General features: G+C 37.4%; 2 protein-coding genes and 1 pseudogene across 2 annotated transcripts in view; 2 read left to right on the forward strand and 1 right to left on the reverse strand.

The window, feature by feature from the left end:
- The window catches only part of LOC126823526 (apoptosis-inducing factor 3), a 13,757-nt gene extending 3,318 nt beyond the window's left edge, over nt 1–10,439 (forward strand). The window contains exons 5-12 of the mRNA XM_056101891.1: nt 3,728–3,843; nt 4,517–4,655; nt 4,992–5,068; nt 6,172–6,289; nt 6,729–6,827; nt 7,193–7,268; nt 7,893–7,997; nt 8,763–10,439. Of these exons, the coding sequence (XP_055957866.1) occupies nt 3,728–3,843; nt 4,517–4,655; nt 4,992–5,068; nt 6,172–6,289; nt 6,729–6,827; nt 7,193–7,268; nt 7,893–7,997; nt 8,763–8,802 (770 nt within the window). The 3' untranslated portion in view covers nt 8,803–10,439. The remainder of the gene's footprint in view (nt 1–3,727; nt 3,844–4,516; nt 4,656–4,991; nt 5,069–6,171; nt 6,290–6,728; nt 6,828–7,192; nt 7,269–7,892; nt 7,998–8,762) is intronic.
- Nucleotides 10,440–17,564: 7,125 nt separating this feature from the next.
- LOC126824188 (TBCC domain-containing protein 1) lies at nt 17,565–56,718 on the reverse strand. Its single transcript, XM_050553372.2, has 17 exons — nt 56,549–56,718; nt 54,417–54,554; nt 52,768–52,829; nt 48,033–48,095; nt 36,304–36,404; nt 35,109–35,217; nt 32,189–32,252; nt 30,633–30,708; nt 29,803–29,896; nt 29,010–29,076; nt 26,886–27,006; nt 25,272–25,353; nt 24,670–24,718; nt 22,795–22,874; nt 21,531–21,653; nt 19,507–19,682; nt 17,565–17,644 (listed from the first exon to the last, which is right to left on the reverse strand). Exons 2-17 carry the CDS (start codon nt 54,507–54,509, stop codon nt 17,565–17,567), a joined length of 1,440 nt encoding a protein of 479 aa, XP_050409329.1. The 5' UTR covers nt 54,510–54,554; nt 56,549–56,718.
- Nucleotides 56,719–66,159: 9,441 nt separating this feature from the next.
- Nucleotides 66,160–97,181, forward strand: LOC130013120 (protein PIF-like; annotated as a pseudogene).
- The last annotated feature ends 15,059 nt before the right edge of the window (nt 97,182–112,240 follow it).

A 112,240-nucleotide genomic window follows, 5' to 3' on the forward strand; every position in this document is an offset into this window, starting at 1 on the left:
TTATGCGGTACCACAATCGAAGTGGAGAACTGAACAATGTATACTATAATTATTATGTTCATGTTTCTGAAGCAACGACTGCGAGTTTCACAACATCTGGCCATTGCTAGATTACTTCAAAATTCCCGAACTTATAGCTGTTATCTACAGACACATGAGCAGTAGCGTCCAATCAGAGGTTGTAACATCGCAACCTCCACGGAAACCTTGACATTGAATGAACCTTGAACTTTGCAACTCCATTATCACAGGTAGACATTTTAGCTTGAAAGCGAGAGACTTGGTATTCGCGACAATCGAGGAATCTGATAGGCTCACAAGTTGGGCTTGTACCCAATCGAAATTAGTGCCGAAATATGCAGGGCATTATGTGAAGGCCATGATAAGATTTACGTAGTTAAAGCGAGATCAAGTCTTCTATTGAAGATGTATTATGCTAGGTATCGAGACAGACATGAACTGAACGATTTATAAACATGTATTATATACTACGTTAGGTATGGAAGTAGCCGCGTTTTTAGCTGGGAAAATTCACAGTTTATCAGTAGTTGATATGATTAAAGTTCCATTTGAACTGACTCTTGGTGAAACTGTTGGTCGAGCCTTCAAAACGGTCAGAATAATGTTATTTTGATGACTTCGCTTGGCTTGCTGCGTGCGTATAATAGCTGATATTGGTGTGTATTGCTTATGCAGCAGACTCTAACAACAGATGCAATAAATCTACTGTGTAAAAATGTTCTGTCATGTTCTTTATAAACCAGTCAGACCAGCGTGGCGTCCTTCTTGCGCTGCTACGGCGATGGAAACTGGTTTTAGAGCACAACGAGATCACCATAAGCGTGGTAGGAACACCAGCTATCGTGCTGTGGTCTCCATGGTCGCCAATGATCGCCGAGTCACAGCGTTTGTTTTGTGAATGTTCAAAACAAACGCCAAGGTTCCGCGATCTAAACTGGAAAGCTATGAGAATGCGACTTTTTTCAAGTTTGTAATTTTTTGGGGACATTTCCTTGTGTTGTGTTCACGTTTGCCGGGGACCTTGTGCATTTTCTTGTCACCGTACGGTCGCAGCAGCGCAGTAAGGACGCCACCCAGATCTGACAGTGGCATTAACAAATAACGTCTCTCCACTGTATGCTTAGTACTGCTTAGTTGCTTCACTTTTTTTAAAATTTATGCACTGCTTTGTTAACAATTAGCATTAATTAACATTTAATTTGATAAACACAAAAACATAATATGAAACACAATTACTATTTTAATTAAAGCGTCGTTTAGTTTCTTTAAGTTCTATGCAGAAAGTACTTTTTTTAAGCTACATGTTAAAACTTGTTTATGTAAAATTGAAATGAATTATGGGATTTGTATGAACTACTTGTCTAAAGTGTCGCAATTCGAGCTCTAGCTCGGGCTTGCGGTCTTGGTTTTGATTCCTGGTGTGTGCATATGCGGCCATGGATTTGGGGGCACCTTCTCAACCTGGTGGGTTTAACATCCACTTGACACAAACTAGGTCATTTTGGGTCCAACACATTGTTCAATTTTATTTCAATAGTTTGCTTGCGCATCAGGGTCTTTAGCAGTGGGAGGAAACCGGAGGACCATGAGACAACCCATGGGGTTGGACAGGCGACCTTACTCCTTGTCACGTAGAACCGGGGATTCCAAACCACGCCAGTTGACTCAATGACAGACCTTATAATACAGCGCACGTGCCAACCATTCGGCCATCCAACCCCCTATAATGGGTGCAGGACGTAGGGCCTGACAAGGACAGCTGTTTGGATGGGACGAAAAACCAAGGTCCCATGTACACATTGGCATGCACGAAAAAGATCCCTTGACTGTTGGAATTCTATATAAGAGTAGGCCATAGTGCCGCTGCCTGGGCAAAACTTCCCTCACAGAACACTGTATGGTGTATGCCCGCATTCATTAGCCCAGTCGGAGCAGAACAGTAGGACGTTAAACCCCATTTCATTTCATTTCATTTACAAATAAAATGTCCTTTGTGATGTAAATTTTCAATTGTCAGTAATATCACCTTGATGGGGGTGGCTGCTAAATAAACTTAAAATACAGATGTGACGTCATCCTTTGATGTTGGAAGACCATTATTTCAAATAATCGTATGGGCAATGTGCCATGCGTAACTTGGTAAAATATTGAACTCGAGTGACGTATTTCATTGCAAAGCACGTGCAAGTGTCTGTATTTTAAGTTGTTTAATGGTCTCAAGCTTAAGACATTGCATAATATATTGTAAAAACATTCGGGCCTCACGGCCCTCTTGTTGTTACAATATATTACTTAATATCTCGCTCTCAACCATTAAACAATACATATTTAACACAGTATATTTTGATATCTCTGGGGATGCCAGTTAATTAGCTCTGAATCTTTTGCATATTTAATTCTAAAACAATTATATCTCTGTTAAACTGATAACCTCCCTGCTTTCTTCCACTCCACGTTCTCTATATATACAAGGTTCGCACACTCATTGAAACTCCTTGAAAATCCTGGAAAAATGAAAATGTGATTTCCAGTACTGGAAAATCCTGGAAATACAAGATTACTCCTGGAAACCCCTGGAAAATTAACATTTGTCGTTTCGCTATGTAGTTTAAGATATAAAACTGAACATAGTCATCAAATGTTTCTTCAAAAGTTCACAAATTCATGGACGTAAATGTTCTCCAAGCGTAAAAAAATACATTATGATGTAGAATTCTATACAGCAATCTGGTTAAAACACAGATCCTATTTCGTTTCTTTTTAATAGTTCAAAATTTTGTTTTACTTGTCTTTACTACACTTGGATCTGGAAGAGTTGTTATTTAACTCGTGTTCTGAATGGTGTCAGGGATAAGCCAATAAAACGGTCTGTTACGGCGAGCTTTAGGTGTGTTTTTCACGGAACTGTGGGTAATCCACTAGTAACATCAATGCTGATTGGTTAATCAAATGTCTGATGTCATAGGGTCATAAGTCGGTCTTTTGACCCCTGACGTGACCTATCGCTATAACTTGTCAGATCTTCATGTAGTGTTGGCCATCGAAAGTATAAAAAAAAAGAAACGAAATATAGAGCTGTATTTGAATCAGATTGTCTATACAGGAATTCCTGGAATTTAAATTGTTCTGAGTTGTGCACACCCTGATATAGCTTCTAACATGTATATCTATCTATATCTATCACTGTAACCCAGGTATCATTTAATCTTGTGTATCTAGCACTAAATTCTTTCACATTCGTTTAATATCAAATCTTTGTTTAAAAATACATAAAAATCGTTTAAAATCACCAAAAATCATCTAATTTGTACTTGTGTCCAGTTTAAAGCTGACTGATTAATTTTGATAATGAGTGTCCAATTTACAAGTAATTTCCTGATCACTGTTCAAAAATTAATCATTATACATCATTATTCAATTGGGTTGTTTATTTTTTTAACAATGATTGAGAAATTAAACACTTGTAAATTGGACACTCATTATCAAAATTGAATGGTCAGCTTTAAACTGGACAGAAGTACAAATTAAACGATTTATGGTGATTTTAAACAGTTTTTACAAATTTTTAAACAAAGATTTGATATTAAACGAATGTGAAAGAAATTAATGCTAGATACACAAGATTAAACGATACCTGGGTTACAGTGTTAGTTGCAGCTGATTATATGGCTTTTAATGTGTTTGTTTTATCCGTGGCTAAACCTAGGTCTGGAAGTTACAGCATTCCTCCACGATAAATGTAAATCGGTGACAGTCATAGGTACAGGTTCAGCGCCGTTACAACGGGTTTTTGGTGAAAAATTAGGCAGAGTTTTTCAAAAGGTAGAAAAATTTGCTAGTTATCTTTAACAAGATCTCAGAGTGCCAATATTTATACATTATTCATTTTGTGATATTAAATTACATTTATAAATAAATAGATACTCTGCTACTCAAAGAAAAACACAGCATGTGAAAGAAAATCCAAAGGCTCTTGATAAATTTCCCTAATCCCTATTGTGTATTTTAAGGCAATATCTATATATCTCCACCCACACATACATTCTTAATCATGAGCTATGATGTATTAGGCCTGTTTTCCATGAACATGAAAAAGTCGGTCTAATGCATATGTAATTGGACCATTTCAATGTAACTGGGGAAAACGGGTGCGGAATTGCGTACATGGAAAACAGATCTTACACTTAAACCTTTGTATGTTTTTGTCCTGATTTGGTATTTTTTAACGTTATATTGCATTAACTTTTATTAGCATGAACCGATAGCTATTCAATTTCAAGCGATAATTTATTTAAAACTTTCTTGTTGTATTTCTTTTCAAGTTGCCATAATTAACCATAGTTTTGTAATTTTTTCACTATGTCACAACATATTTTTGTATATATTTTATAAGATTTTAAAACCTAACATTTCCACTTTTAGAGCCGTGAAAAATCAATTCATCCGTGGGCCTAGTTTTAATCGTAAATTAATAACTGTATTCTTGTTTCAATAGATGCACGAAGAAAAAGGTGTAAAGTTTTATTTTGAGAAAGGTGTAAAAGCATTACGTGGTAAAGAAGATGACATTTTAACAGAGGTTATTCTCTCAGATGGAACGGTTCTATCTGCTGATATCTGTATTCTGGGCGTTGGTGAGTTCAACGTATTTCTGATATTCTACTGAACCTGTATCTTGTCTAGTGATCTGCCTAACCAAATAACAAATAGTTCTGTTTTTTTGTGGGGGGGAGGGGATCCTCCCGATGCTAAATACCTCAGTCAAGGTTGTAATTGAAAGAATACTCTATATTGTATTATGTAATATACACAAACTAAAAATTGATTGACAAATTGTAAAAATGATAGAAAAAAAAGTTTTGGGATGTTAAAAAAGTAGAAACTATACTATATTCTGTTTGATACAGATGATATAAAACATTTCATTGTCCTTAAAAATTTATTTCTAAATAAATTTTCTACTTGATCAGGAGTGGTACCAGCAACTGATTTTTTGAAAAAGTCTGGTATAGAATTAACGAAGAGAGGATTTGTTTCTGTCAATGAGGTAAGTTTTATGAACTGGGTTTTAATAGATAGATTGAGTTTAGATAGTTTGAATATGGATAGTTTGTTTGAATATGGACAGTTTAAATATGGATAGTTTGAATATGAATAGTTTGCATATGGATAGTTTGAATATGGACAGGTTGAATATGGATAGTTTGAATATGAATAGTTTGAACATGGATAGTTTGAATATTAACAATTTGAGTTTAGATAGTTTGAATATGGACAGTTTGAATATAGATAATTTTTCTCTTATTTTTCATACTAGTAGATCCATGTTTGGTTGGATAGGTTGAATATGGATAGTTTGAATATGAATAGTTTGCATATGGATAGTTTGAATATGGTCAGGTTGAATATGGATAGTTTGAATATGAATAGTTTGAACATGGATAGTTTGAATATTAACAATTTGAGTTTAGATAGTTTGAATATGAACAGTTTGAATATGAATAGTTTGCATATGGATAGTTTGAATATGGTCAGGTTGAATATGGATAGTTTGAACATGGATAGTTTGAATATTAACAATTTGAGTTTAGATAGTTTGAATATGAACAGTTTGAATATAATTTTTCTCTTATTTTTCATACAAGTGGATCCATGTTTGGGCACTTATGTTTTTACTGCAAGTTTTCACAAAGTTTTTGATTCATTCATTAAATAAATGAAGACAGTAATTTATTGAAATGAACTTTCAAAATGCGGGGAGGGGCTGATTGGTTTAACTTGTGCGCTTGTATGGGACAAAGAATAGGGTCGCCTGTCCAGTCTGGTGGGTTTTCTCAAGGTCCTCCAGACCCTTATATGCAAAAGCAAATTGGAGGGGTTGTATGGCCGAATGGCTAGCACATTGTATCATAAGGTCTGTCATTGTCAACTGGCGTGATTTCGATTCCCCGGTTGTATGTGACAGGGAGTAGGGTTGCCTGTCCAACCTTCGGTTTCCTCCCATTGCTAAAAATCCATACGCGCAGGTGAATTATTGAAACAAAATTGAACCATATGTTATTCCCGAAATGACCTGGTTTGTGTTGAGTGGATGTTAAACCCCATTTCTCTCTCTCTCTTTCTCTCAATTATGATTATTTTATATTTTAGAGGTTACAGACCAATATACCAGATGTTTATGCTGGAGGGGATATCGTAGAATTCCCTCTTTTTACAGTTCCGGGTTCAAAGGTCAATATTCAACATTGGCAGATGGCTCACCAGCATGGTAAATCTATTTTTTGTCTCCAATGAAATATTTACTTTTGTGTTTTGGTCAGGTAATAAACTTAATTGTTGACAAAATTGTTTAGAAAAAGATCAAATGGTCCAATTTTATTTCAACAATTGGCATGAATGTAGGGGTCTTTAGCCGTGGGGGGAAACCGGAGGACCCGGAGGAAACCTACGAGGGTGGACAAAGGGACCAGAGATCGAAACCACGCCAGTTGATTCAATGACATACCTTATGATACAACGAGCACATGCTAACCATTCAGGCTATCCCCATTCCCCCCCACCCCCAAAATGTTTTAACATCACAATATCAAACGAACTTTGTGTGAATCAATGTCTGAATAGCTTTACGAATATACCAATAGTAAAGTCACCGTAAGATTTGACGACTTCAAATTTAATTTTTATGAATATTTGTTGTTTTTTTTTAGGTAAAATAGCTGGTTATAACATGAATGGTATTAGCCGTGAAATTAAAAGTGTGCCGTATTTTTGGACGGTGATGTATGGTAAAAGCGTTAGATATACAGGTTAGTTCTATTAAAACACAGATCTTATTTCGTTTTGTTTTTTATAGTTCAATATATTGTTTTACTTGTCTTTATTACACTAGGATCTGGAAGAGTTGTTATATTACCGACGTTTTGGTTGAAGTGAGGGATTAGCCAATGAAACGGTCTGTTACGGCAAACCACTAGAAATGTCAAACACTGATTGAGTAATTAATGTCTGATGTTCATAGGGTCAAAAGCCGCTCGTACAACCACTGACACAACCTTCAAGTACAACTCGTCAGATCTTCATGTGGTGTAGGCCATCGAAAGTATAAAAAAACAAAACGAAATATAGATCTGTATTGTAATCAGATTAATGAGGCCAATTAACTATGTTGTAGGGTATGGACCAGGTTATGATGATGTGATTGTTCATGGTGATTTAGATGTTCCTAAATTTGCTGCATTTTATACCAAGTATGTATAAAAATATACTCCTATATATAATTTAAACAGAAGAATTATTCCATCCTCATGGGTTTTTCTCTGGGTCCTCCGATTTCCTACCACAGCTCAATATCCCTGAGGGGTTGAATGGTTAGCACGTGCGCGCTGTATCATAAAGTCTGTCATTGAGTCGTCTGGCGTGGTTTCGAATCCCTGGTTGTACGTGACAAGGAGTAGGGTCGCCTGTCCAACCTTGTGGGTTTTCTCCGGGTCCTCTGGTTTACTCTTGCTGCTAAAGACCTCTATGCACAAGCAAATTGTTGAAATAAAATTGAACCATGTGTTAGTCCCAAAATGACCTAGTTTGTGTCGAGTATAGTTAAACCCCATCTCTCTCCCCTCTCTCTCTCTCTAAAACCCTTAGTCAGGATTTTGAAACCAGAAACTGGTGATTTTACATGGTTGGCACCAGTTCTTCCAAAATATCATAATTCTCTGCCAGCTCAAGCATGATTGACATGAATTTTCGAATACTTGTTTTTTGGACAATTACGCATTGATTTTTGATATGTCATAATTCCAAGATGGCTTCGATGATGTTATTGTCCTTAATGGTCGATTCGTGGTTCATAGTATGATTTATATTTTTTGCAGGGGAGACAATGTGGTTGCTGTAGCTAGTTTAGCTTTTGATCCAATCGTATCGCAAGCTGCCAATCTCATGTTACAAGGGGAAGTAATCCAAAAGTCAGAAATCATGTAAGTAAACAGATGACCAGATTATTGGGAGTTAAAATCCTAATACAAAGAGCTGAATTCCTAAAATACTTTAATTTAAGTTTTTTGTGAATAGGGGCCTGGGATCCTTCATTGAAAGATGGTTTTGTCATTTTAGATACCGTTAATATTCCTCACCCACTCCATGGGACCAGGGGTCGGTTTCATGAAATTTTAAGTAAGATAAAATCCAAATTTTAGTAATTTGATTGGATAATATTAGATTGATTTTAGTGCTTAGCCAATCAAAATTGAAGTATCTACTAAAATTTGTATTTTATCTTTAGTTAAGATTATAAGAAACAGGGCCCAGGGTCCCATTCTATTATTAGCATGGACTAGAATTGCCGTGGGTTGTGACTACCGGTATATTGTGCAGTAGCGAATTGTTGTTATATGGTGCACCAGGTCATCGTCTCACTATACTTACACTTTCTGTGGGAACTGGTTACTGTGCTCTATAGCCTAATATATCCCTGAAGCTGGTGACCATAGTACGCGTTGTATCAGAAGGTCCATCATTGAGTCAAGTGATGTGGTTTCGATTCCCTGATTGTACGTGACAAGAAGGGTCACCTGCCCAATGATGTGAGTTTTCTCCTGGTAGTCTGGTTTTCTCCTACTGCTAAAAAAAACCCTACACGCAAGCGAATTATTGAAATAAAATTGAATCATATGTTAGTCCCGAAATGACATAGTTGTATTGAGTGGACGTTAATACCCCATTTCTCTTTCTCTCTATTTCAGATCTGATCCAAAAACCTGGGTTGGCCGACTGAAACCATAAAAGACAACAGCAGTTTATCTCAGTAGTCAATATCAAAATATTTTATATCATTTTTTAAAAATTTATTTGGATTTCTGGATTTTAATATTATGAAGTTTTAAACAATTACTGAATTCAAATTATTAATACTGATTATTCTTTCGAAAGAATGACCGAATGGTTAGCATGTGCGTGCTGTATCATAAGGTCTGTCATTTAGTCAACTGGCGTGGTTTCGATTCCCCGGTTGTACGTGACAAGGAGTAAAGTCACCTGTCCAACCTCACAAGTTTTCTCCTGGTCCACAGATAAATATAACAACAGAACGCAAATTTCAAACACATAATTCTCAATACTTCAATATATCAGATTCGTCGGTTTGCCAGAATACTACGATTTAAGTTGTTATTGAATGCAAGACATATATCGGCCAAAATATATAGCTATAACAAACATATATTACTGCATTCTTGGTATCTGCTGTGGTATCGTTCCATTCTACTCCACTAACAGCTGGGTCCATTCATGGGGGACACACCTAGTTAAATTATCCGCCCTTGATACTTCTGCTATTTTTATCGACCAATCAAGTGGCAGAAGTGAAGTAACTTGCATTTTATTGCAACTAAGATTGTGGTGAACGTAAACAATGCTGCTAAGACTGGTCTGTAAACTGGTTTTTGATTGGTTCGTAGAATCGAGCTACGATCAAGGGTAGATAATTTGAATTTGTAAAAAACCCTGTGGATGGACCCAGAGGTTAGTGGAGTAAAACTGAACAATACCACTGGGGATATCAAGAATAGATATAGCTGCAACAAACATATATTACTGGTACAAACAAATGGGTGAATATCAGCTGTGGTAGAAAAACCAGGACATGGTTTAATGATGTCACAATTTATATTAAAACTAGTTAATGAATTTATTATGTCAATTAGTCATTTAGGATGTTTAGTCAATTATTATCGATTTATATCAAAATATTTTCTTTGAATGAGAGCCAGATACTCTACTCAGTTATTTTTTACATTTATATATCATGGTATATCTATATTTTATATATCATGGTATATCTATATTTTATATATCATGGTATATCTATATTTTATATATCATGGTAAATCTATATTTTATATATCATGGTATATCTATATTTTATATATCATGGTATATCTATATTTTATATATCATGGTATATCTATATTTTATATATCATGGTATATCTATATTTTATATATCATGGTATATCTATATTTTATATATCATGGTATATCTATATTTTATATATCATGGTATATCTATATTTTGTTTTGTTGAATTTGATTTACATTTATTTATTAAAGTTACACAAAATGATTAATGATATATAATTCTATTAATGGTATAATAATTAAAATCAATGTCCTTTTTGTGCCATGTGACCAATATATAAAGACTATATACACGTTAATGTTATTAGTTATTTGGGTGTGATTATAATAGGGTATTAATCTCTATTATGTAACTGTAATTATGTGATCATATTTAATGATGTAACTTATTTGATTGTATAATCAAGTTGTGATTTTAATAAGAGCAATGATCTCAATAACAAAACTGTTATTTGATATTGTGATTATGTTGTCATATTTAATAAATAAAAATATACAAATCAATATAGAATTGTTGGTTATGTTCTGTTTAAACAAGGTGAGAGAGATAGGAAGGGGTATAATGTCCACTCAATACAAGGCTGTTCAGGGTGTGATTAATCTTGCATGGGGTCCATGGCTGAAATTGTCACTGGGACCCTTACATGGAAAATGGAAAGGGGGTCCTGGCATAAAGGTTATAAGCAGTGGGAGGAAACGGTAGAAACCCCTACTTCATGTCATGTAAACATTGGGAGAAGATAAAATGGTGATCAAATGGAATCTGAAATATTTGCAGATAGTGATTGGAAATGAAATGAAATGGATTTGACGTCCAAGTCCAACTCTCCTGTTCCGACTGGGCTAATGAAGACGCACATATGCCATACACGTACGTAACTAACGTACGAAAATTAAATGGTAGCTGGCTTTTTTTTCGCTTCTCTGCAGGTAGAGTGAGTCTGTAGTTCAGATTGATGCCATACAGTGTGCTATGAAGGAAAATATTCCCGGACAGTGGCTCTATGGCCTACTCTTATGTTGAATTCCAGCTGAAAAGGGATCTTGAACGTGCAAGTTTTTGGTCACATCAGAACTATACATTGTTCCTTGCCAGGTCCGGTGATTAGAAATGAAATGAAATGAAATGGGGTTTAACGTCCTAACCTGGGCTAATGAAGACGGGCATATGCCATACAGTGTGCTATGAGGGAAATTTTGCCCAGGCAGCGGCACTATCGCCTACTCTTATATCGAATTCCAACTGCCAAGGGATCTTTTACGTGCATTCCAATGTATACACGGGATCTCGGTTTTTCGTGTCATCCGAAGGACTAGACAGCTGTCCTTGTCAGGCCCTCCGTCCTGCATCACTGACAAGGGGGAACCACGCCGGAAAATGCAGGGATCGAACACCCGACCTTCAGGCTAGCGACCTGTGATTAGGGTTAGGGTTTCTACACCATCTAGCTAGTGAAATGGGGTATAACATGTGCCTTTCTGCATTAACCAGGCTAAGGTCAAGGAAGATGGGAATACACCACGCAGTGTGCACAGAGCGATTTCCAAGTGAGGTGACCTTTAACATGCTGCGAGAGGCGACAGGTTTTCGTACAATTTCATCAGTGGTAAAGGAATGTAATCAAACATGACTAGAGAAGCGGTAATGGAATGTAATCAAATGCAGAGAGGGTGGTGATGACGTTGGGCATCCGCTCCAGGCGGCATCCAATCAAAGAGTGACATATGAAATCATCTCTCTCAATTTCTGGTCCGTTTTTACAAACTTAAAATATCTCTCCATCACCTTTCTCTAGGCATCATCCTTGGGTCTTTGGGGGGTGGGGGGTGGGGTATACAATCTTGACTGATGTACAAGCCATTATACTCTAGTCTTGGGTGTCTTTGGGGGGTTATACAATCTTGACTGATCTACAAGCCATTATACTCTAGTCTTGGGAGGGGTGGTGGGGTGGGTATACAATCTTGACTGATGTACAAGCCATTATACTCTAGTCTTGGGTGTGTGTGTGTGGGGGGGGGGACAATCTTGGGAGATATACAATCAAAGTGATGGATCCAAGCATCACCAAACATCTGTACGCAACTGTTTGAAGTGAGCAATGGCAGATTTCAAAAGTAATGAGTAATGGAAATACAATTAATTATATTCCCCTCCCCACACCATGTAATGGCTGTACTTACTGAGCCACCAGAATTATCAAGTTACCAAGAGAACCTACATTCTTCAATACCAGTTTTTATAATCAAAGACAAACACATCTTATTCGTTGAAAAATACATCTTGATTTTAATCTGTTAATTAAAAATCACATATTCATAACATGATATAAATTATAAATACATTCTGAAAGTAGAGCTGTTTATCTCATCTATATATGGAAGTGAAGTTTTACCGATATGGGAGTGAAGTTTTACTGATATGGGAGTGAAGTTTTGATAACGTGTATTTAGCATGTGCAATTTCAAGGATATGAAAGTTTTGATATGTATTCTTGGTGACATTAGAATGGGAGATCGGGGAACAGCCATTTATTATTGAAAAGAGAGAGAAAGTGGGGGGAGGGAGAGAGAGAAATGGGGTTTAATGTCCACTCGACATAAACTAGGTCATTTCGGGACTAACATATGGTTCAATTTTATTTAGCAGTGGGAGGAAACCAAAGGACCTTGAGAAAAATAACAAGGTTGGACAGGAGACCCTACTCTTTGTCACGTACAACAGGGGATTCAAAACCATGCCACTTGACTCAATGACAGATCTTATGATGAAACCTGTACACATTAACGATTCAACCACCAACCAGTAGGATGTTAAACTCCATATTTAAGGATGTAATTGCTAAATTTAATGATTTAATGGACAATTTTTTGATTGTTTTTTATGTATTTTCAGACTCAGTTTACCAGGTAGCAAATTTTTAAATATTAGTTTCGTTCACTGAATTATTTTCATCAAATACATCATCAAAAACCTCAACAACAAAAAAAATCTGTTGAAAAGCTATTTCAGTTTGAACATTTTACATAATTTTACCAATGTATAACAAAAATAAACATATTATATTCAGATTGATGTGAACTTTAATGGAGCTTTTATCGCTTTATTCCTTGAAACCTTAAAATAGACGAAAATCGTCAAAAACCACATATTAAAGGAGCTAAATCTGTAACTCAATATTTTCCATAATATTTAGTATGTGCTTTTAGAACCATTTTTGTCTGTTTCGAGGTTCCAAACAATCTGATTAAAGCACAGATCCTATTTCGTTTCGTTTTTTATAGTTTAAAATTTTGTTTTACTTGTCTTCGCAACACTAGGACCCTGAAGAGTTGTTATATAACCCGCGTTTTGACAGAAGTGAGGGATTAGCCCTTCTTGGCGTGCTCTGCGCGGAACTGCGGGTAAACCACTAAAAATATCAACGCTGATTGATTAATTAATGTCTGCCGTCATAGGGTCCTGATGTGACCTATCGCTATAACTTGTCAGATCTTCATGTAGTGTAGGCCATCAAAAGTATAAAAAAACGAAACGAAATATAGATCTGTATTTTAATCAGATTGAATTCTAAGAAATAGAGCCTTTAATATAAAATAGTAATTTATATAAACCGGTTTAGATTCAATTACAACTTCGTTAAATCTTTGCTTGATAAAGACAAGGGAACCCTTGTTTAAACGTCAACAGAAATAAAGTTATAAGTAGCATGTATTCCATATAATTGTGTCATGTTGTACATAAATGTAGTTTTCCCTGCATTGGCCGAGAAAGTTCATCTCGATTTTCCGGCGTGATTTCCCCTTGTCAGTGATGCAGAACGGGGGGCCTGACAAGGACAGCTTCCTAGTTGTTCGGATGGGACGAAAAACCGAGGTCCCGTGTACACATTGGCGTGCACGTAAAAGATCCCTTGGCAGTTGGAATTCGATATAAGAGTAGGCCGTAACGCCGCTGTCCGGGCAAAATTTACCTCATAGCACACTGTATGGCGTATGCCCTTCTTCAATTAGCCCAGGTTAGGTGCAGAAGAGTAGGACGTTAAACCCCATTTCATTTCATTTCATAAATGTAGTTTAGAAAGGATATAATATAATATAATATAATATAATATAATATAATATAATATAATATAATATAATATAATATAATATAATATAATATAATATAATATAATATATAATATAATATATAATATAATATAAAATCATCAAGCTGATACAGATATTAAATATATATAAAATAAGCTGTTAATATTGTTGGACGGTTTTAGATCTTGCAAAAATTCAATGAGACAGTTTACACGTTAAAAGCAACGAGCATTAGGAAGAAAATGAGTTTTAAATTTTAAAGCACCAAGCATTAGGACGCAAATAAGTATTAAATTTTAAAACAATGAGCTTTGGGACGCAAAGAAATTTTAAATCTTTGGAAATGTTAAAAGCAACAAGCATTGGGACGTAAATAAGTTTTAAATTTAAAAGCAACAAGCATAGGGATGCAATAAGTTTTAAAGTTTAAATCAATGAGCATTGGGACGCAAATAAGTTTTAAAGATTAAAACAATGAGCATTGGGATGCAAATAAGTTTTAAAGTTTAAATCAATAAGTATTGATACGTAAAATATGTTTCAAATTTTAAAGCAATGATCACTGAGACGCAAATATGTTTTAAAGCAACAGGCATTGGATGCCAATACAATAACATTATAAATATATAATGTCTAGTATATATTGTACAATGATTAACGAAGTTTAGCATTAATTAATAAAATGGAAACATTAATTTCATATGGAAACATTAATTTCTTATTTTACAGAGTTATGAAACAACAATTGGACATCAGCGGTGGGGAATCATAAGGTCATATCTTATGAAATTCACATTTATGTTTTTCAAAATCTAAATTTTCTTGCAGATATTTTTATCTAGTTTTCATATTTCTTACACAAAAAGGGATTTTATAGACAATGTTTCAAAATATTATGTGTGGAAAAAGTATTAAGAACAAAAAAAAATTTTTTCGTATGGAAAAAATAAACTTTGTGCCTCACATTACAAGCAAACTGAAAGTAGCAAATATTGTTTCAGGGTTTTTTGCTTAAACAGTTCGAAATAATTGAGAAATTCTTTAGTAATATGACATTTTGATGTTTCTTCGTAAATTATCATGATTCTTGGTTGTTATGCATTTAATGACTCTCCTGAACAATACTGACAATATAGACTTACTGACTCCCAAGTCTTTAATACTGACTTTCAAGGAAGTGTTAACGATTAACCACACGGCGACATCGCATAACATTTGAGGAAATGAATGTTAGACATAACCTTATGATGCCATCAAGGATTATTGATTGGCCTCTACATATATTTTAGATTTTTTGATCTAGAGAAAAGAAAGTAAAGTGATTTGATGAAATATATGAATGTGTTTTCTATATATACAAATATATGATGTGAAAATGTATTATTTTTTCTGTTGTCCCTCTTTCTGTAATGGAATCACCAGACTGTCCAACTCGTGTTTATGTCCAGATTCTTCTAACCATATCTAAAATTCAAATGAAAACCATATAAACTAATATCGACCAGTTTATTATATGAAATGAAATGAAATGATAGAATTCAAACAAATAAAATGTACATCAAACTATTATTAACAGCTTTTTAAAATATACTGTATAGTATATATATATGAAATGGAATTCAAACATTATCAACAGCTTTTTAAAATATATCAAATAAAATGAAATGAGGTTTAATTTCTTCTTTTTTGTACCAGTTATGATAATGATGATGAGCATAGGCTATACAGTGTCTGTGCTATGACAGTGATAGTGCTTGGACAGTGACGTCTACTCTGCATCAAGTTTAAAAAGGTAGTTTTTCATCCCATCAGAACAACTAGACACTGGGGAAACCAGGTTGGAATATCCCAGTGATCAAAGTCAAACCTAGGTCACCTTGATTAGCCAGCACCAAGCACTCCAGCTTTCAGCATATCTTCTTCCGTCTCCATTAGCCTGTAGTGTCGCTGTCTGGGCAAAATTTTACTCATAGCACACTGTATGGCATATGCCCGTCGTCATTAGCCAAGTCGGAGCAGAAAAGCAGGGCCCTTATTCACAAAAACTTAAACTAAGATACAATCGAAATTTTAAGAAATACCGCAATTCGATTGGCTGACCAGTAAAATCAATTTGCATATATCCAATAAAGTTGCAGTATTTCTTAAAATTTCGGTTGTAATTTAGTTTAAGTTTTCGTGAATAAGTGCCCAGGTCGTTAAACCCCATTTCAATTCATTACACATATCATTCACTAAGAGGTTCATCCAATCTATAAACTAGAAAATAAACTTACATGAAATCTTCTTTCGAGGAGAGCTTGAAATTCTTTCCGTTGTTGTCGATTAAGCCCTGACTCTTTCACTGTTCTCTGCCAATCATCAATCTGTTTAGAACGCTGTGAAACTATTCGCTGATAACGACTAGGTAGACCTACCGGTATTGACTACAAATATTTAGAAAAAAAATATTTTGGTAGACATGAATATTAAATACCTGTAGTTCCTTAAAAAAAGTGAAAAGTGATCTTTTTACCATTGCTTTTTTGTAGCCCAGAACTACAGAAACTGAGATATTTGGGTTATAAACATAAATTTGAAGTTTAATCCCAATCGGATAAAAACTGTGACCTGTAGAGTGCCACAAACAAATGTGAACGGGCATCCAGATGGAAAGGGGCTAAGACAATATACGTCCACATGAAAATGAAATGGAAATTGGCCTGGACATCACTACTCTTATATTGAATTTCAAGAGATCTTTTACGTGCACGCCAATGTGTACACAGGACCTTGGTTGTCCCTTGCCAAGCCCACTGTCCTGCACCACTTACAGGCTGGCATTTCACCAGAAAATCCTGATGAATTGAGATCAAAAACCATACCTCCAGGTTAGCCAGCCAACATCTAACTAAGCGAGTTTCAGTAACATAAGGCTAATAGAGAGAGAAATGGGGTTTAACGTCCAGTCGACACAAACTAGGTGATTTCTGAACTAACATATGGTTTAATTTTATTTCAATAAATTGATTGCGCATAGGGGTCTTTAATTAGCAGTGGGAGGAAACTGGAGGACACGGAGAACGCCCACGAGGTTGGACAGGCAACCCTACTATTTGTCGCACACAAAATGAAATGAAATGAGGTTTAACGTCCTACTGTTCTGCTCCTAACCTGGGCGAATGAATTGTCGCATACAACCAGGCCAGTTGACTCAATGACAGGCCTTATGATACAGCGTGCACGTGCTAACCATTCGGCCATTCCCCCCCCCCCCCAAATAAGGCTAATATCATTGAAACATACAGAGCCTTTTGGATAATTTAAGGTATCTACTGCTCTCTCTATAAATTTAATATAAATAATAAAGCTGTCCTACCTGTGTGGGTCCGTCCATCTCAAACGGTATAGTGAAAGTATAGAATTCTTTTACAGGCATTAACTCCCAGACTGGACTATCTTCACGATTATCGGGACCTAAAACAGGATAGTAAAAGTATAGTATTCTTATACAGGCATTAACTCCCAGACATGGATTATCTTCACAATTATCGGGACCTAAATCGGTATAGTAAAAGTATAGAATTCTTTTATAGGCATTAACTCCCAGACTGGACAATCTTCACGATTATCGGGACCTAAACAAAATTATACTTCATTGTTATATTTGTCTCCCATCCACTTATTCACATCATTACCTTGATAAATATATGAGTTTCCCCGTTGAAATGTTGCATAACAAAATATAATATATGTGTTTCCATAAAATTGTGTTTATATAATATGTTCACTTAAAGGGGAATTATGGGAGATTAGATAAAAAGTTGACATTTCTCTCTATAACCTAAATAGAATATGCTGAAAATTCCAGTCAAATTGCTCCACTCTGAACCGAGATATTAGCTTTTGAATATTAGGCTAACCTCGATCATCATTACTAAAGCCGGTTCGATAAAAAACGTAGTCTTGATTATCTATACTTTAATTATTTATTAAAAAATGTATTCCGATCCGCTACATATCGCAGGCTAGCGATGGCATTGAGAGTTGATTATGGTCTGGATAAGTTAATAAATGTCTTATTTATAATTTAGATAACATTTGAGGCCTAAAGAAAGACTTGTAATAGACAGATTTAGCTCTTGCATAATGTATGTTTAATAAATGCCTATCAAAAAAGTTAAACAAAAAAAGATGTTTTATTTTAAAGATGATTTATCCAGTTCACTATATCATTGGCAATCCACGTTCCTTAAAGGTCACCAGAAAAGCTTCATAAATTTTTTAAATAATGCAAGTAATTATGTCAACATATCATTTCAATAAGTATAACACGAAACCAAATTTCAATATTACCTATAACAAGTAAATTTCAACATTAGTAATTTCCGCCATTCTCCGTGGGTAGTCAAAACTTTCTGTCAATAAACAATCTGTGACGTCATTTTAGTCCTTCGGCTCATAGAAATATAGATTAGAATATGAGCCGAAGGACTAAAATGACGTCACAGATTGTTTATTGACGGGTTCGTGTTGTACAAATGAACCCTTTTCGGTGACCTTTAATTACGACTTTAAAAAGTATTTAACTTGTCAGTTGAAGGGGCTGTTTGAATATTGTTTATAAAGTAAATAAAGTTATAGAAACAAGCCGGATAACCCTAAATTATTGGGACAAAAAACCAAGGTCCCGTGTACACATTGGCGTGCACGTAAAAGATCCCTTGATAGTTGGAATTCTATATAAGAGTAGGCCGTACTGCCACTGTCCGGGCAAAATTTCCTTCATAGCACACTGTATGGCGTATGCCCGTCTTCATTAGCCCAGGTTATGAGCAGAACAGCAGGACGTTAAACTCCACTTCATTTCATTTCATTTCATTTATGAACCAAATCAGAGTCTAGTAGTATTTCAGTTATTCTCAAAAGAAAACCAAACGTCTGTTGGTCACGTGAGCTTCTCAAACATAAAACAATATGATATAGTCGCTATAAAACTCCTAGTTGTCCTACATGGCAAAGATTTTCATTATCGTTTATTTTCGTTTTTTCCTTGCAAGAATCTTTCCTAACCCAACCTGTATCCACCAGGAGTGTTATCGTTGTGTATAATGTTGTTTACATTGACTGTATGTAATACTGTATCGGTAGTTCAGTATATAAAATATAAAAACTTCTTGTAGAATCTATTTATAGGAACAAAGAGAAATAGGATTAAATGTCCAGCTCATTTCATGACTAACATATGGTTCAATTTTATTACAATAATTCTCTTGCCCATAGGGGTCTTTAGCAGTGGGAGGAAACTGGAGGACCCGGAGAAAACCCACGAGGTTGGACAGGCGACCCTACTCCTTGTCACGTACAACCGGGGAATCGAATCCATGCTAGTTGACTCAATGACAGACCTTATCACACAACGCGCACATGCTAACCATTTGACCATTCCCCCCATCCCCACTTTATAGAAACAAGAATATAAAGTTAACAATATACTCACCAACACATAATGGTTGATCCCAGAGATTAAGATCTGTACCTATTCCCATTCTAGCTAGATGTTCGTCTAATTTAGGATAAAACGTGTGATAGGGTGCTAGTATGATTGTATCATTACCACTGAGTAAGGCTGGACGATTGGGTGTTAATAAATATATGGTACACAATGTACAACCACTGAAAATAGAAACATAGAAGCTTGTCATGATCAGACACCCTAGAATACCCACTAGCGTCCTCCTGTTTTGCTCCGACTGGGGTAATGAAGTCGGATCAACAAATACCACAAAACATTTAACTCTGAGAAATGCGTTCAAAATTTATAATCCAAAAGTTCTTTGATCCTTCCACCTATTGATAACTTTGACCTGTCTCAAGTCCACAAGAATTAATAGATTAGAAAAACACAGGGGATAGCTCCAAACCATTAACTAAAAATATTCTGAATTTAGATAGGCTTACTTCTTTCGCACCTACCAAAGCACCAACCACAAACAACTTTAGTGTGGAAGGGTACCTGGGGTACGATGAAGAAATGAAATGAAATGGGGTTTAACGTCCTACTGTTCTGCTCCTATACTGGGCTAATGAAGACGGGCATACACCATACAGTATGCTATGAGGGAAATTTAGCCCGGGCAGCGGCACTATCACCTACTTTTATATCGAATTCCAACTGTCAAGGGATCTTTTACGTGCACGCCAATGTGTACACAGGACCTCAATTTTTCGTATCATCCAAAGGAATAGACAGCTGTCCTTGTCAGGCCCTCCGTCCTGCATCACTGACAAGGGGAAATCACGTCGTAAAAAATCAAGATGAACTTTCTCGGCCAATGCAGGGATCGAACACCCGACCTCCAGGCTAGCAAGCCAGCGTCTTACCCACTTAGACACGTGATCCCCTGTACAATGAAGAGGGTGACAAGATATCTATATCTGATTATAATCTCTGTCAAATAATATATCTCATAAATCGATTAATTTAGGCCCAAACCCCGACCTGCAAGTAATTTACAACCATCAACCTGTGAAATTATCATATCGTCATATTATTAAGTAACGTAACATCATTGTATCGTCAAGAGTCAAGAGTATTTAACTGGTTAAAAAATGGGACTAGTTGAGAAAATTTTGACCATTCGATTAACCAGTTAGGGATATTGAACAAGTAGGAATATTTTCATTAAAAAATGCAGGATTCCGAATTCCGGCCCACACCCAGCACAGAAAGTCTATTATACCAGCCCATTCCAGACATACAACATGATCATCATAGCTCCATGGCCGGTCCAATACCCCCTCCCCAACCAACCCCATATAATGTTCAGCAGAAATAGGTTATTTTGACGATGGCCCAATTCGCCCCTGAATGAATATAAGGATCCTAGCGATAATGTCGTTTTAATATTACAATGAATATAAAGATCCTAGCGATAATGGTATTTTTAATATAAGGACCCTAATGATAATGTGTCTTTAATTGGAGTTAACATTCTACTGTTCTGCTCCGACTGTGTTAGTAAAAGTGACCTTACGTCATACAGTGTGCTATGAGGGTAATTTTGCCCAGACAGTGGCACTATGACCTACTTTTATATGTGTACACAGGACCTCAGTTTTTCGTCCCATCAAAATGATTATAAACGTTTCCTTTGGCCAAGCCCCTTTTCCTGCACCCCTGACAAGTCGAAACCACATTGGAAAATTAATATGCAATTACTCAGCCAACACAGGGATGGAACACGGGACCTCCATGTTGGTGAGCCAATGTCTTACTCACTGAGGACAATAGAAAAAAACGAGAGAGAGAGAGAGAGAGAGAGAGAGAGAGAGAGAGAGAGATAGAGAGTTTAACGTCCACTCGACACAGACTAGGTCATTTCGGAACTAACATATGGTTTTTAATTTTATTTCAATAATTTGCTTGCGCATAGGTGTCTTTAGCAGTGGGAGGAAACCGGAGGACCCGGAGAAAACCCATGATGTTGGAAGAAAAAACGCCCAAAAAAACAAAAAACAAACCTGATGATAATATTTCTACATAGAGCAATGATCGTTATATTTTCACAATTACTAACATGTAGTGTTGTTTCTACTGGTCCTAAAACAATCGTAGACTTACGACATTTCTCAACTGTTACAGATCTACAAATACAAATAAAAAAGAAAAAATATATGAAAAAATAATCTGAGATCAGTTCAGTTCAGAAACAAATATAAACAATCATCTGACTGATGATAAGTTCATAACTAAATTTATGTTTCTCCTTAACCGGAGGGCAAGAGATTTTAATGTCAACTCAACACAAACTAGGTCAGGTATATATATACAAAGGCAGGTAATTACTGAGAAATAAATAAAATTGAAATGGAGTTTAACGTCCTACTGTTCTGCTCCTAACCTGTTTCTCCTTAACCGGAGGGCAAGAGATTTTAATGTCAACTCAACACAAACAAGGTCAGGTATATATATACAAAGGCAGGTAATTACTGAGAAATAAATAAAATTGAAATGGAGTTTAACGTCCTACTGTTCTGCTCCTAACCTGGGCTAATGAAGACGGGCATACGCCATACAGTGTGCTATGAGGGAAATTTTGCCCGGACAGCGGCACTACAGCCTACTCTTATATCGAATTCCAACTGCCAAGGGATCTTTTACGTGCACGCCAATGTGTACATGGGATCTCGGTTTTCCGTCCCATCCGAACGACTAGACAGCTTTCCTTGTCAGGCCCTCCGTCCTGCATCACTGACAAGGGGAAACCACGCCGGAAAATCTGGATGAACTTTCTCGGCCAATGCAGGGATCGAACACCCGACCTCCAGGCTAGCTAGCTAGCGTCTTACCCACTTAGCCATGTGATCCCCCTACTGAGAAATAATACCAAAAAAATATAATTTTAGGCGAACACAGGAATCAAATATGAAAAATAACAAAGTGAACCTAATTGTTTGTACTAATAAAAAGCATTTATTCACACACCATGTTCTACAAAACATAATAAATATTTGAAGTTGAAGTCCATTAAAGGGAATGCAAGCTTATTTCCAATATTTCCTGGAACGCACAACGATTTCTTGTGTTCTAATTTGTATCTTTCAAGATCAGACTAATCCACTGTTTGAAATGAGACCAGATATGGTATAATAAAAAGATGCTTAATTGTTGATAAAACATAAAGAGATGTTAGATATTTTTATAATTTTCTACATGAACACTGTCCAGACATACACATCTGAAATGCTGTGGTGCAATGGATAACCCAAAGGGTATCAGAATTACCTTAAAGGTGAAAGTAAATAAAGGTATGAATAATAACTTCTATGAATTTTAACACAACTCAATTCCAAAGTTCCAGAACTCTGAAAAATAAAATATACAATCTAAATTCTAGAGTTAACCATTTTGATCATTAGCTCTATCTGTGGTAATTAAATTCAAATGGTAATTTTAATATACAGTTGACCAAAGCATTCTTGGTTAGACTAACACAAGAAAGGTTCTGCAGTTTTCAGTGGCCTTCATTACAATGAACAACAAATTGAATGAATCCGGTCAGCTAAATCTGACAACAGCTATGCTGTTTTAGCAGGAGTTTCTGTATTTAATGTTTAGCTTTAAACCATTGCTGGCAAATTGTTCAAATTCATTGTCGTTGTGAATCATTGAAAATATTGGGTACCTTCTGTTGCATCTAGAGAGAGAGAGAGAGAGAGAGAGGGATAGGGTTTAACGTCCACTCAACACAGACTAGGTCATTTCGGGACTAACATATGGTTTATTTATTTTTTTATTTCAGTAATTTGCTTGCGCATAGGGGTCTTTAGCAGTGGGAGGAAACCGGAGAACCCGGAGAAAACCCACGAGATTGGACAGGCGACCCACTCCTTGTCACCTACAACCGGGGATTCGAAACCACGTCAGTTGACTCAATGACAGGCCGAATAATACAGCACGCACGTGCTAACCCTTGGCCATCCATCCCCCCCTGTTTCATCTATATTAGATAAGTAGTGTCGGTCTAAAACTGTTTACTTTCCCAAGCGGTGTTGAGAAATTAACAGACAAGTTAATAATGATCACCATTTGAGTTAAAATAGAAAGATAAAAGACTGAACAAGAATGCAGCAGGTACAGAAGCTTAGACTGCTTGAATTTATAAATTAACCCTTAACCGGTCTACGTCATTTTGACGTCATGACGTCAAGTGGTCAGGCTAAATAAAGGCTAAAGTGAAATATTTTGTATGGCTATTTCAAACAACTACTGCCAGTAATTATAAGTGATAGACTCTTGACACCAATAAAAAGGTTGAAGGGGATAAGTTTATCTATAATTTGCACATTGTCTCTCTTTTTCTAAATCATTTTCATTAGAAATATCGTCTTCAGAATCGGAAATGAAATGAAATGAAATGGGGTTTAACGTCCTACTCTTCTGCACCTAACCAGGGCCAAATGAAGATGGGCATACGCCATACAGTGTGCTATGAGGGAAATTTTGCCCGGGCAGCGGTGCTACGGCCTACTCTTATATCGAATTCCAACTGCCAAGGGATCTTTTACGTGCACGCCAATGTGTACACGGGACCTCGGTTTTTCGTGCAATCCGAACGACTAGGCAGCTGTCCTTGTCAGGCCCTCCGTTCTGCATCACTGACAAGGGGAAACCACGCCGGAAAATCGAGATGAACTTTCTCGGCCAATGCAGGGATCGAACACCCGACCTCCAGGCTAGCGAGCCAGCGCCTTACCCACTTAGCCACGTGATCCCCCTTCAGAATCGGTGTCAAGGATATAATCCGAGTCGGAATCATTCATAAGCATTTCAACCACTTTGAGAGACATGTTTTTCTCAATGCCCTTGACAAGACAAGTTCCTGTCTGACACGCATGCGTGGCCATATCAATTAAACACGAAACTAAATACTCAAATGTGGCTCATAAAAAAAGGTTCCTACCATGGTCGACTGCTAGTTGACCGTGATCACTTAGCTGTATAACATTATGTTGACTATAGTCGACAAAGACCGGTTAAGGGTTAATATGCATATTCAATAATTTGTAGCTTTATACGATGATAAATGACAGTAAATTATTTCAGAGACTTATTATCGCTATTTAAGTTTTTTTATCAAAAGTTTCATCCAATACCCACCCTAGCTATTGTTTGCTTACTGATCTGTGACATGACAATTAACTTATTCCTGAAAAGATAAAGAGACTATCAGAAATGAAATGAAATGTCATTTAACATCCTGTTGAGGGTTCTTTTAGGTTCACAGAATCTCATTTTTTTGTCCCATAAGAACAACTATACGTTGTCCCTAGCCAAGGAGATAACTTTGTTTTTATTGGTTTACATATGAAACAGATTTCTCTGCTATGAAATGTGTCTTACCCTAAAAAGAGTAAAATAAAATTTTAAGTTATGCATGCCTCCCAAATAAAATCCTTTTTTCATACAATATTATTGAATATTCTGATCAAGATTGTTTTTTATACAAGAAAAATCTCAGCTAGTTGTTTAAACCTCTCAAATGTGGGAGAAATGACATCAAGTGTTCCAGAAAGAAAAGCCACCTTCTGTATACAACAGTGAAATTGATTAGATAGAGAATTCAACTTGTTCGTCAATTGATATAAAATTAGAATATCAAAGAATTGAACCTCATATTTGTGGTCTTTATTTTTTAAAAGATACCGCTAAAGATTGTCATGGTCTTTTGAAATAAAAATCTTGCAAGCGTGATGTCTTACCCTGTAATGACATTTTTAGGTACAATATTAGCATTGGTTGCTATTTTTCCTCTTTTACTTCGGTCACTTCGAGATGATTCACCTGAAATGGAAGAAATTGTTTGATTGTCTATAATTTAACCAAGTGGAATGGGGGTTCGTGTCCCAGTCCAAACAATATTTGATCATTTTTAGACTATCATTGATACAACATCTTGCTTTTACAGCTGCGGTTCTATCAACACTATGTCAATTTCTGTTATGGCACCATTGATGAAATGATATGAAAGGGGTCTTAAAGTACTAATGGGCTAATATATGAGAGAGAGAGAGAGAGAGAGAGAGAGAGAGAGAGAGAGAGGTTAACATCCACTCGACACAAACTAGGTAATTTCGGGACTAACCTATCATTAAGTTTTATTTCAATAATTCGCTTGCGCGTATTGGTCGTTAACAGTGGGAGGAACCCAGAGGACCTGGAGAAAACCCACAAGGTTGGACAGGCGACCCTACGTAAAACTGGAGTATCAAAACCAAGACAGCTGACTCAATAACAGACCTTATGATACAGCGTGCACGCAGGGCTGTCGGTAATTTTTCACAGTTGATTAGCAGCACTGCTAATCAAAAAGTCCAATTTTGCCAAATTTGATTAGCAAATTTAAAAATTGATTAGCAGTTTTACAGTTTCAACATAAAACACCTAAATAATAAGATATTACTTTAGTTCATAACAAATATGATTAGATTCCATTCTTACTATTCTTAGATTTTTTTAGCACTGCCACAAGTACTTGTGACAGTTTGTGAATGTGATGTAGACATTTAGTTAGGTCTTATGTCTGAAGCCAATTCTTAACAGTGACTTCCGAAGCCCCAATCATTTTTATTGTTATTTTTTGTTACATTAGAAATCTTCGTTAGAAAACTATTTCGTCTGCTTTTTTTTTATCGTGTATTGCTATTTTTGTTAAATCGGACGCACTTCGATTAACTAGACACACGCGATATTTTACGGGAATTTTTACTTTGATTTATCATTTTACAATACGTTAACATATATTTATTTTTTTATATTTTATTTACAATACGCGGGGGATACACTGGATTTATTTCTTTCAAAATGAATATGATATAATTACTTGATGTCTCGCAACGTGAGTGGTACTACTTGATTCCCTATTTCCGGTTTAATAGTCCCTATTCATAGAGTTATGTCGCTGTATTATATAGTACCGTATAATGAATTGTGTCTGGGTAGTTCGAGTAGAAAATGTCACTCGGAAAATTCAGTTTTGTTTATAAAATTTTATTCAACATTTTATACACGTTGAAAGTGTTGAGAAAGCCTTCTAGTCTTCAAATGTGGATTATCCTTGTGTCAAAATCCAAAATGACAGGCATATTAATGATTCGCAGTTACTGCGAATCAAAAACTTTAGATTTTATTTTTTGATTAGCAACGGACAAAATATGTATCGCAAATAGCGCTGCGATACTGGTTGTCGGCAGCCCTGCGTGCACGTGCTAACCACTAGGCCATCCAGCTCCCCTCCGGTCATCAAATCACCTTTTTTTTAGATGACCTTTGACAACATAGAATCTTTTAACATAAATCCCTTTTTTTGTACAAACCTGCAAATAGCCAGGACAGTCTTGTTCCTGTTGCTATACACGATGGAACATTAAATGGATTCTGCCCTAAATTATCTTTTATCCACGACTGTAAGAGACGTAGTGAAAATGTCTGACCCAACTGAAAAATAAATTTTAAAGAACTGAATACCACAAAGTCCAACTGGAGAAAACTCAGTCCTGCTTCATAGTGGATGGAATATGTGAGCTTTTGTTTATTAAAGGTCACCGAAAAAGCTTCAAATCTTTTTTAAATAATGCATGTAATTATGTCAACAACATAATGTTAAATAAGTATAACACAAACCTGAATGTCAATGTTACCTGTCACAGGTAAATTTCAACGTTAGCAATTCCCACTGTTCTCTGTAGTTAGTCGTAACTTTCCGTCAATAAACAATTTGTGACGTCATTTTAGTCCTTCTGCTCATATTCTAGTCTATATTTCTAAGAGCAGAAGGACTAAAATGATGTCACAAATTGTTTATTGATGGAGAACCACGGAAATTACTAACATTTCAATTTACCTGTTGCAGGTAACACTGACATTTTGGTGACATTTACAGTAAAATATGAATTTTTCACATCTTAAGAGATGAGGCTACCCAAAAAATGCTTTCTGAAATTCTAAAGCTATTGAATTGAAGATGGCACAAGAAGTTAGGAAATGTAATAAACAAGGGAAAACTAACATTAAAAATAAAGAAAATAAAGTTGTTGCCAGGGTAACACATTTTTTTTGGAAAAGGTATGAAAAACGTAGGTAGACCATATCTCAGGCACTAATAAAGATAAATGTCTCATTTTCGGACTGCTTATTCTTTAATGATAACCCCAAAACCAGACAGAGAGTTTTTCTCTATAATTTTTATAGCTTCTTGGAAAATGGTGTTTAAAACATTTGCCTCACCACAATATTTTGTCTTTGGAGAAATATTTTGATAACTTTTGAATATTAATGATAATTCAAATTGCTTTCTGTCTGATTCTGTGGTAGATATTAGTTTATATACCCTGCAAATTTGCGAAGATATCTTAATTACTTACAGAGATATAATGTACCTACGTTTTTCATAACTTTTTCCCAAAAAAATGTGTTACCCTTGCAACAACTTTTTTTTTAATGCTAGTTTTCCCTTCTTTATTACCTTTCCTAACTACTTGTACTATTTTCAATTAACCCGTTAAGTGCGTAAGTCGTTATATAACGTCCTGGACAACTGCCACTTACTGTGTGTAGGGCGTAATATAACGCTTTGGAGGTATTTTCCCCAACCTATTCTTATAACATAGTTCTTCGTCACTTCGTCAAATTAATTACACAATAGGGGGTAGTTAACGTTTTAAAGACATCACGCTTAACGGGTTAAACAGCTTTAACATTTCAGAATAAATTTTTCGGATAGTCTTCCCCCTTAATCCACACTAATATACTCAGATTAACATCTGACATTGGAAATAAAATGAAATGAAATGGGGTTTAACGTCCTACTGTTTTGCTCCTAAACTGGACTAATGAAGACGGGCATACGCCATACAGTGTGCTATGAGGGAAATTTTGCTTGGGCAGCGGCGCAACGGCCTACTCTTATATCGAATTCCATCTGCCAAGGGATCTTTTACGTGCACGCCAATTTGTACACGGGAACCTCGGTTTTTCGTCCCATCCAAACGACTAGACAGCTGTCCTTGTCAGGCCCTCTTTCCTGCATCACTGACAAGGGGAAACCACGCCGGAAAATCTGGATGAACTTTCTCGGCAAATGCAGGGATCGAACACCCAACCTCCAGGCTAGCGAGCCAGCGTCTTACCCACTTAGCCACGTGATCCCCATCTGACTATGGAAACAAAATCAAAAACCAACACTAGACAATGTCTCGGCTTGGATTCAATTGCATTTAAAACTGGCCTAACAATAAATTTTCGCTGACAACAACATGACGAAAGGCTTATTACATAGCAAAGCAGAACAGAACAGATTGATGAAATTTCAATTCCACATATCTTTGTAAATATTGAAGTTTGCAAGTGATTAATATAGCACTAAAACGGTGCTTCAAGACTTTAAGGCTTTAAGGAAGTTAGGACTGCGAGTGTTTAAACAGCTGAATGATTGACAGTACCTTAGAATATCCTGTTGCTGACTGGAAGGATGCGAGAGTTGCTAATTCTAAAATGGTCTTCACACTTCTGTTATAAGAAAAAATAGAATATATGAAATGAAATCAGGTTTAACATCCTACTGTTCTGCTCCGACTGGGCTCATGAACAAAAAAAACAATATGAAAAATTAAAATCATAAAATTACAAAAGTGAGCGAGAGAGAGTTGAATGGAAAGATGCGTATGCCTGATCGACATGGCCATGTTTGGTCATACATTAATACAAGGTAATTTTTATTGCTTGTGTCTTGTGTGCAATTCAAACATAGATACCAGACAGCAGCATTTCTACGAACTTCTTTATTCTTTGAGCGTATTTCCCCTTGTCAGTGATGCAGGACGAAGGGCTGACAAGGACAGCTGTCTAGTCCTTCGGATGAGACGAAAAACCGAGGTCCCGTGTAAACATTGGAATGCACGTAAAAGATCCCTTGGCAAAAATTCCCTCATAGCACACTGTATGGCATATGCCCGTCTTCATTAGCCCAGTATAGGAGCAGAACAGTAGGACGTAAAACCCCATTTCATTTCTTTGAGCGTAACACTTTCTCTTTTACCCCCGCAGACGGCAACAAGTGTAGGTCGTGATTGGAATGGAACATTTTAGCCGAGCGGTCAGGGCGGATAGTGGGAGACACATAGGGAGAAAGTTTGATCCCCTCCCCCTAGACCTTCATTATCCTCCCCCTACACCTCCATTATCCTCATCAATAAATTACAAATGATAAAGTGTGAAAATAATAAATTAATTAACCTGTTTTTATCATTGCTGCCAGCTAGAATAAATCCCAGAGCATCCACTGCTTCTAGTAATAAGATACCATCAAATCTCTCACTAGCACCCTTCTCTGTAATATAAATAATTTACATCTCTATTAATTTGAGAGAGAGAGAGAGAGAAAAAATGGGGTTTGATGTCCACTGGACACAAACTAGGTCATTTCAGGACTAACACATGGTTTAATTTTATTTCAATAATAATCGCTTGTGTGTAGGGTGTTTAGCAGTTGGAGGAAACCGGAGGACCCGTAGAAAACCCATGAGGTTAGACAGGTGACCCCACTCCTTGTCACGTACAACCGGGGATTCGAAACCACGCCTGTCGACTCAATGACAGACTTTATGATACAGCGCGCGCACGCTAACCATTCAGCCATCCACCCCCCCAATCTTGATTAAAACACAGGTCTATCTTTCGTTTTGTTTATTATACTTTCGATAGCCCCCATGTAGTGGGAGGTCAGTTCAGGGGTCATACACGCAGCTTTTGACCATATGATGTCAGATTTTTGATTAACTAATCAACACTGATGTTTCTACTGGGATACCAACAGTTCTGTGGGGTATATAACAATTAGTCCAGATCTTAGTGTAGTTCAGACAAGTAAAACGAAATTGTTAACTTTAAAAAAAAAAACGAAAGTGTTTTAATCAGAATGCCCAAGATCTTGGTTTTTTTTTCATCTATTGATAGAGAATAGTTAGCCTGCACGTAGAGGTGGTAAGCTGTGGGAGGGAACCACCCAATTCCTGTTACTTTTATTTTTATACATTGTACTGATGAAAGTCAAAATAAATTCTCACCATGTTCTGATACTAATTCTATTATTTCCTGTAAATTATTCTGTATAAAAGTTTGATGGCTATGATCATCCAGACTCTAAAATAACAAAATAGGCCTAAAATGTATTCAGATTAATTATTTTAACATTTCATTAAGAAAACAAAATCAAACTATCAACGACAGATAATCTCCCGAATTGGAAATGAAATGAAATGGAGTTTAACGTCCTACTGTTCTGCTACTAACCTGGGTTAATGAAGACGAGCATACAGTGGGCTATGAGAAATTTTGCCCGGGCAGCTGCGCTACGGTCTACTCTTATATCGAATTCCAACTGCCAAGGGATCTTTTACATGCACGCCAATGTGTACACGGGACCTCGGTTTTTCGTCCCATCCGAACAACTAGACAGCTTTCCTTGTCAGCCCCTCCGTCCTGCATCACTGACAAGGGAGAACCACGCCGGAAAATCTGGATGAACTTTCTCGGCCAATGCGGGGATCGAACACCCGACCTCCAGGCTAGCGAGCCAGCGCCTTACCCACTTAGCCACCGTGATCCCCGATATCAGATTTAAAAGAGGCCCATCAAAATATATATGACCGGTGACAGCCAAATGAGTCAGAAGTCGGACGTGCTCATTTAACGCTACGATGTAAAATAGCGAAATCCGATGCCTTAACTTGTCTATTATTAAAGTAATCCAGACAAATTCAAATATTTAATTAATTTAGTGAATAAGTTGGGTGTTTTTAAAAGTAGTGTCATTAAAATCAATGCTAAAAACAAAACTTTATTTCAACTTTGTTTGTGCATAACTTTTTTAATTTCCATCTAATCTTTACATTTTATATACCATTGAAAAGCTTATAACATGTACTTTCTAAATATATGCATAACTCAAATATTATTTTTTTATCCCAAGTGACTCATTTGGCTGTCACTGGTCACATATTACCCAACATTGATTCTTTCCTTATATCATTTGCAAAGTATGATAAACGTTGAGGAATTCAATACTCATCACAGAGAAACAAACGAGAAAAGCATTACCGCCGTTTTGGCATGACTCCACTGTATACATGTATGCACCTAAATGAGCATAAATATTGTCTCAAAGCTTTTAATTTTATCAAATTCTCGGGTAATCCCACGCTCAAATAATTTCATTGACAGACTTTAACATATATTTAACACAAACTAGGTCATTTTGAGACTAACTTGTTTCTTCATCACAGGATAAAATTTGTGGACATTGAGAGAAACACACTCTGTTAGTCAGGCAAACATACTCCTAGTCACACACAAGTCTATTATCAAAACCAAGTTACTTTGACACAATGCCAGACCTTTATATCTAAAACATTAGACCATCCACCCACTCTTGAAAGATAGAGTATTTATTATCTCCCATAATTTTAATAAATGAAAATATTTTACTAATAGTAATCATCACTTTAACACAATGAAAGACCTTTTAGACCATTCAGCGGTGCATCAACTCTTGAAAGATAGATCATTCCTATAATTTGAATAAATGCAAATATTTTATTGATAGTAATCATCGATTTCTTACCTTGGTTCTTCTAGGCGTACCCTTTCCTCCTTCAAAATCTAGTGTAGATGATTGACTTGGCCACTTACACATACTTAAGGTCCATAACAAATCATATTTTGTATGCATGGTTTTGAATGGTCACAATAGATTCGCATGAAACACACTTGTCTTTGCCAATTGGGGGATCACGTGGCTAAGTGGGTAAGACGCTGGCTCGCTAGCCTGGAGGTCGGGTGTTCGATCCCTGCATTGGCCGAGAACGTTCATCCAGATTTTCCGGCATGGTTCCCCCTTGTCAGTGATGCAGGACGGCGGGCCTGACAAGGACAGCTGTCTAGTCGTTCCGATGGGATGAAAAACCGAGGTCCCGTGTACACATTGGCGTGCACGTAAAAGATCCCTTGGCAGTTGGAATTCGATATAAGAGTAGGCCATAGTGCCGCTGCCCGGGCAAAATTCCCCTCATAGCACACTGTATGGCGTATGCCTGTCTTCATTAGCCCAGTTTAGGAGCAGAACAGTAGGACGTTAAACCAATTAAATTACATTTTCAATTATATTGATCCACATCTATGGTAGGTTCACAAAAATTGTAGACAGACGGACGGACTTAAGAGAAACAATATACATACAGATTAAATGTGAGTGAGCATAAAAATAGAGAGAGAGAGAAATGGATTTTAACGAAATCGATTTTAACGTCCACATGCTAACCATTCGGCCATCCAACCCACTGAGTGAGCATAAAAAAAAACAAACAATTCTTACTAATGGAGTTTAATATACTTGTAGTAGCTAGGAGATCAAATTTGTCTTTTATTCTATATTTTTGTTGTTACAAAATTGATGAAATAAACCATAACTATAAGATATGTATCCTAAATATTTCAGAGTAGATTAGCAGCAGAAGCAAACAAAAAAGAGAAACAGAAGAAAAACCAGCGGCTGCCAGGCAGGATACGCCCACATTTTCAAAAGATGGATAGAGAACAAGCTAAGAAGAAAGTGATTTTTCCTACAATCAAGGGCCATAATTCAGGAAATTACAATTCGATATGCGCAAATATCGAAAGGAACCGAGACCTTTGTGTTATAAACTTATATTTCAAGTTTCAACAAAATCAGATAAAAATTGTGACTTCTATAGGGTCCACAACTTTGATATACCCCATTTTTATGCTATTTGAGAACGAAGGGTGGCCATTTTATCTGTCCGTTTTGGGCCGATTTTCACGAAATTCGAACTCAGTCGTCCTTAGGGTGTAACGGTGATATAATAATACGGTTTTTTAAATCGGATAAAAATTATGACCTCTATAGGGTCCACAAGCTAAAAACGCAATTTTTCATACAATCAGGGGCCATAATTCAGGAAGTTACGGTCCGATAGGCGCGAATATCGAAAGGAACCAAGATCTTTGGGTTATAAACTTACATTTCAAGTTTCAATAAAATCGGATTAAAATTGTGACCTCGTACAAACAGGGGCCATAATTCAAGAAGTTACGGTCTTATATGCGCAAATATCGAAAGGAACCAAGATCTTTGGGTTATAAACTTACATTTCAAGTTTCAACAAAATCGGATTAAAATTGTGACCTCCATACGCGATTTTTCGTACAATCAGGGGCCATAATTCAGAAAGTTACGGTCCGATATGCCAGAATATCGAAAGGAACCGAGATCTTTAGGTTATAAACTTACATTTCAAGTTTCAAATAAATCGGATAAAAATTGTGACCTCTATAGGGTCCACAAGCTAAAAACGTGATTTTTCGTACAATCAGGGGCCATAATCCATGAAGTTTCGATCCGATACATGCCAATATTGAAAGCAGCCGAGATCTTTTGGGGATAAACCTATATTTCAAGTTTCGTCAAAATCGGATAAGAATTGTGACCTGTAGAGAGTCCACAAACAATTGTGGACGGACGGACGGACAGGGGCGACGGCATAATACGTACACATGAAAATGTGGGCGTATAAAAAACATGCTAAGATACATAAGATACATTATGTAAGGTTTAGATAAATATCTGACCATTCTTGCTATAATAGTTCGAAAATAAATAATGTATAATGAATATATTGAAAATTTCATTCAAATTACTTTATTCTAGGCGAAGTTGTCACTGTTTGAAGATGTAGCATATTGTTTATTATTATAGCAGCTGCACTTGACAACCAAGACTTAGCCTCAATTATCCATTTCATTGCTAAATCTTTAAATCTCTCCTGTGTTTAAATCCATTTAAATCTCGGCCCTCCGATGGGCTAGAGAGTTGATTGATTATAGGCTTGTTATGTAAATAAATGTTTTTGAGGTCACAATCACAGGCACGTATGGAGGTATATGAATAATTTTTTGAAAAAATGATTTTATTTTGAGGAACTTTTGTGGTGAAAAACACCACAGACCCCAAAACACTCTATCAGAATTATTCTAAGTTGAAAATCGTGTGTTATGTATTATTTTTCAGAAAGCCAATATCTTGTGGCACTCTTGTGGTGAAAAGTTCCACACACATACCCCCAATCCATGCCATAGATGCCGACTGGGCTAATGAAGGCAGGTATACGCCATACAATGTGCTATGAGGGAAATTTTGCCCGGACTGCGGCACTATCGCCTACTCTTATATCGAATTCCAGCTGCCAGGGGATCTTTCACGAGCATGCCAATGCATACACAGGTCCTCAGTTTTTTGTTCCTTCTGTATTGCACCACTAACAAGGAGAAATCATGCCAGACCATCCCGATGAACTTTCTCGGCCAATGCAGGGATCGAACAAGTGACCTCCAGGCTAGCGAGCGAGCATCTTACTCTCTTAGCCACCGTGGCTCCCCACAGGATCAAATTCTTGACAGAACCAAGATGAGAGACAGAAAAAATTGAGTTAAAGATTTGTAACTATGTAAAATTATGAAAAGGATATTCATCACCAGCGACTAAAGATGCCCGCAATGACACTTTATATAACTGTTGTATATATAAATATAAAACAAATAAATAAAGATCTATTTTCAACGTACATCGCAGATCATCTGAAATATACAACAAATACCCGTATATATAGATCTATTTTACACAGCAGGTCATCTGAAATATAAAACAAATACTGGTATATAAAGATCTATTTCACACCACAGATCATCTGAAATATACAACAAATACCGGTATATAAAGATCTATTTCACACCACAGATCATCTGAAATATACAACAAATACCGGTATATAAAGATCTATTTCACACCACAGATCATCTGAAATATACAACAAATACCGGTATATAGATCTATTTCACACCACAGATCATCTGAAATATACAACAAATACCGGTATATATAGATCTATTTCACACCACAGATCATCTGAAATATACAACAAATACCAGTATATAAAGATCTATTTTCGACGTACATTGCAGATCATCTGAAAAAATAGAAGTTTTAGATTTTTAAGAATTCAGCCAATCATTATCAAAGAAATTGCAACAGAATGAATGAATGAACTGGGTTTAAAATCCTACTTTTCTACACCAACTGGGTTAATTAAGATTGGCTAAACCTCTTGCTAAAATAAAACAACTTGACTTTACCCAACTTGTAGAGTATACAATTATGGAACATCTTGTTCCATCTTTTGATATTCACAATAAGGAGCCAGGGTGGCTAAGTGAGTAAGACGCTTGGTAGCCTGGAAGTCAAATGTTCGATCCCGGTGTTGGTCAAAAAATTTCATCATGATTTTCCGGCGTGGTTTCCCTTGTCAGCTGTCTAGTCATTCAGATGGGATGAAAAACCAAGGTCCCATGGGGTGCAACTAAAAGATCAATTGGCAGTTGGAATTTCATAGCACACTGTATGGCGTATGCCCATCTTCATTAGCCCGGTAGGGGCAGAACAGTAGGACATTAAACCCCATTTCATTTCATATTCACAATAAAAATAGAAATTAATTTATTCGCAAAAATTGAATTATTTGGACAAAATAATGTGTGGTGAATATAAATGTTTTTAAATGTTGGTCATCTACCTTGTAAAATTTAAAATCCCATATCACTCAAGGTCGAAGTGGCTGTTAAAAACTATGCTATTACTACGGCACTACAGTACATGCGAAAACAAACCTTTCTGATTTTCTGTGTGACATTTTTTAATTCGAGCGTCAAATCGAACTCTTTCCACAGGAGAGAAAGTATCTGTCAATATATGACACGATGAAAAAAACCTGAAATATACAATTGTGAATTTCTATAAATATTGAAATAGAATGATATGAACATTTATAATTTTTAATTGCACTAATCTAAGATGAACAAAACAATCCAAAACTGTTGGTTTAATATTAAGTGCAGGGGGACTGCACCACAAATATAATTTACACAAAAACAAACATATGGACATGACACAATACGCAGAAAGCTCAAACAAACAAACAATTCAAATTAAGTGAATGGATCCGGGGGCTAGCCTTAAGCGTCCACTGCACTGTATGCCTGAGCCTGTAGTGATAAAAACTTCACTCAAATTTGAAAACAATCAGGAATATACTGAGCGCCATGGAAAACGCATCACTTAGTTTTTCGTATAACAAAATGATCCTGTAAACATATCTTATTTATTTTGTTTCTTATTGTGAACAATATTCAAATGGGAACACATCAATAACAACACATTTGTACACTTATGGATGTTTAATCTGTAATCAACGGTACAAAGTCAGAGGGGTCAAAACCAAAAGTATGACACAGATGTCAGTAGCGCGTGTGTCCTCCACGGGCTCTTACGCACGCTGTGCAGCGACGTCGCATGGAATTTACCAATGTTTGAAAGAAGGCCTGAGGCAAATTGTTCCATTTTTGGACAAGAGCAGCTTCTAAAGCAGCAATGGTGTGCATCTGTGGTCTCCGATACAGACGGCGTCCAATCTCATCCCAGACATGTTCTATCGGTGCCATGTCCGGATTCATGGCTGGCCAGTCCAAGACACTGATGTTGTTAGCAGCCAGGTAGTCCATACTTAAACGGGCGGTATGCGGACCTGCATTATCCTGTTGGAAGTGCTGAAGTTGTGGGTGCGCTTGAAACATCGGAACAGCTGTTGGTTGCAAAACATCATCACGGTAGGGTACAGCTCTAACGTGACCAATGCAAATGTGTAGGGCGGTCCGGTGTTGAAATATGAAGCCTCCCCACACCATTACACTTCCCCCACCCCATCGATTCGTTTTGAAGACGCAGCAGTCTGCAAGACGTTCCCCAAGACGTCTCCACACACGTTGACGGCCATCAGCGTAATAAAGATGAAAGCGACTCTCATCACTGAAGAGCACACTTTGCCAGTCTACTTTTCTTCATGTCCGGTGTCCTTGAGCCCATATCAAACGCCGCTGACGGTGATGATCCCTGAGGATAGCTCCAACATAAAGTTGTCGTGCACGGAGTCCTACTTCTCTTAGACGACATCTTACGGTGTTGGGACTTACTGGTCCTTGTCTTCCAACGACTGCTGCACCTGTTTGAGTCGCTGGGCGGAATCTGTCACGCAGATGAGTGACCCGGATGTAGCGATCTTGATCCTGGGTTGTAACGCGTTGTGGACCAGGATGTTGACGGTCACGTGTTGATCCCGTAACTCGAACACGTTCCACCAACCTTACAATAGTGGACTGGTGACAAGTGAAGTGTCTGGCAATAGCACGTGTAGACATGCCAGCCCTGGACATTCCCATGGCTTCATTCCGTTGATTTTCAGTAAGTTTTGGCATCTCTAGCTCGATTCCTTCACACGTCCAACAACAAATTACGACAGATTGACGTTTCACAGTTAATGTACTGCACATTAACTTAGAAACATGATTTTAAAGGGCTCACACACAATGCTGTACGTGAATATTCGGTTTTTCATATGCATCTCGTGCAATTTTTTTTTGTGCACACAGGTCGATATTTTTTGCGTTTAGGAGCATTGTGTGAAACAATAGTTATAGTATTGCATAATATTATACATACAAAACCACCTAGTAATAAAATATTTGGGAAAAAAAGTGATGAGTTTTCCATGGCCCTCAGTATATAACCCAATGTAAAACCAGCATGAGTCATGATCTGCTATAATATGTTACAATAAATATGAATGTAAGCATATTGAAGTAAAAATTAACTAAATAAGAAACCATTGAGATATCATTAGATGATAAAATTAATTCCATTTTACTAGCGAGTAATTGCAGTATATCAAGACATGCCCCGCGGTTTCAATAATAACGAAGAACAAAAACTGCACAGCAACGATATTTTTAATTTGATTTTGGACAATAAGTCATTTGCATAGATAATTTGATGTATATATTTAAATTGCAAATACTGTAATCTAGTGTTACTGCTAATTTTATCAAATTGAAGATGTGTGAGATTTTTCATTTCATCTAAAATAAAATTATTCTCTTTTTCCCTATTTATTTATTGATATTAGTTTACTGATAAACTGAAGCAGGATCGACAAGCTTTCATTCAATGTATTACGAAAATGATTTACTATGTACGATTGTTTCTGACATAAATTTGAATACCGTACGGGAATTAAATATTAAAAATAGCGAGGTTCACCTATTCTTATTATGAACGGGATTTTAATATTTTGTTGACTCGTGATTTTTAATTGTGATATGAATCCGTCTGCTTAAATAACGCTAAGAGTTATGTCCCTTTATTTTCGTAAAATGTCCGACAAGATAAATTTTGAAATCCCATCACTGGTTTACTCGTACTGAATTACTGTTCTTTGCTTTAATCTGATTCATTGTTGTTGTTTTTTTTTATATACATATTAATATTGTTAGAAACATTTTTAGGGTGGTATAATTATGGGTGTAGCCTCGTTGTTGACTGTATTCCAAGAAATCTTTAACTGCTAAGCAAACACTTTTCAGTTTTACTGCTTTATTACTATTCATTATTCTATTAAACATACATTATGCAAAAGCTAAATCTACCTATTTGGCCTAAAATGTTAACTAAATCATTAATTAGATATGAATTAAGTTACCCAGACCATAATCAACTCTCGATGGCATCGCTAGCTTGCGATTTTTAGTGGATTATAACCTGTCTCCTGCTTCTAATTAAATCAAGAAATGGATAACCGAGACTATGTTTTTTTATCGTACCAACTTTTGTAATGATGATCAAGGCTAGGCCCGAAATTCAATAGCTAAATACTTGGTTCAGGGTGGATCAATTTGATTGCAATTTTCAGCAAATTCCCTTTACATTATCTAGTTTTGAACTATTATGGTGAGAACTACCAGCTCTTTATTTAATCTCCCATTAAAACATTTTCTTTCTTTGCAGTCAGCAAACAATAAAACCTTATCATTACCGTTAATCGGTTCTTTATCTACATCTAGTTTGTTTATTGATCTTTATGTGGGGGCCACGGTGGCTAAGTGGGTAAGAAGCTGGCTCGCTAGTCTGGAGGTCGGGTGTTCGATCCCTGCATTGGCCGAGAAAGTTCATACAGATTTTCCAGCGTGCTTCCCCCTTGTTAGTGTTGCAGGATGGAGGGCCTGACAAGAGCAGCTGTCTAGTCGTTCAGATGGGACGAAAAACGAGTTCCTGTGTAAACATTGGCGTGCACGTAAAAGATCCCTTGACAGTTGGAATTCGATATAAGAGTAGGCCGTTGTGCCGCTATCTGGGCAAAATTTCCCTCATAGCACACTATATGGCGTATGCCCGTCTTCATTAACCCAGTTCGGAGCAAAACAGTAGGACGCGTTAATCCCCATTTCAATTCATTTCATTAATCTTTATGTGTTTATTGGTCCAGTTGACTTGATTTTCAGGGCTTGTCAACATATCAATTTTTGAGGTTTTGATATAATCTTGGTCACCCAGCCAGAACCTCCCAGTCTTCAACGTACGGAGGATTTTAACTGATGCAGAATATAATATTTCAGATACGCAGAATGTTTTTCTTATAGGGATTTTCCCTATTTAAATTATTTCGCCTTTTCCAGGCGTTCAAGGAAATTTCCAGGTGTACAAGGAACTATTTCGTCTTTTCCAGGTGTTCAAAGAACTATTTTTTTTTTCCAGATGTTCAAGGAACTATTTCATTTTTTCCAGGTGTTCAAGGTATCTTTAATTTGGTTTATGGAGTTCTCAAAGTTAATTTTTTCAGAAATTTTGATAAAAGGAATAACTAATGCCTAATAATATTTTAATAAAATTCCCACAATAAATAAGACCTAAACTTTTAATATTATTGCGAAGATCTGCATCCCCCCTGTTAAAATCAAATGCTTCACTTCTAGCGTTCATTTCTAGCAGAATACATTACTAAATTCTTTTAATGCTTCAAAAATGTGTGCTATCTGATTTAAAATCAGTCAGTAAAACTGTCATGTTGTCTGCAAAGGCTTTTAATTTTAACGGTTGCTGTCTGAAGATAATTCCCTCTATATTAATGTCAATTTTAATATAAATACACAGAATTTCAGTAACCAGTTTAAAAAGATTTGTGCTGCTATAAGGTCACCTTGATGTAGACTCCTGGGCATTTTAAAACAAGGAGTGGTATATCCTTTATTCATTTTGCACAGTTAATGTCATTATATAATGTTTGTATCTAAATTAAACCTTGTGACGAACTGGTTCATATTTGCCTAGCGAGAATTTTATACATCTACATTAAATGTCGAGTATAATGCTGCAAATAGAACGGAAGTGAGGCAGTGGCAATATTAACGATTTGACAAGAAACTAAGAGTATTACATTATCAGAAACAAGGGGTCTTGTGGCCCACCCCCCTCCCTCCCTCTCTCCTTTCCTTTAAACATTTTGCTGGTTACAAGTGTCTAATCTGTTCTGCGCTCAATGCTAGCTTTGTATTTGGAATCTTTTTTACTGATGATATTGTGTTGGTCATTCTAGTAATCTAGATCTGAAAAAAAATCTAGGTACTCTACCAACCCCATCAAAAGACAATTCTACATGGAAATGACAAATAAGTTTCTTGCAGATTTTTATGGTTTTGATAATGCCTTATAATTCATATCTTCACTGTTAATACATTAAATTTTTTTTTTTACTTTGATTGATTATTATTCAGTTGCTAAATATGAAGATGTAGTTTGGTCGTATTTGAATAAAATTATGCATCCAAAAAACAATTTATGTTTGGGGTCTTAGATTACCCCTTGTTGCCGACAATGTTTTAGTGCGACACGTCAGCACTAGGTTTTTAATTTTTAGTGCCACACGTCAGCAAAATGGTTAAATAATTGCATTTAAAACAGAAAGCAAATATTTATGGCTGATGTTATCAAAAGCTTTTTTAAGGTCTAGGGCTTACAGAAAATCAGTTACTTTCTTAATGATAGTGAGATAAAATCAGTGATCTGTACATGACTTCAAGGGATAAAAGTATTTAGATTCATATTGTTAAAGTATTGAAGAAAAGCCTTTGATCTTAATGATAAAATCTTACTTGCTAGTTTTTACATCTACATTTAGAAGTGTCATGGGGTGCAAGTTAGAAATGAAATGAAATGAAATGGGGTTTAACGTCCTACTGTTCTGCTCCTAAACTGGGCTAATGAAGACGGGCATACGCCATACAGTGTGCTATGAGGGAAATTTTGCCCAGGCAGCGGCGCTATGGCCTACTCTTATATCAAATTCTAACTGCCAAGGGATCTTTTACGTGCACGCCATTATGTACACGAGACCTCAGTTTTTCATCCCATCCAAACGACTAGACAGCTGTCCTTGTCAGGCCCTTCGTCCTGCATCACTGACAAGGGGGAACCACGCCGGAAAATAGGGATGAACTTTCTCAGCCAATGCAGGGATCGAACACCCGACCTCCAGGCTAGCGAGCCAGCGTCTTACCCACTTAGCCACCGATAGAAGTGATTAAGCTTTGCCCGGTTTTTGGATTAGTTTAATAATCAAGGTTTTTTCTGACTCTGACCATTGCTTTTGTTCAAACTTATAGTATTAAAGATACATTATGCGAGATTAGATTGAGAGTTGGTAGTCCTCACTATAATAGTTAACAAGTCAACAGTGAGGCTGATGTCCCCCGCCGAAATCCCAAAATAAATAGATTACACATATTAATTAATCACACATTTATTTTTTTCAAAAGTATCAAGCAATCAAACTGATTATCAACTATACTCTAAGTTTCTTCACTCTCTATCAGATAGAATCAGAGTTATCTTGTCCCAAAGCATCGACCAATGAAATTTCTTAGCTCTGCCTAGCTTTAGCTTGAAATGTTAATCATTGAACTCAATCAAGACATTCACCTAATGAACATCTACATCAGGTGTAAACATTTTACCTTTAAAACCAGAGTTGTTCTGTTCCGAAGTCTTGACCAATCAAATTGCTTAAGCAGAAAATTCTCATCATCAAACTTAGTCAAGGTAATGATATAATGAATCTATACTTTGGAGTTTCATCACTCTCACTTAATCAAAAACAAAGTTATCGTGCCCCAAATCATCAACCAATCAGATTGCTTATCTCTGCTTACCGTAAGCAGACAATGTTTATCATCGAACTCCATCAAGACATTCACCTAATGAACACCTGCACAAAGTTTAAACATACTACCTCTATTAGAAGGAGAGTTATTGTGTTCAAAAATTTCGACCAATCAAATTGCTTATCGCTCTGCTTACCCTGAGCAGAAAATGCTCATTATCGAACTTCATCAAGGTATTGACCTAATAAACACCCACACCAAGTTTGAACATTCTAGCTCAATTAGAAGTTGAGTTATTGTGTCACAAAAAGTTTGACGGACAGACAGACGAACCCATTTGTAAAGAGAAATTAAGTCAAATTGATCCACTTTGAGTCGAGAATTTAGCGAATGAATCTTAGGCCTAGTCTTGATCATCATTACTGAAGTCGGTACGATAAAAAACACAGCCTCAATTATCCAGTTTTTATTTAATCATCAATGAGCATTGAGCAGCATATCGGATTCAAATCCAATAAATATCACAGGCTAGTGATGACATCGAGAGATGATTATGGTCTGGATAAGTTAATTAATGTCTAATTAATAATTTATAAAATCTCAGGTCTAAAGAAAGACCTGCAATAGACAGATTTAACTCTTGCATCATGTATGTTTAATAAGAGACCAGTATTCTTGGTACAATTCTATTATTATCTGAATAAAGATTTGAATAATAGTATTTCCCTTTGGGCAAGTAATTACTTTTAATGACGTTGATATCTTATTTGTTTCTCTTACTTTTGGGATAATTTTGTTTCTTTTTCATCTTATTCGTACCACTCCCGCTTTAGATCTTAAGATGGCCCGTTTGATTTTTATATCATAAATTTGATCAAGTTTCTTTTCAATGTAATCAAATTACTTGTATGTTTTTTCATCACGAATGTTTAACTTACAGAGAAAGAGAGAGAGAGAAATGGGGTTTAACGTCCACTCGACACAAACTAGGTCATTTCGGGACTAACATATGGTTTAATTTTATTTCAATAATTTGCTTGCGCGTAGGGGTCTTTAGCAGTGGGAGGAAACCGGAGAAAACCCACGAGGTTGGACAGGCGACCCTACTCCTTGTCACGTACAACCGGGTAATAGAAACCCCACCAGTTGACTCAATGACAAACCGTATGATACAACGCACGCGTGCTAACCATTCAGCCATCCAACCCCCCTTTAACTTACAAATGAAATTTTATTTTCTAGACCATACATTTCTTATATTACACTGTAATCTGGGTTTCTTGTATATAGCATTAATTTTTCACCTTCATTCAATATCAAATTTATTTTTAATTTTAAATTTAACATAATCCCAAAGCCCACTTTTATCTTTCTTATCATGATATTCATCCTTCCATTTACTGATAGCGTTCATTAAACATACATTATGCAAGAGCTAAATCTGCCTATTGCAGGTCTTTCTTTAGGCATAAAATGTTATCTAAATGTATAATAATACATTAATTAACTTATCCAGACCATAATCAACTCTTGATGGCATCGCTAGCCTACAATATTTATTGGATTATAATTCGACGATTAAATAAAAAGAAAATGGATTATCGAAACTATCTTTTTTATCGTACAGACTATAGTACTGATGAACGAGGCTAGGCCTAAAATTCTCGGTTCAGGGTGGATCAATTTGACAGAAATTTTCAGCAAATTCCCTTTACATTATCTAGTTTTTAACTATTACATGTATAGAGGGAACTACTAGCTCTTTATCTAATCTCCCATAATGTATCTTTGTATTTTCTAGACCAATATGGTTATCTTGTGTGTTTAGCACTAATTTCTTTCACATTCATTCAATATCAAATCTTTGTGTAAAAATTAGTAAAAATTGTTTAAAATCACCAAAAATCATCCAATTTCTTCTTGTGTCCAGTTTAAAGCTGACCATTCAATTTTGATAATGCATGTCTGTTTAATTTTTTGATCACTGTTAAAAAATAAACCCAATTAATTATTGATATATAATTATTTAAAAATTTTGAATAGTAGTCAGAATTTTTTTTATCTGATATCAGGTTGTTATTAAAAATCCATTGTCCAGAGCCTCTTTTTGAATCAACAGATCATATATCTACTCCTTGTCACGTACAACTGGGGATTCGAAACCATGCCAGTTGACTCAATGACAGAGCTTATGATACTGCATACACACATTCGGCCATCCAACCCCCCTACTATTCGTTGATGATCGCTGAATGTATTTGGTTCAATTGCACAGTCCTTTACCAAATCTTTAAAAGTTGTTAAATTAAACGTTTTTAAAATTAGATATAAACTGTGACCTCTATAGGGTCCACAAGCTACAATCATGGGCCATAATCCAGGCCTAGTACTCTAATATTTATCTTACGAGAGTATTGTTCACTATAGTTAGCCATTGTTTTTTTTTGGATATCTAAGAGAATATCAACAACTCCTAATTATGTCCTTGAATGGATTCGCTAGCCCTAACCTGAAATTTCAGCTGTATACTTGATCATTTATTGCCTTATTTTAGTTGAAAATTTCAGAGCTCCTCCACACCGATCTGTCTTATGCCGATGTCTTTTTTGTAGCACCATGGGTCTTTCTGTCAGACGTGGAGAGCGGGCATCAAATCTGGTCACAACATCCTATATATGACCCATGCATTTTTTCTTACTACATATCTTAGTAGCCTTGTGATCGTCTTTGCTTTCCCTTTATGTTGTGTATTTACTTCTTCTTGTCTATCTCAGTTAGTTAAGACGTTTGTCTTTCCAGGAATAACAATGCAACAGTTTGTTTTTACATTTTATATATCATAGCCGGATACATGGATACAAGCATAGTATAGATTACAATACTAAAGTCATTCTCAAACACTAGCCAGCCAGACTTGCTGGAGTGACTCTGCTGATAGAATCAAGCTGCTGTCTGACGAATTCTCACAAGTATGATACTGATAGTTTTGTAGCTTGGGGTTTTGGACCTTCAATTATCCAATTGGTCAAATATGATGTAAATAATTAGAGAGATTGGTTAATTGAGCCAAATGGCTACGAAACCCACCCTTATATGGTCAGTGGAAATTTGCTGGAGAAATTTCCCACAAGATATCTGTTATCAACCTCGAATTTAATGTTTACTACATCATGACTCTTTTTTATGAAACAATATGCAACTCATTCGCTAACTTGATTTAAGTGTTTTTTATCAGGGTATGGTTTCCTTCCCCTACTTTTCGATTTCGTGCCTGTGCGGTTAACCCCCTTTCAATCTTGTAGTTATGGTTTCATCTGCTAATTAGTGTTTAATTGTCATCTATATATTACTATCTATCATCCCGTTAATCTCTTATAATTATTAGTTTGATCTGCTAAATTCAAATAATTTCTAATTGTTATCAATACATTACAGTCTTTTATCTTGTTAATCCTTTGTAATTGTTTATCCATATTATTACTTCTCTCATCTTGTTAATTCTAAATTAATGATTAATCTGTTATATGGTTTCCAATTGTTATCTATATATTGCACCACATTTTTGTTAAATATCATTATTTGCTCAAAAACGATATCTGTATGTGTATCGAAACGTAGCATGTTAATAAATTCAGAAGTAGTATATCCATATAAGTGTTTTTAATTTGTGAAATCTATTTCTATATGTCTTATAAGGATTACATTATGGGAGATTAGATAAAGAGCTGGCAGTTCTCACTATAATAGTTAAAGATAGGTTGCCAGGCAACAAAACATACGCCCACAGCAGCTAAATCGTCCGAGCGGTCGACAAGGGTTGTCACATATTTATTCTTTTGTAGGTAATTAGGGGTATTTAATAGACAATTTCATACAGATGACATTATAATTTTTGTCGTCTGAGGGTTCACAAGGTTCTAAAAACTAAAACAAGGGTCGTAACTCTGGAAGTAATCTACAGAAATTGTTGAAATTCAACAGGCTTTTTCGTTTTACTAATTCAAATAATGCATAAAAACTTCATACAGAACAGATGATAACCTTTGTCGCTCGAACATTCACAAGGTTCAACAAAGTAAAACAAGGGCCATAACTCTACATGTAATAAATGGAAATTGCTGAAATTCAATAGCCTTCTTTGTTTTACTAATTTAAATGATGCATATAAATTTCATACAGATCGGATAATAACTTTTGTCGTTAGAGCATTCACAAGATACAACAAAGTGAAACAAGGGCCATAACTCACGGCGTAATTAACGGAAATTGCTGAAATTCAATAGAATTCTTCGTTGAACTAATTTAAATGATGCGTATCAATTTCAAACAGATCGGATGATAACTGTTGTCATTAGCGCGTTCGCAAGATTCAACAAAGTGAAACATGGGCCATAACTCTAGATGTAATTAACAAAAATTGCTGAAATTCAATAGGCTTCTTTGTTTTACTAATTTAAATGATGCATATAAATTTCATATAGATCGGTTGATAACTTTTGTCGTTAGAGTGTTCACAAGGTGCAAAAAAGTGAAACAAAGGCCATAACTCCAGAAAAAATTAACGGAAGTTCGTGAAATTAAATAGGCTTCTTCTCACTAATGCAAACAACATATATCAATTTCAAAACAATCAGATGATAAATGTATTCTGTAGAGTGTTCACAAGAAATTGTGGACGACGGACGGACGGACCGACGGACGGGGGGCGACGGCAATATACGACCACATTTCCATGTGGGCGTATAAAAACTAGATAATGTAAAGGGAATTTGCTGAAAATTTTAGCGATTGAATTTTTGGCCTAGCCTCAATCATCATAACTAAAGTCAGTACGATAAAAAAACATAGTCTCGATTATCCATTTCATGATTAAAGCATGAATGAAAGTTGAGCAGAAAACAGGATCCTAATTCAATAAACATCGCAGGCTAGCGATGACAGAAAACCGGATCCTAATCCAATAAACAAATGGCATGTTAGCGATGACATCGAGAGTTGATTATGGTCTGGATAAGTTAATTTATGTCTAATTAATAGTTTAGACTTTTATGATCTAAGACTACTGGACCTCCCAACTCGCTAAAATCCAATTCTTTCCGCACTGCTGGCTCATTCTCTCTTTGTTTGTCGTCTATGTTGAGCTTTGTTATCGATCGTTCTAGAAAATGCCCCCCGGAAGTAGTATTATGTCACACAATGCAATGGATGTAATCGCGCCGCGGGCAGAGAACACCTGTCCGGAAAGGGCTATACAAAGATTAAGGGGTTTTACATAGGCTATGCCTGTTCCCCAATCCCATTCAGACAACCTGAATAAAAAATATTGTTTATAAAAAATAAAAAAAAACACTTACATCCATGCGAGATCTTCCGTTATATGGAGTTTATTACAAGCGATATGTTTCCACACACCATAACTGTAAACAAAAGAAATAAACTTTGGCAGTGTGAAGTTAACTCGTATTTCATTATTCGTTCGGGATTAAAACAAAATAATAATTTTTTCTTATACATTTCATATCATCAATATCCATTTGTCAAGTAAACTGTGTTTTTCATTTAATTAACTTATATAAAGGATGTCTCATCAGTTTATGAAATGAAATGGGGGTTTACCGTTCTAGTGTACTGAAAACAACTGGACTAATGAAGACGGATAATGCTATGTAATGTGCTATATGGGGCAATTTTGCTCAGGCAGTGGCACACACTATGGTCTACTCTTATTTCGATTTCCACCTGTCACAGTTTTATTTACATGCACAGAACCTCAGGTTTTTTTAGTCCCATCCAAAGGACTATGCATTGCTGCTTTCCAGGATTTTCGCCCTTTACCATTGACAAGAGGGAACCACGTTGAAAAATCCATGAACTTTCTCTGTCAACACCATAGGCCTACTCAGAGATCAGTTCTACAAATTATGCATTTTGCCGTGTTGTGGGTGTAGTTATCAGAATAAAAAATCATATCCAAAAGAGAGAAAATCCACAAGGTTGGACCCTACTCCTTGTCACGTACAACTGGGGAATCGAAACCACGCCAGTTGACTCAATGACAGGCCTTATGATACAACGCGCATATGCGATGGCCTACACTACATGAAAATCTGACCGGTTGTGGGGATAGGTCACGTCAGAGGTCATACGAGCGGCTTTTGACCTATGTTATCTGACATTTGATTAACCAATCAGCATTGATGTTACTAGTAGATTACCCAGATTTCCGTGCAAAACACGTCTAAAGCTCGCCGTAACAGACCGTTTCATTGGCTAGTCCCGAACATCATCCAAAACAAGTCAATGATAACAACTCTTCCAGATCCTAGTGTAGTAAAGACAAGTAAAACAAAATTTTGAACTATAAAAAACACGAAGCGAAATAGGATCTGTGTTATAATCAGATTGGAGATTTTTACAATCAAATGAATCAATTTATATAAAAGCTTGGTGGACAATAATACTAGACTGACGAATTCATGTGAATAGATCTTGTCGGTTATTATTGCTATGGATACGTCACTTTATAACACTGTATTATAGACCTGGAATTCCGCTATTCTTGGATTCACTGGAAGTGAAAGCCAGAAGCAAACGTCAAGGAACAGTGACCTGGGTTAAAGGGTCAATCCCGATTTTGGAGAATAAAACTGCTTAATTTTTTGTTAAAATCCCTTAAAATTCTCTACCTTAGGGCCGAGCAATTAACTCAACATATGAGATATTGTTCAAACAACTTAAACCTGTCAGTCTTCATCTGGAAATGGAGACCGGTGTCCCAAGCTGTATTATGCGGTGTCTGGATAAAACCAGACTTTTATTTTATAAAAATAATGTTTAGGTGAAAGTTACCTTTCGTTATCAAGTACAGCACATAGGTCATTCACTGTTTAGACTTCTAAAGGAACAGGAATCAATTATCAGATCACCCAATGAAAAATTGACCCAAAATCTTAAAAGGGTCACGTGTCCCGATTAGCAGTTTTGAAATTTTGAGACACGGTAAATACACCATCCCTCTATATTTTGGAGCTTAAATTTCATACGTACTCAGACATTTATTTTTGAGACTGTTCAAATCAGAATAGGTCATATGAGTTTATTTGAGTGACTGAACTTCAGGTGATTATTCATATATTATATGCAGATTAAAATAAGATAAACATTTAAAAAATAGTTTTAACTTAATGAGTTTACCTTGAAGCTTTAAATTACCATTTTCGTTCCAACTAAAACACACCCATACATCCTAAGGTGTGGATATTTAGAGGTTAAATTTGATCAAAAGATCAATTTTTTTTTAAAAATGCGGTCGTCAAAGTCGTTATATAAACTGTGGTATATTGCTGTAAGTTTATTGCTGACCTCTGTGCCGCTACAGCGTCAAAGCTTTGCAAGATTGTTGCTGATATTATCCTGGGGGTTGTCTTGAAGTTGCGTGTATCAATGTCTGGTAGGTTATATATTTATATATTTATTTATCAAAATAGAAAAGAGGTAAACTACTAATTTAGTATTTCCATTGTTTATTGATGTTCTTAAGACACTGTTTAAATTAATAAGTCATTTTTTAAAAAATGGAATAAAATTATTCAATGAAATAAAATATTGTTTAAATTAATAAAGTAGTTTTAAATTAATATAAATAGAATTAACTTAATAAAGTAGTTTTAATTTAATATAAATAGAATTAACTTAATAAAGTAGTTTTAATTTAATATAAATAGAATTAACTTAATAAAGTTAAATTAATAAGTCATTTTTTAAAAAATGGAATAAAATTATTCAATGGAATAAAATATTGTTTAAATTAATAAAGTAGTTTTAAATTAATATAAATAGAATTAACTTAATAAAGTAGTTTTAATTTAATATAAATAGAATTAACTTAATAAAGTAGTTTTAATTTAATATAAATAGAATTAACTTAATAAAGTAGTTTTAATTTAATATAAATAGAATTAACTTAATAAAGTAGTTTTAATTTAATATAAATAGTATAAACTTAATAAAGTAGCTTTAACTTAATAAAGTATTTTTAAATTAATATAAATAACTTAATAAAGTATTTTTAATTTAATATAAATAACTTAATAAAGTAGTTTTAATTTAATATAAATAACTTAATAAAGTATTTTTAAATTAATATAAATAACTTAATAAAGTAGTTTTAAATTAATATAAATAACTTAATAAAGTAGTTTTAATTTAATATAAATAACTTAATAAAGTAGTTTTAAATTAATATAAATAGTATTATAGTTGTGTTAAATTAATATAAAATAGTATTTCAATTCATAAAATTAATATAAAATACTGTTTAACTTAATAAAGTAGTATATAAAATAGTATTTAAATTAATATAAAATAGTATTTCAATTTATATAAAATAGTATTTAAATTAATATAAAATAGTATTTCAATTTATATAAAATAGTATTTAAATTAATATAAAATAGTATTTCAATTTATATAAAATAGTATTTCAATTTATATAAAATAGTATTTCAATTTATATAAAATAGTATTTCAATTTATATAAAATAGTATTTCAATTTATATAAAATAGTATTTCAATTTATATAAAATAGTTTTCAAATTAATAAAATAGTATTTAAATTAATAAAATTAATAAATAAAAGTGGTCAAATTAATATAAAATAGTTTTCAAATTAATAAAATAGTATTTAAATTCATAAAGATAATATAAAATAGTGTTCAAATTAATATAAAATAGTGTTTAAATTAATATAAAATAGTGTGGTGCTAAATTAATATAAAATAGTGTTTAAATGAAAAGAAAATAGTGTTTAAATTAATTAAAATAATGTTTAAATTAATAAAATAGTTTTAAATTAATATAAAATAGTGTTTAAATTAATATAAAATGTTTAAATTAATATAAAATAGTGTTTAAATTAATATAAAATAGTGTTTAAATTAACAATAGAATGTGCTATATGAAAATTAAAATCGAAAATACTTATTAATCTCCAATTATAATTTTAACAAATAGCTTGATGTCTACTGAATATGTATGAAAGTTTTCTATTTATTTCGAAAACATTGAATTACTTTTTTATTGGCCATGTATTAATTAGGTTTTTTATGGCTGGGGCATCCTTCTTATGAGAGAGAGAGAGAGAGAGAAATGGGGTTTAATGTCCACTCGACACAAACTAGGTCATTTCGGGACTAACATATGGTTTAATTTTATTTACATAATTCGCTTGCGCGTAGGGGTCTTTAGCAGTGGGAGGAAACCGGAGGACCCGGAGAAAACCCACAAGGTTGGACAGGCGATCCTACTCCTTATCACGTACCACCGGGGATTTGACACCATGCCAGTTGACTCAATGACAGACTTTATGATACAGCGCACGCACGCTAACCATTCAGCCATCCAACCCCCCATCCTTCTTATGAGTCAATTAAATAAAATAGTTTACTTGATAGATGGACAATAATGATATGAAATTTCTGAGCAAGAATAATAATTTCATTTCAATCCTGTTCTGTCTCGTTATTCGTTATTCAAAATTTGAATCCAGAAAACAGAAACACATTCTGTCTCTTTATTCGTTGTTCAAGCTCGATAAGCAAAATGGATTGTTTAATGACATAGAAGTGAAAAGAGTTTATTAAAACTGCCCAGGCATCCTTCTTATAAGTCACGGTAGCCCACTGAGTAAGACGTTGGCTCGCTAACCAGGAGGTCAAGAAAGTCCATTGAGATTTTCCCGGCATGGTTCCTCCTTGTCAGCGGTGCAAATGGAGGGCCGGACAAGGGACAACGTATACTTTAGTTGTTTGGAAGGTTAAAAAACAAAACAGGTCCCCTGTACACATTGACGTGCACGTAAACGAGCCTTGACAATTGGAATTCTAAATAAAAGTAGGCTGGAGTGCCATTGTCTGGGCAAAATGTCCCTCATAGCACACTGAATAGCCCAGTCGGAGCAGAACATTAGTACATGTACGGTAAACCCCAGCTCATTTCCATGCATTAAATAAAAAACATAGTTTACTGTGTGCCCTGTCAAAGTTCCAACATGTGAGAATAAAAACTAGCAATATTTCTATAATTCTGACCTTAGTTTAGGAAATCCTGCTGCCCCTTTATTTCTTGCATAAATGACAATCTTTCTGATATTCTGAAAAAATAAATAATACTGATTAATACATACCGAAATTTAAAAGAGTTTGGAGCCACAGTGCCTCAATGAGTAGGTCATTGACTCACTAACCAGGAAGTCCTTGGTTCAATTCCTCTAGATTTTGCAGCAAAATTTCCCCTTGTCAGTAGTGCAGGACATGAATGTCACAAAATAAAAATGAAAAACGAAGTACTGTTCTGCACTGACAGGGCTTATGAAGACGGGCATACGCCATACTGTGTGCTATGAGGGAATTTCGCCCAGACAGTGGCACAATGGCCTACTCTTATATCAAATTCCAACTGCTAAGGGATCTTTTACATGCATGCCAATGTATACACAGGACCTCGGTTTTTCGTATAATCTGAAGGACTAGACAGCTGTCCTTGTGAGGCCCTCTGTTCTGCACCAATGACACGGGGAAACCATGTGGGAAAATCCTGATGAACTTTCTCGGCCAATGACTGGATCGAGCCAATGTCTTGCTCACTTAGCTACCTAGGCTCCTGAAATGAAAATAAGATAGGTTGCCAGGCAACGAAACATACGCCCAAAGCAGCTAAGTCATCCCAGCAGTCAACAAGAGTTGTCGCATATTTTTTCTATTGTCGGTAATGAAACATCTAAAATACACTAAAATCTGATTAGATTAGAATTTGTTTGGCTTTTAGTTCTGCCCCCTGCTAACATTTAATCTATGAAACATTTAATATCATGGATTTAGTTGTTCAAGTTATCAAAATTCATTGAAAATCAATACATGTGTTGGTCTCAAGACCTTAAACTCTGTTTATCAATCTAAAGAGAATTGGATGATAACTTTGGTCTCTAGAGCATCCACAAGACTTTTCAAAGTGATTAAGGGCCATAACTCTGGTAGTAATTATCTGAAATCATTGAAAATCACTGGGTTTTGGCTCATGACCTTAAACACTGTGTATAAATCTAAAGTCAATCGGATATTAACTTTAGCCTCTAGAGCGTCCATAAGAAATTTCAAAGTGATCAAGGGCCTAACTCTAGCAGTAAATATCGGCTATCGTTGAAAATCAATAGGCTTCTTCATCTCATGACCTTGAACACTGTGTATAAATTTAACGTCAGTCGGATTTTAACTTCTAGCCTCTAGAACACTATACATGTACAAGATTTTTCAAAGTGATCAAGGGCCATAACTCTGGCAGTAATTATCAGAAATCACTGAAAATCAATAGGCTTCTTCACCTCACTAATGTAAACAACATATATCAATTTTAAAATAATCAGATGATAAATGTAGTCTGTAGAGTGTTCACAAGAAACTGTCGATGACGGAAATACCGTTACGTACGTACGGACTGGGGCGACGGCAATATATACGACCACATTTCCAATGTGGGCTATAAAAAATGGGGGTTTAACATCCTACTGTTCTGCACCGACTGGGCTAATGGAGACGGACATTTTGCCTCCAGCCTACTCTTATATCAAATTCTCATTATCAAGGGTTCTTTATTATGCGCACGGTTGCACACCAATGTGTAGGCCTACACAGAACCTCAGTTTATTGCCCCAACGAACGACAAACATGTAAAAACATTTTACCGTAAAAGTTAATCGTGGATGCGGAGCTACTGGTATAGCTCCGTAACTAAACGGTTCAGCTTTAGCCCACAATTCAACAGATGCCCTACTCATTTTGTCGTCTGTCTGGAAGGAGCGCTGTCATTCATTCATTTTGTCCTAAAATAAAAATAGGATTTTATTGGAAATATTTAGATAGATAAGATTCTTAGTAATATACAGGTCACAATGCGAATACAATTACTGCTTATTTGAGCTATGTTGCAACTGTTTTTTACATATTGTCTTGTTATATTATATTAACCAAGTATTTTTGCTTCATGTAAATATTGTTTTGTTTAAATTGTTATATTTTTCTATTTCATCATTGCTTAATTTAAAGTAGCTAAGTCTCTAACTCAATATCATCCAAAATCTTTGACATTGAAAACACGAATTATTTGTCAATTTAAATCAACATTGATGTTGTGATCTTACGGGGAAAAGATCGGCTTCTGATATCCAATAATTAAGACAAGATGCTAGAGATTGCCATTGGATTGAGACTTCTGGAGTATTTCTCCGAATATAAGTGATTAGAAATTGACGTAAAAACAGAAACGATTGGATGTAAATCGGTTTATATACATTCATATTACATTATTATATACGTTGCGACCCATTTGTGTCAATTTCTAGATCCAAAATATTAGCGATTTAGCTCCTTTAATGACTAGAGAAGCCTAGTAGAAACGTCGTTCAGTAATAAGCAGTAATTTTATTTCACAGAATTGTGACCTGTACATATATATTATTATCTAAGTTTAATTACTAAATGCCAATGAAACAATTTTAGATTAGTAATTTAGTTGATGGAAAATATTCAGGTTAATTTTTACAACTATGTAAATCCTTGGTTGGGTGGTCGCATGCACTGTGAATAAAGTGTCGAGCTCTAGCGGTCAGTCAGCGCTGGCGTGAGATTGGGACGTGCCTTCTCTGAGTTCTCAGTCCCGTTGCTTTCTCCTGCACTGTATAATCTTACTATAGATCATTTGTCTGCGATGACATCACTAAACAACACTTCAATGCAGATCTAAAGAGAGAGAGAGAGAAGGGGTTTAACGTCCACTCGACACAAACTAGGTCATTTCGGGACTAACATATGGTTTAATTTGATTTCATTAATTCGCTTGCGCGTAGGGGTCTTCAGCAGTGGGAGGAAACTGGAGGACCCGGAGAAAACCCACGAGGTTGGACAGGCGACCCTACTCCTTGCCACGTACAACCGGGGATTTGAAACCACGCCAGTTGACTTAATGACAGACTTTATGATACAGTGCGCGCACGCTAACCATTCAGCCATCCAACCCCCCCAATGCAGATCTAAAATTTCTGAAACCACTCCCCTACTCTCCTTTCAGAAAATTCTGGATTAGTCTGTGTGTATGCCAGTACCGCATTGCCGTTGTGGCAATTATTATAGAGCAAAGCTCCAAAGCATCGCGCGGAGCGAGGTACTTGAGGAAAGCTCTTTTCCGGTAACACAGGTGACAGGAGCGTAACTAAAACTGTCACCCTAAGACTGTTGATAAAAAAAAATTCAGACTGGAACCGGATACACTGGGCAAAACTGGCAATGCGCATGTCAGCTTACCAAATCTTGCCAAGGCGAGATTAACGAGTCTCAGAAATATTTCTACAAGTATCATGTATGACGCGTCTAATCAATGACGTCACATATTTCTGACATCAATGAAAATAATTTTCACATTTTTTTGTTCTATTCATTAAAACCAAACGGCGCTGTTGGTTGATCTGACTACTTTTTTCATTCCTCTTTTCATTATTATGGGTTAGGGTTAGGGTTAGGGTAGTCAGATCAGTCAGTCAACAAGCTGCCAACAAAACTAATCATACAATTTAGATCTAAATTAAAATCAATTTGGAAAAACTAAATTTAACATTATTTGTATAACTTGAGAAAACTTAATCATGAAGGGTTTATATTTAACAACAATCACATCAGCTTCGTTTAAATAAAAGTAGGGCCTACTTAGCTAACACTACTGAGTCACTAGCAGGCAATGTCTGTGGCTGTTACTGTTACATATATGAAATTATGAATATCAATATGAATGATTGAATACATGAATTCATGAATTAGAACATACCTGTCAGCTCTAAGCGAACATTATTTCATCAGTTATTTCTAAAGAGTAAAAACGTTTTACAACGGCCTAATCTTCATTGAACTGTTATTCCGTCGATTAAATTTACAATTTAGACCCTATGGGCTAGTAATAGTAACATTCGACAAGAAAAAACAAGAATTTTGTTTATGTCTGTGCATTACCTGCCCTTCGCAATACTCGATTATCCAGTGTAGAAATTTCATAACTTAGGTTTCAGACCACCAATGCCACAATGTCTCAGATTTTGCTTTTTAAAAACAATAGTGTATAAATATAACAGTGAATCTGCGTAATGAGGGATTTCAGAAAATGACTGAAAATTTCAGTGATTTAGAGTAAACCCTGGGACCACCGGGGATTTCAACAAATATTTTCAGTGATTTCCTGAAAGCCCTAATAGTTTTAAAGGAATTAAATATTATATGAAAACCTACCCACATAACATCATGACGTTAAATTTACGTAAAATTTACGTTAAAATGGTTCGTCACTCCACCATCATTTTGCTCATCTTTTTAACGACAATTTAACGTCAGGATATGACGTAAATCTAAGGTAAAGTTTGCATCATTTTTACGCCATTTTCTGACGTAAATTTAAAGTAAAGTTTATGTCGTTTTCCGACGTATATCTAACGTAAATTTTACGTAAAGTTTATGTCACTTACGTTACATTAATGACAGAAAATTCTATAAACTTTACGTCAGAATTAGGTCATTTCCTGACCAGCAAAATGATGGAAATCGAACCTACTATTTTAACGTAAATCTACCATTAGATAAACATCATTTTCGGGCGCTATTCTAATGTCAAATTTTGATGACAAAAGTTATGAAACAACATTTTCCTAGGGAATGGGTATATATATTGAAACCCTTTGATTGATGAAACATCATTTAATAAAGTAGAAATATATTGCAAAATAAACCATGGATTATTTTTCGAACCGCATGAGAATGAACCCGACTAAATGAATTAATGAGGTAAACTAACAATAGCAAAATAGTAGGGGGAAAATCCCAAATAATAAAAATATCTGTGTATACGTGTGATTGCTTTGATTGGATATCACAGTTCGAGCCATTTTTTCAAAGCTCAGATTAGTAAAAACTGTTTTGCATTCAGTAATGAAACAAGAACATCTCAATGAACTAATGACTCTTGTGTGACGTGACGGACACGATCGGGCTTGGCAACATCGCCGATCGGTGGTAAAACTTGACTTAACTCGGATGCTTGATGAAAATATGAGGACATAGTCATATTATTGATAATTTACGTATATTCACCACAACATTATATGGAAGATATAGGTCTATGTTCATGATGTAACATTATTACTTTCATAAGTTGTCATAGATTCGTAGTACTTTGTACATTCTTGCAAACTTCTTAATAAATCCCATGCGTAGTACTCAATTTTCCTCATGTTTTCTGACCATCAGAATTCTGCAAAATCATCCATAAAGCCCAGGAAATGGCCTTTCAGTGACTCTAGATTCAAAAATCTCTCAGGCGGAAGCATGCCCTGGACCATTATTAACCGAATATTATACGAAAAGAAAAATTTGTACCTATGTTTTGTCGATTTCAAAAAAGCATTTGATTCAGTATGGCAAGCTGGACTTCTCTACAAATTAGTTAAACTTAATATATACGGTAAAGTATATAATATTATACAATCGATGTATCATGAAATGAAATGAAATGGGGTTTAACGTCCTACTGTTTTGCTCCGAACTGGGCTATGCCATACAGTGTGCTATGAGGGAAATTTCTTTTTTTTTTTTGCCTAGACAGCGGCACTACGGTCTACGCTTATATCGAATTCCAGCTGACAAGGGATCTTTTACGTGAATGCCAATGTGTGCACGGGACCTCGGTTTTTCATGTCATCCGAATGACTAGACAGCTATCCTTGTCAGGCCCTCCGTCCTGCCAAGGGGGAATCACGACGGAAAAATTGGGTGAACTTTCTCAGCCAGTGCAGGGATCGAACACCCGACCTCCAGGCTAACGACCCAGCGTCTTGCCCAATTAGCCACCGTGCCCCTCGATGTATCATAAAACAACTTATAAGGTAAAATCTAATGATAAATTATCCAAGGCAATTTCTTCAACGTTTGGTGTCAAGCAGGATTCTAACATGAGTCAAACCCTGTTTAATATATATGTTAACGATCTACAAAACTACCTTAAAAAATCAGGTAGTCTGGAGGTCGGGTGTTCGATCCCTGCCTTGGCCTAGAAAGTTCATCCAGATTTTACGGCGTAGTTCCCCCTTGTTAGTGATGAAGGACGGAGGGTCTGATTAGGAGAGCTGTCTAGCCGTTTGGATGGTATAAAAAAAACCGAGGTCCCGTGTACACATTGGCGTGCACGTAAAAGATCCCTCGACATTTGGAATTCAATATAAGAGTTGGCCGTAGTGCTGCTGTCCCGGCAAAATTTCCCTCATAGCACACTGTATGGCGTATGCCAGTCTCCATTACACCAGTTCGGAGCAGAACAGTGGGACATTAAACCCCATGTTTTTCAAAAATCAGCTAACACCCCGCTGCTTAATGGTAAACCGTTATTCCATCTTGTGTTTGCGGATGATTTAGTTTTATTGTCCTCTTATGGGGCCGATATACAGAATCAATTAATAATTTATAATTTGTCCTTAATTCTAAAACAAGTAAAAAGCAAAAGTGTGTATATAAATTTTATTTTGAAGAATTTGAACTCCAAAACACCGAAATGTACAATTATCTTGGATTAACGATTACTAATAATTCTAGCTTTAAAACAGCATTATGTGACCAAATGAAAAAAGCCGAACGAACGTGATATGCGACAAGACAGAAACTATGCTGTACTGAATCCCTGTCCTCTACAGTAATGATAAAACTTTATCATTCTATTGTTTAGCAGATAGCCCTTTATGGGGCAGAGATTTGGGGTTCATACGCTATCAAAAACAAAAACAAAATTAATATTGACAGATGGGATAAATTGGAAGAAAAAAGAAGTACGATCAGCAATTGCAAATACATTCTAAATATGTCTAAGCGTGCCAGTAACATGGGATGTCTAGCTTATTGTAGCATTCATACATCTCTGGACATATACTTTTCACAAAAAGTAGGGGATATTCAGAAACAATACAAAACTGCGGAAATGCACTGCTGTTTTTATTAGAGGTAACCAGTGTATGTTAATAACAGGCCAATTGCCTACACATGAACATAAACAGTTCATACGGGCGACTTATCTGTCGGCCCCATTTCACTCGCAAAGAGATACACTGTCAAAAGTGAAAATGGACGTTTTTGATTTTTGTCTTAATAATGAGTAATTGCCCCACCAATTCTCAGACATTCAGCAATGCTCCTAATCAACCGTCAAATCACGATTTGTGGCAATCTGACCCACTCCTCTTGCAGTGCCACAGCCAATTCTTGCAGTGTTGTCGGTTGACGTTAACGGCGACGAACACGTCTCCCGATCAAATTAAACGAAACACACTAAAGCAAAGATATGCTAAACAGTAAATCTTATGCAAGAACCGATAGGAAAGCAAACATGGATAGATAAACCAGCAAGCGGCAGTTTTCATCAACCCTTCCTTGATGTGTCATATTCTGCCACATGCACGTTTATGTAAACAACGTAATAATAATCAAATAGAAAATGAATACCATTTCATATTTGACTGTAATAAATATAACAATCTTATAAATTCCAAATTTACGCCAATTTCCAAAAGCAATCCGCACATCTCATGCAATAGTATTAATGTTCTAACTCCCCCTAACGAAATGGCTAGTCAGGTTGCTTCATAAGTGTCTCCAAGAAAGAGCACCAGAGTTACCTGTTAACCAACACGCCTGTTCAATATAATATATATATTTAAAATACTAATACTTACTTTAGAAAGAAGTTGTTTACTTTCCAGGCTAGTTTAGATAATTTTCATTTTAGCTCTATACTGATTTTCATTATACCGACCAACTTTTGATGCTTCTAAAATCATTATATGACATTGTATTATAGAAATGATCGTCTATGGTGGATGCAATGATACAATAAAATCTTATCTTATCTTATCTATTAAACATGCATTATGCAAGAGCTACATCTGCCTATTGCAGGTCTTTCTTTAGGCCTGAAATGTTTTCTAAAGTATTAATTAGACATTAATTAACTGATCCAGGCCTTAATCAACTCTCGATGGCATCAGATTTCTCCGGTATTAAATAGATTAGAATGGTTCAGCAATACATTGATTTAATCAAATATGGAGGACCGAGACTTAGCTTCGATCAACCGGTACGGTGGTTGAAATTATTGCACACGTCTGTCAAACCTTCAAAGGCTAATATCTTCGCTTGCAATAGAGTAATTTGAATGAAATGTTCAAATTATTCATTTTACATCATCTACTTTCGAACTATTATAGCAAGAATGGCTAGTTCTTTATCTAAATCTTACATAATGTATCTTTAAGTGATGGTTTGTGTGTGTGTGTGTGTGTGGGGGGGGGGTTCTTACATGTCAAAATACGTGTCATACTACGACATTCCAGATATCACGTAGAATACCACTGAAAATTAAGTTCATATAAATTATATTCTAGCACATTTAAATTAACACTTGAAAAGGGTATTAAAGTTGGATGATGGTAAACACTATTAAAGGAGCTAAATCGCCAATATTTGTGAGTTTAACGTCCACTCAATACAAAATGGGTCATTTGGGGACTAACATATGGTTCATTTTTATTTCAATAATTCGCTTGCGCGTAGGGCTCTTTAGCAGTTGGAGGAAAACAGAGGACCAGGCGGGAGAAACCCCACGAGGTTGGACAGGCGACCCTACTCCTTTTCACGTACAACCGGGCAATCAGGACAGACGGACTATGAAAAGGGATAACGTATGGTGGTTTTGATAGTACGAAACCCGAGGTTCCGTATACAAATTGTCGTGCACATAAAAGATCCCGTGTCACCTGGAATTCGATATAAGAGTAGGTCGTAGCGCAACAGTCGGGGTAAAATTTAAAATTTTCCTCATAGCCAATTCTATGGTGTATGTCCGTCTTCATGAGCCCAGTCGGGGCAGAACAGTAGTTCGTTAAACACATTTTATTTCATTTCGATACTAGCTTTGACGAATTTTGGTCCTTCAGAATAATTCAGTTCTTATTACATCTCATCTGCAGCCAGAATACAGCTGTATTTTATAGACGGCTATATTTGGTGTATTGGACCGTGGTCAATATCTTTTGGCCTGTTTAAATGTTTTGATAACTTTGTTTTCTAATGTTTTTAAACTGCCTAACTGAAACAAAGCACTAGTGTTCGAAAAAAAACCTAACAAACCAGACCTAAGAAGATTTTGTTTAATTCCCGACCCCGCAACAAATTCTTTTTTTTTTTTTTTTTTTGTGTGTGTGTGGACGCTACCCTAAATGTATTAACTACGCCCATCTCCCTAGCAATATGGATTCTGGTTACAAGTAATTGGAAGCATGTGAATATTTTCAGTCAATATGAAGGAACTCATTTTGGTGGTTTTGGTAGCAGCACAATATTCAATCACCCACGGTAAGCACTTTATTTATATAATAAATGAATTGAATGGCTCCTGAAAATACTGTCTAGCTCCCTTCTACACCTTGGCGCATTCATACCTTTTTATACGCCCACATTTTCATGTGGACGTATATTGTCATCGCCCCTGTTTGACCGCCCGTCCGTCTACAATTTGTTTGTGGACACTCTACAGGTCACAATTTTTTATCCGATTTCAACGAAACTTGAAATATACCTTTATATCCCTAAGATCTCGGTTCCTTTCGATATTGGCATGTATCGGACCATAACTTCATGGATTATGGCGCCTGATTGTACGAAAAATCTCATTTTTAGCTTGTGGACACTCTAGAGGTCACAATTTTGATCCGATTTTGATGAAACTTGAAATGCATGTTTATAACCCAAAGATCTCGGTTCCTTTCCATGGTCGCGTATATCGGACCGTACACGTTTTTAGCTTGTGGACCCCATAGAGCTCATAATTTTTATCCGATTTAAAAAAAACCGTAATATTATATCACCGTTACACCCTAAGGACGACTGAGTTCGAATTTCGTGAAAATCTACCCTAAACTGACTGACAAAATGGCCGCCGTTCATTCTCAAATAACGTAAAAATATGGTATATCAAGATTGTGGACCCTATAGAGGTCACAATTTTGATATACCATATTTTGATGAAACTTGAAATGTAAGTTTATAACCCAAAGATCTCGGTTGCTTTTGATATTCGCGCAAATCGGACCGTAACTTCCTGAATTTTGGCCCCTGATTGTACGAAAAATCGCGTTTGTTAGCTTGTGGACCCTATAGAGGTCATAATTTTTATCCGAATATATCACCATTACACCCTAAGGCTGGTTGAGTTCGAATTTCGTAAATATCGGACCAAAGCTGACAGACAAAATGGCCGCCCTTTGTACGCAAATAGTGTAAAAATATGGTATATCAATGTTGTGGACCCTCTAGAGGTCACAATTTTCTTTGATTTTTATGAAACTTGAAATGTAAGTTAATAACCCAAAGATCTTGGTTCCTTTCGATATTCGGCATATCGGATAGTAACTTCCTGAATTATGACCCTTGATTGTACGAAAAATCGCGTTTTTAGCTTGTGGTCCTTGTAGAGGTCACAATTTTTATCTGATTTAAAAAAAAATGTGTGAATATATCACCATTACACACTAAGATCATGGATCCTTTTGATAATCGCGGATACCCGAACTTAACTTCCTGGATTATGGCCCCTGATTGTTCGAAAAATGGCATTTTTAGCTTGCAGATTCTCTATAGATCACAATTTTTTTTTCCGATTTTAAATATTTCACCATTGTGTAAAAGTATGCAATACGAAGGTCACAATTTTTGTCCGATTCTGATGAAACTTAAATCACTCCACTCGACACAAACTAGGTCATTTCGTGACTAACATATGGTTTAATTTTATTTCAATAATTCGCTTGCGCATAGGGGTCTTTAGCAGTGGGAGGAAACCGGAGGACCCGGAGAAAACCCACGATGTTGGACAGGCGACCCTACTCCTTGTCACGTACAACCGGGGATTCGAAACCACGCCAGTTGACTCAATGACAGACTTTATGATACAGCGCGCGCACGCTAACCATTCGGCCACCCCTTGGGCTATTCTACTTACGGTACTAAATATGCATGTGACGGTACTAAATATGCATGTGACGTTTTTTTGAACTATGAATAAATGAAAAGAAACAGAAGCTTTGATCAGCCTGGCACTTTCTGGTGTACCCATTCTGCAGAACAGTAGGTGTTAAACCCAATTTCATTTAATTTTATTTCCATAGCCATACTTTGAATACCCTACTCTACTGAGTTAAATACAACACTTCGTAGATCTTTAGCAATTTTTCCTAAAGCTGTAAAATTGGGCTAATAGAACTTGATCCATGTCGACTTTGATTGTTTTAACAAATGTAGTTCCATAGTTATTGCCCTTTTGTTGTATATCACAGGATAGTGAAGTTTAGTTTTTGGATAGTTGTTTTTACAAACATTGGCCCTTGACAATTGATTACATTGTCTCTAGATTGAAGTGTTTGGACATCTGTTGACTACATTGCATGGCGAACTATATGTTTATAATTTTTTAGAATATTTTGTCTTTTTTAAATTTGTATTTTTATTGTCCTTGTTTTACAGCTCGAGATGGTACATGTGGTCAACAGAGATTTGATGTCATTGCTCTTGTAGATGGATCCGCGAGTATTATAAGGGCCAATTTCCAAAAAATAAAAAATTCTTTGGAGATGTTTCCGGCTTCACTTGGACTAAATGGAGTTGAAAGGCGTTTTGGAGTGGCAGTTTTTAGCAACAATGCAGCGGTACCTATTCCATTATCTAGCGACGTGACTGCCTTGATGTCGGATATTGCTTTACTGCAACAACCACTTGGAGGGACTAATACAGCTTCTGGATTGAACCGTGTGATTCGAGAATTTACAAATTTTGGAATACCAGAAAATGATCAATTTATTATTGTAATAACAGGTAGAGGAAAAATAACTTCTTCCATTTTTTAGTTTGGTATGGGTGGCACAATGGGTTTTAGTTGGGTATAGGGTGGCACAATGGGTTTTAGTTGGGTATGGGTGGCACAATGGGTTTTAGTTTGGTATGGGTGGCACAGTGGGATTTAGTTGGGTATGGGTGGTACAGTGGGTTTTAGTTGGGTATGAGGTGGCACAGTGGGTTTTAGTTGGGAATGGGTGGTACAGTGGGTTTAAGTTGGGTATGAGGTGGCACAGTGGGCTTTAGTTGGGTATGGATGGTACAGTGGGTTTTAGTTGGGTATGAGGTGGTACAGTGGGTTTTAGTTGGGTATGGGTGGCACAATGGGCTTTAGTTGGGTATGGATGGTACAGTGGGTTTTAGTTGGGTATTGGGTGGTACAGTGGGTTTTAGTTGGGTATGAGGTGGCACAATGGGTTTTAGTTGGGTATGGGTGGCACAGTGGGTTTTAGTTGGGTATGGATGGTACAGTTGGTTTAAGATTATATAATCGTCACTGCATCAACTGTCGTGTTTCGACCACATGCGTCTTCGTGTCTAACAGGCCTGCATCACTAACACAGGGAATCAAGCTGAGAAATCACACAGCACATTCTCGGTCAATACCGAGATAGAACTCATGACCTACTGGGTCACTATTCATGAAAAACTAACTCTAAAATATCCTAATGACGCGGCCTTTCATTGGTTAAAGGTTTAAATCATAGTACACAATATATCTTTTAGCCAATGAAAGGGCCGGTTTCTTAAAATACTTGTGAATAAAGTCCATATTTTGTGAGCTCGAGTCCCACCCACTGAATCATGAATCATATAAGTACATACAGTTAATATGGATATTGTATAGACTATAACCCATATTTGATTGGGACGTTATATTTTTACAATTTGTAAATTAATATGCATGTAATTAAAGATACATCGTGTTAGATTCGATAAAGAGCTGACAGTTATCGCTATAATAGTTTAAAAATAGATAATGAGAAGGGAATATCTTTAAAATTTCAGTCAAATTACTTATTCTAGGGTGGTCTGGAAAACTGCCGAGTCTGGATTGTCATTCCTACTGTTGTTACGACAGTAAGCAAAGTCTCGATTATCCATTTTTTAATTCAATCATTAACCGACTGTCGACGATGGCATAGAGGGTCGATTATGATCTTGCCATGTTAATAAAATGTCTAATTAGCAGATTTAGCTCTTGAATAACGCATCTTTACTGAATTTGTTAATTTTGTTACATTTTTTTTACCTTATATTTTAACAGATGGAATGTCGAATAATATGGCCGCAACATTGGCCGCTGCAGCACTAGCAAAGAGCATGGGTATAAATGTGTTTGCCATTGGAATTGGTAATGGTCCTGATGCCGCAGAACTAGAAGGAATCGCCTCGAATCCTTCACAGGTCATCATAGCTGACAATTTCGATCAACTTACCACAAAATTTGTTGACCTGATAGCTATGGTTTGTAATGGTAAGTAATGAATAATACATAATGAGCTGGCCGTGCTAGGATGTATTCTTGGCTTACAAATTCATCAACCACAACAAAAACCCGAATAAAACAATTCTTAAATTCAAGACTAAGAAGAACTTTCAAAGTCTATGAGATTGACTTTTTCAAGGGCCCCTTGGATTTACCATACTAGCTGGCGCCTTCTCAGACCACCCCTTGTATCCTGTGGTGTATTTTAGACGTGATTTTCACTCATAACGTCTGTTATCCTGATAGTAAGTAATTAATACTGCATAAATAAGATGGTCGTCTTCACAAATTCTCTTCTAAAAAACACGAACTGGTTTATTATATTCTACAAATATATATTGCTCAAGTTTTAATGTCACACAGTCAATCACGAAAAGTGCAACAAATGATGTCAATAATAATAATTTTATGATATTTAATAATACAGGAACACTTAACATATATGTGTGCTCTATAGCGGTCCATGGTGGCACTAGCGTTTACTTTTCTGCTAATAATTTTACCTTTTTAGATGATGGATCATGTTCTGGATGTATCTATAGGAATGGTATTGGTTATCTCCCTACTAGCGATTGCGATAAATTCCTACAATGTCAGCTATCACACCCCCCAATTATCAGACAGTGCCCGTTTGGAACTTATTGGGATCAATCTATTCTCACCTGTAATCATAGGGACCAAGTCAACTGTACTAATGGTAGGTAGAATTAGTAGACAAACAAAACCCCATCAGTAACAGAAGGTGTCTAGTCGCTCGGATGGGACAAAACAGGGGCCCTGTATTGGCGTGCACTTGGCAGTGAGTAAGGGTAGGCCGTTATAGCACCGTCATCTAGACATACTTTCAGTCATAGAACATTGGATGACGTTTGCACAATCAATTTTGTACGCGCCGTTGTTCTATGGAAAAGTAATAATTCCCCTTCATGATTTTGTACGCGCCGTTGTTCTATGGAAAAGTAATAATTCCCCTTTAGGATTTTTGTACGCACAGTGCTTCTAGTGAAAAGTACGAATTCCCCTTTAGGATTTGTTAACGCACAGTGCTTCTAGTGAAAAGTACGAATTCCCCTTTAGGATTTGTTAACGCACAGTAGTTCTAGGGAAATGTAAGAATTCTTCTTTAGGATTGTTACGAACTTTGGTTCACGTGAAAAGTACGAATTTCCCTTTATGATTCATTACCTACATTGCTATGCATTTCCTTTTATAGCGCACAGTGGCATTTGTAGTAGGGGGGGGTTGGATGGCTGAATGGTTAGCGTGCGCGCGCTGTATCATAAAGTCTGTCATTGAGTCGACTGGCGTGGTTTCGAATCCCCGGTTGTACGTGGCAAGGAGTAGGGTCGCCTGTCCAACCTCGTGGGTTTTCTCCGGGGTCTTCCGGTTTCCCCCCACTGCTAAAGACCCCTACGCGCAAGCGGATTATGTAAATAAAATTAAACCATATGTTAGTCCCGAAATGACTAGTTTGTGTCGAGTGGACGTTAAACCCCATTTCTCTCTCTCTCTCTCATTTGTAGTAATAGGGAAAGTACCCATCCCTGCACCCACCAACCTTTCGGATTGCTAACGCACATTGGTATTAAGGAGTTATATGACAAGTAAACCCCGCCAGCATCTCCACCATCCCCACTCCTTTAACAGTGTTATGAGTGCTGGAAGAGAGAAAGTTATCCCTCTATTTTATTACACATGTTTTGTTTATATATATACAGCTCCGTGTTTAGGTCGAACTGATGGATATCGGCTCAATGTCAGTGGAAACTGTTCCCAATATTACGAATGTGAAGGCGAGGTTCAAAAACTACGTGCGTGTGCCGACGGATTTTCGTTCGATACGACTATTCGGGTATGTGTGGCAGATGAAAATTGTACAGGTATGTAATTTATCTAGTTTATCTTCTTATATACTACCCCTCCCCCACCTATTATGTTTATATACTACCCCCTCCCCCACCTATTATATTTATCTACTACCCCTCCCCCATCTATTATGTTTATCTACTACCCCCTCCCCCACCTATTATGTTTATCTACTACCCCCTCCCCCACCTATTATGTTTATCTACTACCCCTCCCCCACCTATTATGTTTATCTACTACCCCCTCCCCCACCTATTATGTTTATCTACTACCCCTCCCCCACCTATTATGTTTATCTACTACCCCCTCCCCCACCTATTATGTTTATCTACTACCCCTCACCCACCTATTATGTTTATATACTACCCCCTCCCCCACCTATTATATTTATCTACTACCCCTCCCCCACCTATTATATTTATCTACTACCCCTCCCCCACCTATTATATTATTATATTTATCTACTACCCCCCTCCCCCACCTATTATATTTATCTACTACCCCTCCCCCACCTATTATATTATTATATTTATCTACTACCCCTTCCCCCACCTATCATATTTATCTACCCCCCCCCCCCTCCCACACACACACACACACACCAACACCCCCCCCCCCCACAATTATATTTATGTTCTAACCCATCTTCTGTTATATTTATAAATGCTGGTTAACTAACAGAGTGCTCTCGTGTTGATCGAGGTAGTGGCTTTCCCTTGTCAGTGGATGCAGAACAGGGGGGGGGGGCATTGCAAGCCCGGCCATTCGGGTGGGATGAACAATCTAGGTCCCGTGTACACGCTGGCGTACACGAAGAATAATCCTTTAATCGAATTAAGAGTAGGCTATATCGCCGCTGTCCAAGGAAAATGTCTCTCGTAGCCCTCTGTATGACATACACCCTTCTGTCGAGGCATAATAGTAGGACGTTAAACAAATGAAATAAAATGGAGTTTAACGTCCTACTGTTCTGCTCCGAACTGGGATAATGAAGACGGGCATACGCCATACTGTGTGCTATGTGGGAAATTTTGCCCGGACAACGGCACTACGGCCTACTCTTATATCGAATTCAAACTGTACCATCCGAACGAATAGACAGCTGTCCTTGTCAGGGCCTGCGTCCTGCATCACTAACAAGATGAAAACACGCCGGAAAATCTGGATGAACTTTGTCGTCCAATACAGGGATCGAACACCTGAACTCCAGGCTAGCGAGCCAGCGTCTTACCCACTTAGGCAACGTTCAACCCTATTTCATTTGATTTCTCTGTAAAACAATTTTTCAAGGCCATTAAACCACACTCGGGAAAGGTATAACCGGCACCGACTCATTTTTTTCAGACAATTGTCAGTTAATCGAAAACCCAAGCGACGTATGCGTCTTTGGCCAAATGGTTCATGGTCAACAAATCACACAGAATTGTCCTGCAGGGATGGGCTTTAATAAAACTACCTGTCGATGTACGATAGATTCACCAGGATGTGGTCAAAGTAAGTCTGTTGACATACAATAGTACCCCGAGCCCGGTTTAAAGGGGCGGATTGGGGGCTGGGCTGTAGCAAGCGGACGCAATATTACCCCCCCCCCCCCCACATACACACACCATACTTATAGCTCAAAATCTGTTTTATATAAAGCAAGTAAATTTACACTTGTATTTATTATGTTTTATGGGAAGAAGAATTGATGTACCTGTACGAATGTTTCTAATAGGCCCCTGCACGTTAAATCTCATTTTATTCATATTAATTCATTCATTCCTACAACTTGTATTATTTATAGTTTCTGTTCCATGTGAATCATTCATTAATTCATTCCTATAGCTTGTATTATTTATAGTTTCTGTTCCATGTGAATCATTCATTAATTATTTCTTGTATTATTTATAGTTCCTGTTCCATGTGAATCATTCATTAATTAATTCTTGTATTATTTATAGTTTCAGTTCCATGTGAATCATTCATTAATTAATTCTTGTATTATTTATAGTTTCAGTTCCATGTGAATCATTCATTAATTAATTCTTGTATTATTTATAGTTTCTGTTCCATGTGAATCATTCATTAATTAATTCTTGTATTATTTATAGTTTCTGTTCCATGTGAACCGCTGGTGGATATTGACTTTCAAACCGCTGAGGCCGGAGAGTATGACAACTATGGCGCTTTTATTGACACCGACGCCGGTACAGCCTATTTTAATGGTAGCACTGCTATCAGGATCCTTCGCTTGTCTAACGTGGAGTTCAGGAAAAATCTGACAATCAAAGTGGCCTACAAGGTAGATTATAGCACCCCCATTCGGCGCACGGAGGAAGAAGCTGTGGTCACCAACGGCGACTGTGGTAAACCTTCTACCATTGAAATCACCAGAACTGGGAATGACACTAACATCGGGGTTGTTACCTTTGATGATGCAACTTCCACAAGTACTTCCAGAAAATTGGTAATTGATACTCAAGTAAGTAAAGCCAACACTTATTATTCGGCTGACTGGTACCTCTGAAATTTTTGCTGATTTAACATACGGTATGATCGTTGGTCGGTAAACGATGTAATGCTATGGTCTTATCAAATCATTTAAATCTTTCTTGTGCCTTCTGGGCATAACCATGGTGACTAACTGATCAATACTGCCCATATACACATGTCTCAGTATAATAAGACCCTATACTTAAGACTTAGAAGCATACATTTCTCAGTACCAGACCTTATGCTCGAGGCTGGGATGGATCGGAAAAGCTAACACACGAAGACAACGTGTCCGTATTTAATCAGGTACATACTTTTATTGAAAAAAACCGAAAGATTTCAATTTCAAATAATTAGCGGATTTTAAATATTCCAAATTTATATTTACATGTATATATTATTAAAGGTTATGTGTGCATACATATATATTTTCCTTTTTATCTATTCTTTTTTTCTTTGTTTTGCAAACTATTGTAATATTGTCTGATTTATTTGTAACCGGGAGAGGGGTTTATATAGGCTTTGTCTGTTCACCAATCCCGTCAGTTTCTGAATAAATATTGTTTATATTAAAAACAAAAAGACTTGGAAGCATACATTTCTGAGTACTCCGGGCCGGGAATCACAAAACCTCTGCACACCACTGTCTAGAAGTACCGATATGTTTGTTTTAAATTGTTTAAATCAACAAAAAGTGATTTTAAAATAACAAATACATTTTAACATAACACATACATTTTAACATAACAAATACAATTTAACATAACAAATATATTTTGTTTTCAGGCGGACTGGCGCGAGGTCAAATTTTTCTTTAACAAATCTCAAGCTAAGTTGTTGGGTGAAGTCAATGGTATTTCAGGGGAAACTAACGTAGAAGGTTAGTATGAAAACAGTGTTGTAGGGATATTGAGATGTTTAGCGACCCCTCGACACAAATTAGGTCATTTCGAGACTAACATATGGTTCTATTTAATTTCAATAATTCGCTTGCAAGTAGGGATCCTTAGCAGTAGGAGGAAAGGGGAGGACCCGGAGAAAACCCACGAGGTTGGACAGGCGACCCTACTCCTTGTCAAGAGAGAGAGAAAGAGGGAGAGGGAGAGAGAGAGAGAGAGCAGGCCCGTAACTAGTATGAAAACAGTGTTGTAGGGATATTGAGGGTTGTTGGATGGTAATGTTATCTATCGTCATGTATGCATGCTGGATTGTTGTGGATCATAATGTCGATTCGAATTTGATTACATCAATGTTGTTATTGCTTTGTGTCGCATATTTCAATGGTGTTATTGTTATATGTCACACGTTGAATTGCCAAGAGTGAACTTGAATTAAGTATTTGAAATTATCACTGTTACCAAGCTGCACTATTTAATACAAAATGTATTCCATCTGTTTCTCCATATTTAAAATGCCTTTCTGTCTCACATATCTAATTAATAGGCCCTATTCGTGAGTATTGGGAAGAGGGGGGGGGGGTGCATACAATCAAGGGGTTGGCACAAAGCTCAGGTTCTAGAGCGAGTGAAGCGACAAGGTCACGTGTTAATGAGACAAGGGTAAGGGAAATCACAAACGACGACGAAGCCTATAGATTCCTTTAACATGGCGGCACGGGGGGGGGGGGGGGGTTGCATGGCCGAATTGTTAGCACGTACGCGCTGTTTGGAATACTCGGTTGTACGTGACAAGGAATAGGGTCGCCTATATAACCACCCGAGCCTTAATATGTTTTATCCGATGATGTGTTATATGTAGTTATTAGGGGTTTATATTAAAATCATGGGAATGTTTAAAACATTTTTCTAGTCCAAGAAATGTAGTGGATTTAACATTGAAGTGAAATAAAGCAATTATATCCATCTGAATTTGTATCTTTCAGGCACCATTATTCGATCTCAGTGTGCCTTCCAATTGGGTAGTGGCGAGGGGCTTGCCAATTTCAGAGGCTGGATCAAATATGTAAGTTTACCTTTAATAATAAATAATAATAAAAAAAATCATCCAAACAGTATGGTCATAGCTCATGGTAAAATCGTCGATACCCATATTATATATTATTTAAATATATATTATCCAAGAGCTAAATCTGCCTAAGTCTTTCTTTTGGCTTGAAATGTTATATAAATTATTAATTAGACATTAATTAACTTATCCAGACCATAATAAACGCTCGATGTCATCGGTAGCCTGCGATATTTACCGGATTAGGATCCGATGTGCTGCTCAACTTTCATTCATGATTTGATAAAGACTATGTTTTTTATCGTTCCGACTTTAGTAACGATGATCGAGGCTAGGCCACAATTTCAATCGCTGAAATCTCTGTTCAGTGTGACTTTTTTTTATATACTCTTTTTATGTTTTTACCAATTTTATTTTAAAATAAAAATTGCTCCTTCATATGTAAATAATCTTAAGTAAATCAACTTGTCCATTTTATGATGGATTGGAGATCAGCCCGGTTAGGGGAGGTCGGTCGAATGGATTGGGAGGCCGGGGATCCCCACACTCCGATTTGGCCAATACAAGGATTCGGGTCGATTGAAGACCCTAAACCAGAATTCCACACAGAACAATTTTCCGGGGATGGCCAAGAAAGATCCCCATACATTTTCAGTGTGGTTCCCCCCCCCCCCGGTTACTGGAGCAGGACGAAGGGGTTGATCCCCTTGTTACTGGAGCAAGACGAAGGGGTTGGTGCACTGAAGCAAGACGGAGGAATTGGTCCCCTTGTTACTGGAGCAGGACGAATGGATTGGCCTCCTTGTTACTGGAGCAGGGCGAAGGGATTGGTCCCTTTGTTACTAGAGCAGGACGAAGGGATTGGTCCCTTTGTTACTGGATTATGACGAAGAGATTGGTCCCTTTGTTACTGGAGCAGGGCGAAGGGATTGGTCCCTTTGTTACTAGAGCAGGACGAAGGGATTGGTCCCTTTGTTACTGGATCAGGACGAAGAGATTGGTCCCTTTGTTACTAGAGCAGGACGAATGGATTGGTCCCTTTGTTACTGGAGCAGGACGAAGGGATTGGTCCCTTTGTTACTAGAGCAGGACGGAGAGATTGGTAATGAACGGTGTCTAGTCGTTCAGATAGGACGAAAAATTAGGTCACGCGTACACGTTATCGTACACTTCAAAGATCCCTTGGTAGTTACAATTGACAATCGATAAAGAGTAGGCCCTCATAGCACACTGCACGGCCGTCTTCATTTTAGCCTAGTTTTGCACACTGTATTGATGGCCTTCTTCATTATACCGGTCGATAATCAGACATTCGACCGCATTTCATTTCATTTTAACTTACTTAATCCAGTCTTTGATTTTTTTTTTCAGATTATCGTTACTGAATGTGACCATTAGACACCCACATAACGAAATGACCATATCTACGTTTTTTGTTTTTTTTTAAAATAAATATAATTTTTTGGAATGAGCTACAAATGGAAGTAATGTCTACCAACAAGAGAATACCAGTGTACGGTTAATTATATTTCAAAATGTTTTTGCATAGAATTTTGTACGTACGTCCACATCTAATTTGATAATAAATGTTACGTTACAAAATAAATATTTTATGGTGTTTAGTTGAAATACAGGTAACATACGGTTCAATTTTGATATATATATAGAGAGAGTTTAACATCCACTCGACACACACTAGATTATTTCGGGACTAACATATGATTCAATTTTATATCAATAAATCGCTAGCACGTTCGGGTCTTTAGCAGTGTGAGGGTACCAGTAGACCCGGAGAAAACCCACGAGATTGGACAACTCTACTCCCTGTCACGTACAAGCGGGAACTCGAAACCACACAATTTGACTCAACGACATACCTTATGATACAACGCGCACGCGTGAACCCCCCCCCCCCCCCGACAGAGATTTGATTACACCATGTCGACTCAATGGCAGACCTTATTATCTAAACCGTTAGACCACTCGACAATGAAGCCAACAGAGGGGTTGGGAAGGCGCCCAACAAGTATGTTTGGATATATACTGTGGGAGGGGGTGCAGGAGATCGGTTTGAAGATATTTGTTCGTGGTCACGTGGACAGACTACGCCGCCGCGTAGAATCCAATTCGTTCGTTTGTTCCTGTAGTTTTACGTCCACTTTCACCAAGAGTGATATCGTAGACACAGTAGCGGATTATCAGTGAGGCTGATGAGGCTGCAGCCTCAGGCCCAAAGATTTTGTAAAAAAAATTGTTTTAGACTTGTCTGATATGATTAAAAACGCATAGACAATGAATGTTAGGGGGGTGGGGTTTAGGCCCAACGGGAATCAACATAGGCCCTCACCCGAAATTAATTAGGCCCACGCCATTTTAAATAGGCCCTATTGTTTGGAGATCTGATCTTATTTTTTAAACATAGGCCTACAATGTACGTTAAATCCTTGTAAGTTTTCGGTTATGTGTTGCTTAATATATTGTATCCACGTGACGTCATTTATGGGCATATAAAGTTACATTACCAAAATCAAACGACTTTGGCTTAAGCAAAAATATATAGCAAAAGATCTTGCGCTAGTTTCGATGTAAACACCCCATCATGAGGAAATATTATCCTTGAAAATAGGTGTATGTACAGTTGGTTTCCGGTGACGTTTCTGCTGTCAAAGCATTTTGTACGACAAATTTCAATAGTTATAACTAATATTTTAATAATATTATAACCTCAGTAACGAATCCCGTTTTAAAACGGTTTGGAAATACCTTGGCTCAAAGTTTAAAAACTAAATAGGCCCTCCAGCAACTGCCGCCTCAGGCCTTGGTGGAGCTTAATCCGCCACTGCGTAGACAAATATAGCTGGGTCATCTATCATGGTTTAATTTTATTTCAATAATTCGCTTGTTCGTAGGGGTCTTTAGCAAGGGGAGGAAACTCCTTGTCAAGTACAACCGGGGAATCGAAACCACGCCAGTTGACTTAATGACAGGCCTTATGATACAGCGCGCAGGTGTTCTCCATTCGCCCCCCCCCCTCCTCCCATTTTCAAGGTACGTAAATGTGAATGGGTCAGAAAATAATTTACATTTTTGCAAAGAGAAATAAAAATACTTTCCAGTAGTAAATGAAACCACATCAGGAATTTCGTACTAAATTCCTCCACCCACTAATTTAATAGTGTTTAGTGGCATCCAACTTTAATACGCTTTTAAAGATATGAATGTGCTAGAATATAATTTAAATTTTTGAACAGGTAAATCAGTGGCATTTAGTGTGATATCTTGAATTTCGTATCATGGCCCGTATTTTGACATAGACATCCCCCACCCCCCACGCTCCTCCATTACTTAATAGAGTTAGTCCCGTACAACTGTTCAGGCTATTTTCTGGCACCTATATAAAAAATGAACGGTACTAAAGAGTGTGTGTATGGGTGTGTGTGTGGGTGTGTGTGTGTGTGTGTGGGAGGGTGTGTGTGTGTGTGTGTGTGTGTGTGTAGGGGGGAGGGGTCTTAATAATAAATTCATTATATCTGTTCATATAATCGAAGGGGGGAGGGGGAGCTCAATAAAGGACAATAGTCCCATGTTTGTTTGTTCGAGATACATTCAGACCAAACCTCTCTTTATTTAGTGATCTTAATTCCCGGTTCTTAATTTTTAATTCTTAGATCTTAATTCATAGTCCTTAATTCTTATTTCTTCATTTCATTGTTGTCGTATTTCGACATCTGTACACTAAAATTAACATTTGTATCTTAAAATCAAGATGTGTAAATTGTATTTTGTTTAATTTAATTGTATTTCAAATAAGATACAATTTATTTTAGAAAATCAAAAAATTACATTTCCATTTCCCCAGAAACATACATCAAAAATCAAATATCTAACAACATATTTCTAAATACAAATGCTCCTAAACTGATTATAAGTCCTTGATTGTGTATAGTGTCGAGCTCGCGGGCAGACCCTTACACAATACACCCATAATCAAGTTCAGATCTTATTAATGCTTGCTATAATCTTAACAAGACCTTACGTTTTGCGCCCCAGTCAGTATTTGATAAGACTGAGTCTCAATATGTTGAGGGCTTTCAGACATTTCTTGTTTAGTTATTTAACGTCGGGGATAAATGATAATTTCTTATCAAATATCAGTCCCAGAAATTTGGTTTCATGCACAACTGGAAGGTGGTTGCCATTAATATAAAGTTCTGGATCCAAACATGCATGCAGACATCCATTTTCGGTTGCCCAACTCGTTTAAATGAAATGAGATGAAATGGGGTTTAACGTCCTACTGTTCTGCTCCTAAACTGGGCTAATGAAGACGGGCACACGCCACACAGTGTCCTATGAGGGAAATCGTGCCCGGACAGCGGCGCTACGGCCTACTCTTATATAGAATTCCAATTGCCAGGGGATCTTTTACGTGCACGCCAATGTGTACACGGGACCTCGGTTTTTCGTCTCATCCGAATGACTAGACAGCTGTCCTTGTCAGGCCCTCCGTCCTGCATCACTGACAAGGGGATGAACTTTCTCGGCCGATGCAGGGATCGAACAGCCAGCGTCTTACGTGATCCCCAAATACAATAAGAAAAATCGCTCGATGACCGCGACTCTAGTGAAACCACATGCGTAGTATGGGTAATCGAGCCGGCCCTTCGAAAAAAGATTAAATAAATTAAGTTTTGTCTGATAGCGAAATATTTCTTCGCTCAAACGAAAGAGTGTTTGATCTCTTCTAAATCATGTAATCATGGATATGCGAGGCAATAAGTAATATATCGATTTCCACTAATTTCCGTTAAATTATTATTTTGGTGTCTTGATTTGATTTACTTTATGTATATTGATGTCGATCAGTTTTAGATAAGTACAATAACAAAACAAAACACACATTTTTATTGGGTTATTTCCCTAAAAAAGGAACCATTATAATTGACTATGTAGAAAACAATGCGACGTCGTGTACAAGTGCCATTAAACGGAGAAAAATTAAAACTGTTGTGTATTAGCTTGGATTGTAGAAATAAAAGTGGTATATTTTACAGTTTATTTATCTATCTCTAATTCACAAACTATAAACATTGAGCAGAGGACTAGTACGGCATAGGTCACTAGCCCGTAAGGTTTTTTTTTGGTAGCCCCAAGTGTCTGGCCAGTGGATTTTTACACCTCTGGATAAACGTTTAAAAAATACTTTTGATTTACCTAAAAGCTATAAAATACCGAATTTGTTCCGAATAAAACACTAACACATCCTAAGGGTTGGTATATTAAGATTTTAGATTTGATAAATAGGCGAAAATAACAAAAACACGGCTATATAAAGGATAGTGAATAACAATAATATTTGCAGTCTCGGTAACGTTTCAGCTAAATATATTGTTAACCTCTGTTCAGCTCCATCGACAGAGCATTGTAAGATTGTTGCTGATATTATCCTGGGGTTTGTATTGGCGTTGCTTGTATCGATGTCCGGTAGGTTATTTATTTATTTATGTATTTATTACTATTTTAGTATTTCCCTGAAATTTCTAAGAAAAAAATAATAATATTTTTGAATCTCGAATGAAGAAATACGTTCTGTCTCGTCATTCGTTATTGAAAATTCGAATCCCGCATAACGAAAAATGTCCTGTCTCGTTATTTGTGATTCATTATTCAAGCTCGAACAGCAAAATTCGTTCTTTTATGGCAAAAACATGACGAGATGGTTGTTGACTGCCGCGGCATCCTTCTTGTAAGTCAATAAGGGGCCACAGTGGCTCAGGAAGTATGACATTGACTCGCTAACCAGGAGATAACCTGTAGGCCGAAAAAGTTCAACGAGATTGTCTGACGTAGTTCCCTCTTGTCAGTGGAGCAGGCCGCGGTCCTGGCAAGGGACAACTTCTAGTCATTCGGAAGGGACGGTAAACCGAGCTCCCGTGTACACATTGGCGTGCACATAAAAAAGTATTAACAGTTTGAATTCGATATAAGAGTAGGTCATTGGAATTCGGTATAAGAGTAGGCCGTTGGAATTCAGTATAAGAGTAAGCCGTTGGAATTAGGTATACGAGTAGGCCGAAGTGCGGCTGTCCGGTCACATTTCCCTCATAGCACACTGTATGGGGTAAACCCACCGACACTATCCCAGTCAATGCAGAGCAGTAGGACGTTAAATCCCATTTAATTTCCTTGCATCTCGAATGGTGAAGTAAATCAGACATAGTATATCAGTATCTCAACCATTTGCTCGTTCATGCTCATGCATAAAATGGAATTAAAATGAAATTGAAATGAAATTGAAATTGAATTGAATTTGAAATGAAATTGAAGTTGAAATTGAAATTGAAATTGAAATTGAAATGAAATTGAAATGGGGTTTAGCATTCTACTTAACTGCACCGACTGGGCTAATAAAGACGAGCATATGTGTGAAATGTTGCCTGGACTGAGGCGCTGTAGCCTACTCATATATCAAATTCCGACTGTCAAGGGTTCTTTTACGTGCACGCCTCGGTTTATTTACACATCTGAATGATTAACATTTATTATGTCATGCATGCAGTGAAGAAGAATTATGTAGAGCAGTAAAAATTCGGTGAAACATCTCTCAAATATTTAATTGTGGATGAGGTGAAACTGGTATAGCTCCGTCACTAATCGAAACCACGCCAGTTGACTCAATGGCAGACATTATGATACAGCGCTCATGTAACCATTCGCCCCCCCCCCCCCCCCGAGGTTACTGAGACAGAAGTTAGGGTTAGAAATAGAGAGAGAGAGAGGGAGAGAGAGAGAGAGAGAGGGAGAGAGAGAAATGGGGTTTAACGTCCACTCAACACACATTATGTCATTTCGGGACTAACATATGGTTTAATTTTATTTCAATGATTCTCTTGCGAGTAGGGGTCTTTAGCAGTGGGAGGAAACCGGAGGACCCGGAGAAAACCCACGAGGTTGGACAGGCGACCCTACTCCTTGTCGCGTACAACCGGGGACTCGAAAACACGCCCGTTGACTTATGCAATGACAGGCCTTATGATACAGCACGCACGTGCTAACCATTCGCCCCCCCCCCCGTTAGGGTTAGAGTTAGCTCCGTACATATAATATATGCTCTTCAAAAAAAGAAGGGGGGTTGGATGGCCGAATGGTTAGCGCGTGCGCGCGCTGTATCATAAGGCCTGTCATTGAGTCAACTGGCGTGGTTTCGAATCCCCGGTCGTACGTGACAAGAAATAGGGTTGCCTGTCCAACCTCGTGGGTTTTCTCCGGGTCCTCCGGTTTCCTCCCACTGCTAAAGACCCCTACGTGCATGCGAATTATTGAAATAAAATTAAACCATATGTTAGTCCCGAAATGACCTAGTTTGTGTCGAGTGGACGTTAAACCCCATTTCTCTCTCTCTCTCTCTCAAAAAAAGAAACGCATAGCGATATTTTCTTGTCGGTACAGGAACCACGACTCGTCGCTCATCCAAACTGTTCTTCCATTGAACCCATTGAAGTCGGATTTCACGGTGTCGGCGTATTTCAAAACAACAGCTTTAACGGGACGTCTGACTCGTAATCCGGTTTCACGTAGGCGTTTATGGACTGTCATTGAGTGACACTACATTTAAAACCAATAATGAATTTCTTTTATCCTTATATAATGGCATTAAAAAAAGTAAGACTAATGGAAACAACGATCCCGTTCAAATAAAAAAAAAGATGAAAAATGGGCTTAGCATTTATTTTTTGAACACCAAAAAAAAAAATAAAAAAAACCTTAGTACGATTTCAAAATCAGAAATGCACTTTAATCAAATCATTGTAGAAAATTTTTTGTGAACAGTGAGTTGACGCATAAGTGATTAATTCATCACAATTCCAAGACATTACGAGAAGGTTTAGAGTCTGTACTACATCCGTATCTGGTGTGTCCACCGCGAGTGTCAATAACAGCCGTCTGTACATGGAGTGGGCCAGACGATTGATGAACGCCATTGGCACCTGGAACCACACTCTCAGAAAGGCCTGGCACAATCCATCGGCTGTTTGGTCTCGGTATGACGTTATTAAGTCTCCTCTGAATTTCATCGCAAAGATGTTCAATTGGGTTTTTTCAAGTCCGGCCTAAATATGGTCAGTGCATAACGTTGACACCGTTCTGCTGTAGAGAGTCCCGAGTAACTCTAGTGGTGTGGGCACGGGCGTTGTCATGCTGGAAAACGTTGTTTCGATGATATTTGAAATGTGGTATGATGTGGGGTCTGAGAGCTTGATGGATGTAGCGCACTGCTCTGATGCCGCCTCCTCTCCCCGGACTAAGATTTTGGAACACCACAGGACCCACTCTCTGGTACAGGCCGATTCCATCCCAAACCATTATGCTTGGACCACCCCACGAGTGTCGTTCCATGACACATTGGTCAGAATAACCCTAGCCATATTTTGTTCCTGTCATCTGCAATTGATACACAATACCAACTCTCAAATGTGAACAAAACAGTTCTCCATTTCCTGTATCGCCAGTTCTGGTGTTGTTGGGCAAACTGTAGACGTTCACGTCAATGGCGAGGGGTCCACGGTAAGGTCTACGGCAATGGGTGTTCTTTCTGGTGAGACGTCGGCACACTGTGTCGGTACTGATGGGTCTTCCATGTGTTCCCACTGTTTGACGTGCTGTCTCAGATGCCCGTGAGAAGGGATTCTGCACATGCGGTTGCACAACACAGCGGTCGTGTCGCCTTGTGGTAACCCTTGATCTACCAGTTCAGGGGCGATCGTCCGTGGTTTTGGTGGCCCGAAAGCGTTGCGGAAGCCTGTAGATGGTCCGAAAATTGACCTGGAACTGATTGGTAACGGCTTGGGCCTGAGTCCTCTGAGATGTCGTGGGTCGTGGCATGCTGCTGACAATGCAGTGTGAATAATTCAACCAGGTATAGGAAAGCATTTTATAGGGCTGGTCCCGGTGAACAGCACGTGCAGCATGAGTTACATGAAAATGACAATGCAGTGTGAATAATTCAACCAGGTATAGGAAAGCATTTTATAGGGCTGGTCCCGGTGAACAGCACGTGCAGCATGAGTTACATGAAAATCAATTAGAACACATTAGCAACTCAGAAGTCAAGTTGCGTTTTTGAGAACATTTCCTAGGTTCAATTCTGTGTTTGAGAAGGAGCCTTATTGCTCAGGTAAAGTTGGCGATGTGGTCACAAATATACAACAAAAACATTTGGCAAGTTTTATGCAATCAGTCTATTCAGAGTAACATACCAATCTGACGTTTCTTTTGCTGCTTAGTATATTATAAAAATCACAAAATTCTGAAATTTCTGAATTCTGAAATTTCTGAATTGTGAAATTTGTGCATATTATTTTATTTAATATTTTTTTTCTAAATTACAAATGAACCGTGGTCAACACCTTTTGGACTATCTATATGTTTTCATAGTATTGTTTTTTCTAATGCCGAACTGAAACAAGGCTCTGGTGTTTAAATGTATAAAACAAATCAGAACTAAGATGTGTTAATTCTGTTAAAACCCCCCTCACACCCACTCAGCAAATTCTCCTTATTTTGTTATGGGCGCCACCCTGTATTTATTAAGTACGCCCACCTCACCAGCAGTACGATCACTGGTTACATATAATACAAAGCATGTGAATATTTTCAGTCAATATGAAGGAACTAATTTTGGTGATTTTGGTAGCAGCGCAATGCTCATTCTCTCACGGTAAGAACTTTATTTATATGATACATGAATTTAATGGCTCCTGAAATCTCATAGTGATTACTGTCTAGATCCCGTCTACACCTTCATATCTTTTATCTGTGTCCGCTTATGTGTCATCTGTTTGTTTAATCCGATAGGGTCGCTGACTCGCTAACCTTGAGGTCCTGTTGTCTATCCCGGTGTTGGCCGAGAGGTCATCGGAGCGTTTTTGTTGTGTTTCCCCCAAGTGAGTAGTACATGAAGGAGGGTCTGGTAAGGTAATGTCTAGTCGTTTGGATGGGAAGAAAAATCAATGTCCCGTATACACACTGGTACGCACGTGTACATTAGACTTCATAAAGGAATAGTACGAGAGTATTATGTCGAAGAGGCGATAAATACTTTGTGCTCCAATATGGACATTTTACTGAATTGCAATTTTGTTTTTAATTTGGCTATCCCACTTACGGTAATAAAAATACATGTGACGTCATTTGAACTATGAATAAATGAAAGGAAAAAGAATCTTTTATCAGACTAGCATTTTCTGGTTGTGCTCATTCTGCAGCGTTGGCCAATTTCATGTGATAGCTTGTGGATAATGCTGATTCGTATCGAATTCTAGCTATGGCTTGGGTAAAGCGACAGTTTGGGGCAATGCTGATTGCTGATCCGTAACCATAGTTTAGATAAAACGGATCCGTGTCAATTTTGCACGTTACCGCAGTTCCAGAGTTCGTATTCTTGACATATATTTTCTAAAGTGCAGGCAAATTTGGGTACCTGTTGATTTTTCACAACAGTCGTAACAGGGTTATTATTGTTTTTAATAATAGTTTCCATAGTAATACTATTGAATCTCTAAAGATTGAATTAAATACTCCACAGATCATCCGCAATTGTCCCTAAAGTTTTAAAATTGGGCTAAAAGAACGTGCTTCCATAGTTATTGCCCTTTACTTGTAGTTCACAGGATAGTGCTCTCAGTTTGTAGAGTTTGGGAGACACGGTGGCTAAGTGGGTAGAGGCTGGCTTGCTAGCCTGGAGGACGCGTGTTCGATCCATGATGTCCCTTTGTCAGTAGTGCAGGCCGGCGGACCTGACAAGAACAGCTGCCTAGTCAATCGGATGGGACGAAAAACCGAGGTCCTTTGTATACATTGGCGTGCATGTAAAGTATCCTTTGGCAGTTGGAATTCGATACAAGAGAGTGGCGCTGCCCGGACAAAATTTCCATCACAGTATGGCGTAAGCCCGCCTTCATTAGCTAAGTCGGAGCAAAACAGTAGGACGTTAAATCCTATTTCATTTCTTTTTTATTTCTGTAGAGTTTGGTTCTTGGATAGTTGTTTTTACAAACATTGGCCCTTGACAATTGATTACATTGTCTCTAGGATGAAGTGTTTTGACATCTGTTGACTACATTGCATGGCGAACTATATGTTTATAATTTTTTAGAATATTTTGTCTTTTTTAAATTTGTATTTTTATTGTCCTTGTTTTACAGCTCAAACTGGTACATGTGGTGGTCAACAGAGATTTGATGTCATTGCTCTTGTAGATGGATCCGGGAGTATTGCAACGACCGATTTCCAAAAAATAAAAACTTCTTTGGAGATGTTTCCGGCTTCACTTGGACTAAATGGAGTTGACAGGCGTTTTGGAGTGGCAGTTTTTAGCAACACTGTCACGGTACCTATTCCATTATCTAGCGACGTGACTGCCTTGATGTCGGATATTGCTTCTCTACAAAAACCAGGTGGAGGGACTAATACAGCTTTGGGATTGACGCGAGTGATTCAAGAATTTCAAAATTTTGGAATACCAGAAAATAAACAATTTATTATTGTAATAACAGGTAGAGGAAAAATAACTTCTTCCATTTTTTAGTTGGGTATGGGGTGGCACAGTGGGTTTTAGTTGGGTATGTGGTGGCACAGTGGGTTTTAGTTGGGTATGGGGTGGCACAGTGGGTTTTAGTTGGGTATGGGGTGGCACAGTGGGTTTTAGTTGGGTATGAGGTGGTACAGTGGGCTTTAGTTGGGTATGGGGTGGCAGTTGGTTGTAGTTGGGTATGGGTGGTACAGTGGGCTTTAGTTGGGTATGGGTGGTACAGTGGGTTTTAGTTGGGTATGGGTGGTACAGTGGGCTTTAGTTGGGTATGGGGTTGTACAGTGGGTTTTAGTTGGGTATGGGTGGTACAGTGGGCTTTAGTTGGGTATGGGTGGTACAGTGGGCTTTAGTTGGGTATGGGTGGTACAGTGGGTTTTAGTTGGGTATGGGTGGCACTATGGGTTTTAGTTGGGTATGGGTGGTACAGTGGGTTTTAGTTGGGTATGAGGTGGCACAGTGGGTTTTAGTTGGGTATGAGGTGGTACAGTGGGTAGTAGATTATATAATGGTCAATGCGTCAACTGTCCTGGTTTCGACCACAGGCGTCTTCGTGTCTAACGGGCCTGCATCACTAACACGGGGAAATCAAGCTGAGAAATCACAAAGCACATTCTCGGTAAATACCGAGATAGAACTCATGACCTACTGGGTCACTATTCATGAAAAACTAACTCTAAAATATCCTAATGACGCGGCCTTTTTATTGGTTAAAGGTTTAAATCATAGTACACAATATATCTTTTAGCCAATGAAAGGGCCGGTTTCTTAAAATACTTGTGAATAAAGTCCATATTTTCTGAGCTCGAGTGCCACCCACCGAGTCATGAATCATATAAGTACATACAGTTAATATGGATATTGTATAGACTATAACCCATATTTTAGTGGGACGTTATATTTTTACAATTTGTAAATTAATATGCATGTAATTAAAGATACATCGTGTTAGATTCGATAAAGAGCTGACAGTTATCACTATAATAGTTTAAAAATAGATAATGAGAAGGGAATATCTTTAAAATTTCAGTCAAATTACTTGATTCTAGGGTGGTCTGGAAAACTGGATTGTCATTCCTACTGTTGTTACGACAGTAAGCAAAGTCTCGATTATCCATTTTTTAATTCAATCATTAACCGACTGTCGACGATGGCATAGAGGGTCGATTATGATCTTGCCATGTTAATAAAATGTCTAATTAATAATTTATATAACATTTAAGACCTAAAGAAAGACCCGAAATGGGCAAATTTAGCTCTTGAATAACGCATCTTTACTGAACTTGTTAATTTTGTTACATTTTTTTTACCTTATATTTTAACAGATGGAAGGTCGAGTAATATGGCCGCAACATTGGCCGCTGCAGCACAAGCAAAGAACATGGGTATAAATGTGTTTGCCATTGGGGTTGGTAATGGTCCTGATGCCGCAGAACTAGAAGGAATCGCCTCGAATCCTTCACAGGTCATCATAGCTGACAATTTCGATCAACTTACCCCAAAAGTAGTTGACCTGATAGCTATGGTTTGTAATGGTAAGTAATGAATAATACATAATGAGCAGGTCGTGCTAGGATGTATTCTTGGCTTACAAATTCATCAACAACAACAAAAACCCGAATAAAACAATTCTTAAATTCAAGACTAAGTAAAACCTTTCAAAGTCTATGAGATTGACTTTTTCAAGGGCCCCTTGGATTTACCATACTAGCTGGCGCCTTCTCAGATCATCCTTTGTATCCTGTGGTGTATTTTAGACGTGATTTTCACTCATAATCTCTGTGACCCTGATAGTAAGTAATTAATACTGCATAAATGAGATGGTCATCTTCACAAATTCACTTCTAAAATACACGCACTGGTTTATTATATTCTTCAAACATGTATTGCTCAAGTTTTAATGTCACACAGTCAATCACGAAAAGTGCACCAAATGATGTCAATAATAATAATTTTATATTTAACTAGCAGGATACCCGGCTTCGCTCGGGGGTTATAACTCCGAAACCGGAAGTAGTAGACTAACGCCACCTGGCATATGTTACTCCCCGGTCCGAGCTTCCCCTATACCCCAAATTTCAGACTCGGGGCAGACTTAGTGTAGCTGCCAACCCCGAACAGACCGGCTTCGCTCGGGGGTCATAACTCCGAAACCGGAAGGGGTAGACTAACGCCACCTGGCCTATGTTACTCCCCGTTCCGAGCTACCCCTATACCCCAAATTTCAGACTCGGGCCAGACCTAGTGTAGCCGCCAACCCGGAACAGACCGGCTTCGCTCGGGGGTCATAAATCCGAAACCGGAGGTGGTAGACTAACGCCACCTAGCCTATGTTACTCCCCGGTCCGAGCTACCCCTATACCCCAAATTTCAGACTCGGGGCAGACCTAGTGTAGCCGCCAACCCCGAACAGACAGCCAGACAGACAGACAAACGACAGTCACAAATATATATATAGATAAGATAATACAGGAACACTTCATATATATGTGTACTCTATAGCGGTCCATGGTGGCACTAGCGTTTACTTTTCTGCTAATAATTTTACCTTTTTAGATGATGGACCATGTTCTGGATGTATCTATAGGAATGGTATTGGTTATCTCCCTACTAGCGATTGCGATAAATTCCTACAATGCCAGCTATCACACCCCCCAATTATCAAACAGTGCCCGTTTGGAACTTATTGGGATCAATCTATTCTCACCTGTAATTTTATGGACCAAGTCAACTGTACTAATGGTAGGTAGAATTATTAGACAAACAAAACCCCGTCAGCAACAGGCGGTGGTGTCTAGTCGCTCGGGTGGGACAAAAAACAGGGGCCCCGTATACAAATTGGCGTGCACTTGACAATTGCAATTCGAAATGAATATGGGTAGGCCGTTATAGCACCGTCATCTAGGCACAACTAAATAATATATGACTAATCTACAGTGGTATTAGAGGTTCTAGGGAAGGTATAGATTCCTCTTTATAGCACACAGTGGAACTGGTAGTTCTAGGGAAGGTATGCATTCCTCTTTATAGCGCACAGTGACACTTGTAGTTCTAGGGAAAGTACCCTCCTCCCGACACACATCTAGGGAAGGTATGCATTCCTCTTTATAGCGCACAGTGACACGTGTAGTTCTAGGGAAAGTACCCTCCTCCCTACACACATCTAAGGAAGGTATGCATTCCTCTTTATAGCGTACAGTGACACTTGTAGTTCTAGGGAAAGTACCCTCCTCCCTACACACATCTAGGGAAGGTATTCATTCCTCTTTATAGCACACAGTGACACGTGTAGTTCTAGGGAAAGTACCCTCCTCCCTACACACATCTAGGGAAGGTATGCATTCCTCTTTATAGCACACAGTGACACTTGTAGTTCTAGGGAAAGTACCCTCCTACCTACCCACATCTAGGATTAATAACGCACAAAAGGCGATATATGGAAAGTAAGCACCCCAATCGCACCCCTTCAACAATGCTATTATGAGTTCTTTTTTTATTAGGGGGGTTGGATGGCTGAATGGTTAGCGTGCGCGCGCTGTATCATAAAGTCTGTCATTGAGTCGACTGGCGTGGTTTCGCATCCCCGGTTGTACGTGACAAGGAGTAGGGTCGCCTGTCCAACCTCGTGGGTTTTATCCGGACCCTCCGGTTTCCTCCCACTGCTAAAGACCCCTACGCGCAAGCGAATTATGTAAATAAAATTAAAACATATGTTAGTCCCGAAATGACCTAGTTTGTGTCGAGTGGACGTTAAACCCATTTCTCTCTCTCTCTCTTTTTTTTATTATTACAAATGTTTTGTTTATATATCTACAGCTGTGTGTGAAAGTCAATCAGATGGATATGTATTCAAGGTCAGTGGAAACTGTTCCGAATATTACGAATGTATGGGCGGAGTTCAAACACCGCGTGTCTGTGCCGACGGATTTTCGTTCGATACGGCTGCTCTAAACTGTGTGGGAGATGGAACTTGTACCGCACCACAACCAAGTATGTAGTTTATCTACCCGACCTGCCCTCTATTATATTTATCTACCCCTCCCCTCCCTTCTATTATATTTATCTACCCGACCTGCCCTCTATTATATATATCTACCCCCCCCCCCCCCTCCCTTCTATTATATTTATCTACCCGACCTGCCCTCTATTATATTTATCTACCCGACCTGCCCTCTATTATATTTATCTACCCGACCTGCCCTCTATTATATTTATCTACCCGACCTGCCCTCTATTATATTTATCTACTCACTCTTATCCCTATTTTTCGACGAGGTTTCCCCTTGTCAGTGATGCAGGGCGATACGAAAAACCGTGGTCCCGTGGAAACATTTGAACGCACGTAAAAGATCCCTTGGCAGTTGGAATTCGATAAGATTTCCCGCAAAGCACACTGTATGGCGTATGCCCGTCTTCATTAACCCAGTATAGGAGCTGAACAGTAGGACGTTAAACCCCATTTCATTTCATTTCATTTCATTTCATTTCTTACCTGGTAGCACTAAAGCTACTAAACGACGCTAGAGAACAGTATAACATAACCGACTCATTGTATTTTTTTTTTATCCCTAGCCACTTGCCCGTTAATCAAAGACCCAAGCAACGTATGTGTGTATGGCCAAATGGTTCATGGGCAACAAATCACACGGAATTGTCCTGCAGGGCTGGGCTTTAATGTAATTACCTGTGCGTGTACGATATTTACTCCAACATGTGGTCCAGGTAAGTCTGTTGTTACACAATATCACCGCAGCGGGGTTAAAGAGTGTAAGTAGGCTACGCTGTAGACAGGGGGCTCGATATTAAAAATATCCCCGACCAAATAGTTATAAAGGTTTTTTTAAAAATAAAGCATATAATTATATAACTATGTCCATTATGTTTTATATGTTTGTGCCATATAAATGAATCTATTTACCACACTCACATAAATATTGCATGTATGTGAGTGTGACGTGAAATATACTCTCTATGACGTATACCCGTCTTCATTCATAAATATTGCATGTATGTGAGTGTGACGTGCAATGACCTGTATATACTCTCTATGACGTATACCCGTCTTCATTAGTCACTGTTAGTGCTATGCGGACAGCTCTAGATATAATACTATAGCAAGAATTGAAACAATAAAACGCTCTCTGTATTAGCCACTATATATTAGCCACTAGCCATGTATAAACCAAAACAATATTTAAAACTACTGAACGTCATTTGAGAAAATTTAAATCCAATAATAATATACTATTCAAAAAAAGTAGGGGATATTTGATTTTGGGGGCATAATACTAATTATGCAAATGACTACGAAAAAAGTCACTATAGAACCTAACAGAAGAAACATTTCCAGTTACATGTGACGCCCAAACGCACCAATAGCTACCGCATGGAATGCAGGTGATGCTTGGGATCATCATGGGGGTCCAACCCAAGATTTGCACGACTCTGACTTTGAATGTTACAGTCATTGTGGCATTGAATTCCAGGGTGGAAACATCAGTTTAATTGTTTTAGTGACCAGAAAACAAATTTTGATATGCGTCGGCTTACCCAAAATGAAAGGTTACGTGCCCTTGGCATGCTACAGATCGGCACAACACAGGCGGTTGTGGCGCGGACGATGAATGTTTCTCAGTCTGTCATAAGCAGGCTATGGTCCAGATACCGTGATACACAATCTGTACAGGAAGACCACGCTCAGGTCGACCAAGGGCGACAACTCAAGCCCAGGATCGATTTATCCGTACCTTGGCCTTGAGAAATCGTGTCATCACAGCAAATCAGATCAGCGCTCGTCTTCAAACAGTCACTGGTGTGAGAGTGAGTGTCCAGACGATTCGGAATCGACTGCATAGGGGTCACCTTCGCGCCCGACGTCCTCGCGTGATCCCTTGTTTGAGAGATCATCACATTCAGGCAAGACGTCGTTGGTGTAGGGATCGTCAACACTGGGATAATCGACGCTGGAGCAATGTGATGTTTTCAGATGAGTCAAGGTTCACTGTTGATTTTTTGGACAGACGTAGGAGGGTGTGGCGTCGTCGAAACGAGCGCTTCCAAGACGTTAACGTCATCAGACATGATCGATTTGGGGGTGGTTCTGTTATGGTGTGGGGAGGCATCACTGTTGCTGGAAGAACGGCTTTACATGTTGTTGCAGGGCGTGTTACAGGCCAGTACTACCGGGACAACATCTTGGCAGTCCATGTTGTGCCGTTCGCACGACGTCATGGTCGCCGTTTCATCTTCCAGGATGACAACGAAAGATGTCACAGGGCCAGGATCGTTACAGGTTACCTCCAACAACAGAACATCACCACATTACCTTGGCCAGCACTGAGTCCCGACCTCTCCCCCATCGAGCATGTCTGGGACATGCTTGGACAGAGGTTACGTCAACGTCAACAACGTCCTGCCAATGTCCAAGAACTTGCTGCTGCGTTGCAACAGGAATGGGACAATCTGGACCAAAATGACCTTAGACGTCTCATTAGGAGTATGCCACGTCGGATCAATGCTTGTTTGGCAAACAGAGGAGGATTTACCCGTTACTGACTTGGTTGTGATGCTGTGGTAACTTTGCTGTTTGACCCCGGGTATCATTTTACCCTTATAATGGTCAGTCTGTGCCTTACTTAGTCTAACGATCATTTGGAATAAATCGATGAATGTGAACTTCATTTCATTTTGTCATTTGTTTCTTCGTCAATTTCATAAGGTGACTTTAATAACACTTAAAAATCAAATATCCCCTACTTTTTTTGAATAGTATAATAATAAAACTTTATTTAATGAGGCAACGTATTTAGTTTGCACAAAAAACCCCAAAAAACTAATCTTCCATAGGTCCCTCCTAAGCTACAAAGACATATATACATGTAATATCAGGATAAATTTAAAATCATTAGAAATGCAATAGCATTTTAAAGTGGGAAGTTTGATAAGTCACTCCCAAACTCCCAAACTACAAAACATATACATTATACAAGTAGAATATAGGAAGAACACTATAATTACAGACAAAATAAGATAGAATGCAGATGCAAGTTAAAAATAATAAGTATGTCATCAGTTGAATATTATGTTTCCTTCAGTGTGCAAAATAAATGAGTTTTCAGTTTAATCTTAAAATTTTCAACATTTTTACACATCTTTATGAAATCCAAAATATTGTAAAATATGAATCCGTTTAAAAATGGTTCAATTTCGTTCAGTATCCACAAGTAACATTCGCCATCTATACATATGATTTAAACAAGACGGTGCCACATATAGCACGCAGCGATCCATCTACGTCATACTTCCAGAATAGATCACTGCCATAAATGACGTCCATTTAAAACGCTCACATGATCATTTTGAGGTGGGACTTATCCACTGGACTACTGCTTTGTATACACAACAGAGTAAAAATAACTCGAAGCACGTGTTTTATGGCAATTATGTCAACTTCTGCCACTCCGGTAAAAGCGATATATAATATGTGCTAGTGGGTAACATTGCAATACAGTCTTTACCATTGTAAACTGTCTTTAGAGTTTCAATCTGTTTATCTTTCAAAACAAGGTTAGATACTACTTAAATTTGTCTTCGAAAACAAAACCGCCTCTGTGAAATTATCTTTCATGGGCGCCACCATATTGAATAATTAGAGGACTATTTTGTGATTCGGCTCTGATTAGTTTGACATCTTTCATACACACAACGGCTAAATAAACATATTCAATTTCATTCAATATGACAATATAAGAGAAATAAATACTTCTAAAAATTTCTAAAAGCATACTCAGTTTTTTAGACTAAAATCGTCGATGTAGGAATGTAGGATTTCAAATGTCGGTTAATTAGCTTAAGGCCTGTTCTCAGGCGGAGCTAGCTGTAGACAGGCAGCCTAAATTTGGGATGCACCTATAGGTGTTAGCTAAAATATTTTGATTGGCCTCCTTTTTTATCCAAGTGATTTCAAGAAATGAAAATGGGTTAAACGTCCTACTGTTCTGCTCCTAACCTGGGCTAATGAAGATGGGCATACGCCATACAGTGTGCTATGAGGGAAATTTTGCAGGGGCAGTGGCACTATCGTCTACTCTTATATCTGTTAGTAAGAGGTTGGCTCGCTAACCGGTCCCGTGTTCGATTCCTGCGTAGGCCGAGAAAGTTCATCTGGATTTTCTGTCGTGGTTCCCCATTGTTAGGGATTCTGATCACTGAGGTCAGAGGGTCTGCATGACCTATGGCCATCTTTGTTAACCCGATTGGTGCAGAAATTTAGGACGTTAAACCCCATTTGATTCATTCATTAATTCATTCCTACAGCTTGTATTATTTATAGTTTCAGTTCCATATGAATCATTCATTAATTAATTATTGTATTATTTATAGTTTCTGTTCCATGTGAATCATTCATTAATTAATTCTTGTATTATTTATAGTTTCAGTTCCATGTGAATCATTCATTAATTAATTCTTGTATTATTTATAGTTTCTGTTCCATGTGAATCATTCATTAATTAATTCTTGTATTATTTATAGTTTCTGTTCCATGTGAACCGCTGGTGGATATTGACTTTGAAACCGCTGAGGCCGGAGAGTATGACAACTATGGCGCCATTATCGACACCGCCGCCGGGACAGCCTATTTTAATGGTAGCACTGCTATCAGGATCCTTCGCTTGTCTAACGTGGAGTTCAGGAACAATCTGAAAATCCAAGTGTCCTACAAGGTAGATAATAATCCTCCCAGCACGACGGAAGAAGCTGTAGTCACCAATGGCGACTGTGGTAAATCTTCAACCATTGAAATCACCAGGTTAGGCCAGGCAACTAATCTCAGGGTCGCTTTCTCATGAACTGTTGTCTCAGGCCCATTCGTAGTTACCACAGTAAGTATAGCCAACCCTAATTATTCGACTGGCACGTTTGTGCTGATTTAGCGGCATGATCCGATGACATCAAATTAAAACTCGCACCGAGAACACGATCGTTGGTCAGTAAACCACCTCCGATGTAACGGTATGATCCGATCAAATCTTTAAAAACTTTCTTGTTCTGGGTATTTAACCCTATACTTGAGACTTGGAAGCATACATTTCTGAGTACCAGTCCTTATGCTTGAGACTTGGAAGCATACATTTCTGAGTACTAGGCCTTATGCTTGAGACTTGGAAGCATACATTTCTGAGTACTCGGTCTTATGCTTGAGATTTGGAAGAATACATTTCTGAGTACTAGGCCCCTTGGCATCACAAAACCTCTGCCCATCACTGCACTCTAGAAGAACCAATATGTTTGTTTTAATACATTTTGTTTTCAGGCAGACTGGCGCGATGTAGAAATATTCTATAATAAAGCTCAAGCTAGGATTAATGGTAACGTCAATGGTGTGGTCGGTGGATTTGATTTAGAAGGCTAGTATTGAAACAGTGTCGTGGGAATATTGAGATTGAGAGAGAGGGAGAGAGAGAGGGAGAGAGAGAGAGAGAGAGAGAGAGGTGGTGTTTAACGTCCACTCGACACAAATTAGGTAATTTCTGGACTAACATATGGTTCAATTTTATTTCAGTAATTCGCTTGCAAGTAGGGATCTTTAGCAGTGGGAGGAAAGGGGAGGACCCAGAGAAATCCCACGAGGTTGGACAGGCGACGCTACTCCTTGGAAAGAGAGAGAGAGAGAGAGAGGGGGGGAGAGAGAGAGCAGGCCGGTAACTAGGTTTGCCCCCCCCCCCCCATGTGAAAAAATTGTTGATAATAAAAACAATAGTTATACATTGTCCGTCAATTTTACAGCACCTCCTGAGAACAATTCCTGTCCCCTCCTTGCTCCGAGCTAGTAACGGCCCTGGGAGAGAAAGAGAGAGAGATAGAGAGATAGATAAATGAAATGGGGTTTAACGTCCTACTGTTCTGCTCCTAAACTGGGCTAATGAAGACGGGCATACGCCATACAGTGTGCTATGAGGGAAATTTTGCCCGTGCAGCGGCGCTACGGCCTACTCTTATATCGAATTCCAACTGCCAAGGGATCTTTTACGTGCACACCAATGTGTACACTGGACCTCGGTTTTTCGTACCATCCGAACGGCTAGACAGCTGTCCTTGTCAGGCCCTCCGTCCTGCATCACAGACAAGGGGAAAATCTGGATGAACTTTCTCGGCCAATGCTGGGATCGAACACCCGAGCGCCAGGCTAGCGAGCCAACGTCTTACCCACTTAGCCACGTGATCCGCCACGTGATCCCAAAGGGAGAAAGAGAGCGAGAAAGCTCACAATACTGAGCAGACGACCAGCTTTGGTTCGCAACCACGCCCCTTGACTCAATGACAGACCTTGTGATCGTGATCTAAAGCCACCAACAGCCCCAACAGCCCTTGGCGTATGATTCTGGCAGTAACGTGAAGAGAGTAGTGGAGGTGGGGGGGGGCGATGTAACAGAACCCGGCTACACATCTTTTATTAGCCTTGATCGACTTGTGGTTGACTCTGGAGTAGATACTATTGTAACATTACAATACTTACAATTAACATGCCTTTCTCTTCACCCCACTCCTATAAGGTCGAACCAGCGTGGCTAGACTCTTGAAACCACTACATCATGGTCATCTGAGAATCAAACGTTTGACTAATTTTCTAAGCTTATATATCCCCTTTTTGACGTCTAACTTGTGGATGGATTTGGAACCAATAATTGGTATAGGTCACGATATTGTTACAGGGGTCACCTGGTAATCAGAGAAGAGTTAGGGAAATCACAACGAAGACAAAGGCTAGACCTTCCTTTAACACATATTCCTGAATGTTTAAAACATTTTTCTAGTCCAAGACATGCCGTGGATTTAACATTGAAGTGAAATAAAGCGATTATATCGATTAATACGAATATTTTATATTTGAATCTCTATCTTTCAGACACCATTAAAAAGTTCATCCAGATTTTCCAGCGTGGTTTCCCCCTTGTCAGTGATTCAGGATGGAGTTCCTGACGAGGACAGCTGTCTAGTCGTTCGGATGGGACGAAAAACCGAGGTCCCGTGTACAGATTGGCGTGCACGTTAAAGATCCCTTGGCAGTTGGAATTCGATATAAGAGTAGGCCGGGCAAAATTTCCCTCATAGCACACTGTATGGCGTATGCCCGTCTTCATTAGCCCCGTTTAGGAGCAGAACAGTAGGACGTTAAACCCCATTTCATTTCATTTCTGACACCATCGATCGATCTCAGTGTGCCTTCCAATTAGGTAGTGGCGAGGGATTTGCCAATTTCAGAGGCTGGATCAGATATGTAAGTTTACCTTTAATAATAAATAATAGAGAGAGAGAGAGAGAAATGGGGTTTAACGTCCACTCGACACAAACCAGGTCATTTCGGGACTAACACATGGTCCAATTTTATTTACATAATTCGCTTGCGCGTAGGAGTCTTTAGCAGTGGGAGGAAACCGGAGGACCCGGAGAAAACCCACGAGGTTGGACAGGCGACCCTACTCCTCGTCACGTACAACCGGGGATTCGAAACCACGCCAGTCGACTCAATGACAGACTTTATGATACAGCACGCACACGCTTACCATTCAGCCATCCAACCCCCCCAATAAATAATAAATAATAATAATAAAATTAATATTAATTTTACGGGCATTCCATCCAAACATTGTGCTCATGGTAAAATCGACAAAACCCATAGTGAAGTCAAACTATCTGGGCTGGACACAGTTGTAAATTTTTAAAATCTATTTATTTTATTTTATGGTATACCGTGTATGACACTTTAATTAACAATTAACAATATGTAAGTTTACCGTTTAATGATAAAGATCATTATAATAATAATAACAATAATAATAATATTGATGATAATAATATTGATGATAATAATATTGATGATAATAATAATGATAATGATAATGATAATGATAATAATAATAATAATAATATTGATAATAATAATAATAATAATAATAATAATAAAAATAATAATAATAATGTTGATAATAATAATAATAATAATAATAATAATAATAATAATATTGATAATAATAATAATAATAATAATAATAATAATAATAATAATAATAATGTTGATAATAATAATAATAATAATAATAATAATAATAATAATAAAAAAAAATAATAATAATAATAATAATAACGATACTACTACTACTACTACTACTACTACTAATAATAATAATAACAATATTGATAATAATAATAATAATAATAATAATAACGATAATAATACTACTACTACTAATAATAATAACAATATTGATAATAATAATAATAATAATAATAATAATAATAGTAATGATATTATAATAATAATATAATAGTTTTGGCATAATGTGGTAAAATCATCACAACCCAGAGTGATGAAAAATGGAAGTCATTTAATGTATATTTTATTTCATAGAAAACTACGGAAGACCATTAGGGTCAATCAAATGAAAAAAAAAGTATCTCGTTATTACAAGATATCAGTTGTACTAGATACCGGAAAATACCGAAAAAACTTTTTCGATACTAATTACTATTACAATATAACTATCTCGCTATTACAAGGTAACTATCTCCTTATTACAATATAACTATCTCGTTATTACAAGTTGTTCCAAGATATTTATCTCGTAATTACGAGATACCGAGAGGCCAATTAGGGTCAATCAAATGAAAAATGTATTCTGAGTATTTCGATTTATCGAATAGCTAGGCCAACGCCGTACATTATACCTCATTTAATTGCATAGCACACTGTATGACGTATTTCATCGGACACTGTATGACGTATTTCATAGAACACTGTTTGACGTATTTCATAGCACACTGTTTGACGTATTTCATAGTACACTGTATAACGTATTTCATAGCACACTGTATGGCGTATTTCATAGCACACTGTATGTCATAGCACATTGTATGACGTATTTCACAGCACACTGCATGATGTATTTTATAGCACACTGTATGACGTATTTCATCCTTCATTATATCAGTCGATACAGAAATACAAGACATTGGACCACATTTCGTTTTATTTTATTAATCCCAATCTCTGTTTTTATTTTCCAGATTATCGTTACTGAATGTGACTAGAAGACACCCACATAACGAAATGCCATATCTACGTTATTTTTTTTAAAAATAAATATGATTTTTCGGGAATGAGCTACGAATGGAAGTAATGTCTACCGACAAGAGAATACCAGTGTACGGTTAATTATATTTGAAAATGTTTTTGCATAGAATTTTGTACGTACGTCCACTTCTAATTTGATAATAAATGCTACGTTACAAAATACATATTTTATGGTGTTTAGTTGAAATAATTTAGGTCATTTCCGGACTACTATGCTTCAATTTATTACACTAATTCTCTTACTTGTACGGGTCTTTAAAAAGGCAGCAGTGGGTGGATAATCTGAGGAAACCCCAGTACTTGGCACTACAAGATTGTATCCCAAACCAGAGAGGGGTGGGGGGGGAGAGAGAGAGAGAGAGAAGAGGGGGGGGGGGGTAACGTCCACTCGACACAAACTAAGTCATTTCGTTACTAACATATGGTACAATTTTATTTCAATAATTCGCTGTCGCGTAGGGCTCATTAGCAGTGGCAGTCAACCAAAGGACTCGCATTATTGCAGTAAGCTAAGTTACAATGTAAAGTTACCTCCCTTGGATTGGACCGTGATGTAATATTAGAATACACAAACGCGAGGTCTGGAAAGAAAATAATCTAAACATATCGCAAGGGAGCTAGAAGAAGAAGCGACCCCTCCCACCACCATTCATATAATAGCTATAAACTAAAGACCGGTATGCTATAAATACTCGATTCATGCGCACGTTTCACTTAACAATAACAGAGAGAGAAAGAAATATAGCTGGATCTCCTATTTTAACTTGTTTTCATTATGTCAAAGGGAGGAGATGACCCGCTCTCTCTCCTCACGACTGCGTTTTTAAAACCGTTTTTAAAACTGTGTTTTAAAGTGACTTTTAGATATACAAGAACTTTTTATTATTTAGTGTTTTTACCTAACTTCTATATTTTACTCATTCAGATGTAAATAACTTAATTAAGTTAACCTGTCCATAATATCATGCATTATGTATTGGACGTTAAATTTGTAATAAACAACAACAACAAGTAGCTTACCGTCCAGTCGTTCACTCGACGCAAACTAGGTCATTTCGGGATTAACAAAAGGTTCAATGTAATTTCAATACTTCGCTTGCGCGTAGGGTTCGTAACAGATGCGTAAATATTGGTGGGGAATAGGACATCACAAATAAGTGCAGTCACTCTTAAAAGTATGCGACTAAACTAATTAATAAGGTAAACAAGAGAAAAATAAAGGTGTAAATCCCAAATACTTAATACAGGTATGTATAGGCATAGCGGGCTAATCTCAGTTGTCACCTGAATTTTCAGAATGATCAATCATTAACTAAAACGAGTTTTCCACAAATGTTATTGTCCGAGGTCTTAAGCATTATTTATTTCAAACGTAAACCACGAGCGATTTCGTTTTACAATAATTATATTTCTATGATATATGGTCTCATTCTCTGATATTTGTACCCGAAAAACGGAAATACATTACCCTAAAACTGGACGCCCCGCTTCATCGCAACCCCCCCTCCCCCTCTATGAATACAATACACGCCAAAGGTTTACGTAGCTTCCATGTATGGAGGTTTTAAGACGCGTTACGATTAAATCAGTCGATATTAATAAAGGTCAGTTAGTCCATTTGCGGATGATATTCATTATTAGTAAAGAATTTATAACTTATGTAGTGATGAACTTACAAGCCCAGTATATAAATTATGTAGTGATGAACTTACAAACCCAAAAGAATTTATAAATTATGTAGTGATGAACTTACGAACCCCAAAATCGTATCCCTGCCTCCACAATGTTATAAATCTAAATTAAAATACCTTTTGAAGTTTCCCATACGTTTAGTGTTTATATTCCTCAGGCTCAAACCCAAACGAAACTAAAATATTGCGAACTTATATAATTATTATAAATGTGCGCCGAGTATGTTCACGTGTTACTCGATATAATTTTGTCATCACAGTACGTTGTACGTTCTTTCAAAATTCTTAATCAAATAACTTGAATTCACATGGGTTGTACTTGATTTTACTCTTGTGTAAGTGATTTCTAACCATCAGAATTCTGCAAAATCTTTCTGCAAGATCGAGGAAATGACCTTTCGGGGATTCTACAATCAAAACTTTCCCCAGACCCCAGCCCCCTCTCCCCCGAGCCTAGAAATGTTTAGAAGACCAGTGTGTTTTAGAGGTGCGAGAATTATTATTTCAAATTCTTCAAACACAATGTGTTTTTATTTTGTCCCCCCCAAAAATGTAAAAATGTATTTTTCACATGGTGCCTGCCATTTCTTTCACCATTGCTGCCAAGTTGGGCATTTTCTCCATAAAACCAGAGAAAATCACGTAAGATATGACTTTTACTATGTCATTTATAAGGGGGGGTTGGATAGCTGAATGGTTAGCGTGCGCGCGCTGTATCATAAAGTCTGTCATTGAGTCGACTGGTGTGGTTTCGAATCCCCGGTTGTACGTGGCAAGGAGTAGGGGCGCCTGTCCAACCTCGTGGGTTTTCTCCGGCTCCTCCGGTTTCCTCCCACTGCTAAAGACCCCTACGTGCAAGCGAATTATTGAAATAAAATAAAACCATATGTTAGTCCCGAAATGACCTAGTTTGTGTCGAGTGGACGTTAAACCCCATTTGTCTCTCTCTCTATTTCATTTATATGGTTTTCGATGTCTCTGATTTAAAGATAAATTTCGAAAATCCAACATGGTGACAATTAAAAATGGTAGCGAAAATTTCAAGAATCCATGATGGCAGAAATTAAAAATGGCTGTCAAAAAAATGAAATCCTAAATGGCGGGATTTAAATTAATCGGCATTTGCTTCCGTTGGAAATGGCTTGTAATATGTCTTATATAAAGGGTTTTGGGTTTCTACCTAAAAGAATTAATTATGAATAGCCCAGGTGGTGTAAATTTAAAACGTCAATCAAAATATATCCTGTAGATATTGCTTGTAAAATAAAGTTTTCAGGGTTACCGAATTCGATATTGTGTTTCATAAATTACTTTCAAATAAAATTGTCACACTACAAATTTGTGCATAAGCTAGAATGATCAAGATATCATAGAAAACATCCTTTCATCAGTTATTTTAAAAAAAACTCGCTCAGGGGAGGAGAGAACTCGCCCCCACCCCCACCAGACCAACATAGAGTTGGACCCCTTCGCGAGTTCAGGATCTGCGGCGCCTTGGGTGAGTTCAGGTTCGGGGATCTGCGGTACCTTGGGCGAGTTCAGGTTCGGGTATCTGCGGCGCCTTGGTCGAGTTCAGGTTAGGGGATCTGCGGTGCCTTGGTATTCTTTAGACCCATAGTATCTACAGGTTCATTTCTAACTGCGACTGCTACAGTGATGCTGTTTATCGTCAGCAATGGACACTAGACAAAGTACAAAAAGAAACCGAGGAAGACCTTATAGCAGCTACAATGATGAAGACATTGGATCGATGAACATCTGAAGTGGAAGTCGGACGACATGACTTTCGTGAAGCCAAGTCGTAAATGCATTTCAGATTATCTTCGCGACATTGCAGTTCTTTAAACCAAGAACTATTCTATCTAATGCTCCATGCTTATGAAATGAAATGAAATGGGGTTTAACGTCCTACTGTTCTACTCCTATGCTGGTCTAATGAAGACGAGCATACGCCATACAGTGTGCTATATCGAATTCCAACTGCCAAGGGATCTTTTACGTGCATTCTAATGTATACACGGGACCTCGGTTTTTCGTCTCATCCGAAGGACTAGCCATGCTTATGAAAATGAGTATTACTAGGACAATCACAAGGGCTTGTCGTGCAATACATAATGAACCTGTGATTACTACAGATCTCTGATACCAGTTACGGACCAGGGACCGGTTGGCCCTGATCCTTGCTCCATGAGGGGTTCCAACTTTATTATGGGAGGGGGCGGGGGCGGGGGCGGGGGCGACGAGGTTATCTCCAAACTGGGCGCGCAATTTCTTTTGAAAAACAGGCTGTAATCATAATTCACCAAAGTAACCTCAATAACCGTATACAAGACATATCCAACGGAAGAAAATGACAATTTAATTAGTGGGAACCTACCATAAACCAACATGGGATTATTGACCTATGCAAAAACCCTTTACTGAACTTCCCCTTTCATAAAGTGAAGACAAATTCTCAATTTATGTGGAAGTTATTTAATATTTCTATGTTTTAATCGTCCTTACCCCCCCCCCCCCCCGCCTTCGCTCAAGTGAAGATGAATCCCCAATTTATGTGGACCTAACCCCCTTCCCCATTTCTATATTTTAATCGACCTAAATCCCCCCCCCCCCCCTCGATCAAGTGAAGATGAATTCCCAATTTATGTGGAAGATATTTAATATTTCTATATTTTAATTGACCGAAATCCCCAAACTACGGTCGGTGAAACACATTAGTTTATTCATATGCAAACAAAATAAACCACGTTCGTCAGGATATTCTCTTAGTGAGCCAAATCGGAGATTATAACGTTATTATAATGTCTAAAAAAAACCCGATGGAATCGACTTCGTTTGGGCAATCGAAATACTGGCTCGTTCCATTCTATGAGCTGTTGCAGTGAGCCAAATCGGAGATTATATACATTGTATGGCGTATGACCTTCTTCATTATTAAGGTAGAAAAGTTTGACGGAAAACATTGCGTTTCACACTATTCTATTATATCCAGCACTTGTGCTGATTTTGTTAATGTTTGTGAATTACCTGCCCTTCGTAACACTCGATTATACATGAGATCTTAATGTATACTTAATGTTTTCGAAATACAAATCGTCGATTTCGTTACTAAAATGTCGGTCAGCTAGCTTCTTGTCTGTTCTTACGCGGAGCTACTGGTAGACAGACGCTATAAATTCCGTATATGGAGGACCCGGAGAAAACTCACGAGGTTAGGCAGACAACCCTACTCCTCACGTACAAGCTGGTCAACGCCACTTGAATCAATGCAAGACATTATAATCCAAAGCTCACACGTTAGCCTCCACCCCAACCCCGTCAATATGGAGGAAAGTCGGATTACATAACTACATATACATTTGTATTTATATCCGTTCCCCGGGTGATTTGTTTTCCTGAAATAAATAAACTGCTTTCATTCAGTGTACTGACATTATGGTTTCTTGTAACATATAGCCGAATCATGACTCTGTATGACACAACGTTTGGGAAATACTGTGCATCTATCGTCTCTATTACACGCCTTGGGCTGTACATCGCATAGAAACTTATGACTGGCCTCGCTAGGTCCTTTTGGACTAACGCGTAGGGATCTTTAGCGGTGGGAGGAAACAGGAAGACCGGGAGAAAACCCACGAGGATGGACGGGTGACACAATTCCTTGTCACGTACAAACGGGGAATCGGAGCCACGGCACTTGACTCAATGACAAACCTTATGTGCTAACACCCACGCGCTAAACCATTTGCCCCCCCCCCCCCTCCTCCAGTCAGGCTTGAGACGTCTCCAGATCCAGTCATTTGATTTGATGCGTTTGTTGTTTATTACTTGCAATGTCTGTGTGATGATGTACGTCCGTGGGTTTTGTCGCATGGCTTCTCTGTCGCATGGCTTCTCTTTATGATAAGGTCTGTCATTGAGTCAACTTGCGTGGTTTCGATTCCCCAGTTGTACGTGGCAAGGAGTAAGGTTGCCTGTCCAACCCCCTGGGTTTTCTACGGGTCCTCCCACTGCTAAAGACCCCTACGCGCAAGCGAATTATTGAAATAAAGTTAAACCATATGTTAGTCCCGAAATTACCTAGTTTGCGTCGAGTGGACGTTACCCCCCCCCCCCTCTCTCTCTCTCTTTCAGCGCGCACATGCTAACCATTCGGCTATCCACCCCCCCACCCCCAGAGGTAATAATAAGAAATGGAATGAAACGGGATTTAACGTTCTACTGTTCTGCTCCGACTGGGCTAATAACGATGGAGTGATAATAAGTATATGGTAATCTTACTCAAACCACAGAGTTTCTCTGGGGAGGTCTTACAGTAAATTGGTCTGAATTACCTGAGAAAATTTCACATAACCTGCACTAGTTTGCATAGGAATTCAATAAATGTGTATTGATATTGAAATATATGATGTTTTAACCTGTATAAATTTATATTATTGATACCGAAATAGATTATGGGTCATATTTTCACCTGTATATCAATAGGTGTTTACGGGAAACCCACACGTCAATCAGCATAATGTTTATTATCGAAATATTGTTGGACTAAAACCACTCCACGCCATTGTTAAACTACATCTGTCACAGCATCCGGGTCGTATGATAATTTTGATCTTTCCGAGATAATGGAAATTTAAACTTTATGATATTCACACTGAGAATAAAAAGATTTTGTAGCTCGTCGAAACAGGTTGTTACACAAAGAATACGAATGAATATGGATAGTATTTAACCCTCGTGCAAACACGTCGCACGATAAATCTTGTCGGCAACAAGGGGTAATCTAAGACCCCAGAAATAAATAGGTTTTTGTATGCATAATTTTATTCAAATACGATCAAACCACAGCTGCATATCAAACTGAATAATAATCATACAATGAACGTAAAAAAGTAAAAAAAATATTTGAGCTACTATCAGTGAAGATATGAATTATGAGGTATTTTGGGAAACCATCAAAATATGCAAGAAACTTAATTGTCATTTCCATTGTAGAATTGTCTTTTGATGGGGTTGATAGAGTACCTAGATTTGTTTTCAGATCTAGATTACTAGAATGATCAACGCAATATCATCAGTAAAAAAGATTCCAAATACAAAGCTAGCATCGAGCGCTTGTAACCAGATTGGCGCTTGTAACCAGAAAAAATGATCAACGCAATATCATCAGTAAAAAAGATTCCAAATACAAAGCTAGCATCGAGCGGAGAATAGATTGGCGCTTGTAACCAGCTAAATGATTGAATGAGAGGCAGGGTTGGGGGGGGGGGGGGCACAAAATGTTTAAAGGAGAGGGGGGTCCACAAGACGCCTTGCTTCCGATAATGTAATACCTTTATTTTGTTATCAAATGGTGAATGTTGCCACTGTCTCACTTCCGCTCTATTTACAGCATTATACCCGACGTTACGTAGCCAACAATGATAACATTCTCGCTAAACAATTATGAGCCAATTTCCAACAAATGTTAAGGATATGGTCGAGTGAGGTGCCGAAATACCTCTTGTATCCACACAAATGTTAAAGGAATCAAGACGCTATGTAACTCAATGTCTTCCACATTGAAAACACAACTTATTGGTCAATTTAAATAAACATTGGTGTTGTTAGTTTACCGTAAAAATATGGGCTTCTGATATCCAATATTTAAGACAACATGACAATTTTAAAATTGGCACACGAATCGCGTGCCAGAATGCTTTCGAGCCCTATTTGTATTGAAGCGACTCGATGAACGAGGCTAAACATATCCAACAGACAAATACTACCGTTGTAGACGGGAATAACAAGGCGCCAAAGACTGACATTCAATTTGGACTCTTCGCGTATTTCGCTGAACATAACTGATTAGAAATTAGAGTAAAAACAGAAACGATTGAATGTAAATCAGTTTATATACATTTATATAACATTATTAAATGTGTTCATTGCGTTGCGGCCCATTTGTGTCTGTTTCTAGATTTAGCACCTTTACAATAATTATTTTACATTTAGAATACGTAGAAACACGAATTAGGTTATCACTCGTCGCTGTATACCAAAAAATAAGGGAGCTAAGGTGTTTCAACAAGTAAGACGTTGGCTCGCTAGCCTGGAGGTCACGTGTTCGATCCAAGCGTGGTTCCCCTTGCCAGCGATGTAGGGACAACCTATAACCGTTCGGATGGGACGAAAAACCGAGGTCCCCTATAAATATTGGCGTGCCCATAAAAGAACCCTTAACAAAGTGCATAAATACCGGGGAATTGTTCAAATGGCGATACAAGTAGCAACATGGACACAAATAAAACTTTTTGAGTACGATTCTTTCGAAAAAGTCCATTTGCCAGGACCGCGGCCATTTTCAAGAAGATCGATTTTCAGACACAGTCACGTTAAATTCTCCTATTTGAGAGAGAGAGAGAGAGAGAGAGAGAGAGATGGGGTTTAACGTCCACTCGACACAAACTAGTTCATTTCGGAACTAACATACACTTAATTTTATTCCAACAATTCGCTTGCGCGTAGGGGTCTTTACCAGTGAGAGAAAATCCACCAGGTTGGACAGGCGACCATACTCCTTGTCACGTACAACCTGGGGATCGAAACCACACCAGTTGACTCAATGACAGACCTTATGATACAGCGCGCCCGTGCTACCTCTTCGGCCACCCAACCCCCTTGATGGATCCTATTTTAAGTTCAATCTAAATCGGACAACCATTGGTGGATCTTAAAGGGTCCACAAACTTTGTACAATTCACATTTTACGTAAACGGTAACGGCAAAAACCCAAAGAAATTTCCCAAGATTCTTTGATGGTTAACATCGTAGTGTTCATCCGAATCGGACCAAATATTCTGGTTTCTGGAGGGTCCACAATCATCGTAGACCTAACTATCTCACAATTAAACGTAAAAGGCGGGTGGGTGAAGGGGCGGGGGGCGGTCCTAACCCATGGCGCTAATGTCCGATGCGCACCCAAATCGAACTTATCCGAGATATGAACATATATTGCGAATCAAGCTGGCCCTCACTACCAAATTACGGGCCTTAATACGAATGTGCCAGAAAATTATTTATATATTTGAAAAGAACAGTGAACGTGCTTTTTATTGATATGTGGCATGATATCTGGGATTTCGTATTAAGACCCGTAATTTGGTAGTGAGGGCCAGCTTGATTCGCAGTTAGTGAAGGGTAAGTATTCTTAGTGAAGGATGAGATAGTGAGGGCTGACTTGATCTCGTGGCCGCTTCAACATTGATAAATAAGGTCGACGACCAGACATCACGACAACCCGACAACCCGACATTTTTACGCGACAATACGATATTTTTACGCGACATTACGATATTTTTACGCGACATTCTTAATGCCGTGGTGTCGGGTAAAAATGTCGAAGTGTCGGGTTAAAAATGTCGCAATGTCAGGTTGTCGGGTTGTCGCCTTATGAAGGTCGACACCACGACATCACGACATGATACCAATCAGCCACCATAACTAATACAGTAATACAGATGAGGCAAACATAGCTGTATTACTGTATTAGCTTGATAACGTTGAGAGAATACTCTGCGAAACGACGCCTTTAAAAACACTAGTAGCTGTTTTTCCATAAGTCTGTGTGTTTGTTTTTACTCTATCCAGTTACTAAATGACATTTAAAGATTATGGATGATCATTGCAGTGACATCTTGATTGCCCACAAGCAATATGGGCGAAAACGTAATACGTCCACCAGAAGCTGCTGTCAGTGTAGACTAAAAACCTATTATGTAATTAAAACACCAAAATTCCACACTACCACACTATAAGAATCTACTTAGTCGGTTCGGTGATTCAATTCTGTGACAGAAGACCCCAAAACGGAAGCCATCTTGGAAACTGATGGCAAGTAGCTAACTTGATTTTCTTAAAGGGACATTATAGAAGATAAGATAAAGAGCAATCTGATTACAACACAGATCTATATTTCGTTTCGTTTTTTTATACTTTCAATGGCCTACACTACATGAAGATCTGACAAGTTATAGCGATAGGTCACGTCAGGGGTCAAAAGACCGACTTATGACCCTATGACATCAGACATTTGATTAACCAATCAGCATTGATGTTACTAGTGGATTACCCACAGTTCCGTGAAAAACACGCCTAAATCTCGCCGTAACAGACCGTTTCATTGGCTTATCCCTGACACCATTCAGAACACGAGTTAAATAACAACTCTTCCAGATCCAAGTGTAGTAAAGACAAGTAAAACGAAATTTTGAACTAGAAAAACGAAACGAAATAGGATCTGAGTTTTACCCAGATTGGATAAAGAGCTAACAGTTCTCACTATAAAATTTAAAAATAGATAATGGAAACAGAATATGCTGAAAATGTCAGTCAAATTGATCCACTCTGAACCGCGAAATTAACGTTTGCATTTTAGGCCTAGCCTCGATCGTCATTACTGAAGTCGGTACGATAAAAAAAAAGAAAAGTCTCAATTATCCAGCTTTAAGTTTAATTATTTTGCAAAAAAATGTATTCCAATCCGATAAACATCGGGAGTTGATTATGGCCTGCATAAGTTAATTAATGTCTAATTAATAATTTAGATAACATTTAAGGCTAAATCGCTAATATTTGGGATCGACATATTGACCCAAATGGGTCGCAACACATAAATAATGTAATCTGATTGTATATAAACTGATTTACATTCAATTGTTTCCGTTTGGACTCTTAATTTCAAATCAGTTAGATCCAGCGAAATACGGCATGAGTCTCAACCGAATCGCTATTTCTAGCATCTGGATATTCCCGTCTATTGAGCATGCTCTCATGGCGTCACCGTTTGACATGAGTTGTAGAATATGTCTAGCCTCGTTCTATCTGGTCATTTGTTACAAATGACGCTAAAACGCATTATGGTACACGATTCGTGGACCAAAGGTAAAATGTTTATTTTGTCTTAAATATTGGATATCAGAAGCCTACCTTTTCCCGGTAAGATAACAACATCAATGTTGATTTGAATTGACAAATAATTCGTATTTTCAACGTGTAAGACGTTGGATGATATTGAGTTAGAGACTTAATTAGCTACTTTAACTCTTGTATAATGTATCTTTGTTTAATTAAGAACGCAGAACCAAAATATCAATGTCAGATAATCTCTCAACTTGGTTTCGGTCGATTTTAAAAGAGGCCCATCAAAATAGCACATACCGAGAGAGAGAGAGAGAAATGGGGTTTAACGTCCACTCGACACAAACTAGGTCATTTCGGGACTAACATATTGTTTAATTTTATTTCAATAATTCGCTTGCGCATAGGGGTCTTTAGCAGTGGGAGGAAACCGGAGGACCAGGAGAAAACCAACGAGGTTGGACAGGCGACCTTACTCCTTGTCACGTACAACCGGGGATTCGAAACCACGCCAGTCGACGCAATGACAGACTTTATGATACAGCGCGCTCACGCTAACCATTCAGCCATCAAACCCCCCTAGCACATACCAATTTTAGTGCCTGTATCCAGATTTGAAAGCTTAGCTGTCACACTGTTGTGTTGAGTGTTTTAACAGGACTATAAACATAACATTCGTCGCTTATTGCATCAATAATACGTAAATAGATGAATTCTATAAATTATTCATTAGACATAATCTTATCGCTAGATCATTTACACATCAAAGGGCCACATTCAATTTCTCAAATCTGAACTGCATTGCGAAAGTGTGATGCATCAATCTTTAGAAACCCGAATGACTCACGACGCTTTAAAAGACGACTTCGTTTCCTGTTGATTATTGTCACTCAAAGCATATTTACATTTGTATTTTTATCACAAGCATTAAACGACAAAATATTACCCAAAATAGTTAACCTTAAGCCTACCCTATTGATGCATTCTTGGTGAATCACGCATTGGCCACGATGTTCGGTATAACATTGAATTTTAGGGTGTTTGTGTTGACGTAAGAGTGCTTGGTTATAATTGCATATTCCAAAAATAAAAATTTGAACGACATTTTAGTGCACAGTAAATTAGATTTAATAACACCAGTCCTAACCCTAACTCAAAGTAAACAATATATCAAACCATAGCCCTAACCCCTTAGTAAATAATCCGTCTTCATTAGCCAAGTATAGGAGCAGACAGTAGGACGTTAAACCCCATTTCATTTCATTTCTTAGTAAATAAAATCAACTAGTTATAAGAATCCCTAGACCTAACCCCGGGATAGTGGAAAAACTCATTTTTAAAAAATCCAATCCTTAGTAGGAAACACAGTAATGTTTTTCGTCAGAAACAAAAACATCAGAATACCACAAACGACACCGAAGGGAGGCCATCAGCGCCACCAACGCTTGTATATAAATCTAATGTATTGTATGCATTTTTTTTATAAAGCTAGCAAATATCTCGAACCAAATTTTCATCAACCTAGGTCAGAGTTTATGTGGAGACTTAACATCTCCCCCAAATTCTTAGACCTAACCTACAATCTTGTCAACAATAACCTTATTTACATCTCAACGACCTTGACAAAAATTTACCTGGCGTTAACAAATATATTTCGCCTGCTAGGACTATTATTAACCAATATTGTCTATAGGACAGTGCCCCCTACATGGTAAACCTAGTAGCAAAAAAAGTACGCGGCCATAACCTCAAGGATCCCCCACTAAATAATGTTAAGTGCATTTTCCGAGAAAGTTCATCCAGATTTTCCGACGTGGTTTACCCATGTCAGTGATGCAGGACGGACGGCCTGACAAGGACAGCTGTCTAGTCGTTCAGATGGGACGAAAAACCGATCCCTTGGCATTTGAAATTCGATATAAGAGTAGGCCGTAGTGCCGCTGTCCGGTCATAATTTCCCCCATAGCACACTGTATGGTGTATAATACCCGTCTTCATTAGCCCAGTCGGAGCAGAACAGTAGGACGTTAAACCCCATTTCATTTAATTTCATTTATTTCTATCGGTCGGTGTGAGTAACCTTCCTTCTGTAGAATCACTCTATGAGTATTCCCAACTTTCGACACTTTACAGCAATTTCTACACTTTATAGCAATTAATTTCTACACTTTACAACAATTAATTCCTAAACTTTACAACAACGTTTTACACCCACCCCATTAGATTTTATTACATATTTGTTGAGTAATAAAACCATCTAGTAGTTTATCGAGGGCTGGCCGTCCTTACCGCACGGTACAAATATTATCACCACTAGAAGCAACAAATTCCAGAACAAGCCAGGGGAATACTAACCCTAACCCTAACCCTTTTAAGAGAAGTAAAAACTAAATTAGACCCAAGTTCAGCCTTTTAAAAAGGGTTAGGGTTAGGGTTCGGGTTAGTTATCCCCAAAATTCTAATTTAAATAAAGCGGCCATTTTGGACTCCGGAAGCACCCGAACCTCGATAAACTACTAGAAGGTTTTATTTGTACCGTGCGATAAGGACGGTAAGCCCTCGATAAACTACTAGAAGGTTTTATTACTTAACAAATACCTTCTCGAAGTATGTAATAAAATCTAATCGGGTGTTACACCTTGACTGCAGAACTATCTTACAATAGGAAAGTAGAGAATGGTAGAATTTAGTTGATGTAAGACACATTCTGAAAGATTTAAAAATAAATAAAGAGAACTCTACATTAAACATGCATTATGACGTAACATTAATAATGACGTCATTGTAATAATCATATTAAACATACATTATGCAAGAGCTAAATCTGTCTGTTGCAAGTCTTTCTTTAGGCCTGAAATATTATCTAAATTATTAATTAGACATTAATTAACCTATCCAGGCCCGAAGTTCACAAAGCATTCTCAGACTTAAATTAAGAATTTACTCAAAATTGTTCGCCTTATTTTAACTAAAATATAGCCCTTTATAAAACTTTTGTTGTTTTAATATATCAAATACATCAATAAGAAACTGTGTGCAAAGTTTTGTGTTTCTGGATCCAAGATATTTCTCATAAACAGGGATTGAAAATCAAGTAAATTCCTAATTTAAGTCTGAGAATGCTTTGTGAACTCGGGGCCTGGCCATAATCAACTCTAGATGGTATCGCTGGCCTGCGATCTTTGGTGGATTATGAGCCGATTTACTGCATAACTTTTCTTCACGATTTAACGATTAATTGGATAATGGAGACTATACTGTTTATCGTACTGACTTTAGTAATGATGATAGAGGCTAGGCGGAAATTTCAAACGCTTAGTTCTCGGTTCATAGTGAATCAATTTGAATGAAATTTTCAGCAAATTACCCTTACATTATCTAGATTTTAACTATTTTAGTGAGAACTGCCAACTCGTTATCGAATCTCCCATAATGTATCTTTAACATTTCGATCAAATTACTTTATTTTGAGCGCTGTTACGATAAAACAGAGTTTTAATTATCCATTTTTAAATTAAATTATTTGATGACGATCTTGTTTCAATCCGTTAAAAATCACAACCATCCGATCGTCTATAGAGTGGACTATAGGCTGCCTATATGTCTAATTAATAATTCATCGAAATTGGAGTAAACAAAAATCTGTAATAGGCTGATTTAAGCAAAGCAAAATCGAAATAATCAAAAAAATGTCAGCACCACTGCATCAAATATACAATCATCTGTACGAAACAATATTATTATAGCCACGTGGAAATACACCGACATAATAGTTATGTCTCGACAGCAGCTTAGCTAAAGAAAAAACCCGACCGGTGACCAGATTATGCCTTCAAGAAAATGTGATCCCTATCGTGTTAAAAAACTTGACAAATATTGCCTCTATAGTGTTCACAAGGTTTTTAGAAAAAAGGGGTGTAACTACGGGACGCAAGGTCGCGGAACGCTGTATAGTTATGGCGTTCGCGTTCTCGTGATCCCAAATGTGTCACATTAGTTTAGACAAAGTGGATGTAGGCCTACATATATGCATGCCTATCATGATGTAGCGTGCAACATAATAGTGTCGATTTATGATTGTGCTAATATTATTTTCACATAGGCTGCATTATGTAAGAGGTAATTCTGTCCATTGCATTTCTTTCTTTTCACGTCAAATCTTACATATATTATTAATTAGACACATGACAAGCCTATAATCAACTCTCTAGAACATCGGATGACCAATATATGGAATGAACACATGGCATGCCTATTATCAACTCTCTATAGCAACGGATGATAGAGATATAGAATGGATTACAACAGCAGCGTCATATTATAATTTAACTTTAAAATGGATAAACGAGACATTCGGAATATAGTATTTTGACATAAATTTCCGATATATTCATTTTTCACGATCTATTTTTAAACTAGTATAGCAAGAACGATCAACTCTT

This window comes from Patella vulgata, chromosome 6 (assembly GCF_932274485.2).
Source record: "Patella vulgata chromosome 6, xgPatVulg1.2, whole genome shotgun sequence".
Classification (NCBI taxonomy): domain Eukaryota; kingdom Metazoa; phylum Mollusca; class Gastropoda; family Patellidae; genus Patella; species Patella vulgata.

What these genes read in the sequence shown, in the direction of transcription:
- LOC126824188 (XM_050553372.2), bottom strand. Translation starts at nt 54,509, where the DNA reads ATGAGTAGGGCATCTGTTGAATTGTGGGCTAAAGCTGAACCGTTTAGT. An exon ending in ACGGAAGATCTCGCATGGAT is followed by an intron (nt 36,405 to 48,032) that starts GTAAGTGTTTTT and finishes TGTATATTTCAG; the next exon opens with GTTTTTTTCATCGTGTCATA. An exon ending in ACTGTCCTGGCTATTTGCAG is followed by an intron (nt 25,354 to 26,885) that starts GTTTGTACAAAA and finishes CTTCCATTTCAG; the next exon opens with GTGAATCATCTCGAAGTGAC.